This window comes from Prionailurus viverrinus, chromosome C2 (genome assembly GCF_022837055.1).
Source record: "Prionailurus viverrinus isolate Anna chromosome C2, UM_Priviv_1.0, whole genome shotgun sequence".
In the NCBI taxonomy this organism is placed as follows: Eukaryota; Metazoa; Chordata; class Mammalia; order Carnivora; family Felidae; genus Prionailurus; species Prionailurus viverrinus.
The window spans coordinates 4,101,585-4,245,763 of NC_062569.1; the positions used below are offsets into that span (position 1 = coordinate 4,101,585).

General features: G+C 45.5%; 1 protein-coding gene across 1 annotated transcript; it reads left to right on the forward strand.

Annotated features, from left to right (window-relative positions):
- Positions 1–1,075: 1,075 nt before the first annotated feature.
- On the forward strand, positions 1,076–115,846 carry ARPP21 (cAMP regulated phosphoprotein 21). The gene is made up of 20 exons (XM_047875256.1): positions 1,076–1,180; positions 2,958–3,124; positions 4,197–4,238; positions 5,002–5,091; positions 9,091–9,235; positions 10,670–10,748; positions 11,447–11,506; positions 12,233–12,373; positions 26,852–26,960; positions 28,884–28,985; positions 35,297–35,334; positions 37,150–37,209; positions 41,286–41,518; positions 48,164–48,394; positions 56,090–56,271; positions 57,278–57,382; positions 58,339–58,599; positions 62,771–62,897; positions 113,878–114,026; positions 115,135–115,846. Exons 2-20 carry the CDS (start codon positions 2,996–2,998, stop codon positions 115,390–115,392), a joined length of 2,541 nt encoding a protein of 846 aa, XP_047731212.1. The 5' UTR covers positions 1,076–1,180; positions 2,958–2,995; the 3' UTR covers positions 115,393–115,846.
- Positions 115,847–144,179: the final 28,333 nt, after the last annotated feature.

Here is a 144,179-nt window from a genome sequence, read left to right on the forward strand (position 1 = left end):
ATGGGGAGAGGTGTCCGTGCAGTTGGGAGTTCGCAGGCGTGCCCCAAGGTTGCCGCGGAAGGGAGAGCTACCCATGCTTGGTTTTGGCAAACGTCAGCAGGGATCCGTCTTTGGGTTTGCGTTCGAGCTGCCTTTGCTCCCCCCCCCCTCCCCCCCCCCCCGTAGCAGTTGCGAGAAAGAGAAAATGCACACGAGAGCGAGGGGTTGTTTCCCACGGGCTCCAAGTTTGCAAATCTGACAGCGTTTCTTTTGCTGTCAAACCGAGAGCCCGGCTGGTGGCGGCAATCCTGAGAGCCCGGCTGGTGGTGGCAAGCCTGGCGGGGAGGGAGGGGAACGGGGAGAGACTGTGCTCAACTGCCCAAGGAGAATATTAGGAATTCTTCATGCCAGACTGGAAGTGGGGAGGGCACGAGTGCTCTCAGCCCTGCCACGGTGAAAGTTTTCTTTTTTCTTTTGTCTTTCTTTCTTTCTTTTTTTTTTTTTTTTAACTGTTACAGCCAGTGCTCGCTAAATCAAAATCTTCAAGTACGCTTCATTAAAAAGGAGGCACGGAAACGGCATTAGACTATATGATACTCATCTACGATTGAAGCAAAGAGCCTTTGTTTTTTTAAAAAAGGAGGCAAGACTTTTAGCTCACGGGGTGATCTGGATGCTCATTGAGGCAGACACACGAACTGGTTGTTGGTTTTTTTTGTTTTTTTTTTTTAATATAAAGTGCGAGATTTCACTAAAAAAGGTTAAAATTGAAGTGAGTAATCTTCGGCGCATAATGCAATCGTTAATTTTAGCTCCCTGCGTGGGTGCCGCTCTGACTTGAACAGTCGGGCTGTAGCCTTCGTTAGAGAAGAAGCAGGCAGCCCGAGACAGGTGGGGCTGATCGAGCTGTGAACGTGATTTGCTGGAAGCTGGTCATTAGCGTTAGAAATCGGGTCCGATTGTTTTGGTCGTTCGCCCCGCCGTGACCGTTGCCATTATGACTATTGACTTCTCGTCTTTCTTTCAGGTTGACGATGGGTCACGCCGTGTAAGGGAATCGCAGGGAGATGGGCATTCTGAACTGTTAATGGGGACATGGGACTCCAGTTGTCTCTGATCACTGGTGTGGATTTTCCCGGGGTAGAGCGACAGAAGCCGCCAGTAAGTCGCCAAGATCTACGTCAGGAGCTCTGCACGAAAGGTAAAGGCCTCGTTGTCTGGCTGTCAGCTCATCTGTATTTTGTTACTGTCTAAACGTGTGCCAAGAAGAGGTCCGTGAGCGTAACCACTACAGACATCTATGACAGGGACTCAACTGGCTTAGAGTCTACAAAGTTAGTAGAGCTCGATCTGTTCCTTCCATTTTAAAGTTGGTCACAATCTCCTTTCTCGTTGAAAGGCTTTGAAGAAAGAGTCAGGGCCGTGAAGTCCCATCGCCTCCCCCTACCCAGTAGGTTGAGAAACACGGTGTTTGCCCTCGAGAAACAACCTTCGTTAGCTACACACGTAGCCCAGCCAGTGTCACTAAAGTGTGAGGCGTCCGTCTGAATACGCTGGATGGAAGATCCTAAAGCCTCCTCCGACTTGAAAGCATTGCTCACCAGTAACTCACAGACTCGAGTACCAGCCTTTGGGCAAGTCTTCCTTTGGCATTCCCATAATCCTTTGCTGAGGAAGCCTGCGTTGTTTTTAAAGATATCATTAGGTGCCATCTGTTCTGTCACGGTGGATCGTAGCAGATTTGCCACAGAAGTTGCTGTGGTCGAGATTTTTCTCATGCTTCCTCTATGCAGTGGGAAGTCAAGTGCCTGAATTTAGTAAATGGCCATTAAACACTCCCAGGGAAACGTTACCACCGTTGTGTCCGATAATAATCACCGTGGTAATGAGCGGCAGGAGGACAGCCCTCCCTTTGGGGGAATTTTGTGGAAGAACTTTTGTGGACAGATGGACTTTCTGGGTCACGGTGTCTTTCTTTCTCGTTTTCTTTTTCCTTCCTTCACTCCTTCCGTGTGTCTTTCCTCCCTCTCCTCTGCGTTTTTTTCTCACATCTTACAAAAAACAAGAAAAACCGAGGGGGAAGTGAATGCTCAGTCATTCATGCACCTCGGTTGACCGCCCATCAGGAAGGGGAAGGGTCAGGGGTGGTATGGGGTCGGGGGACAGAAGATGGTAACAGGCTCTCCCTTTGGAAAGCCATTTCCAGTGTCCATGTAGTGGTCTAGTGTGAGCCCCGAGGAGCAGGGCTCAGTGGCCATAGCTTCATTAGAGCCGCCTTCCAGAGACTTCCTTCTACAGGGTCGGGGCAGCCCCAGCGGCTGGCGGGAGCCTGGGAGAGCACTTTTGGCTTCAATAATGGAGCTGTCAGTTTGAAGCCGGACAGCGTTGGCCCTGAAAGTGTTATTGCCAAATTTAGATGCCGTGTACGAACGGAATCCTTACCTCTTCGGTTGCTTTTTGCCCCTCGCACGGCGTCCTGTATTCCCCGTGCCTGGGAAAGCGTGCCTCCGGTTGAAAACTCGCAAATACTTTTCGAATCGTCTGGGGCCTGCCGCCCAACACCCAGAGCACCTCGTGACTCAGCGGCGGAGGGTCGTTTCTTCCAGGAGTTGGACGGAGACTCTGTTTCTCTTTCTCCCCTGCTTTGTCGTGGGGCATAGGGACTGGTAGATGTGTGGGAGTTCCGCGTCTCCACCTAAGATTTGTCGACCCCTTTTGATGGCAAGGTGTGTATTCGCAAGCGTGTGTGTGTATGGGTGCGGAGGGGGTGTGGAGAGGGCGCCCGAATCTGCCTCTCGCGTTTGCCTCGGGTACTGGATTTGATCTGGCTTCGTCGTTCTCCCCTCGTGTCACAGTGACAGAGCCGCCCGAGTCGCTCATTTGAATTCGAATACAAAAGGAGACATGAAATGCCACGGGAATAACAGTCAAGGCTCTACAGTGCGCTGACTTTACGTTCTGACTTCTTCACCTCGTAGGGCATCGAACCTTGTGATTTTGATTTGCGTCCGGGAGGATGTCCGAGCCAGGAGACCTGAATCCGGCCATCGTGGAGGAAGGCGGGACTGAGCAGGAGGCGGCCACGCCAGAGAATGGCATTGTGAAATCCGAGAGTCTGGATGAAGAGGAGAAACTCGAATTGCAGGTGAGCCTGGAAACCTAGTCTCTCGCACAACTGGGTGCAGTTCCCTTCCTTTATTTTCGGAGCACTTGGGAGGTTTTTCCTTTTTTTTTTTTTTTTTTTTTTTTTTTTTTTTTTTTTTTCTTCTTTCTTTTCTTTGTCTCCACTGGAGAGTTTGACTACGAAATGAATAGGAAATCCATAAAGCTAATCCTCTCCTTTCCTAAGTATTAATTACTTTTTCTCCCCGAGCAAAACGTGCTCCGAAATGCCCTTTGAAATGAAAGCAAGGGCCAGAGATCCTCTTTGAGGACTGAATTTGCACATGGCACCTCCAGAGTGATTTCCAGACCACCTCGTGGAGCTTGAGAAGGGTTTCTCCCTGAGGCAGCTTGAGGCTGGCTGAGACTTAAAAATGGATTTGCTCTTCCACGGAAAGCTGAAGACTCAGCTCATTATCATGAGACTAAGAAAAATCAAAGGCGTGAGCTCTGTGGACCTTTGAGGGCAGGCTAAGATTCAGTTCATATGAGCCAACCAACCTAAGCCCTAGAATTCACAGCCAGGGAGAGAGAGAGAGGGCAAGAGGAACAGAGACAGAGAGAAAGCCCTAGAAAAGGGCAGGCCAGGGACGGAAGGGGGTATTGGGGCTGTTGGGAGTGACTGACAGTACCGAAAAGGTGATATGATTAAATACACCATGATTTATGAGAGAAGGAGATTTGGTAGAGAGAAAACCAACTGTATTTGCAAATAGCCTGTATTGATTTTCTTTGAACCAAACTACAATAGTGTTCATTCTTTTTATGTACGTACCAGTGAACAAAGGCAGATAACCACATAATGGTCAAAAGCCTTCAAGGTCAGCTTTCCCCCCCTTGCATGGCTGCTCTAAGGAGAAGGAGCTAAAAGTTAAAAAGGTCAAAAGTTGGGGGGAGAGGGGGAGGGGAGTCCTTCTCAGTGGTTATAAGACCTTATTGTTCCTATTGATTTCTGGACTCTAGTGACACCTCTCTCTCTCTCTCTCTCTCTCTCTCTCTCTCTGGTTGTTGGTTTACTGTCTGTTTGTTTGTTTTACTTTGTTTCCAACACACAGAGGCGGCTGGCAGCTCAGAACCAAGAAAGAAGAAAATCCAAGGTAGGATTCTGGAGATTCCACATTGACGTGGTATCACGGATGTCAGTTGCATAGTCCACACTGGGGTGAAAAGATTTGCCGACAGTTCAAACGGTCGCGTGTGGATCGTGGCTCTCCTGGTCCTGCCCGCTTGGAAGGGGGTCCTGTTGACACTTGTCTTTTCTCCCTAGGCTTTGCAACTAGAGCGCTTAGTGTTCACGTGGCCGCAAATGTGTGTATCTGATCGTTTCTCACAATTGCAGATTTGAGAGTGCCTTACACAGTGAGCCCCGGCTTGTTTGGCTGTCCTTTTGTGCGACACCTGGGGCAGACGTTTTAGTCGCCCCGGTGGATTTCTCCCTCGAAGTAAACAGGTGCCGGTGTTTCGATCCCGTTCCTCGTCTTCTGAAGCATCGTTTCCATTCAGATCCCTCCCAAACTCCGTGTTAGTTCCGTCATCTCTTCCTCCTTAGATGATCAGGAGATGGCAGCAAGGCATTCTTTGTATGTTTCTGATGTGATGGGCACAGTTTGCTAAAAGCGTTCCTTCCTTACGTCCACGCAGTCACGTCCTCCTCCTCCTGCGTCCCCACCAACCCAGGGGGCTCAGTCTGGGAGCCAAGGCACACAGACAGCACTGAGCCCCCAGTTCGAAGCTCGGTGTCCGAAGTCTCACTTGGGGGTGTCCTGTGAAGGGCGGGGGGGAGACGATTTGACAGCCGGAGGACGTCTTCTGCTTGTTGTCTTTATTTTCCTGTCCTTGCCTCTTCTCTCCCCTCCCCAGTCAGGAGCGGGAAAAGGTAAACTGACTCGCAGCCTTGCTGTCTGTGAAGAATCCTCGGCCCGGCCAGGGGGAGAAAGTCTTCAGGACCAGGTACATACCCCCTGTCATTTCCATTAGCTGCACGAATGGGATCTCTCTTGGTGTGCGTGTGCATGAGTGGAAAGCTGGCACTCCGCACTGGTTTGGGGGAGAAAAGAAAGATAATCAAAGGAAGAAAGAGTTTGCTGGCTTCGTCCCCCGTTGATGAGCTATGCTAAACTAGCTGAACAGTGTGTCACAGAGTGTTACGTTTGTTTTTTTCCAGACTCTCTGAAAACTGCAAATGGGAAGGAATGTCAAAAGAATTTAGATAAAACACTTAAAAAGTAAGCACAGTAGTGCTGAGTTTCCTCAAAGGCTCTCTCTTGATAAGACTGAACCAAATACAGTCCTTAGTGTCCACTCTCCTTCCTTCTGGGACGTTCTTACCTCTCACTTCCCAAATGCACTTGCCTATAAGAAACACAACTCTTGGCTCTTACAAAACTTTAGAAGTAGTGAATAAGGTGCATTGAGCTTTGGAGACCTATTTTTAAGGACTTTGGTAGAGATTTCTGAATCCTGGAACAATTGGGCAGAAGTGAATCCGAGCTGGTGGTGAATTTCATATTATTAAATTTATAGGAATTTAATATTCTTATCTACCGCTGTGGGTCCTTCCACTTAGGTTTGCTCCTTACAGCGAGACTATCGGGGTCGGAAAATTCACATTCTGACGAAACCCTCCCGTGACAAAACGGGAACTTCATATCGTATTTATTTTTGTTTGCCTTTTAGGCATTGTATCCGCTTTTCTAAAAAAATAGTCTAGCTGCCGAAATGTTCCTTGCTTTTTCAGAGGCTGAGAGAAGTCCAGACAAAAGTAAAAGGATTTATCTGAGCCCAGGGGAGAGAAAATTGATTAAGATATCATTGTTTTTGTTTGCTTTTGTTGGCTTTCCTCTTTTACTTTAATGGAAATACTCTAAATTCTCCTCGTGGATGCAGAGAGCATTGAGAGCACTTTCTTTAAAAGGACCAAAAATAAATACCTTATAGATTTTGTCCTAAGAGTATTTTTTTCCCCCCTAGCTTCGTTTTCTCAATATGCCACTCATGTCGTAAGGCATAGACAGGCTGTCTTTCTCTAGCCATCACTATGTTTCATACACAAGCTTTATTTTACCTGGGCTCTGAGAAGTGTGTGGCTTTCCTTCAGCATTTTACACGTGCTTCTATTTTTCATGGAGATTGAAAAGGGGAAATAACGCGAATATCCCGGCTTGTGTTCTTAAGTGTTGATCGACGGCTTGTAATGTACCACACGCGATATATGTTAACTCTGCAAAATGACAGACTCTGGGAGAAGTCATGCCCCGGTTGTCCCCCACTCCTAACACCCGACAGAGGAGGACAGCCTTTATAGACTTAATCTGCTCTTCGTCCCATTTGACGAGGTACCAGGAGGAAATTTTTAAAGAGATCATCTGTACTGTAGTGCCCGTCCTGGACCTGAGTCCGGTTTCTCCATACGATTGGTGCAGAGAATTAAGAGGCCAAGGGTGCTCTGTTCCCGCTGGTTTCAAGCTCAGTGGCCAAGACTAGCTTTGTAGGAGAGGTTTAGAGCTTGCACACCCCTCTTGGGGCTGGCTGAGGGGAGGCGGGAGCAGACGGCCAATAGGAAATACCCAGACCACGCGTGTTAGTGAGTGGGCACGTTCCTTTTTAGAGAGTAAAGAAGCAGACCTTTGAGCTTATATGCGATGCCTTCATTGGGTACCACCGGCACTTACAAAACGTGGGAACTGAATCCCAGAGAACCCCGGCAGAGGTATACATTTATATGGATTGTATTGCTTCCCTAATATTTGTATATTCACAGTACTTGGAAAACTGCCTTCACTTTCCTGTGTGGGGAAAAACTCTTGCTACCTGTATTACTTGATCTCAGACCCATAGCTGACGGTTCAGTCTGTCCTTCAGTGAAAGGAGCTTTGCTTTCCAAATGTTCTACGATTTACCTACCAGTGTATTACTGTGACTTGAATCATTCTTTTACTGTTGTTGGATATAAACTCATCCTGTACCGATGTATCAACTAATACCTGTATTTTATTATTGAGCATATCAATAAAAATATTAAAAAATAACAGATTGTTTTTTACCAACTCTATAGCACTTTTGTGTGTTCTTTCAACACCATAATGTATGCTGATGCCTAGAAAAGTGAGGTATTTTCCCGAGAATAGTGTTTGTCCACACGTGACGTGAGTTTGTACATTTTTCTTTTTTTTTTTTGGTGGAGGATGCTTTTTAGCCTCTGCTCTTGTGTGTATGCTTCCAACCCTCTCTGATCGTAGCTGCAAACTGACAGAGGCGGGGCATGCAGTCGGTTTTGGAGAAGCAAGGAGACCACTCCCATGGCCTGGTGCCCTCAGTTTCCCCTCCTGATCAACTATTGAACTGATCCTTCCCCGCCCCCGACTGTATTCCCTTGAAGCAGAAACGTTCCAGCTGTCCCCTTAGCCAGTAGAAGCAAATCAAAACCTTAAAATCTGCCTGAACCTTTGCAGACTAAGACAGTTCTGTCCCAAATCACATGCCAAAGAACCTATGATCAAGTTACACTCGGTGTTACGTATGTTGTGTAAGTGCACCCCAAGGGAAACACGTGGATGTCAGGAAATCTGGCTAAGCTAAATCTCTGTCATGAGAACGTGCTTGATTTCATCCTCTCTATCCTATGTCTTTCCAACCACGGTGTCTTTTTCTTCCAGCCAGGAGTTCACAAGGTAACCCCTCCTAAAACACGAACTTGGTGTGGGAGGCCTTGTGTTACGCTTCTTAGATCAGCCAGGTTTACCAAGGACCCTAAGAATCCCAGGTCGGCCGTAATTTGAGGGTGTGCAGGCCTCGATCTGGTCACGTGAATAGGAGCATCAGTTTAGTTTTTAGTGAGGAACACTGTTAGTCATTGGGGATATATTTTTTTTTAACGTCATAAATTTGAATGTCACGGCAGGAAAAAAACCTTTCCCATCAAATGATCTCTTACATAAGCAAAAGTGGGCTTAATGTTGGTTAATTTGTCATAGTTTTAATCATAGCTTGGGCTTGTCATAAAACTAAGCGATCTAATTTGGCTCATTCTTCTTCAAAACGGTGAACATACTATCAACCAAATGGCTGCTGCCTGAGTTAAAACAAAATGAGCTGTTTCCAGTGCAAACGAAATAAATATAAAAGTGAATCCGGGTCCAATACTGTAAACAGTCAGTTGTATACCAAAGCATTGGTTCAAGAGAGTTTTCCATTTTGGAAAGGATTGACTGATGCAGAAATTAAAATACTAAATTGATGGACCCGATGGTTGTACCTCCTACCTTTTCTAAAAGGCAATGCTTATTGTAGCCATGTATTATGGTGACTTATCAATGGAGTTTGTACCCAGTGTGTGATAGGAATCCGTGCCCAGGATTCCTGCATTTAGACAGCTTGGTTTTTCTCGGCAGTAGATACCCTTGTTTTGTGGTTCTGAGACGGACTTTTCAGCGCAAATCGGCTATTAAGGCCTTTATGTCTGTTCCATCTGTAATTATGATTCGTAATATCTGTCTGTCTGTCTTTGTGCAGATTTCTCCTTATAAGGGATTATAGAAAAGAACTCGGAAGGCTTCTTCTTCTTCTTCTTCTTTTTTTTTGAGACATGACAGTGGCTGTGATGCAAGCTTACTGATAAGGAAATGGTTCCTAAGTGTTTAAAAATAAATCTGTAGGGAAAATAAGAGGTATGATCTAGGAGAAAGTGACTTGCTTAATGTGAATATTCATGAGGCCAAGTTCTAGTACGAGATGTTTCTCATGAACTCCCATTGACTTCTGAAGTTTAATTCACCTTAAAGGGCAATTATTTTTCTGACAGGTTTGATTTTTTACCATTTAAGAAAAAGAAAAAAAAAAAAACCTGCTCCTGGCTTTCATTTTCCTGTATTTAATAACCTCTTTGCAAAATGGAAACCAGACAGACATTCTTAAATCTGGCCCTAAATTATTATATTTTTTCCTCAACAGGAATCAATTCATTTACAGCTTTCCAGTTTTCCCAGCCTGCGAGAGGATGATAAATCTAGGAAAGATGACTCAGAAAGAGAAAAAGAAAAGGATAAAAACAAAGATAAAACCTCTGAAAAGCCCAAGATCAGAATGTTATCAAAAGGTGAATGTGAACATGTTTCCTTAACTTGCTGAATTTGGACAGATCAGTAGTCACGGAGCACATCCTAGACTTACACACACATCTCCCTGCCACCAAACTCTGCCTGTACTTCTCTGTGTGTACGTGTGTGTGTGTGTGTGTGTGTAAAAGGTGTGAACTGTATTTTCTTTCTGTTCGCGGTGTCATTATTTGTGGAGCCAGAAAGGTTATTTTTCGGATCCTTTATTTCTTTGGATTTTCACTTGGGTCTTCTATTTTCAGTGGTAACTTGGTGCACAGGAGTGAGCATAAATCTCTTAATTCAGGTTTATTGGTCCAGTTAAGTTGGGCTGAGGAGCAGTAATGACACCTAGTTTTAGAGCTGCACTTCCCTATTTATCTTAAAAGACAGACAGTGGATTAGCAATTCACAGCCAATGAGTGATAGTGTCCCCAAAGCACAGATGTATACATCAGTGTCGCTGGCATACGTGAGTAACATTGTATTTGGCACAAATGGATTTGGCCTCTGGCCACCCATGTACTGCCACGTAATGTCTCACCTAAAAAATACACGCTTCTCCTTCAATAAAGTTTTTCCAAGAACAAACAGCGCTTTGCCTTCTAAATCCCCGAACCCGTCTTCCAGACTTGTCTAATTGTTACAAAAGTACCACCACAACAAAAAAAGGAAACGCAAAGTAAAACAAAACTAAGTTAGGTTGAAATGAAGAATACCATGAGTAAATGGCTTTGCGGTAGACTTTTTCTTTCCTTTTCTTTTTTTCTTTTTTAAGTAACTGAGGCAGAATAGGGCATCTGCTACTTGTATGCTCTGTAACCATGTATCTGCTTCTACCTATGGCCTCTGTTACTGAAGATCTAAAACCCGAGGTGTAACAAGAGTAAAGAAGTACAGGTTAAATGGCTTTAGAAATTAAGCATTAGCCAGCATCAGAAGAGTTGAAAGACGTGGAGATTATTTAGTGCCCTCCTGTGTTTTGCACTGATTGATATTTAGACAGCCTTGCCACAGAACTTGTATTATTATTATTATTTTTTTTTTTTTTTTGCCTTCTCGGGGCTAAGACAAAAGGGATTTCCTGGAATCCCAAACTCTTCAGAGTTCTCTCTGTGGGTCTGTCACGTGGAGGGGCCTCGCTGCTGTACAGCAGGGAAGGAACACGTGACATTTCACCCCACCCACCTCCTACCTGACCGTGCCCACGCCCCATCCTGTGACAGCTGGAGCTTTCCATACTCGGGATCTGCCGGGTTCCTCTGTGGCGAATCTGACTTTCATTTCTGGCGTTACCCTGCCAGTTTGCTAGTTTCGAAACACGTCCCGTTCACGCCAGTAGCTTCACCTAAAATGTACCCAAGCAAGAGGGAAACATTGCTACCCCCTTTTCCCCATCCGCGTTCCTGACAACTCCATCCTGCTGTTTGTTTCAGATTGCAGCCAAGAATACACGGATTCTACTGGCATAGACTTGCATGAGTTTCTGATTAACACATTAAAGAATAATTCCAGGTAAATTATTAAATAAGCCTCTTATTTTTAGAAGAGTCGAGTGGACTGTCGCAGTGTGGTTAGGGCAAACACTTTACAGAGTTGTAAAATGCAGGCACCTTTTCTAAAGTCTTAAGCGTTCTTTTATATTTTTTCTGCGAATAGTTTGCATGTGTACTGCTTATAGATACTCTTTTTTTTTAAATATATGAAATTTATTGTCAAATTGCTTTCCATACGATGCTTATAGATAACTCTTGAGTCCTGGGTAGCTCTCTAGTGAATACGTTATAGTTTACGGGTTCTGCTTTCCTGGTCACAAAGAGATACGGATTAAGGGGGAAAGGACAGAGAACAAGAGTCAATGTCAAATAAGCCAAATTACGTTCCACTGCAGTTATATAACTCTCTACTTGGGCTTTGCTCTGGTCCAGTTTCCTATTCATTTAAAATCTACAATGTGTCTGATATGTCTTATGGGCTTCATTCCTCATATGTCTTCAGTAACATAAAAACCACAGAAGTTTCAATGTTACAAGGAGAAATCATCTCCACTGGAATGAGATCATACGCATATGGGCAGCACGTTCCAGAGAAGCGTTAAAGATCTGGAGTCACGTACCTTCAAACCATCTCTGTCATACATGCAAACGAACTTGTTTGGTCTTTGGGAATGGCCAGTCCGTCCGACCTTCTCATTTTTAACATTTATTTTGCAGGGACAGGATGATACTCTTGAAAATGGAGCAGGAGATTATTGATTTCATTGGTGACAACAAGTATGTTCCATTGCAAGGCGGGTTAATTTCTACGATGGGGTCTTGGTTTGGGCTTTGGGTTTAATGATGCGTTCTGGAAAGACTGAGGGATAGATAAAACATTACTTAATATGTTTGCCGACTTGGTGAGTGGGGATGCTGTTAGGATTAGAAGCTATATATTGATGGGGATTGTTGCTTGGACCATGTGTGTTTCTGCTTGTTAAGTTACTGACAAAATGGCTATAAACAGGGGGCCGCTGATTAGCATAGAGTAGCTGTGACAAGAGGCAACCCTTTTCATTTTTATTATAGTTTTTTAATGGGCTCCAGCTGGCTGCAGTCAGTGATGCCTGGGCATAATTGCGCTGTTTTCTGTGTAAACCGTGTAATGACACATCTCCAGATAGGCATCTGCTGTCACATAGTATGTCATATCATTTGTCCTGGGCCTGGCTGTGCCGATAAGGTATCACGGACTAGAAGAGAATACTTTCCAACGGACATTAGGTTCTCTTTGCTGAGAGAACCGTGCAGCTATGAAACAAAGACACTTCTTGTAGCTTAATCGATAGATACATCATCAGCGGAAAAGCGTCCAGAAACGAGCACCTGAAATGTTGCCGAGGATGAACTAAGCCTAGCGGTTTGGACGGGAAAGGACTGGTTTTGTGTGTGTACCTGTAAAATGTACTACAGGCCGGAAATGCCAATGCTGATCCCACTCTGTCCTGTATTCCTTTCCAGTAATCATTATAAAAAGTTCCCTCAGATGTCATCCTACCAGAGGATGCTTGTCCATCGAGTGGCAGCGTACTTTGGGTTGGATCACAATGTGGATCAAACAGGGAAATCTGTTATCATCAACAAGACCAGCAACACAAGAATGTAAGCCCATCACTGTATTTATTTAGCGTTTCCTTTTTTCTCGTACGGCTTCGTTTATAAGAGCATGTTATACAGTTCAACGCACGTGACATTTAAGCTGTGCAGCGTTATTTATCTCTTGCACTTATCAGCAGCGTGTGGCATTTATCTGCAGAAGATTATTTGAGGACCAGGAAAGTTTGTACAATTCGGGCAATAAAGTGGATTTATCCCCAGAACTTTTGTATAGCTCCTGAAACATAATTTTCTCTCTTCTCTTGGTGCTCCACGTGAGGGGGTGCATGGGTGGCTCAGGCGGTGAAGCAAGCACCTGACTCTCGATTTCGGCTCAGGTTATGGTCTCACGAAGCGTGAGATCGAGTCCCACGTCAGCGTCTGTGCTGATAGTGCAGAGCCTGCTTGCGATTCTCTCTCCCTCCCTCTCTCTCTGCCTCTTTCCCGCAAAATAAATACATACGTACATACACGCATACATACATAAATAAATAAGTAAAACCATTTGAAAAACATACTCCATGTGATTACATCAAAAGAGCATGGAACATTTTATGTCAAAATATAACTCAAATTGAAAACCACAGTGACGTATCCAGGATAACTGTTCTTTTCTTCCTCTTTCTGGTTTGTAGACCTCTGTCTTGCTGTCGTTTTTAGCGAGACCAAAAGCCCTGAACCCAGAGACAGAAATCCCACCCCCAGGTCTCAATTCTTTTACTTACCGGCTGTGGGACTTGAAACAAATCCGTTACAATCTGCCGCCTCCTTTTTTGTTGTTTGTTTTTCACCTGAGGAAGGAGAATTTTGAGCTCCATAGCTAAGCTCCAGATCTGAAAGGAAGATGTTTCTTTGTTTTTGCTCCTTAACGTGATGGTTTGCCTCTGTCTTCCTATCTTTCCATGGGCCCGTTGAGTCACCCAAAGCACAGCATGAGTAGCCATTGGCTTTGGAAATGTGGATCTGGCTGTCTTAAAGTGATGTCTGTGTCAAAGCCACTTCTCTAGCAAAATCCACGTTAAACTGAAAAAACGTCCCCCTGCGACACATTATCCGAAGGCATCTGTGTATTATCGCTTACTTTTCCACAGTGCGCTTGGTGAGTTGTGCCAATGACGTGGTTTTTAGGAGTGCCGTGTTAGTGGAGGGAGCCTCTGTGTTGGGTAGAGCAGTGTGGTTCAAACACTGTGTTTTCTGCTCACCAGAGAGGCTGGGCAAGTATGGCTGCAGAAGAGGCCCTTTCTGTTCGAGGCGCTCGGTCGGTCCGTGTTCAGGAGAACGAGAGTGCGGGCCTACCCGCTTTCCGCTTTATCTGATTGCTGGCGCATGGACCTCCGATCTTCAACCGTCATAGGAATGAAATGTCACTGCCCTTTCATTCTTCATGGGTCCCCTCCCCATGGAGAATTCCTCGCTGTTGCTGTTTTCAGTCTCCATTCTGGCATTTCTTACGACTCTCAGATGCTGCAAGTGCAGAGGCACATTGATCGCAAAATAGGCCAGTGGTGCATGGTTTTCTTTTTCCTCCTCTCTCTCTCCGTAGACCATAGCAGACATGGAAATGCTCGTAGGTCAAATATAGCGTCCGACACAGGTCCAACCAGTAGAGCGAGTGTATTTATTCTTAATTTACATTGATCTTTGCAATCGCATGGTCATGAACATTAGCGCACGTGTTTGAGACCTGTTTTTAGGTCGAGTGGTTTTTGAGAAAATTGGCACTGTGTAAAGATTCTTGGTGAATGTTGAGTGATGGCTCTGAACTTGCTGTATGTCCAGTGTGGCGGCCAGGAGCGACATAGAGCTATTTACGTGTTGGTTGAAATGAATCAAATTTAGATAAGATTTAAGCTTCAAAGTTCAGGTCCTCGGCCAAGCTAGTGCCATTTCAAGTGCACGTATGAGACAGAACCTATAGAGAATATTTCCGTGATTTCGGGAAGGCCCATTGGGCAGCTCCAGTCTGAACCCTTGAGATTCTTACAAGTTTCCAAGTATCACTAGAGTATGTCATTTGTCCTTTCAGACTTCTGTTTTCTGGCTAATAAGTATCATATTATCACGCTCTTAGACTTCTTCACTTCCTGGAGAACACTGGTTTATACGTGTGTGTGTGCGTGTGTGCATGTGCGTGTGTATGTTTTCAAAACTGGCCAATTTTAAATAGACCCCACGTGTTTATGCCTTCAGGAAGAGTGAAAGGAGCACCTTTCAAGTGTGGTTGCCACAGCGGAATGCCTATTCTTATGCACACCCCCTAGCCCCTCTCCGTGACGCACACCATGCCTAAACAAAAAGACAAATGACCGTAGATCATGGACTCTTAAGGTATTTCCAGAAGAATTGACCTTACCAGTGTCCGGTGTGGAGCTGTCAAGTCCTGCTGTTCTAGTCCAGCCACCCTTCTGACCATCCTCTATTTGAGGGGCTCTTGTCTGGGGATATGGGCGGGGCCTTTTCGGACAAGAGAAGTGGGCGAATTAAATGTCATCTTTCAAAGAGGAACAAGTCCCGTCCTCAGGACCTGAAGCGCCGTCGGCATCTTTAACAAAGGAGAAATGTTGTTCCGTAGAAAGTTGTATGTTTGATTTTAAAAGTTTGTTCCCATGTTCTCTTGGAGTTGAAGTCTGAAAAGGGACATTCTAACCAGAACTTGCCGTGTAAGTCGTAGGCGTCTTGGTTTTCTTGGGTTCTCTGAAAATTTCAAGAGTTGTGCTGTCAGGGCAATTGGTATGCGATGGTCATGGGGACCACGGTCATAGAAACGTGTTTTAATAGGCGTATTGTTGGATGGAGAGGTTTCCATGTACCGGAGGGAAGGAGGCCGAGGTGGAAATTCCTCAGGTGGCTCCTCGTGGGTTTTGTGTTTGAGGGATGCCTTTTCGGAGTATGCGGTTCCGTGCCAGTTCAGTGCAAGTCCGTGAAGGTGCGTATCTTAAATGGCACCGTAGCTTGGGAGAAATGCAGAGAAATGTGGACGGAGGGGACAAAAATGGACTGTAGGGCTGACTGTGAGAAAGCACGTTTCCATGCAAGTTTTGATGTTTCTATCTCACCGACACTGATCTTCTGACGTGGATGTCGCTCAGCCACATCATGGCTGGGATTCCTTTCCCAGAATGCTCGCGTTTCTAGAGTATAAGCAGTTCGGGTCATTGTACGGTGTGACTTCAGAATATTAAGGTTTGCACAGACAGAGAATACTTTCACTTGAGGCTCAAAGCATTTAAGTCGTGATAAGACCCTGTGAGGATTGTATGTACATGTGCGTATGTACTTCCTCACCTCTGGTATTTTCTCTAATGTCCTGAGAGGAAATATACCTGTCCTTCATGATGGAAAACATTTCTCTGAGGACTAACTTTTCAGTTACTGAAGTGATACAGTAGGTTTATCTGCTTCTTATTCATTGCATGGGGTACTTTACCTCTCATTTCCTGTATATTGTTTCATTTAATCTTGAAATCGTATTTACAACCTAGGTAATTAGAGCCTTATTTTACAGAAGCAGAAAATGAGGCACAAACTCAGGTTCAATTTTGGACCAACAGAGAAGCAATGATTAGCATGGCTGGGATCCAAGTCGGTTTGTTACATGCCAAGAACAATGTTCTTAAATAACCTAACTCTCTTAGAGCAAAACCACCCAGAACGTCTTGAGCAGAATCCCCAAGAAGATTCCTTGGATTGGTTGGAAATGCCATCTAAGTCTCTTGTTGTCTGATAAGATACAAGGAATGGGCCCGGGGGGGGGGGGGGGGGGCGGGGGAGGATGGGGAGGGATCTTCGAAAATGAACTCAGTGGTAATCAGCAAATAAAACACACTCCCCACAGTTTGATACTTTTGCTACCTTTTCTCTGGTTATCACTACTAACAAGATGCAATGTTTGGCAGGGGGTGATAGTGATTCAATTTCAACCTTGTTTTATTCCATTTCCATCTTTCTTTCCCCCACCAAGAATGGAAAAAGCTACATTCATCAACGACGTCATTGTAGGAGATAAAGCTGTCTATTGCATTACAAAACTGCTGTAGGCAACCCAATTGTTCAAATCCATGGTTTCATGCCGTAGCCACAAGAGCATGGGGTTAGGGTTGGAAATTAGAGTAGTCCAGAGAGAGTAGGAAATGACAGCCATGCTCATGTGGGAGACATTCCGGGGAGGTGCCTTCCTCTGAGCAAACTTGGGTGCTTCAGAGAATTAACAAAGGGAAGTCACCTGACTCTCACAGCACAGCAACCTTGTTGGTTCTCTGACTTGGCTGGGGTAAGAGCAGGTGAGTATATGTAACCTGGAGCCTCCCAGCACACCTGTCCGTCCACAAATGGGGTCTGAAGAGCTGGGGGTGCCTCTCACGAGAATTACTGCCTTTTTGTTGGAATAACGACGTTTTTGAGCTGAGATTCACCCTGTTATGTTCTGCCACCTTTGGTTTATTCCTCTTTCCCCTGTGGGTTGCCCGAAATACGTTATACTCTGTGGCCCTTTCATATTTTCTTGCGTTGGGATTCTTGGTCAACTCCCAGATTTGGTGGTGGCACCAAATGAGCCCGTTGGAAATCCGGGCAGGGTCGGTGTTATTCTGGTATGAAAAGTGATGCTTACAACGCATATTTACTCTCTGGGGTGTTGCGTTCTAAAGATACGCACTTGGGATGGAGACTAAAACTATGAGCAACGATTTTGTGGAAACTGAATGCTACGCGTACCTGAGTCTATTTTTGTATGAGAAGCTTCGACCTTCTCTGTATCTGCCTTTCTTGTCTCCACTTTGTCTTTTGCTTACTTTTCCAGGTGGTTAGCCCAAAGCAGCCCGTGGTTCTTTTGTTAGATGATTTTTTTTTTCACCGCCATCTGTCTTTCTCCATCTTAGAGAAAGGGTGTGTGCTCAGCTTGTATCATTTGGAGGCTTGAAACCATCCTCTTGCCTTAGTGTTTTCCAAGGGGCCAAGATCAGGCATAGGCAGAGAGTCTCAAGTGTACCTGAACGTCTTTGCATATGTCAGAGTAACTGCTGAACCAGTCCCAGATAATTGTCACGTTAAAAGGTTGTCATCTCTCGAATATTTTTTTTTCCTTTGACTTTGGCACCCACCCACTGTCATTGCCTGAAATCCCCTATTTCCAGAGTGCAGATCAAAGACAGAAATGGCATCTCCATTGGAGGAGAGTGGTTCTCAGCCCCAGAAACCATGAAACAAGAATAGAGACCCAGAGGCAGAGCTTTGGGGTGACGTCTTAAGATAATACAATGCCTGGATTCCTGAGACGTGTGGACCCGGGTAGTGATGACCATAGTTGGCCTGTTTGTTTGTTCCAGAGAGGATAATGACCAGAGTTAGCTATTTGGTAAATCAGAAGACTCATAAACTTGCTCTCTGTCTAAATAAAGCTTCTCTTTGGTGACAACGGTTGAGCCCAGTTGACTTTGTCCAGAAGCCCTGAAGTGATGGATAAGTCCTGCCCTGAGAGGCGGGACTGTGGGACCTTCCACATGCCCAGTGGCAGACACAGAGAGGGAGTGCCAGAGCCGTAAGGGACACCTGTTCTGTTCAGTTTTCTTAAGAGGCTATGGTTTAAGGTGGGAATTACTGGGTTTTGGCCCATGGGCATTTCACTCCCTGCAAGTGATCCAGAATCACCAAACAAACAGACTCACTAAAACCCCAAGCTTTCCTCCCACGTGTGTTCTATTCGTTTTCCTTTTGGCTGGCACGTGAATGGCACCCGTCAGTAAACGGAGCAACATCCCGATGCCACTGCTTGCCGAATAATCCTCTGTAGAAGATCAGGCATCAATTTCTTTAAGTGCCTCTTGGAAATCTCTGAGTGGTTGGTTGGTATCCTGTTACTTCCAAACATGGTAAATTTACTCTGCACTTTCTATAGGAATAGAAATCATCTGACTAAAAGCCAAAGATCAGAAGCCTAACTCAGAATCACATTGCTCTTAGGAAAGCCACGATGCTTTATTTACTGAACTGACACCCTAGTCCTTTAATCAATACTCAGGCTCAAAGTAAGACTTATTTGTTAACATCGGTCAAACTCCCTATCACTGCTCTCAAATATTTGTATTTTCTCATGTTATTATTCTCAAATACCTCAGAGAACGTATCCTGTAGATGAGATAGGTAAGTCTCAGAAATAGATCTTGAGGTGAGAAAAGAAGTTTGTTGTGTTCTTTTCCCCACCGGAAATGATGGATGGCCCTTTGAGTGTTGCATGGATAATTTACCACTTAATTTTAGAAATGAAACATGCATGCTCCTTCTATAATATTAGAATCTTTAATGTAACTTTTTTTAAAGAGCTTTTCCATGGAGTGATTTTTTTTTTTAGATAATTAAGTGCTTGTTTATTTAGCTTACCACATTCGAGGTAGATAAAGCTAGACCATTTTACAGGAGCAAAAACTGAGATTTGGGTCTTGATTGTACTTAGTCAATACACAGAAGACCCAAGATGCCCGCCTCTACAGCCATGACCCTCCACCTAAGGTCAGGGAAACAACTAACATGCACAGAAGCAATACTCTGAAATGACAAAGAGCAAGAAGAAAACCAAACCTTATCGCTTGGTTTCCTTTACAAAATCCTAATTTGCATTTAATTATTTTTAAAGTTGAACAGAGAACTCGAGGAAACCATGGTAACACTAAGGTGGATGTTAAAACTGTGATGCCAACAAAACTCCAGGACCGCAGAACACCCCGGATTAAAAATTGTCCTGGCACGCGCAGAAGTAAGACAAAACCCAGCTCCGTGTTCTTAGACTGTGCCGAGCGAAAAGTAGTTCTCAGGTATTCGGTGGCCTGCTTTGAACAAAAGAAGTGTAGGCTATAGAATATGTCCATCTTCTGTTTATTGTTTGTTTGAAGAAACAAGGTAATTTTGATCAGGACTGTGTGTGTGTGTGTGTGTGTGTGTGTGTGTGTGTGTGTGTGTGTGATCTGTGTCATACAGGTTGGGGCTGTTGGAGAAGGGTTCACTATACACACACATAGTACCTACAGTGTGATCTCAAATGTGCGATCGGTTTGGAGGGAGCAGTACTACCGGGGCCTGGTTGCTCCCACCTACGGTTTTGCTGTAGGCGGCAGAATTAGACCTGCTTCCAGAGCTCTCTCCCTTCCTTGCATCAAGATCCGTCATTAGGGTTGTCAGCACTTGAGCACCGGTGCCTTGCGAAAAGTTTGGGGTTGTACCTGAAGATGAAATGTATAATGACCAGCTGGTCTTCTTGGTGTAGTTCTTGTGACTTGTGGATCTTAACCTTTCTGATAGCGGAGAGGTCATTAGCATGTCGTCGTGGCTTTAGGAGAGATAGAATGGGTCATATGGTAGAAAGACAGGTTGTAGTTTACTGGCCAAAGGTGTTTGGTTTCCGTTGAAGTGCATACTTAACAGGCTAGATTGTGATTATCGGTACCAATCTTCAAGCAATAGATCGGATTCCGCCCTGAGAAGTGGTTGCATACCTAATACATTTTACCCCGCAGCTGGACTCCTTTCAACCTCCCAGCCTGTCTAGATCCCACAGCATTTCCGGGAGAGCACAGCGCTCTCTTCCCACCCTCCTGCCCTTTAAACCAGGAAGGTGAGAAAACCAAAACCCAAAAACCAAAAAACCAAAAAAACGGCATTTCTTTACACATACAATGCGTATTTAGTCATTCCATACCAGTTAAAGCACACTGATCACTCTGGACCTTCTCAGCAAGTAAAATACTATATTTGCATATAAGCTTAAATGGAATGTTTTTATACACAGCATTGTAAGCAAAAAGCCTTTCATGCCAAGAAGCAATAATCACATTCAGCAGTTTGCAAAGAAAACATTACTTTCAGACCATTGTTACTGCTTCATTTGGAACTCATGAATCAAACCATTATTTGAATATTATAGTGCAGATTGGATTTACCCTCATTAAAATGAACACTAATGTAAATGTTGGCTCAATATTCACTGGCAGGCCTTTAGGTTTTGACTCCCCAGAAAGGTACGAGCGATGGTAATAATAGATTATGACATCTATAGAGTGATTTACCCGTGCCTGGCATTGGGCTTGACCCTCCCAAACACTTAAGATAAGAATTGTTACTTTCCATTCTTACAACGAAACAAACCAGGGTTCTGTCTTAGGCGTGTTAAGTACAGTAAAACCTCGGATTGCGAGTAACTTGTTCTCTGAATGTTCCGCAAGACGAGCACACATTTCTAATAAATTTTAACTTGAGAAACGAGCGATGTCGTGCAGTAAGAGTGGCACGTGATTGCTCAATGTCACATGATCACAACTGGGCCGACGGTTCTTGAAATTCGCTTTGGTATACGAGTGCTTTGGACTACAAGCCTGTTTCCAGAACGAATTACGCTCGCAAACCAAGGTTTTACTGTAATTTGCAAAAAGCCCACTCTTAGTAAGCTGTAGGGATGAAAAGACACAACAATGTGTGTTTTGAAAACGCCAGACCTTTGTTAGCCCCGCTTATCAGCATTTACGTGGGAATTGTTTAAAATTTAGTGTAATTATTGAAACTATTGCTCCGTTAAATTTCGTATGCTAGTTCACGTCCGTTTTATATCAAGTTATTGGATTATTCACATGCATTGTGTTTTGGGGGGCGTGGAGCTTTGGCCATTGGGTGTTTGGAGGGCGCACTCTATCTATGAAAGGTTCACTGATAACCTAGCCCCTTTTTAAAGAAAATTTTCATTTGTGGAAATTCTCAATTTACAGGTAAACTTGCAGAAATATGCATGTTTTTTTAGCTGAATATATCCGTCTGATGTGTATGCCTCTGGGGTACTGTCGCCAATACCATGGACAGTACTGTTCAGAAATGGCTGAATTCACAGGCAGAGAAGACAGCATTCTAGGTCTTTAAGGCATATGATTTCTTTCTCTTTTTCCAATTTCATAATTTCTCCTGTTTTTACTCATCCTTCTTATCTTTTTTTTCCTCTACCGTTATTATTTGGGTTCTCCATTTAGAGAGGGGGTAAAAAGGTCTTCAGATTGAACACTGTCACTTACTTATTACAATTAGAGTATGATTATTAAATGCAAGTCTCTGTGTATATAGATCAACAAGGACATAGCATTAAAAAGGGGGGGATTTTTGACAAAATGCCACAACGAAGTATCCATTTTAGATTATAAAATAATACAGGGCGTGAAAGAAAGTATTCAAAAGATAAGAATATTTTCATTGTTCACAATCCAGTGGTTATATACAAACCACTTGTAGGTTGCTGATTTGGTTTCCTATCTTTCTAAACCAATAGCTTTTATTATTTTGTTGATGAGATGCTATTTATTATAATAATCACAAATGTATGAAAGGTTAGCAGTAAAAGTTGCCCATTACCCTACCATCCGGAGAAAACTGCTGCTATCGTTATTCTTATTAAATAGTATGGTTTCAACGTATATGTGAGCGTAGTATGTCCTTCTATACGTCGCTTTTCTCCGTTAGTCAATAGCCTCGGATATCATCTTATAAAGCTACGTGTCACATGTGGAGATACGTTAAGCTACTTAATCAGACCACCATGGATTTCCACTGTTTTGCTGTCTTGAACAGTGAAATTGTGCATTCACTTGTTACTATTTCTTTGGACTCATTCTTAGAAATGCAGTCGCTCTGTCAAGGTGGATAGATACGCCAGGGGTCTTAATGCACATAACTTGTTTTCCAGGGTGTTGGCACCAATAAGAGGAGGGGCCTCAGAGACCTTTGCTGACTTTGAGTAGTCTGCTTAATTTTGTTGTTGCTCACGAATAGCCTTAGGTTAAAGGAGAGTCAAGGCGTGTCCCACGTTAGCTTCCACGCCTCTGTTTATGGATACGGTACAGCCGAGACAGAGAAGAATAAAATGAATTTGTCAGACACATAGAAAATTGAGAACATGAGTTGGCAAGATGCTTGAAAGATGTTGGAAGCCGGATGCTTAGCACCGCGTTTGTGGGGTTTGCAAGGTGTGCTCTCATTTAAGAGAGAACAGGATGGTGTGAAATGACCAAATGGCGGTGGAAATTGTGAAAGAGTTGAAGAGGGATGTAGCAAATTGCGAACTAGCTGAAGGACGTAGCACTTTATTTTTGAAATAAAAGACATCAGCTATAAATGTTTTAATTGGAGATTTGAAAGTATTGAGGGAAAGTGCTTCCTAAGCTCCTCTAATCTGTTCGACTATTAAAATATTTTTGATAGGTGTCTTACACCATCAAAATATTTTATCCTGTTGTGCACAGAAACCTTTCTTTGTTCAGATACTTATGCATATTGATGACTGTCTTTCAGTTATTCGGTATGAAATTCAAAGGCTTCCGTTTGAGCCCCGTCCATGTTTAGTAGAATTGAATTCTTCATCTGTGTGTGTATAGAGTGGGGGGGGGAGAGGGATTAAGCTTAACTCTTTGCAAGACAAGTAATAAATTTCATCTCAAGTACCAGGCGGTAAAATATTTCCAGATCAAAAAGATTTTTGAAAATAATAATGAGTGCTCATCTATTTTAAGTTTCAAGAGGTGGGGGGAGCCTAAAATCATCATCGATTGACCAGAAGACAGAGTTTGAATGTCTTACTGGGTGTTTCGCTCAGCCGCACTGCCTCTCAGTTGATGAGCTGTGTCTGATAAGAAACCATGAGGACTTACTTCGAAGTTTTCAGGGTTTCTATTGGGGATGCCAGGACCCTGGCTGGAAACGCCAGTACTGTTCCCCACGCACGAGCAATGAGATTCGTGGCTGGTATCTACTACAAACTGTACCTTAAGAAGAAACGATCTTTTCATCAAGAAGAAACGCTAACTTCCTTTTCTTTGCTTTTTGACGATGGTACGGAGAACACCAGAAATAACAGCTCAAGGACTAAAGTCCGTCAGGAAAGAACAGTGAGGCGTGTGTTATCGTGCATGGCTGTGAGATACGCAGTAAACTCTAGTTATCATGAATTTAATCAATACCATGACCTTTTGCAGCTTTGAGGAGTTTGTCTTAGAGTTCCATTCTCATATTGATACACTGAAAGTTATCTGTTTCCATTTTGCACAAAGGGCCATCGTATCTTTTCAGTTCACTCATTTTATGGTTAAGAAATAACATTGCTATGATGTTAAATTAGTGGCAAAAATAATGGTGCATTACTGGTAATTTGTAGTTTAATCACATGCGGTGCTTCAGGTGTATGCTTTAGTCCGCGTGAGTTTCAACTGCAAATTGCCCTTTTGCGCTAGAGTAATAGATAATTCTCGATAAAATCAACCTGGGACAATCTTACGAAGTGTTTTTTTTTTTTCTTTTTGCACAAACTGCCAATGGTTACTTTATAACCACTCAACATATTTTCAGAGAATCATGAAAATACCAATGATTGGGACTAACTAGTAGGTTCTCAAGTTTGAAAAAAAATAAACAAGATATTTTTTGAAAAGCTATTATTATGGAGACTGCACTTTGCATAACATATATGTTAGAATGAGAAATATTCTTGCTCTAAATCACATTTGCATTATTGATTAAAGCCGGGTCCTTTGACTATTCTGTTCTTATGGGATGGATGTGTTTTTTCCTACACATGTGCTGCTGTGAGAAACAAATCAACCAGCACCATGAAAAAATGCAAATGAAATTTCAAAACCTAATGCTCGAATAGCTCTTGTAACTATAATGACACTGTAAACCAGAGGCTTCCAAACTAGAGACGCTAAGATTCTCATTTCCACCTCTCTTCCCAAAAGAACTTCAAAATTTAAAACCTATCTTTTTTTAAGTAACATGATTCTTTTTTGTCAACTTGAACCAAAGCATAAATTTGATTTTTAAAGATCTTCTTCATGTTCTAAATTTGAATTTATGCTCCTACTAACCAAACTCTCTCTTGTTCTGTTTTATAATTTAAAAATTTATGACTGCATATCTGATTCAGCGACTCTTTGATCTGTCCCTGAACTCCAGTGATTCCTATATAGCGCTATTAAATTTTCATTCATTCACACATTGATTAGTTTATGTATTCAGCCCAATGCTTCCCGTATTCCAGGCACCGTGTGAGACACTAAGAATTAAGTATTGAAAAAACAAGGTCTCAACCCACATGGAACGCACATTCTCACCCTGGTTAGTATGCTGAAATCTCAAAATGGTTTTCCTCTTAAAGAAGAACTTCATCTAAAGCAAATTCACCTTATGCTCGTGACTCGAAAAGTTCACCCTCCCAGACCACTTTTTATCTAAATGAACAGTTATAGGCTATTAGCACCCAATCCAAGAAATGGATCTGTAAACTTAGCAGCAAGCAAAGCATTTCATCTACTGGAATTCACCAGGCAGCAGAGTTCAGGAATATCAGGAGAGATTTTTCTTAGCATGGATATAGTCAGCGTCTGTATTTAAGTTGATACCCAGTTTTGCTTGCCACAGAAAAAAACACCGTAACATCCAAGTGTCGGCTGACAATTTTAGGATGCTTTAAAAAAATTCCCGGAGAGGGGCGCCTGGGTGGCTCAGTCGGTTAAGCGTCCGACTTCGGCTCAGGTCACGATCTCGCGCCCCGTGAGTTCGAGCCCCGCGTCGGGCTCTGTGCTGACTGCTCGGAGCCTGGAGCCTGTTTCGGATTCTGTGTCTCCCTCTCTCTCTGCCCCTCCCCCGTTCATGCTCTGTCTCTCTCTGTCTCAAAAAGAAAGAAACGTTAAAAAAAATTTTTTAAAAATTGTTAAAAAAAAATTCCCGGAGAACCGTAATCGTGGACAGTGGCCTGTGAGTACTCACGCTAACCTTGTAAGACTGTCCAGCGGAATAAGAAGCGTGCGGTGACCAACACCGAACGAACCATGTTGAATTTCTCCACTGCAAATGGCCTTTGCACTGTAAAGTGCAAGTTTACTTTGTTCTCTTGGCGTTCGATTTTAAAATGTCATATTTGCACTTCCAGATGGCTTGTTCTACTATATTTTACATTTTAATTGCGGTGGAAAACATTTACATTGATCTTTTGGGTGAGGTGATGCAGGCTTTTTAGTTCTTCTTTGTGGGGCTTGAGGGCCTCTGGCCCACTCTGTGCCGTATAAGCAGAGCGACCGAATCCCATGCCATCTCTGCAAGGATGTGAAGAGGCTGTTTGAGGCCTGTGGCTTGCTGGGAAAATCTATAAACCTGCAGTCAAAAGGATCACTGGGGGATGGTTTCTCTATCTATGAAAGAAGCGTAAAATATTTGTTCTTCCTGCCTCAGAGTTGTCCCGTAAGGATTGAGAAAGACGATGCTGACCCTTTGCAAAAATTACACACAGTTCCGGAAGCTGTAACTGGTATCGTTCCTACTTTCTGGTAGTGTCTGCTCACCGATACCAGTATGATTCACGTACACGTATTTAAGAAAAAGACGCATCCCATCCGGACTTGAGCCATACACTGAAAAAGATCCCTTTGTTTTCAACGTGCCATTTGCTTCTTTTGGAGCAAGAAGGGACACTATGAGATTCCCTTAATTACTGGTCAGCCATATTAAACAACAGCCAGTGTGAAGGCGCTTTCCAATAACTGAATGCGTAATGAACCCCGTAGAGATAGAGGAGACCCACTGGGCTTCAGAAGTAATCCATCAGCCATGGCAGAGGGGCTTTAATGAGAGTCATCAATTACAACTCCTTCTAAACGTGGGACAAACACTTTAGCACGTCCTCTGGGGATGAACCCGTGCCCAAGCCATTCATTGAGTTCTGTGGCATGCGGTGACGAGTGTGGGAAATTAACAAGGACATGGGGCCCTTTCCAGTAATAATACAAAATGATTAAGAGGACCTACAAAAAAGAAATCAATTGACTAATCAATAGCGTGTAACTGCTTGGAGCATTTTCCCCCTGCTAATCAGCCATTAAGCTGTTTAAACTAAATATGTCCAGTTTCCCCAATTACTGCACTGATTTACAAGACAGGGTCAAGGATGTCAGACTCTACTGGAGTCAGATTCCAGAGCGTTTGTCATGGGGAAAGATGGAAGTAATTTATAGGTGATCCACCCTCACTATGGATTCTGAGGGCTCTTGAGAGGGACGATGTGACAAGACCTGTCCTCCTGTCGCAGACATTGGTGAATTCACGTGGTCTGCCCAAGTTCTCAACATACGTATTTGTTTGACAATACGGCTGGGAACTTGACTGCATTCAGGAATGACGGAGGTCAACATAACGAAAGAACACACACCTAGACGCTATACATGTTCAGGCCTGAAAAGTGTTTTCTTCACTTCAGCCGTGGTGAGGAACACGCGGCCAACAAGACTTCGAATTCGAAGCCACAAACGGTATCCTGACGACACCCCCTGTCTAATGCCAGCAGTCCTGGTGCCCAGACCACCTGTAGCTTCTTTTTTAAGTTGAATGCCACTGTGGGGGAAAAAGCAACACTGAGAAAATGACTTGAACCAGGGGCGAGAACTTTTTTATTGATATGTTTTACTTTGCTGGCAGACCAGAGCAAAGGTTTTGTGAACATTTAAAAGATGAAAAAGGTGAAGAATCCCAGAAGCGGTTTATCTTGAAGCGAGATAACTCTAGTATTGATAAAGAAGACAATCAGGTTGGTTCTCAAGTTTGAGAGTGGCTGACGTTGTTGTTTTTGAAGGTGGGCTGACTTATGTTCTTGTCCTTCTGTTGTCCCCGGCCCCTTTCCCCAGCCCCCCCCCCGCCCCCCGCCTCCGAGGCGACTGTCCTCTCTCTAACCTCCTTGCCTCCCTCGCTCCCCCTTTGGCATTCAGTGGGTAGCCGAGAAAATCTGTCCCGATTGCTTCAGCAATGGCTCTGTGTGTCGGGCTGCATGGGGGGTGCTTGGCACAGCTTTTGCAGCATGTGTTGGTGAGGGGGGTGCGGGGTTGGGACGCCACTGGCCCGAGGTGTCGGGAAAAGCTTTGTCATCGCATTTCCAGATGCCTGTGTAACTATGGCAGTAATTCGCTCCCACAGCTTTGTCCTTCAGTTGTGCACACTCAGCTGGATTCTCAATACGGACCGATGACCAACTGGTGTAGCCGTAAAGAACAAACCTTGTTATGGTGAGGACAGGTGGATTTTGCAACTCTCCTAAAATAAGTCTTCACGCAAGGGAATCGAGTTCGTGTTTTAGTCTCCCCTCCACCCCTTCTCCTTCCCACGTTTTACTGCCCATGTAAACTGTCTGCTTGTTTTGCATGAACCGTAGCAGAACATTCTCCTTTTGTGTATTTTGCTTGTGACAAAACATTACCTTGTCCTAGAGTAAGGATTCACGGTACTTCGGCAAGGGGAGAGAGATTTGCTCAATCTCTTCTCCAGACGGGGGTTATTGGGGGTGGGGGAGTTGGGATCCGGGGTGATCAGGAAGCTAGCTAACTAAGTGAATGACAAAAGAAAATAAAGTTAAAACAATAATACGGACGGGAGAGAGTTATCTGCTGCCACCTCAATCGCCCATTGTGTCTCTGACAATCCAAATAGATTTTTTTGAAAATAGACTTTGCTTTAGAATTCTTGAAGGTAAGACAATCTTGCATCTCCCCCAAGTTATCATTTTAATGACTCTGTGAGTCATTAAGCCAGTGCACGCATCTCTGACGCACTTAAAAAAAAGATCCCTGTTCTTCACCCGTATCTCGGTTCTTCGCACCCCCACCGCCACCACCATGGAGCTGTAAGCAGCTCCCATCGACTCCGAGACATGTGCCTGTGTCGTGTACTGAGTGGGTGTTTGTTGAATGAACGGATGAAGGTGGTTAGCGCAGAGCCTTTTGTGAGGAATGGGACAATGGGAGGGGAGGGGAGTTGAGACGCAGGCAGGGACACAGGTCCAGGGCTGAAAAAGAACAGTCCTCATGCTGGGTTCTTTGGATGGTGCCTTTAGATTCCTTGGTGTTGACCCTCGTCAACAAATTGAGACCCTTCAAATTCAGGGTCTGCTTCCTGTGCCAAACGCAGGGTGCAGGATCAGTCACCGAGGGAAGGAAAAACACCGGTTAGAACACGGAGACACTATGCCCACAGTTTCCTTTCTGCCCGTTACCTTCTTTCTTCCCTTGTTCCGTTCCCAACTGTTCCCGGTACCCAACTGTTCGCAGCCACGTCTTCCCTTAGCCGCCTTGAACTAGCCGCGTGCTCAACATCCCGCTTTCGCCTGAAGAGTCCCAAACGCGCAGGTTAGTTAGCAGAGGAGACGGAGTCCACCCCTGTGGCCCGCGTCCCGGCTGAACTGGCTGCACACCGGACACACGTCCAGGGGCTTTCATGCTGGAAACCGCTGGCCTCCATGCGTCAGGCGGGGAGGCAAGCAGGAGCCGCAGACAACTGCCTCCACGTGTTAGGCACGCACCCCGCACACCGGCCCAGCCTCCTCCGGGCCCCGAGGGAAGGACACTCTTCATGCTCCATTTGTTTAAGCGAACATTTCTTATTCTCAGCTGACGGTTGCTTAACTGCAGATTTGCACCGGCTCAACTTGGATAACCGTACTGATTTCTTTCTTTCCGTTCAGCAAAACAGAGTGCATCCATTTAGAGATGACAGACGAAGTAAATCAATTGAAGAGAGAGAAGAGGAGTATCAGAGAGTGAGGGAGAGAATATTTGCACACGATGTGAGTAGCTGTTTTAATTGCCTCTTTAGTGTCTGGGGACAGCGAGCTGGCAGAACTCAGGAAGCTGGAGCCAGGGACAGATCGAACTGCAGCAAATCAGAGGTGTTTCTGGAGGAAGACCTCAGTGCAGGGAAGTGATGGAACAGTGGCCCAGGGTTGACTGTGTTCCGGAAGGCTATGACGGAAGGGGGGGCACCGATGTGATTCGGGTCGGTAGAATGGATCCTGAGTACAGAGCAAAGTTGCCGGATTGTTTTCTTGTTAATGTTTTTAAATGTTCATTTGTTTCTTTTTGAGAGAGACAGACAAGACAAAGCATGAGCAGGGTAGGGGCAGACAGAGAGGGAGACACAGAATCTGAGGCAGGCTCCAGCCCTGGAGGGCTGGAACCCACGAAGTGTGAGATCATGACCTGAGCTGAAGTCGGATGCTCAACTGACAAAGCCACCCAGGCCCCCCTGGAAGTTGCCACATTTGAAGAAATGCCTTCACATCTGTGTTAGCCCTCAGACGGCCCAGTGTTGTCTTTTTTAATACGAAGGTCGTGCAGAGGGAAGACGTATATAAAAAAAGAAAGAAGATTCTGTGAATCGCATACGTAAACACAGAATTTTCTGCCTTCTTCGCAGGTACAGGCATTGTCTTGTATCCGAGTTAAATGAGAATACTCCTCTTCCCCCTCAGTTTCGGATCAGATCAGGTCTGTGAGCGGTTCGTCAAGGGAATAACCATAGAGTGATTTCCTCTGTTCAAATCCCAGCAAAGCAAACGTGGTGGGGATTTATCTTCCTTTGACCCCCGCCCCCCTGCCCGTGGCCAAAATAAAATGCAGTGAAATTAAATGAAAGTGAAAAAGTGATTTTTACAAAGCCAGATTTAAATGCAAGAAGGCGAAAAGGGCAAGCAGGTGCCATTAGCCTTTGCGTTCGATGCTGTCACTTGGCGGCCTCCGGAGATGTCGCGGCTCTTCCCTCAGCAGAAGTAAAGGTGTGAGCTGCTTTGTGTAGTTCCTCGTGGCTCCTGCTGCCTTAGCTGGGCCTCCCGCCTCCCGTCGGGCTTTGCTCTGGAGGCCATTGCCAAGCCAGCGTAGAGACCTAGGCTCCACTGCGTAGCATGGAGAGGCCTTCTGACCTTGGAGTTTTCGGGCCCCAGCCAGTTTCCCTGGTCCTCCAGAGCACGCTGGCGCCTTCAACAGAAAACCGCAGAGGCAATTCCGACCCCACCGACGGTGCCTTTCTTCCCTGTCTACACGGGCTGCCTCTCTCTCTTCTAGATCGCCGCTGCCTGTCACGGGTGCAGGGAAATAGAACTTTAGTGATCGGATGATTTGGCTCAGAGCTCTGGAGTTGGCAGTGGGAGAGAGGCGGGTGGAGGTGGCTGTAGAAGGACATTGTCCACGTGCAAGTCTAGAATATTCTGCGTATGGCTCCTTGGGCTTTTCGGACAGTCAGAGTTATTGATGGCGCAAAGCGCAGCCCGACCCATGGTAGGCTTTTCATCGTGTTTCCTGGATCCAAGGATAGAGTAATGAGGGGCTTGGAGGTGGTGTAGCCAGGCTAGCTGGGGGGGGGGGGGGGTGCCCCCGGTGGACTGGAAGGCAGCGAGCCTGTGCCTGGCCGATGAGCTTCGCAGAGAGAGAGCTGTCTGACGGCTAGTTTGTCCTTTCTTCTCTTTCTTTCTTTCTCTCTGCCCGTCCTTCTCTCCCCCTGCCTGCCACGTGCACACACACACACACACACACACACACGCACACTTCCCTCTGACTCTCATTCTAGCAAGTCATAAAATTTATGAGTGAGTTGTGTTGCAAAGCAAATCCTAATCACCCAGATAATCTACAAACATCATGGTATTCTTTCAAAGTACTGCCATGCCACATTGCCAAACACTCTGGGGCTGGGTGGCCAGAGAACCAGCCCTGATGCCTGCCTGTGAGGAGGGTGATTCTCGGGCTGCTGCCCTTTCGTGTGCACATGGCCACGTCCCCAGAGAGGTCATCACAGGCGGGGGGGGGGGGGCCGTGACCCCTGGTACACATTGCATTTCCCTACAGCCCCAGCAAGGAACCCGGGTCTCGGGTAACAGACTGGAGGCAAAGCTGCTGTTCCGAGCCTCTATGACTAACTGCCGAATTAGCATATTTTTTAAAAGCAAAAGCAGATTGAAGTGTGGGGAGGCCTAAATGCCAAGCTATTGCCATAGCCTTTCCAATTCATGACGCCAGCCATTCGGCAGCCTTCTTTGAAATGCGGTGGCTCCTTCCCTCTGCAGGAGTAGAGGTGTGAGCTCCTCTGATAGGCTCTCCGGTGACCAGCACTCTGGCTTTCCTAATTCAGGTGGGGCCCCTGCCCGGTTCTGGCACTACTTTTCCACCTGATCTCTGGGGTGGGTTTATTTTTCATTGGTATCCTGTACCGGAGGATACTCACAGGCAGGCTTCAGAGATTAAAGCCAGTTCCTGACTTCATCTGCAAAACATTATGTCTGCGAGTGTGGGTACATTTTTGTAAGGGAAAGATCCGGATTGTTTATAAGTTTTCGTGACCCTTAAAAGGCTCAAAGCCGCTCTCCTAGAGGGAGAAACGATGCCTGATGCCTGTCTTCCTAGGCCTGCAGCTCTGGAGAAACAATGCAGTCCGAAGGCTGGTGTTCCCTGTGTTTTCGCTCTTAATCGCTACTCAGCAAACTATCCCCAAATTTGACAGCTTAGAACAAACAAAACGCTTTTTGCCTCACAAGTTCTGTGGGTCAGGAAACTGAGAGTAGCTTGGCCGGCCAGTTCTGGCTCACGGCCTTTTGTGAGGTTACAGTCAAGCTGTCAGCTGGGGCTGTGGTCTTCTGACGGACCCCCATGGTTATTGGCAGGCCTCAGTTCCTGGCTGGATGTACCGAGATCTCAGTTCCCACCATGTGGGCTTCTCCATAGGCTACGGAGCGTCTTGAAGACATGGTAACTAACTTCCCCAGAGCCAGTGATCCAAGAGAAAAAGAGCCCAAGGTGGCAGCGAGAGTCTCTTATAACCTAATCTTGGAACTGACACCTTGCCTTCTGCTGTGTTCGGTTGGACACACAGACCAAACGCGGTGCCATGTGGGAGGTACTACAAAACGTGAATGTCCAGAGGCAGGGATCATCGGGGGCCACCCTGAGTTAACAAGATGTCACTGTATCTTTTATTAACGCAAACGCAAAGACGTAACCAGCGATACGAACTTTCTTGAATACATGCAGTAATAAATCTTCCTTAGCACATACATAAAAACATTTTAGAGAGACTTAATTTATGTAACTCCGGATTCCCAAGTGACCGTTTCTGCTCTCTAGATTGTTGAGGTACACAAGGTAATAAATCAAATATAGTAAGTCAGTTGTAAAACCAATGCAAAGAATCCAGCATAAGGAATCTAAGTTACAGACGTACAGTCTTTTTCTTAGCTGGCCTTTAATTTAGTGTCTTCGTAATTTAAGAACTGAGGTCCTGAAAGCAACTCCCCTTGCCAGCCTATTATTGTTTAAGCGGTGGAGTTATTCAAACAGGTTCAAATATGGACATATTTAGGTAGAGGTATTTTTTTCCTGCTGGAAGTTATAATAGAGTTACAGGGAAATACTCCCCGGTACTTACACTTCAGCAAAATTAAAATTTATTTGGGAAAACAAGTAGTGTTCTTGAAGAGTTTACAAGTGTATCTTGGTGTCTAAGGGGTGTGTGTGTGTGTGTGTGGGCGTGTGTGGGCATGTGTGGGCGTGCGTGAGCGTGCGCTTTTTTTATGTAGGTCCACAATCAAAATATACAGATTATTTGGGGATTTTCTAGAAAGCTAATTTCAAATATAGTTTGAGAATTCGGGTGGCTTGAGATAGGACACATTTGTTATTTGACAATGAAGCTGTTGTAAGTCAAGGCACACTGCAATTTAGTTCTCAAATAAAAAATAAGTGAGTTTTTGTAGTCAGAGATATTTGAAATATAACTGTTGTTTCCTTTGGCAAGAATTTCAGCTTATTTTATGATCACTTCAATGCAACATTGCTGGCTTTGGCAAGGTTACGCTGATAAAGCAATGTATTTGGGAAAGACGTGTTTTGCCTGGAGGATGCTTTCTGAAGGATATTTATATATAAGTAGAGATTCTTGGAGGAGCTCATCCACGGTCTTCCTAGCACGTACCGGGATCCCTCTTCTGTGACAACCGACGAGAAGGCGTGTGGTGCACCCAGATTGGGGTGGGGTGTGGGAGAGAATTCTGTAACCCATTAGGCAAAATCGTTTTCTCCTTAAAAATTAAAAAAGAGCCCTTTATATCTGAGAATGCATATAAGTGACAGCTTTAAAAGCTGCACTTAATTACTATGACAATTTTGTCTTTCTCTGCTATTTAAATTTGCAAGTTATTCGCATAACTTTTTCAAAAAGTTTATTTTCATCAGCTACTGAATCACGGCCCGTAACCGTATCTGTTCTATTTCTGCAAATGTGGCAGAAGAATCATGTGGTAGATTTTTAGGACCTTTGCACAAACATTGGAAAATACTCTTGAGATAACGTTTTTTGGGAAAGTTATCTTTGACTTGCAGGTGCCTTATTATTATTATTATTATTTTTAATTCAAAGAGTTAGGGCAGCTTAACTTTCCCCCGAATACGACTAGATTAATGAGTCTGAAGAGGTCAGTATGTCTTTGATCAACTCCTTCAAAGAAGCAGAGTGTCATGCCAATACCCAGCATGAACCGCATAAACGTAATTGACCTCTTTCCGACCACGTGAGCTGAGTAGTCGGAGACTATGGAGCTCGGAATGTGTACCCTAGACCATTAGTTCCTGACTTGACTCAAACCAGGAGTAAAACCAAGCTAAAGGAGGCAAAGACAATGGAATATTTTGCTTACTATAAAGAGATCTTGGCAGGAATGATGCCAGTGGTACATAGATTGTCCACGTTTTTGTTTATGCACATAAACATCGAATTAAAAAGAAAGATTTTCTGTAAAGCTTTTTTTTTTAATCGGATTTTTTTTTCTTTTTGTTAAATAAGATGCTTTGCGCTTGCTTTTCAGGATGTCTGTTAAACGCACAAAGGTTAAAAGAGAAGTGGTTCTAGAGATGCCCTCGCTGAGACGCTCAGACCACTGAGGGACAGCACACGTTAGGTCCAAAGTTAGCCCTTTGATTTAGTGGAAGGAAATGACTTCTCCACCAAAATGTACAGAGAAACCAATATCCTGCTTGCCTCTCTGAGTAGTGGTTACATTAGCTGATCACTGAATTTAAGAATTCAATATTGAGAGGTCCTTATTTACTTTACTTTCATTTTCTCTTGAATCGGACCTGTTAGGTCTCGAGTGATCCCTTGAGCAGGCCATTTATTCATCATTTAGAAACTCTGCACATAGAATGCGGGGTGTACATTTATGTTTCGCAACTCAGTACTTTGAAAACGGTTTTAGGTGAATTCCTAAACACAGTCACTGTGTTAGAGGACCGTTGCACTATATTGCTTCGACTTCTCTTTTTCTGCTTGTTCAAATTGAATCAGATCTGTCTTTCCCCAGCACATAATGATAATAGAATTTTCTCTTCCCTGCGAGTGTATTAAACACGAGAGAGAAGAGCAGTGATAGCTAGGGGGACAGAAGCTAAGAAGAAAGTCACGTTGTTGTTGGTTTTTTTTTTTTTTCTGGGTGAAAAACAAAACAGAACATTAGACGGAGCTTGGCATCGTTTTTCCGAATTAACTTCATTTTGTTCTCAATTGTCTCCGCGTCCCCTCCCCCCCCCCCCTCCTAAAATGGATTGAGGGCATGTCTTCAATCTTCAGTGTCTTGCAGCCAATCTGTTTATTTCACCAGAGTCTGTCATTCCCAGGTAACAATTGCAGGTTTGTGGTCCTCTGACTGTCCGGTCTCAGGTTGATCGTGCTCAGCGCACGCTTTCTGCCTTGATTTGAACCAGTCTTTTGGCTCTGGTCGGGGGCCGCATCTCCGCAGCCCCGGAATAAACCAGTAGCTCATTCACATCCCTCTACTTCTGACCTTGATGTCGAGCGGGCTAAATGTATTTGTAACCTGGAGACGCCCCGATGGGAAAGGGCTTGTGTGCTGAATGAGAATGGTTTACGCTTCTAACTCTAACCAATTTTTCCCTTTTCTGCTTCCACTTTTTCAAAACATAGTACCTATGTTTCTTCATTCTTTTCCTCTTGGAGGGGAAAAGTAGCTTTAAAATCAGGCAAGGAATTGGGATCCTTCGGCACATCCAGAACGTCTGATACAATGCCTTCTTTTCTTTTCTTTTCTTTTTTTTCCAGTCAGTTTGCTCCCAGGAAAGCCTTTTTGTGGAAACCAGGTAAATGAAATTGAAATTTGCTTTTTCGTGTCATTAGAGGAAAAAAAGTCTGTCGTGTGTGTCCTGTGTATTCATAGGTATATATCCCATATATAAGTGTGAGCTTGAATATATGTATAAGTAAATGCATATATCTCTGTGTACGCACTTATATGCACACGCATATGTGTTATTTAGCATGCCTAAAAACCATTTATTTTGGGGAACTACTTCTCTGTTCTTTCCAAACGTAAGTGTGCACATTTTCTTTATTTAAAGCCTCAACTTCTGGTTCTTCCCGAGGTGGAATCCTGCTGCCTTCACCAGGCATTACAAAGCATGAATGAACTTGCAGTTTCATTGGCTTATGCACTAGGCTGTTAACAGTATTTGTATGTTGGGTATCATTAGCCACTTCCTGCGCCCCGTAATTCTATATAGCTATGCAGACAATAATTGGGATAATATATTGTTTTAAGTTTCTCACTCTAACTTGGAAATCTAGCTAACCCGATCTAGAGTTGCTAACTTGGGAGTCAGGACGGGGCTAGTCGTTGTGAGATGGGTGGGTTATACAACTTCTCCGAGGTCTTGAGAGGATGAGTTGAAGTTTTGCATATTTCGCATACGCTTTTTAAGAAATTGTTCTCAACTGGCATAGATATTTAAATGCTCCATTCATTCCACTGCAGCTTTTCAAGGGGAATTAAAGAATTCCACCTTAGCTGTATTAATCATGTTTGAGGGACATCAGAATGGGCAAGTTGGAATGGAAATATGGTATCCCTTCAAAGAGTGGTGCTTAATTTTATTTCAGGTGTCGGCTTAATGGGCGCCCCGTAAAACTGATTAAAATAGAGGCTGTTTGATTAAAGTCTAGTACTTAGAGAAAATTTAAACCGGGCATTAGCGATGATTGGGGGAAAAAAAGCTATCTTTAATATTAGCAGTTAGAAAGCTTCAAGTAACTAACCCCCTCAATTGAACAGCCTCTTCTAGAAGAACGGATGAAAGTAGAAAACACGTCTATAGAAGGCATTCAAAAACAACATCAAGATTCATACATATTTAAGTAAATATTTTCTATTTATAGTTAAATTAAGAAACTATGGGTGCTAACATCTTAGGGATGATTCTGACGCATTCTACAATTCTATATTCTAGCCCAAAGGATGGGGTGTTTATAATTCAGTTTAGTGGGAAACCTTATTCCCCAGTCATCCAGCCAATCATTCTCCATGCCTTATGCCCTAATTTTATATCTCCTTGGATTTTGTATAAAAAGAGTGCTAATGCACTCCCGTGTCCCTTAAATTCAAATTGAATCATATTAGTATAGTAATCGGTCCCATACATGCATTGCATATGAACAATTCTTGATATTTCCAAAAAGCAAAAATCTGATTGAGTGGATTCCCTACAAAAGTAAATACATTTCTTGGATACCTGTCTTTGGAATGTCAGGATTTCACTATGCCCAAGAAGAAAAGATAACTTTAATATTACCCAAGGGAAAAAAGAATCACAACTTTTAATGTGTTTAATTACATGTCTGATACATCCCTACCGATTTCTGTTATTTTCCTCCCCTCTCCCATTCCTTCTCTTTCTTCTTCCTTTCCTGCTTATCTGGTATCAGCGCCTTAATCCCAGGATAGGGAAACGTCATGCAGTCATTGATTTATTATTGCAAAAATTCAACAACATGCACATAACACATAGTCTATGGGGTTGATCTGAAAGCAGGTATGTGACAATGTAGGACACACCCATTTAGCATAGGAAATTCAGTGTCAGTAGGTTTTATATCATAAAAACCGTGTTTTTCATTTCCAGTAGGCTCTTGGAAGACAGTAACATATGCAATGAGACCTATAAGAAAAGACAGCTCTTTCGGTTGGTATGGTTTACTTTTTTTAAACTGTGTTTTCAGCTTCTGTGGCAGAATCAATGTTAAATATAAATGTATTAGTGTAAAGTATCTGTTCATGAAATAAACATGTTCGGTTATATCTTTGTAAAAGCTTGTTACAAAGCTAGTGCTGAAGCCATATTCGATAATGTGGGATATGGGACCAGGAAAATATTACTTTGTATATAATCCTTTAGGGTTCTCCTTCTGATTTGCTGTTTTGGGTGGAAGTTGTTTTGTTTGTTTGTTTTCCTTTTTCCCTCTCAAGAGGTCACTCTGGCAGCAGCTGATTTAACATTCCCGAGTCAACTGTGGTGAATTACACCAAGTTAAAATTTCTCCGATAGCTTGCAATGATATATATGTACCTGATATGGGAAAACAAACCAATGATAACTCCATTTGAGTAGCGGAATGTTTTATAGTCCTAAACATTTCTAACGATACTTTTTTCCAGCACAGGAAGGCACAGGATTGCTTCCAATTAGAATGAGTTACTTAAATCAAGGTCTGTGTGAGATAAGGGGACTGGTATATATGTGTTCATTACATACTAATATTATATATTTTAAGTTCTATATAGGCTAGCAGTTACATGAAAGCAGAGGGACCGTACCCATATTGTCACTACCTTATTAAATAGATCTCTAGCATTCATTTTAGGGCAAAGGATACACAGTTCTATCAATGCACTCAAGATGATATATATATATATACACATACATATATACATATATATACACATACATATATTTAATATGTTACTGCTTTTACGAGTATTAGGATTCATCTCTATTGTAGGAAAGAGAAAACTTCTTTGTTCACAAACAAATGAAACCTCTTGCCCACTTAGAAGGGAAAAAAAAAAGACCAAGAACAGTAAATGGGTTGTGTGCTCAGAAAATATCTTTTTGCAGTCAATGTGAATTTCACACCTCAGCGTTAGAAAAGTTAGACTGATTTGTTCCCTTTATACTTTGGCAGAAATAAAAAAGATTTTTTCAAAATTTCCTGCACTTTTCCAGGTTGAACTACATAGGCAAATGCCTTACTCTGGTATTGCTAGACCCTTTACTTTCACACTTGTAGATTAAAAATAACAACAACAACAAAACGTTGCATTGTTCTTTTTAAAAACCCAGAGAAGAATGAGAATTTACCAGTCCTCCTGTACTTACACCATGATCTGGTTTCTTCAGGTCCATATAAATGAAATGTGAGTTCTTGCCCCCGATAGGCAAATTCGTTTTACATAGCCCCAAATCTGGTCCCCAGCCTGAACTACCATGTACTCATAGCCATTGCAAATAGGAGTGCCATCAGCCACCAAGTCACCAAGCACAGAGACTCAGGATGATGACTGAGCACAGAGGCATCCACACGATAATAAAGCAACTCCAAGTATACATCATACTTAACTTGGTCAGAAAAATATCACTGATATTACTGAACATATCACTGAACAATATCAGTTCAGATATGAAGGAAAATAAATGTCATTAGTTGTATTAATCAGCACAAAAACAGTACTTAGAGTACGTGCTTTACGACCCCCCTGGGATCAGATTCTTGTTACGTACATGAGGGACGACCGCTCTTGATGACCAGACATCTCGTTACCATTGTCTTCCTGGTTTCCAGTAGGAAGGGACCAAGACTGAGCTTAGGAGGGACAGGAAAACACTTGTGGATATGTTTTTTTCTATGACGCCTATGATTCTATACCGAATAGATGTGGAATTCAATTCTGGCCCTCGCCTTGCCAGTGCTAAGGTGAATAATCAATGGATAGACCTGTAAAAATACTGTTTCGGTGTATCAGTAGAGATCATAAATTAGAGTTAGTTGTATTACTGTGAATCTCATTCACGCTAATTCTAAAGCAGCAACTTAAATTCCCTCTTTGGGAATTTTGACAGATGCTGACTTGGGATGCCGCTTTGAGCTGGTGGAGAGTAGAGGTAGATGACGTTAAGGCGATCTTGGGTGGCCTTATTGGCCAAAGGGTGTGGCCCAAGTCTCGAGGAGTTACCCATCGCCAGAGTGAAGCCTCCAAACTCCCGCACGCTCGTTTCCACCCAGGAGTAGCGGTGGACATTCCACTGCAGGGACAGGCTAAGCCACCCCGGCATTTCCACTAATGGAGGTGCACCACGCGTGGGGAGAGGGACACCGAAGCAGAGTTAGTGATCGTCACCTGCGTACGGAGAGCTTCCTTCGGATGCATCCTGTATGCTGCGGCTAAGGGCCACCCCAAATCTTTTCCTACCCCAAATATTCTAAACCAGCTCCGTGTGAGATTATTGTCACGGCCCTGGTGCGCTGACCGTTACGAAATAATGATTTTGCCCAGCATTGTCAAAGTCGGGTCAAATTAATCAGAATTAAACGCAAAAAGAATAAAGTTGATTTGGGAACTTGAAGACAGTCAGGAATGGAGCACCACACCCTTGAAAAGGCTATTCCCCCCCCCTCCCCCCTCCCTCCTCTGGCTTTCTTGAATTTCAAAGGAGTTTGAAGAACTCAAGCCACCTGGCCCTTGGGTGTGTGTGATACCTTCTACTCCCAGTCTGGTCTTTCTTGAGATCATCTTTCTGAAACCAGCAATCCCTGAGGTCCTAACAGAGAGAATATAAGTAAAATTGATAGAAGACAGGAGGGCACTGAGTGCTTTTCTGTGTGTGAGGTTTCTGCCCTCCCCTCATTTATGTGAAGTTGCAATCACAGACAAGCCTTTTCATTTTTATTATCTCTTGGATCCATTTACCTTCTTCAGTTCTTCTAAAACAAAGGAAAAGTTTAGTGAGTAAAGTTGAAACAACCCCTAAAGTTTTCTGTGTACCTTCTGTACAGTTTGGCTGGTGAGTGTTTCAATGAGACGCGCTCCTAACATCTCCATGGTCTATTGTTGTGTTTAGAAGAGGAGACGACAGAACCAGGGATGACATCTGTGAGACTGGGACCAAGACTTGGGCAGGTCACGTTGCTCAGGGATAATGAAATTAGGGGTTGTACCCATTGCCCGTGATTTATGTTCCCTTTACTTACTTATAGTCCATGAGAACCTTAGAGTATTGTAATCATGTGTTATTTCCAACTGCAGGAAAAGCTATGAAAATACTAAGGCACCCTTTAAACAGATTGGAAACCAATGAAAATGCAAATTTCATCAACTTTCTCTATGAAACGCTGGTGATTTTGTGTCTTAGAGATCTTGTGGAGTCGTCAACATTCACTCCTGGGTATTGGATCTCTTCCCATACGTTCACTCTTTTTCAATTTGAATTTTGAACCAATGGGTTCTTTCACCGATGGAGCTTTTGTTATTTTCACTGATCCCCTGGAAAGTTTCGTGTCAGCATAGCGTTTACCCTGGTGGTGGTATTGTCTCAAGTTTTTCCACGTGAAAAGGAGCGAAAGACTCTTTCCTCTGCCCACGAAGGTTAAACTCACCGGGCAAAATTCACACCCTCAGTTAATGGAATCACTGCTGTGATTTCTGTGCTGTCAAAGCCTTAATGAATTCAGATAGACATTTCATAAAGGTAGGAAACAATGAACGGCCTCCCCGGCTCTGGGTGCGTTTTCCCATGGTCCAAGTATTTCATGCTAAAGGGACACCCAAAACTTCTCTTCAGTGAGAGTTGCTTTTAGAATCATTCAAGATCATAATCGGTCCCAAACGTTGATTCATTGTTGACTTGAGTCAGGAGGGTTTATCCTCCTCTCCTCTCCCCAAGAGAAGTTAACAACTATGTTTTATGCCATGTGGTTTGGGTTTTTTTCCCTAATTGTTTCTCCTTCACCGGCAGAGGGATGGTGTGACAGTTCTAGGTTCGGCTTTTCTGTTTGTAAACACCCACATTGTGTGTGACACGTGATCTGTCTACACATCAACGAGGTATTTGTGGCACTGTTTGTGGGGCGACGGGGTTGACGGAAAGGGTTGCAAGAAGGGTCTCGCGTAGACCGCTCTTCCAAGAAAGTTCCCGCCCTGTGCCCGTGCGGCTCGTGGAAGGTAACGCTGTCCCTGTGCATCTTTCTGATGGCTGTGCTCCAGGGGCAACAGAGACGGCTCGGGGAGAGCAGCCGGGAGTCGACAGAGCAGCTCCGAGAATGAGCTCAAGTGGTCCGACCACCACCGGCCCTGGAGCAGCACGGACTCTGATGGCTCCAACCGCAATCTCAAGCCCGCCATGGCCAAGACGGCAAGTTTCGGGGGCATCACGGTGCTGACCAGGGGCGACAGCACATCCAGTACCAGGAGCCCTGGGAAGTTGTCCAAAGCAGGTAGTTAGTACTGAATGGGTTTGTGTCCTGTGCTGTTGCCCAGATTCTCCCCAACCCATACGGCCATCATTCCCTCTGGCTTCCAGTTAATTAATTGGAATGAATGGGTAGTGATTGCTGGCATGGCCGGGAAGTCAGAAGGTGCCGTTGAAATGCCAGTACTGTCTCTTGCCCGCTGTGTGCCAAGGCCAGATCGCTCGCTGAACATCTCTCAGAGGTTGTATACGTGGTTTGCAAAGAATCTTTGATCGGTGTTGGAGGCAGAACCCTGATCTCTTGAATAGAATCGGTTTCTCTCTTACTGTAGCAGTTTGCAGGTGTTTGGGCTGTGTCCCTGGCGTGTTTGCAGTTGGGCCCAGCTCCAAAGTTCATGGTTCTACCGGTGAGAAGGTGTATGACGCCCATCTCCTTAATGGCCCCCCGGGTCCATTTTAAAACCTCTTGACATAAGTGACCCCACGTCATTTCACCTTTCACACTGTGATATGTAAACTGTTAAAGAATTTTACCGTAACCACCCCCCCCAGCAAACCACCGTGCGTTTAAATTCAATTATTTCTATAAAAATGGTTCCCAAGGCACCTGTACATGAACACGAGGAAGCCATTTTTTTTTTAATTTAATGCTATGATTAGTTTCTTGAAACCTCACATTGCAAGGTGATTAAAACATGGATAGTTGTGGTCCCTGCTTTGGCACGTTGTTAGTGTCATCGTTGGGCAAGTTATTTGACCTATTTGTGTCTCCGTTTCTCCACCCAAGACATGGGAATAATTGTGGTACCTATATTGCAAGCTCATGGCAAAGGCTAAAAGAGCTCACGTACGCATAGCAATTAGAATAATACCTGGCAAGTTGTATGCCCTCCACAAACACTAGTCTATGTTTATTTTTATTATTGCCACTTAATGCCTCCATTCCTGCTTTGCAAATAAGGAGACTGAGACTCAGAGAGGCTTGGAGTTCTTTTTTTTTTTTTTCTTTTCCTGTTTTTTTTTTTTTTCCTTCCAAGTGCACAGTGATCTTTGGAGGTAGGTGGTTCAAGTTGCATGGACAGACTTTGGGAGGCAGGCAATGATGAGAACCATTACCTGGAAACAACTTTAAAGTGATGCAAGCATTAATCCCCCGGGGTTCAGAGGGGTCCAAAAACTACCCATCATGGTCTGTCATTCCCAGCTCCTCTGGCTCCCAAGGATCCCTCGCCATTGTTTTCACCTGATTTCCAAATGTTCTCCATCAAAATACCTCTTAGAATCCCAGGAAGCTGACAGGCAACCATTTTTAGCAGCTCTCCACGAACTGACGTGTGTGGTTTTAGTATGTAGCGTTTCGGTTTGGCTTCGATTTTGCCTCCGAGGATTCGGAGCTAGGGTGGGGGTGGAGAGCTGCGGTTCAGCGACACGTCCCGGGCGTCAGGACATACTGGGGGTGCGATCACAGACCTGGGGTTGCAGGGCAGGGAGCGGGGCGGGAACGGCCAACACCAACCGGAGGTGAGGCGTGGGTTGTCCTGATTGTGAACGCTTTCCTAACGGCGTTTCACACTCACGCTAGGGGGCGCTCTCTGCGAAATCCAGGCTCCTGCTAATGGTTTCCCCTAATGATGATGTTGAACATGTCCTAAGAAATTATCTCGTGTTCTCCGATACGGGCAGAAAATTAATAGCATTTGGTGACGGCCGCTACCGTATCTGTGTACATACCTCTTGCTCCTCGGAAAGATACAGGTGGCTCACACCGCCTTCTGTCTTCTGTCATCTCACCAATTGGTGAATTCTTGCTTTCTTACTCTAATTAATTGCTCTCATCTCCCACTATTGCAGCAACTGAAGTCAAGAAAACCCACTGTGGTGCACTTGAGCCCTTGCACACTAAGAAAGGTTAAATCGTTTTAAATCTCCTTAAAATGCAGAAACCAAGGACCTTAAATGGTGCACTTAAAAATTCCAGCATACCGAAAGGGCTCTTAAGATTTTTAAATTAATCGTCATTCTCCATGCACCAACCCCCCAATCACTTCCAGAGAAAAGCTCTTTGGAAACATTTAAAACACTTCGAGAATGCTAAAATGCCATGTTCTTTGAAGAATGATTAGAAATTGTAAGTGCTTCAGACATTTTTTTTTTCCTTTTAATCTAAGTGTCTCCTTTTGAAAGCTTGTCAAGGTGCAGCAACGGAAGGCAAAAAAGAAAAAAAAATTAAAGGCGATCAAGATAGAATGTCAAAACAAACTTACAATTTCCCAAGATGGTTTTGTGAAGCAAAGCTGTCAGTTTTGCTGTCACGGATCCTCAGAACAGCGCAAGTTTTCCATTTTTTTGCCTCATTACTCACAGTGGAATTGCAAACTTTTTTTTGACCTTTCAGAAACCAAGCCTGGAGTTATGACATTTAAGTTACTCTTCTCCGGCTCTAATTACATAGGTTCGAGCTTTAAATAGATAATAATGAGACCTTCTCCATGTGGGAACCTGTTTCCCTACATTTTGGAAGGAGCTTATTGCTGAAGTCTGAACGCACAGAAAGCCACCTGCTCTGCTAAGGCCTGGGCTGTCTTTCCCCTAAGGCATCCCCGCCACTGAGCTCAGAGGTGGTCGCCTGCCGGAGGCCCGGCGCCCAGCTTGGGAGGTAGAGGATGTCATCCTGTCATCACCTCCTCCTGGTGGAGGGGACTGGAAAGATGCTCCTATCCTAACCTCAGCTGCTTCTTGGTCGTGGCGATGCGGCTGGGAAGTGATGATGTCTCTTTCTTTCCACCCTGGCCACGCGATCGACGCCGTCTTACTGTCTTCCTCTCTCCATTTCCGGAGAAGGGGGTCTCGGCTTCAGCTGCCCCAGATTTGTGAAAGCACAGATTGCCAGTTTTCAAACCAGGCTTTGGGAACACCTGCTCTGGAGACCTAAGAGACCCTCGTATTTTGTGTTAGTAATTTTACGTGGCGTGCCATTTGGTTTTCTGGAGGCAAAGGTTCTGGAGCGTTTTTAGAGCCGATGTAAGACACCTCCTCTTTCTATCACTTCCTCTTCCATATGTTTATTTTCATTACGACCCTAATGCATCCAGGATGTTCTCTTTCTCCTTGTCATCTCAGCAGCTTTGGGTCACTCTACTGAATTCTGACCCCTGAATCTGGAAAGATTTTCTTGAGCTGTTGATTCAGAGAAAAAGACTTATGGCTCAGGCTCCATATAAAGGAGAAATTGCATCAGACGAGATAAACAGGCAAGGAATGTTCTATTCATAACTGTTGCTATTGGGGTCAAGACTATTGTGCCAGGGGAGAAAGACTGAAATTAACCATGCACCAATGAATTGCAGGGGAAGTTTTTTTTTTTTTAAGATTATTTATTTATTTTGAGAGAGAGCATGCGTGGTGGAGGGGCAGAGAGAGAGGGAGAGAATCTCCAGCAGGCTTCGAGCTGTTATTGCAGAGCCCGATGTGGGGCTCGATCCCACGGACCATGAGATCATGACCTGAGCCAAAATTGAGGAGGATGCTTAACCGACTGAGCCACCCAGGCACCCCCATTGTTTTTTTTTTCAAGTAGGCTTCATGCCCAGCACTGAGCCCAACATGGGGCTTGAACTCACGACTCTTGAGTTCAAGACCTGAACTGAGATCAAGAGTTGGATGCCTAACCAACTGAGCCACCCAGGCACCCCTGCAGGGGGGTTTAAGTGCTGGAGGAAGGCGCTAGATAAGCACCAGGGAACAGTAGACCAAACCAGGTGGTTGGTGAATTTGACTAAGCCATCTTTGCTAATTGGTGCTTATCAAAGTCAGTCTTCTTTCTGCCCTCCCACAGAAACTGGCAGACAGGGGCACCACTTGTCTTGATTATTACATTTCAAAGGGATGGCCCCCAAATCCTCCTCAAAGACGTGCCTGGCTTGTAAAACTGGTAAGAGGCTTGCGGAAGAGTTACACCTGAAAGGGGCAGACCCCCTCGAATAAATGAGAGCTAGGGGGACTGTCCTTCGGAAGAAACCAGTCTAAAGTTTGGTCAAGCTAAGGGGAACTTCAAGGCCATCGTCGTCACAGCCACTCACCATTTCGTCCGGTGGCTTATATTTTACAGAAGAGGATACTGAGGTCTAAAGAAGTGGTCAGTTCACGAAGAAAACACAGCTAGTCTGTGGCATGACTAGACCTAAAACTCAGGATGCTTCCTGGGGAGCAAGTGCTCCCTTAAGCGAAGGGAGTCTGTTCATTCTTCCCTTCTGCCCGGTCAGTTTTCCATTTTGCTTTGCCTCCTCATCTATCATACGATCCCGACCCCCCACCCCACCGCCACTTTGCTCTTTCCCTTTCTCTCTATCTTTTTAAAGTTTATTTATTTATTTTGAGAGAGAGGGAGAGAGAACACAAGTGGGGGAGGGGCACACAGAGAGAGAGAGAGAGAGAGAGAGAGAGAGAGAGAGAGAGAATATCCCAATGAGCTGACTTGGGGCTCAAACCCATGAGCTGTGAGATCATGACCAGAGCTGAAACCAAGAGTTGGATGCGTCACCAACTGAGTCACCCAGGTGCCCCTCCTGTCTGTCTCTTGAGCCTTCACCAGAGTCCTCCATTCATCTCCCTGATGCTTTGTCACCATACCTTCTGCCAGCTGCCCTTTGGGGTCCAGCTTCAACTTCTGAGCATCTCACTGGGGGCAGCCATTAGCTTTCTGTGCAGTGTCTCCTAGTACTTGACACAGGCCTGGTTGGGGCCCTGGCCCCACCTGTATGTCGCTCAAGTGACCCCGGGCATGGGGCGTGGTCCATGGGACTGCATTGGCTGGGTTTGAACCCAGAGTCTGCCACGCAAGAAGCATGCTTGGGAAATTGACTTAACATCTCTGAGGATTGATTCTCATTTTCAAAATGAGGTCGCTGTGAAATGAGATTGGATAATTCACACAGAGCGATTAGCACAGTGCTTGTCACACAGATATACTGGTTAAATATTTGCACGGTTATCATGTCAGTCCCTGAGCGAAGGAGACTGGACACACTTCAGCCCTCAGCACGCAAAGTCGTGAAGTTCTCAAATATCAATTTCATTTTTTTAACCAGCCTTTGAACACTTCTCATCCTGTGCCCTTTATCACCATGGCTGGCATGCATTCCGGATCAAGAACTTCGGGAATGCTGGCTACGCGTAGAACGTAGGTTGTTCTAGATTGTTCTACGCGTAGAAAGAACGTAGATGGTTACGGGCTCTTAAAAGCTGGATGCAAGGCAGCAGCAAGGCCAGTTACGAACCCTGGCTGCGTCGTGGCTGCTGAACCACCCCCCTAAGGAGGGATCGCGGTCTCCATCTTTGCAGGTGTTGAGAGTTTAAGCTAAGTTGCTTTCCTTCCTATCCTTCTACCCTGTGGAATCCGATTCTTCACATCATCTTTGCATCGACTTCTCATTGTTCCTGATGAAGGTGTTGCTCTTCTCCAGCTGACGGAGGGGCACGGTATTGCACACTGGTGTTTCCAGGTGTTTGCGCGTACTAAGTGCTCCGTAAACATCACCGTCCTTCTCCACAACTCTGTCCTCCTTCTCCAAGCTCTCTCCGATGGCCCCTCTTCTCTGCAATGACATGCCGTATCCCTGCCACTTGTTTTTAAAGGTCTCCAGTTGAACTCACGGGCACATTTTAGCGCCTTGAAAACAATGGTAGCGCTTCCTTAGTATGTCCCCTTCAATGACACAGAAGAGTGCATATGAACGACATAAGCTGAGAGCCGTGGGCTCATAATTTCAAAATCTTCTCGTACTCCGTTCTTGCCACCTATGGTCCCATCCAAATCATCTGTTAGAATTCACTGATCCAGAAATGTTGCTTGGTGCCTTTTCTCTCCGATGCTCCGGTTAACATTCCGTGCCCAGAACAGCCATGGTCAAGGGCTGGCCGGAACGGCTTGGCTCTGGTCATGGTGAAGGGCAGGTAGTGCCTAACGGATGTGGGGTATAGCAGGTGTCTCTTTGTCCACGGTGCAGGGAGAGGGAGGTCGTTGGGTTCGATGCCACCTTGGCATCCGGTTACCTACATGTTTGCAAATTACAGAGTCCACAGACCTCCTATTAATAGGATTTCTGTGAACATGTGAAATGTGCATCTTAAGCACCCTCCATTGGCATGATCTAGTCTCCTCTACTCACATCTGAGGGGAAGAGATTATTCCTAGCCACGCCCTTTCAAAATGCAGCTTTTGGGGCATGTTGGAGAACAAGTACCTTAGAGACAGGCCCGGGATCAGCACATTCTAGGACTGACTCCTTCTCAGACTGCCGTCTCTTTCATATCCACCTGGCGTTTTCTTCTCCTAACTCCAGTAGGACGGGCTTCTGGCTCTAATTACGCAGGGTGATGGGTGTCTCCAGGCGCTGAGTCCCCAGCTTTAGGGTACCATTTGCCAATGTACCACCCTAGGGGCATGTGGGCGGCTGAAAGGGAGTGCCCATTCCCAAGAAGCGGACGTATCTGAAAAATACGTAGCAAACATCTCAATAAAATGTGAGCCCCAAATGTTGGAGGGACATATTTGTCGGCGCTCTGGTCCCGCGGCAGGCACCTCACATTCTTTAAGGATGGATTATGTAAACTAAGCCTTTGGAGCCTGAGCCCTCCGTGTTGGATGATTTCCTGATCCATTTCTCTGTGGCAGGCTCTGAGTCTAACAGCAGCACAGGCTCCTCCGGGTCGCTGCCCCGCACCCACGCACCTCTGCAGAGCGCGCCCCTGGCCCCAAGCGTGTCCACCGGCTCTCCTGGCTGTGTGCCCTATCCCGAGAACGGAGGAGGGGGCCAGGCCGCCCCTAGCACCAGCTACATCCTCCTTCCACTTGAGGCTGCGACAGGCATCCCACCCGGAAGCATCCTGCTCAACCCGCATACAGGTGAGTTCCTTCCCTCTGCGACGGCAGGGGCTCAAGGTCAGAGTTCTGTGCATGTGTTTGAGCTTATAAATTCGTCAGCAAGTTTCTTGATTTAGGAAGAACGGATCTATAGCTGTCACCTCTGTCTCTGTACCGATACCAATATTTTTGTGTAGTTATCAATCTGGATTCTTCCCAGAAATATCCACTTGTCTCTCTGTCCTCTTGCCTTGACTGTGGTGTGTTTCATGTATTCCTAGGAGCTAAGATCAGAAACCGTGAAGTTGATGAGCTGGGAAATACTAATTAAAATGCTGTGTTTTGTGGACTAAATCCCGGGCCAGTCTGTTTTTTTGTCATAAGTGTTCTTGCATCCAAGATATTTCACGAACTTGAGACATCGGTTGGGACACGTAGCAGATTCTTACCTATAGACGTTGCTTTCTGGCCTTAGAACTTCACCCATTTCCTGCTGAGGAATAAGGAATAGCAAATAGGACATAGGGAGAAAATTCTTGCATATTTTAGGGATTTTTAGGACTAGACTGGTTTTGTTGAGGTTCGGAAAATTGTTAACTTTGTGAGTACCCTTCTTCCAATGATGAGTGGTTCTTTCTTTTCGAAGTGGTCTTACCTGACCACTTAATTTCCACACTGATTCCAAAGGACCCAGATCATTGAGGAAATAGGCTAATAAGCATCTGCCCTCATGTGGGAAGCTTCTCAAACAGGGGCAATTATGGCCATGCCTCCAAGGCCATTTGGCAATATCCACAGACATTCTGATGATCTTGGCCAACGGAGGAGGGGGCTGCTACTGGCGTCTAAGAAGGTAGAGGCCAGAGGGGCCGCTAAGCATCCTCCAGGGCATAGAGCGGCCCCATCTAGCAGAGAATGATCCAGCCCAAAATGTCAGTAGTGCTGTGGTTGGAAACCCTGGGTTAGAAGGCTTCACATTGGCTGGTCACTTCTTTAGAAGCCTTTATAGGTAACTGGAAAAACATTGAATCGTCTCAAAGTATGTCTGAGGTTTGGTTTAGATGATTCCAGTGTGTGTCCTTGATTCACGACACTTGAAAATGCAAAAGTGAACGAGAACCTCGTAAAAGGGATCTGACTCAATCTTCTCACATAGATAGCACTCCTGGTAATTAGGAAATGCAGAGAAACATGAGAATGGCAGTAAAATAGTTACTTGAATAATTGCCACGTTTTCGTGAAAACATATGGCACATTCTCAAGGCACGGTGTTTGAGACGTTTTGAAAATGCCATAAGCTTGAGGGAAAAGAAGGCATAATCATTTTATTGAAAACCATTTGAAAGCTTTCGGAATAGATACTTCTAAGGAGAATATTAGATTGCTTTTATTTTATTTGGATCATTGTAAGCACTAAAAGCAAATTAAAAGAAAACCAGGATTATATTCATTTCTCTGGGCACTGATCGAAGTATGGTCTGACTCTGTTGGCTTAAATCCCTTCACTTTTAATTGAGACGGAGGACTTGCATTCAAGAACACACAGAAGCATTAGTTTTGAGTCATTTGTTTTAAGCAGAATGGCTGTGCCTTGTTTGTTTTAAGCAAAAAAGCTCAACAGAATTATTTTTTAGGGCGTAATGAAGAAATATTACTTGCGATGATATAATGGTCGAGCTGTGTTTTGTGTATATTATCCTGTATAATCTTGCTTCTAGAAAAAGAAAGAAAGTGCTTTCTGGGGCCAGCTTCCAATTCTGATTCCTTGGATCCAGTCATTTAGAGCTGTTGCCAAAATATCTCCTTTGAAAAAGAATCTTAAGTGAGGAAAAGGATCTAATAACACCGTTAAACAGTTTCTCCATAAACACGTCCCTGACCCGACAGGTACTAGACATTAAAATATCCCCAAGACCAGGAAGAAAATGTGTTAATATCTCATATACCATGGTTGAGTGATGGGATGTAAGGTGTATCTTTATGTGCGGTGTGTATATGGGTGCACGTCTGTCTGTCTTATCTCCCCACCTGTCTATTCAGTCTCACGTGACCTACAACTGAAACCGGAAATTTGCCTCCTGGGGGCTGGAACTCCTCTTTCCGTGTCATTGCTGTGGACCCCTAAAGTCCACGCCTCTCGCCCTTCCCTAAATACCCTTCTGCCGAATACGTAGTAGAAATTCTTTGGTACTAGCAACCAACAGCATGTGACTACTTTGCTTCTTGTGTGGATAGTCTTTGGATTCATTGCCTCGTCACCAGTACATTTATAAGTTCCTTACGGGAAGGGGCCATCCTTGGCCACTTTTTTTCTTTTACATCACTAGAGTAGATAACAAAGTAGCGTTAGGCAGTGTGCTTACGCACAGATGCTCAATAATTGCATAGTGTCGAAATAACGCCCCATGATATACCCATGATGCACTGATGTGTGGATAGTAGGACAGGTCTTTTTTTTTTTTATCTGTTTGAGAATGTGGCTCTTGGATAAAACAAAACAGCTGGATTTTGTGGATTTTTTTAAAATGTATTTATTGGGGCAGTGAGCGAGGGAGAGAGAACCCCACGCTGTCAGCACACCGCTGGACGGGGGGCGGGGCTCGAAACCAAGAACCATGAGATCCCGACCTGAGCCGACATCAAGAGTTGGACGCTTAACCGACTGAGCCACCCTGGTGCCCCAAAGTACGTCTTTAATTTTTTTGGAAGTTTGAGGCTAGTTGACACGTAACGCTACATTAGTTGACGCGGTGATGTGATTCAGCTGCCACAAGCGTTGGCCACCGTGCGTCCCCATCCGGCACCATTACAGCATCGTTGACCGCATTCTCTAGGCGGTGCCTTTCTTCCCCACGATTCTTTCATTCCAAGGCCGGGAGCCTGTACCTCCCACGTCCCCTCACCCGTTTTGCCCATCTCCTCTTCCCCCCTCTCTCTGGCCACCACCGGTTTCGCTCTCTGTGCCGATAGGTCTGACTCCGCTTTTTGTTGACCTGTTTAAAGTCATCTGTCTTCGGCAGGCATAAGACGAGCAATAGGGGCAAGACACTAAGGTGCCTGCCAGTCACTCCTAACAAACGAAACAGCACGAATCTTCCCGTGTCAGCACCGCTGACCGGGCTCATCCCAAGTACCGCGTATTTGGCAGCCCAATAGCAAAGCCCACCCACATTATTCTTGCAGTTCCTTGAGTGCAGTCCCAGCTTTTTATTTTGTCCGGCCTCAGACTCAGCTCTCCGCTGGTCTGTTGTTAAGTCAGGACCTCTGGCCTCTCCTTTCGTTGCTTTGCAGGCAACTGGATGATGCGCTTTTTTCAGAGTTATCCCCGTAGAATATACTCACGCTCACGAGGCAAGCCTGAGTTGGACTCCTGAGTTTGATCCTCCTGCTGCCTTGGGTCCCATCTCCTTTCAGAGAGGTTGAGCAGAAAGTTCATCTTTGTCCGGCCGCTTTCTTTCAGTTCAGAGCTACCCGGAGATGCCAACGGGCATTAACATCCCCCAAGCACGCGTTAATGCCCTCGGATGGTGTTTTGCCATTTTGCTTTGCTTTCATCTTGTGCAAATGCACGCGCGTGTGAGGTGCGGGCCTGCCATTGGCTGGGACTTTGCTGTGAGCAGCCTTTTAGGGCTCATGGCTTTCCAGTGCCCCGATGGGCTCCCATAACACCATACTTCGTGTTTCTCACAGGACTTCTGGCACCTGTTTATCCGAATTGCTTCCACCTCCTTCTGAAACGCACCCCCGAGACGTTCTCGTGTGCTGTCTGTAAACGTATCTTTGCAACATCTGAATTAACCCTCACCCGTCCATAACCAGCGGCATCTCTGTAATTGGATCCACCACCTTCTAAGGACTAGGAAAGGAAACTCTTTTTTTTTTTTATGCCCTCTCCATCTCTTTGAATAAAAACCCTCCTGCCAAGTACGTGGCAGAAATGTGCTGGTGTTAGAAACTAAGAGCGTTTGATTACTTGGCTTCGAGTGTGAATTGCCCTTGGGTTCCTTTCCTCATTACGAGCGTATTTATAAGCTCTTTGTGGGGAGGGCTGAGACTCAAGTTTTTGTGTTTGTTTTTGTCTGGCATCCCTGGAACGGATAACCTGGTCCGCGTTCTCGTGCAGGTGCTCAATAATTTTATACGAATAAGATAGCATCTCCTGCACATTATTCATGATGAGGTGGGGAGTGGAGAACTTTTCCACCTAAGGGGCACACAGCTGGGCGGGGGGGCTCGAAACCAAGAACCAAGAACCAAGAACACTTGTAGTTGAGGGCAGTGAGCGCTCGGCCCTGGCCCAGCTCCCGGCACCCCGGCTTACCTCTGCCCCCTGCACCCTTTACCTGTGCCAGTGCACCTGCCAGGGCCTGCCGGGTATGCTTCAGCAGTTTCTGACATGAAAATCTCCTCTAAGCTGGCTAGTCCTAGGGCCAACTAGTCTTTCTGGCCCCTTTGGTCCTCAGCAGCTGTCATTCAAACTAATTGCCTGTATTCAGCTGTAATTGCATCTGGATTGGCAGGAACGGCAGCATCTAGGGAGGCGACTGTTGCCTGACTTGAAAACCAACAGTCACCTGTCCTAGCTCTCTCGGGAAATTGTTTTTGTTCTCTTCCTGGCATACATCTTGCCGGTTTCCTTTCCTCACTTCTTTCCACCCCTCCTTAGTGAGCCTAATAGCTGCCTTTTACGCTGTCTTCTCTTCTAGAAGAACCTGCTACCTCTCTCTACCCCAGGGAGCTCTTAGTACTCTTCATATGCAATTATTTGGAGGCATTTCTTTTGTCCGGTTCGTAGCACATTAATACTATTTCACACAGAGGATCTAAAATGTATCAAAAAGGACATCTGAATAATTTGCAGTTCTGTTTTTCACCCTCATTATGGTCCGTTTTTCATGCTACCTTACTTCTCACTGGGGTAAATTGGAAGTTGTAGAAAATATAGTAAAGATTGTTTTCTTTTTACTTTCCATCTGTGCGTGTGTGTGCGTGTGTGTGTGTGTGTGTGTGTGTGCGTAGAATGAGACTTATTTGTTTTTTCTCTTTTTTAGAGAGGGAGGGTAGGGGTAGAGAGAGGGAAAGAGAGAGAGAATCGGGCTCAGCGTGGAAGCATGGAGACCGACCCAGGGCTTGATCCCGTGATCCTGGGATCACGACCTGAGCTGAAATAAAAAGTCAGACGCTCAACAGACTGAGCCACCCAGGCGCCCCAGAATGAGACTGAGTTTGAAATGACTTCTGATGAAGTTATTGGGAACATTTTTTTCAACGCTAGGTCTCTAAAATTTTCCTCTCATCTTTTTCCAATTCCAAAAAGGGGAGGGGGGCTAAGAATTCGAACACTAAATAGGCTGATAGATTTTTGGAAATTGAACTTTTTTTTTTTCCATTCTTCCCCCAATTGCTGCTTTGGGGGAGGAAAAATGGGTTGCGGATTTTAAGACCAGAAGGAAGTTATTTCCGAAAAAAAGAAAATAGGACTTAAAACAATGAAATGGAGCTAAAATTAAATGGCAGTGATAGGAAAACAGGTACCCAGGAAGAACATTAATATTTTAAATACCTCTAAATTGAGTCATTGTTCTGTGACTCTAATTCTGGAGCATTTGCTTTTCCGTCACAGCACATGGTGAATGGTTATGAAACTGTTGTCAGAACTTTTCTGGCAGGTACGTTCATGAATATGCAGCGTGGAAAGGCCATGTCTCTCTCTCTCTCTCTCTCTCTCTCTCTCTCTCTCTCTCACACACACACACACACACACACACCAGTATATCTGGGCTGAAATTGTGGGCTAGTGATGGGGAACACTAATCTCCCCTTCCAGTTCCCCGCCGGGCTGAAATCAAGTCTTTGGCTCCACCTACGACCCCAGCTTCTGCCTTCCAGCCCTACTCCAGAATATTTTCTCACCGTAATTCATAAAATGCACACACCAGGCGTGTGGCCTTGGTAGGTGTTTGAGTATAGGAACACCAGTGTGAACACTGCCAGGAAGGAGACGCAGAACACGTCTAGCCTCCTGGCGGGCTCCCTCCTGCCCCCATTAGAGGTCCCACCATTCACGCTTCCATTACCGTTAAGTGTTGTCTGACCTTGAATGTATTCGAAATGCAGTTGTGTATTTCCATAGTTGCTACCCTTCGGGGCCTGGTTTCTTTTACTTACCTTACATTAGCTAATTAGCTCCCATTTTATAACAGTCTGTTCTTGTTGAATACTGTGTACTGGGTTTGTTTTGTTTGTTTGGTTCGTTTTTTTGTTTTTTGTTTTTTTTTTCACTAGAATTCAGCTTCTGTATGTTCACTCTCTGACCTGTTCTACTTTGTTGCTAACTTTCCTCACACCACTGATGACCTTTGGTTGTTTTTCATATATACTGTTAATGAAAAAGGCTGCCTTTCTCAGCTGTCACAAGCTGCCTGCACTGGACAAGAGTGCTCTTGGGGACCCCACTTACCAGAACCATGTAGGGGGGGAGGCTTGAGACGCTGTGCTTGTGAAACTGCTTCTGACATCTCAAATGCGAAGCCCGATATTCTGATTCTTCTCGGTCTTTATCTGCCAGTCCTGAGCGTGATCCCACCTTGAAACACAGCCCCCACCCCTCCTGCCTTCTCACGCATTAAGGATTTTTCAGGCACTATTGGACGTTTCTCATCGTATCTCACTGTAGCCTGGACACGTGACATAAACGGGGATAATCCACTCAAGGTATTTGGTGCAATGGGAAGATTTGGAGTCATTCTGACCGGGGCCGTTTCCTGGCCCTCACTTCCTGAATGAGTTGCACGGTCCATCTGAGCCCTAGTTTTTTTGTGTCTAAAGTGGAATGAGATCACGTGAGCTCACTGGAGTTGCTGAGCTCATGTGTGTGAGCCTGTCCCTGTGCCTGCCACACTGGCACCTGATTTGTTCTCTCCTCCACCTTCCTTTTCCTCCTCTTCTGTCTGCTGCTTTTTCCCCGCCTCCCCTCTTCCGTCCTCCTTCCCCATAACCTTTCCGGTGGGCCCCCGTTGCCTCTTCTGCGACCTGGGGAGATGACACTTTCCTTCCTGCCAGAGTCCGGCTGAGGGTCCCGCACCCCTATTTTGTCAACCATAAAACCCTCCTCAAACAGTCGTAATAATCATAGTGCGCCACGCCGTTATTTCCAAGGGCAAAATCATGTGCATTCGCTCCGCTGTTACGCGATGATGCTGTGATGCTCTTGTGACGCGTCACCTTTCGAGCCTAAGCCCCTGCATTGTCCGTGTTGCTTCTGTTCAGAGAAGTGAGTCTGTGGCTGGCGTGTGCCCTCGTGTGTACGTATCAGTAGCACTGATCACGGTTCTGAGTTGGCGGCAGGGTGAGGGGAAGCGAAACACGTGTGTGGCTAAATAACGTGTGACCCAGTGTAGCTGGAGCTGGGTCAACGGAAAGCAGCCTTGTCTCTCAGCATGTGCCTCTCAGTGTGTGCGTCTGCACCCAGATGTGCTTAGCGTTAGCAAATCTCCCCGAAGGCAGTGGATTTATTTGTTGCTTCTCAAATTGCTCCGGGCTTAACTCAGTTAGCTAGCTTAACCGGATAGGTCGTCGACAGGGAAGTCTTCACGCCCGTGAAGGTTCTGGTGTCCTGGATGTCCACTGCCCTGCCCCTTTACCTTACGTGCCGTCTGGGGTCTCTTCTCACACGGCTCTTCCTGCTAAAGGACTGTCTGAGGAGCTCATCTGAACCAAGCGGTGATTCTGTTGCAGGCCAGCCCTTTGTGAATCCCGACGGAACCCCTGCCATATACAACCCCCCCAGCAGCCAGCAGCCCCTGCGAGGCACCATGATGGGGCAGTCCCAGCAGCCGCCACAGCAGCAGCCCTCTCCTCAGCCACAGCAGCAGGTGCAGCCACCCCAGCCACACTTGGCGGGCCCGCTGGTCACTCAGGTAGGAGCTGGCGGGAAGGCGGGGAGGGGGAGTGTTCCAGGACAAAGGTGCACAGTCCTCAGAGCAGCAAGCGGTGCCTCGGGAGGAGGGGAAGAGGGGATATTTGCCACTGGGCTCACCTCCACCCACTCATAAACAAAACCAGCCTAGAGCCCTTGAAGGCCCGTTGACAAGATTTCATCTGGATCCTTCAGTTTCGATAGACGTGAACACCCCAGCCAGTGATCTGCTTAGCGAGCACACTGCCAAGTTCTTTCTTAGGTCTGGATGCTGTTTTTTCTGCATCAAGGAGCCTGTCTTGGAGGCTGAACTCATAACTTCAACCAGGCCTTTGGGTCGCCTGGCTCATTCATTCCCAACACAGGCCACGGGCTCAGGGCCGCAAAGGGATCGTACTAAACACTTTATCAATGGCAAGAACAGAAATCAGTTCATTCGGGGGTGGCCCGGATGTTCGTTGAGAGACCCGTTAGAGTCAGCTAACCACAGTAACATGAAATATATTTCAGTAACTTCTTTTATTTTCATATTCTTAACGTTTATATTTGGGGGGAGAGAGACAGAGAGAGACAGAGAGAGACAGAGAGAGAGAGAGACCGAGTTGGGGAGGAGCAGAGAGAGAGGGAGACACAGAATCCGAAGCGGGCTCCAGGCTCCGAGCTGTCAGCACAGAGCCCGACGCCAGGCTCGAACTCATGAAACGTCAGATCATGACCTGAGCCAAAGTCAGACACTTAATTCACCGAGAAGGAGCCACCCAGGCGCCGCCATATTGCAGTAACTTCTTAAAGGAGTGATCACTCTGTGCAAACATGGCTCCTGCGAGGCTGGCTGGCTGGGGTCTGCATGGCTTTGACCTTCCGTTGGTGGCTGGCTCCCCTCTCGGGGGTGCGCCGAGCCAAGAGGACCCATAGGGATGTGGTGGGCTTCCAGTGAGGCAGCCTTCCTGTGGGATTGCTGCCCCCCATGCTTCCCTGTTACCTGATCAGCTTTCTCTTTCCTCCAGTCGGTGCAGGGGCTACAGGCTTCCTCTCAGTCAGTGCAATACCCAGCGGTCTCTTTTCCTCCCCAGCATCTCCTGCCTGTGTCTCCAACGCAGCAGTTCCCCATGGTACTGTATGACATGCTTGTGACCCTGTCCCCGGGAGCGCATGTTGGCTGGTTTTACTCCTGTCCTGTGCGGGGCTGGCTGACGCTGGGTGGGTGCCCCGGGCTGACCGTGAGGGGGGCATACGTGAGTGTCTCATTCCAGAACACTGCAGCCCGTCTCCAAAATAACGGTTTCCCTTCTGTCATCGGTCCCGTGGTTGCTGCTTCCGCGATCGGGTACCCTGCCGAGACTTTACCTACCAGCTGAGCAGGAATGAAATGCCCTTAGAGTTGGAAGTCAGCAACAGAGAGACCCATGAACTTGGCGCGAGGGTTTGGGGCACAACTTAAAGTCAGTTGACGTGGTCACCAGCGTCACCCTGTGCTCCTGATGTGGGGGTTCCCCTAGCTCCCCACTCCCCCATTCTCCCTTCCTTTCCCATCAGTGGACTAGGTCCTTTTGGACAAGAGGAAATGAGCATGTCCCCTAAATTTCAAGCGAGGCAGGTGAACAATACTCCCCAGTATGCAAAGGAAATCCCACCCGTGCTGGCTGGCTGCATCTCTGCAGTAGCCATGTGTGATGGGGACTACAAGGTCCTTCTGCCTCTCTCCAGAAGGCAGAGGCTGTGATGACTCCCAGGGAGACCAGCTGACCCCTCAGGACAAGCCCTTCTTGTCTCAACACTACCCTGAGGAGCCTGAGCCCTCAGTGAAAAGATAATGATTTGTTTCCATTGAAAGCGGGGAGATTTGGTCAAATTGTTGACCATCTCCCATCCACCAGATGATTACAATCTGTTCCCCCTTGCTATGTCCTCTTGTTGTTCTGGACAGAGAATTCCTTTCTGGTAGCGTTTCCAATTTGTACTCCCTGCCTCTCTCCCGCGGGGACAAGCATGTGGCCCGTGTCTGCCTCTGTGTGCCTCTCCCCTTACTAAGCTGATCTTGCTAATTTCCTGTTTTGCTTCCGCGCAGAGAGACGATGTGGCGACGCAGTTCACCCAGATGAACCTGAGCCGGCAATCCTCAGGAGAGACTCCTGAGCCCCCATCTGGTCCTGTCTACCCAGCGTCCCTCATGCCACAGCCAGCCCAACAGCCAAGCTACGTCATTGCCTCCACAGGCCAGCAGCTCCCTGCTGGGGGGTTCTCGGGCTCTGGACCTTCCATCTCCCAGCAGGTCCTCCAGGCCCCTCCCTCACCACAGGGATTTGTGCAACAGCCTCCACCGGCACAGGTCAGTGTGTGTTCATTTTCTCTCACACCTGCGACCTACAGTTGATTCGTTGGGTATGTTGATCTCTGTCTTTCCGTGTAGAATTTCCCCAGGTCAACCTGTCTTGCTCTTTCTGGTCCGTACTGAGATTCCCCACTGGCAGAAGCCAGGCTGTCCTGTTCGGCAGCTGGGCAAAGCCTTGGGGCGCAGAAAGTGAGTTTGACGAAACTGACCCAACTGCCCCCGTGATGCACTGGGGCGTGTCCTATTTTCCAGGCTTCTGGTACAGGAGCCACAGGAAACCATTCCCTGCCCTGCAACGTCCTTCCTGGTCACCGGATTGCCCAGAAAGGGAAAAAAGGCCGGCAAAAGAGAGCCTACTCCTGGGGGACTTTCGACTCTCCCCTTCTGCTGCTCTGGAAATGTGTTCTTTCCTCAAGCGTTCTCTGGAGCTAATCTGGTGCTCCAGGCAGGAGCCCCTCTATGAATATAAAGGAGGAAGATGAAGTGGAGGTCCACTGTCCTTTCCTTTCCCTGGGGGCAGGGGGGGAGCCAGGCTCCTGTGTGCTCTCACAGGTAGTCATTAATCATATTTAATTGACTCGAGCATGTAAGACACCACAGATCACTGATTTTTACTGTCTTCCCCAAGACTGATTATCTGTTACTACTCACCACCAAACATCTCTGGTGCTCTCCCGGGGATCCCTTTGCAGAATATTGCAAGTGATTACTGTCAAGATGTAAAATGCACAGAGGCGTTTTCTGGTCCATTTTCAAGGCACACGTATCCCAAGCAAATTCCATCCTAATTAAGAAATATTGCATTGGATGAGCTGTTTAAAGTACGCTGTCACCTTCGTATTATTTGTTGCGCTGCCTTAACATCTTGAGTAAATTATTTTCTTTTCGAGCCGTGCGAAACCCTTCACCACGAAACGGTCTTCATTCAGTTGTTCATTTTATTTGGAATGATTAATTAATAGTTCGTCTTCAGTTGCCTTCTCTGAAATATCTCTTCACCAGTAGGACTTGAGGGGCTGTGAAAAAATAATTTTAAGCTACAGGAGGAAGGGCCTCATTCATATATTAATTATTTTAGCAATAAATTAAATACTTTACATTTAATTAATGGGAAAAATAGTGTAGCTCTTTTATCCTAAGTAGCATCTAAGTGTCCTTACCCATTTCTACTGTCAAGGAGAAGAGCTGGCAGAATGTTTAATTGAAGACTTTTTTTTAAGATGGGAAAAAAAACAAAACAAAACATCTTCCTTGATGAATGAATTTCAGCATTCGTGCTCTGCAGGAGCAAAGACAACCCAGAACCCCTGGTGTGTCTGCAACAGAAACACTTTCATCCTTTCTTTAGAAGATTTGGGAATAGAAATGGGCGGAGAGAGGGGGAAGACATTTTTAAATATGGCTGCTCTTTTTTTTTCTCATTTCTTTCTTTCCTCTCCCAATCCACTGATATTTTTGGTTCTCCGTGATTTCACACAGTTGTCTGAAAATATATTTTCTCCTTTGGGGGGCTGTCCTTACCTTTTTCTCCCTTCCAACCTTCCATCTGGATCCTCTGGTGATTCCTCTCAGCTCCGCTCTGCTTCCTTCTTCCGTGAGAGAGGCTTAGGATGAGCCAAGTGCCCATGTCCCGTGGGTGTGACATGATAGGGAGCTAAAACTCCTAAGAGCTGGCCAGTGCCCTGCCCGGGAGAGGTACTGGATGGAGGTGACCAGATCTCTAGCACAGCCCTTCAGGGTATCAGAGAAGATAGGATGAGAGAAGAAGAAGAAGGAGAAGGAGAAGGGGAAAGAAGGGGAAAGAAGGAGAAAGAAGGAGAAGAAGAAAACAGAACAACTTAGCACTAAAACTTGAGGCTCGCCTTCAAGAGGTTACACTTTCATCCAAACCATTAGGGTGCAGCAGGAAATTGTCAAGTGTTTGAACTCTGTCCCTCCTCCCTGAAGGTATTTTCATGTTTCATATTGAATGTGAGAGAAGAGACCAAGGACTGGGTAATATATTTATGAGCTCAAATTGAATCAAATCAGAGTTTCCTAAAGGAACAAACTGTTATTCTTCCTAAAGGACCTATAAATAAATATAAGACTCGTAATATGGAATAAATTCCATAATGGCTGTTCTTATTCTTAATATTAGGAGGCATCTGATATACAATGGTGGTAATCTTTAAGAGCACCATGATGTACCAGAGCATAACTAAAACCTGTTATTACTCTAGGATTATTTGGAATGTTATTGTTATAAATTGCCTCACAAAGAAAGGGAGAAGTAGGGAGAAAACAATCACTATACACAACATGTACAATCAGTTAGTTGCCGCATAGTGACCCGTGTTCACTGGAAACTCGTTTGGTCTCTTACCCTTGGATATCCATAGAGCCAGTCCGAATGAGAATTCCTAACAATGCCACCAGATTGTAGAACCACGGCGCAACGTGAACGGAGTTATCTTTTGTTCCTACTTTATGCTAAGGCAAGGAAACATGATATATGTGTTTCAGGAGCAAGATGGAAGTAAAAAAGCATTTCCTCTTTGACTTGAACACATCAGAAAATGACATATCCCTTAAAAATCACAGCTCTCGGGGCGCCTGGGTGGCTCAATCAGTTAAGCGTCCGACTTCATCTCAGGTCGTGATCTCACGGTCCGTGAGTTCGAGCCCCGCGTCGGGCTCTGGGCTGATGGCTCAGAGCCTGGAGCCTGTTTCCGATTCTGTGTCTCCCTCTCTCTCTGACCCTCCTCCATTCATGCTCTGTCTCTCTCTGTCTCAAAAATAAATAAACATTAAAAAAAATTTTTTTTTAAATCACAGCTCTCAAACAGGTGGCTTGTAAGTTTACTCTGTGCACATGAGACTTGAAGGCCGTGTCCTGGCGTGCCTCTCTTTACACTGTAAAGAAGCTGATAGAAGAATGTTCAGAAGCCTGGAGATGAAAAAAAATATTTCGGGTTCGTGAGAAAACAGCCTTAATATAAATGACCTGAGGCAAGCAAGGAAGCCTTTCCAAATCAAGAGACATTTGATTGGAAGCTTATTGGAAATAATTAGAACATTTTCAGCCATTCCTAGTCGTTAGGAAGGGATGGTAGGTGACATAACAGTATTTTAAACATGGTTCCTGTTTTCAGATAGAACAGAAATTCGTGTGGATGCTGGCTTCGTGCCGATCACTCTGCTTTGATAGACTTGACCGTATTTTGCCACACCATCCGCTGCTTCTTTCGGGCTGGAGATGAGCAGTTTTCATGTCTTGCCTGTGTTTCCATTGGAAAAAATAACCCAAGTTAGATACAATATTTTTTGAAGTTTTATTTATTTATTTGTTCATTCATTCATTCATTTTGGGAGAGAGAGTGAGCATGAGCAGGGGAGGGGTAGAGAGAGAGAGAATCCCAAGCCAGGCTGTGCACCGTCCGTGCAGATCACGACCTGAGCCGCAATCAGGAGTCGGGAACTTAAGCGACTGAGCCACCCAGGCACCCCTCAAGTTAGATTACTTAATATTTAAAACTACCATGAACTTGCTGTTGTCGTGGATGACTGTTTCGTTCACTCTTCTTTTCAGTTTGAAAACACAAAATGCAGTGTTTTGAGACAATATCCACCGTGTTGCCCAGGACTAGGTCAGCAATTACAGCAGGACTCAGCGGGGACGGCTCAGCTCTGCGGCCTATGGGGGCGGCTTGGCCGAGGCTGGAACATCCAAGATGGCCTCGCTCACTTGCTCAGAACATTGGTGCCGCCTGGCCGCCGGGGCACCTCTCTTCTCCTCATGGCCTCTTTCTCCAGCAGAATAGCCTGGACTTCCTTTCCTGGTGGCTGGATGCCCCTCCCGTGTGAGCAGAAGCTTCCAGTCTTCTCAGGCATCAGGAGTCGCCATTTGTGCCTCACGGCGTTGGTCAAAGCGCCTCACACAGCCAGCCCAGACTCGGGCTTGGGGACTAGATGTCCCGTCTTCGCGAGAAGAGTAGCGGGCACCCCGCGTGCAGCCCAGGAGGAAGTGTTTGGTGGCCATCTGTACAATCGACTGTGATCAGGCCGTGTCCTAGGGTGACCGTAGATTTTACGTCAAGAAGGGTTACTTTCCGTACAGTTCTCGTCCGCTGCGGGCTTTCTCTACGTACGGTTCTCATCCCCGGTGGTTTTTCTCTTTCTTCCGCAGATGCCCGTCTATTATTACCCATCCGGTCAGTACCCTACCTCAGCCACACAGCAGTACCGGCCCCTGGCCTCCGTTCAGTACGGTGCTCAGAGGGGTCAGCAGATACCGCAGGCCGCGCAGCAAGCAGGTACGTGGCCTGTCGTTTCCCGCCTCCCCCCCTAACCTAGCGATGCCTGCCCGCAAATCTCTCGCCGTCCTCTTGGGACGAGTGTCCGCGCTCGGCAGTTTCAGTCTCCTCGTTTCCCTCACCCAGAGAAGATAACGGGGCATCGGAGGAACTCTGGGAAGGTCACGGGCACGAGAAGGTGAAGCCCACGTCACGCCGTTGCCCCAGACGTGCATGCTGAGCGCCGTCTCCACAAGTTCTTTGTGGACCTTCTTGGTTTCTTTCAAAGCAAGAGTGCCAACCACGTCCTTAGCTTCCTAGTTCGAGCCTTTCCTTGCTTTCTTTTTTTTTTTTTTTTTTTGGTCCTTTTCGACTCGAAGACAATCCTTGCGCTGTTCCTAGGGCCAGGGGGACGACATTAGCTTGTTTCTCTACCTTCCTCCAAAGTACCGTCTGTAGAAGGCGGCCCCGGACCTCGCAGCCCGTGTCACCCGGTGGAAGTGACTCCGTGCGTGGCTCGCTTTCTCGAGGGCCACCTGCCTCCCGCCCAGAGCTCGGCAGCCGCTGTGCAGTGGGAAGGGGGGCCGATACACTGTACGAGAGTGAGTAGCAGGTCTCACAGTGAACCGGTCTCTTTCCCTACTGTGTCACACTCCTGATGGCGTGCCGGTGCCCAGACAGCAGCAGGAACCCAGCAGGGCTGAGTGGCTCGTACTGGGGACGGGCTGGGGTCCTTCCTGCTGGCCGCTCTGCAGGGGACACCGCTCATTGCCACGCCGAAGACCACCTGCCCGGGGGACTCTGCCTGCCGTAAGTAGGTCGTGCCAGGGCGCGGGCTCCCGCTGCCGCTCCTGATCGGCTGTCCCGCCGTGCGACGTCTGTGCTCGGTCGAAGGCTGTGCACTTGTGATATGTACATATACGTGCATGTGGTATGTGCGGGACGTGGACGGTTTTTATAAGCTGGTGGAAAGCCACGCCCTTGCCAAGGATTAACGCCAAGAACGGGCACGCTGAGACTATGAACGCGGACATGACGAGCGTCTTGTCAGATTGGAGAAGAATTCAGTCCCTCTGTATGGGAGCGAGCGATACGTTCTCTGATTTGTCTCGTGGCCTATTTTAACGTCCGTGGGAGAAGAGTTAGGGAGATGTATGGCAGCCGGCCAGACTTCTTCTCGTTTCAACACTGTATTCATCTAGGGGAAAAAATCTACATTGACCTCTGAACTGGCTTTACGTTTTTCCTTTTTTTTTTTTATGTTTATTTAGTTTTGAAAGAGAGGGGAGGAGAGAGAGAGAGAAAGAGAGAGCACGAGCAGGGGAGGGGCAGGGAGTGAGGGGAACAGAGGATCCGAAGCAGGTTCTGTGCCGACAGCAGAGAGCCTGATGTGGGGCTCGAGCTCATGAACCGTGAGATCATGACCCGAGCCCAAGTCGGGCGCTTAACCAAATGAGCCACCCCAGCGCCCCTACGTTTTTCTAATAATAACACAAAAACGTTTCCAATGATTAGTTTTTTTGTTTTTTGTTGTTTTCAAGCGTTTGGTAATGTTTCCTCTGAAGTGGGAAAATGTTCTAGCTGTATCACTTGGTGGTAACTATGCCGTCAATTTACATATACACTATAGTAACGTGTTGCTTGCCTTCCTTCTGCTAATGTTTGTCAGAAAGTTAAGCTGTGATCTCCTAGCTGCTGCTCCATGGGTCCCAGTGAAGTTTTCCTTTTGGCTGCCAATCCCTGTAGGAGAGACATTGACGTCCATTGATAATGATTGGCTAAATTTTAGTTTACTGCTATCGTTTGACAGTTTTCTGAGAAGGTGTGTGAGTCTTGCATTAGAGTATGTAGCTCCTACACAGGAATGCGGTTATAGACATGCTAGAACCTACCAAGCCGGAAAACCCCAGGTTTGGGTGAGGGGCTGAGAGAGTTGGATGAATGAATGTGTTCATCCGAAAGTAGATTGAATCAACCCAAGTAGATTTAAGACAAGCCTTGGGCTTCCCCTGACTCTCCCCGACGAACTTTATTGGTGAGCGTCAACACCAACGAGAACGCTGTGACATTTTTTTGTCTTTTTAAAAACACTGCGGGAGGATTTAGGGGTGCGAAACCTCCCCCCTCCCCCGCCCACCATCTCAGAGAGACCTGACTGGCCCCAACTACATCCTGTGGCAGCCTGGTGACATTGACTTGTCCCGTGCCCCCACATCACCGCGGGGATGCCACCCCCCCAAGGTGAGGTCATGGCACCGTAATCAGAGAGGTGCGTTTCAAAGGGGTATCCTGTTCCCAATAGAAGTGAGTGCTTTGGGCGGCAAAGAAGTCAGTGGAGCTAAGGCGGCCTGTGGGGACTGGGGAGAAGAGAAAAGGGAAGTGATGCTGCGGGAACAAAATCCTCCCCGAAGCGACACCATCGACATACACATGTGGACTGAGACATTTACGCTCCTAGCTTTTGAGACCACCACACCCCATATCAGCCTAAAATCTCAATGCAGTTTCCACCGCGGTGTTGAATTTACTGAGGGTCTGGGAGGACGGACGGTGTCCCCTGACGTCACTGAGATTCGCCTCTTCTAACAAAATTCCAGCTCATGCAATGGCCTAAGCCATTAGGCCAATCGCGTGACAGCATGTGATTACAGCTACGTGGCCTTTTGCTGAGCTGAGTGACACCAACAGAGACTTCCCAAAGGGCCCTGGAGGTTACTTGGGGGAAGCAACTCCGTGTGGATGGAATATCTCATGGAGGAAAGAGCCTCTCTGGATAACTGCCAAAGCTGTATTTCCTGGAGGAGCTTGGAGAGAGGGCCCCTCTCTCTGTAAATCGACCTCGGGACCAGGTTTGGGCTGGCACCATCCCGCAGGGATGCCCTGACTAGCTCTCCCTCCCGCCTCCTCAGTCTTGCCTCCTGGATCTGACCCTCTCCCACCTTCTCAGGGTACTGACTGGATTACGTCCCAGTAAAGGCAGCATCCCATGGTGGGGCATTAGCGTAGAGCCAATTTACGTCAGTTATAACCAAATGAGATTTAAAAAAAATTTTTCAATGTTTTTATTTATTTTTGAGACAGAGAGAGACAGAGCATGAGCAGGGGAGGGGCAGAGAGAGGGGGAGACACAGAATCCGAAGCGGGCTCCCAGGCTCCGAGCTGTCAGCTCAGAGCCCGACGCGGGGCTCCAACTCACGGAGTGTGAGATCATGTCCTGAGCTGAAGTCCCATGCTTAACGGACTGAGCCACTCAGGTGCCCCTAACCAAATGAGATTTTAATCCCGATTTGCTTCGGGGCAGTGTTCTTCATCTTTATTTAATCCTAGTGAGAAGTGTCCCTTCCTTGTACTACATTCTTGGCCAAATTGAAATCTCTGTAAGTCAGTCAAGTCACCACATCTTTCGTGGGCCTTAAAACTACACACAGTGAATTTTTATAAAGTAAATTGGATATTCTGCAATTAAGTAGGACATTCGAGTTAGCCTGAGGCCCAATAGGGGGACATAAATTCCTCCTGGTGATTTTGTTCTCTTTTCCCTACCAGTGTCTGATAGAGATGCCAAGCATCTAGAAGAAGGAGCCTACGCTGGTTAAGTGTTATAAACAAAGGGCATCAAAGTCAGAAATTTTGGAGAAATTGCATGGTAGATTGAAACAGTGACATCTGAATTTGGTAGCTACATATACAAGGGAAACCAAAACCTTAATATAGAAGTGTCCCTGGGGTGCCTGGGTGGCTCAGTGGGTTAGGCGTCCGACTTCGGCTCAGGTCGTGATCTCGCAGTTTGTGAGTTCGAACCCCGCGTCGGGCTCTGTGCTGACAGCTCAGAGCCTGGAGCCCGCTCTGGATTCAGTGTCTCCCTCTCTCTCTGCCCTTCCTGCTCGCACTCCGTCTCTGTATCTCTCAAAAAAAAAAAAAAATAAACGTTAAAAAAATTTTTCTTTTAAAAAAAGAAGTGTCCCTAGTGGAAAAATAAAAAGTCTACTGTCAACTTAACATTATCAGGTACCCCCAACAGTGAAGGCAGATAATTTTCTTTATGAGGCTCTTGTTGATGACCCGAAGCCATGTAGAAAGGCTGTTATCAGGTTAGAGCTAAAAGACTGTGGTTTTCAAATCCTTCCGGCTTTGAAACACTTGAAAGTGAGGGCATCCGTCCTACCTGAGAACAGATTCCCCCCCCCCAGGGGGGGGAAGGGGGGAATACTGAGATGAAATGCTGAGGCATAAGCCTTACATTTCTTCATGCTTTAGGTTTACGTAGTCGTCAGTTACCATATCGCTTTGAGTTAATCCCTGTGTCGCCATGGTTTTATTCTGATTCAAACACATTTTTAAGGCCACAAAAAACATTAGTAGCAATCACAGTTACCATCAGTTAGGCCTCTGATGGGCTCATTGCTGTGCTCAGTTACTTACAAACATGGCATTCTTTCATACCCACCACAAATTTACGAGGGGAGTACGAGCTGTTAGCAATACCCTGTATAGAAATACACTACTTGGGTCCCGAGGCTGATCAGATCGAGGAGAGCGCCCAGGCTTGGCCAGTTCTAAGGCTGCACATTAACCACTCTCCCAAAAGCACATAAACATAGCTTACTAGTTTTGCCTTTATCTACTGTCATGGAAGATGATACAAGAAACAAGCATCCTGGAACTGAACCAGCAGGGCTGTGTTAGAGGCAGACATTTAACTGTCCAAGTGCACGGGCTGGCTGATATCAGCACACATGGGGACCTCTGGATGTTGGCCTCCTGACCCACCATGGGCTTTCCTATTCCTTTGCAGACCTGGTCACTAACACCAAGTGACAGAGCACGGCTGAGATTTATGTGTGGATCACACATTGGAAAGAGAGAGAGGGGAAAAAAAAAAAAAGAATTCATCTTGGATCTTGTATCCAACTCCAAATTCCCTTTTCTTTGAGTTTGACTAAGAAGAAATATATTTGATTTCATTCTCTGCTCTCCATAATCTTGAACACGTTCTACAAGCCACAACAATGGGCTTGTAAATTCCTCTGTCCTTTCATAAGTGGACATGTGGGGATGAATGCATCCTGATTTGGGTATCAGAAGAATAGTGGCCTCATAAAATGAATTGGGGAGCAACCCTCCTCTTCTGTTTTTTTTTTTTGGAAGTATTTGTGTAAAAATGGGGCTGAATCTTCCCTAAATGTCCGATAGAACCCTCCAGTGACACTGGCTGGGACTGAGGATTTTCAGAAGCATTTTATATATATATATATATATATATATATATATATATATATATTTTTTTTTTTTTTTTTTTTTTTACTTTTTATGTGAATGTGATTCCTAGAGCCTTTTAATTATGAAATTTTTCTGATTATCAGAGTATTCAGACGATCTGTCTCATCTTTGCTGACTTTTGGTCTTTTGTGGTCATCGAGGAACTGGCTGATTTCTAATAACTTGTTGGATTTATGAGTGAAAAGTGCTCAGTGGCATTTCTTTATTATCCTCCAACTGGCCGCAGAACATGTTGGGATATCCTGTTTTCTTCTTGATATTGGTGATCTTCAAATTCTCTCTTTTTATTTTTATAAGTCTGGCTGGATGTATCAATTCTGTTGACCTTTTCAAAGAACTACCACTTTGTGGTATTGATTTTCTCTATTGTTTTATTGTTTCGATTTCATTGATTGCTGGGTTGTTTTGTTTTTTTTTTTTTCTTCCTTCTGTGCATTTTAGCTCTATTTTGCTCTACTTTATGTAGTTTCTTGAGGTAGGAAGTGAGATTATTGATTTCAGACTTTTTCCCTTTCTCATGTAAGCATTTAGTGCCAAGGGTGTCCTCTGTAGCCCTGATTTAGCAGAGTACCACGTACTTTTATGTGCTTTATTTGCATTTTCATTCATTGTATGTGTTTTTTCTTCTCTTTGAGATTTCCTCCTTGGTCTGTGGATTATTTAGAAGGGTTTTAATACCCAGGTGTCTGGAGGTTGTCCTGTTGTATTTCTGTTACTGGCTCTAGACTGATTCCATTACGGTCAAAAAACATACTCTGTATGATTTCAATTCTTATTAGATTGTTCACGTCGGGTTTACGGACCAGGATACGGTCTAACTTGCTAAATGCTCCACACACTCTTGAAAAAGCTGGGCATTCTGCTGATGTTTGGTGCAGTGTTCAGACGTGGCAGTTACATCCTGTTAGTTTATTTCATTGTTCCGATCTTCTATATTTCTGCTGGTTTTCGGCTTACTAGTTCTCTCGGTTGCTGAGAGGCCACAGTCATGACTCCAACTCTTAAGAAGTTCCTACAGTCCTGACATGAATCTCAGGGCAAAGGTTTCCCTGAGGTCTGAGCATGCAGGGGAAACTTTGAAAGTTATTTAAAGCATGTTTACAGGGCACCTGGGCGGCTCAGTCAGTTGGGCATCCGACTTCGGCTCAGGTCATGATCTCATGGGTCATGAGTTCGAGCCCCGCGTCGGGCTCTGTGCTGACAGCTCGGAGCCTGGAGCCTGCTTCGGATTCTGTGTCTCCCTCTCTCTCTGCCTCTCCCTCACTCTCTCTCTCTCTCAAAAATAAACAAACATTAAAAGATAAAATAAAATAAAGCATGTTAACATTTGGGTTCCCTGCCCCCCCCCCCCCAAATAAGAAAGAAATGTTTCATTTCCTTAAGAAAAGTTAGAAATAGTCTGGAAAGGAAGGCCCTGGGACCCGTGGGTCCGGGTCGGCTGTTCCTAGACATGGTGCCCGCATCCCTCTCTTCTCCGACTTCCAGCACTTTGCCTAATGCCCGTGATGATAACTACTTTCGGGTTAGCTACAACAGTAATGTAGATGACTGTCTACAACAGACAGCCCAACAGTTCTGCCCTTCCGGGGGATCAGGAGAGTCGGGATTCTTGAATGTCGGGAAAGTAGAACCATAGGAAGATAGAGCAGCCTCCAAGCAGAGCAGGAAAGGGGGGAAACGCAATGCTTGAGCAAGCCCTGAATCCGTTTAGGTTATAAGGGCAACCGATCCTTTGGTGTCGATTCTGCAAACTGAGGGGATACGGGTCGGGTGGCCTCTGCTTTCTCCGCGCCTTTCCTGCGCCCCTCCCCCGCTCGGGCTGAATGCTTCGTTGGTGCTAAACACTGGTTTCGTGGAGCGCTTTCCATGAAAATGTTTCACTTTTGAAATGATAGCTCAGGAGGAAGCCGGGGAAGGGAAATCTTCAATAACGCATCCTGCGGGGCAAAGGCCCAGGCAGCTTTTGGGGGGCTTTTCCTGAAGCCTGTTTAATTTCCTTCTGCTCTGGTCCTGTCCAGGGATCTGTGTTGGGTAAATGACGAGCCAACCCACCTTGCAAAGCGGAACTGGAATCCTTGCAGGAGACGGTGGCGGGGGGGGGGGGGGGGGGGGGGGTGTCTTTAGAATTGTTCGAGCTTCTTCACTCGCTCTGCCACTTGTGTTTAACCTAAGCCTCCCTTGGACTTTTTCTTGCACTGTGCTCAACAGCCGTCATGAGGAATGCAGAGTAGGAATAGAATTTAAACGCTCCGTTTGGTTACGTGAGACTGAGGGTCAGCCTCCCGCCCCATGGGGAGGCTCTCTCGTCAGAGCCAGAAAGGGGGCTTCTACCCCCTCAGTGTTTCCAGATTCGGTGACACGTGTCGGTTGCAAAAACCCAGCAAGCTTCCTCAGTCTGGCGGAGTCTGACTTTGAGAGATTCTGTCCTTGGGTTTGAACTCAGTACCACATACATGGCAGGCTCCAAGGAGAACATGCAGACAAGAGTAAGATACCTTCCAGAAAACTTGGAGATGTGTTATCACCCCTCCCCTCCCGCTTCGTAAGACAGAAGTTGGAGCTTCCCCACCTCTCGGAGTAGAGAAAACGGACACAAGCCTTGCAAACAGGCTTCCCGCTGTCCAGTGAATCAGAAAGAAGAATGATGGATGCAGATAACGAGTGTCTGCAATGAATTCAAAATATATGTAAATAAAAGGCACACAGAAGAACATCGAGGGGGGAGAAAACCAGGTCAGGGCATGTAGATCCTGTTTGTTTCATTTTGCTAACTGATGATCGGATAACAGCATAGTCCAGGAATCTTTGGGGACACCCTGACCTTTAGGATATAGATTGCATTGATTCAAACCTCCATTCTACATAACCAGGAAACCTTTTGTGTGTAGAATTGGGTGGGGGTTAGCCCGTCAGAAATACTAACTCTGTAACGGTCCATTGGATTTTTCTGTGCCTCTCTGGATTCCTGGGAAGAGCTTGGAAATGCTGTTCTCACTCCCTCACATGGTGTGGGTGTTACTGTACCCGGTGCTCCCTAAAATTTAATGAGCATGCATTCCACCCGGGATCTTGATCAAATGCACATACTGAGACAGTAGTTCTGGGGTGAGTCTCGAGATTCTGCATTTCACGCTCACGCACAGGGGATGCTGAGGCTAATGGTCTGTCATCTGGGGAGCAATGTCGTAGCTAGCAAATTTTTAATCGTGGCTGGTCTGTGCTTAAGCTGTTGTAAAGGGACGGAACCTGCACAAATTCACTCTACAGCTGGATGTTATTTCTATTTTAGGCAAAACTCTAATACTTCATAGCTATCCTATGACTCTTAGGAATTATAGCCAGTGAGTGTTTGGAATCAATGTGCTAATGTGTACAGATCCAAATTTTGAGATAGAAAGTAAATACAGCATGATTCCACTACCCAGTGGGAACTCTTAAGTGCTGAAAGAATGAATAATATGTGTACCTATTTTATATGTTTTTGAGAGGCAGAGCATGCTCATGAGTGAAAGAGGGGGGTAGAGAGAGCGAGAGGGAGAGAGAATCTCAAATGGGCTCCGGACCCAGTGCAGAGTCGGACACGGGGCTCGATCTCATGACTGTGAGATCATGACCTGACCCAAAATCAAGAGTCGGATGCTCAACCAACTGAGTCACCCAGGCTCCCTGTGTACCTGTTTTCAAGTTAACGTGCACACAGAGGATTAGGGGTGTGTGTGTATGTGTGGGTGTGTGTACGTGTGAGAGAGAGAGAGGGCAGAGAATGTGCGAAGATTTAAAAGGCTAAATGGGACCTTCTCCATCATCCATTTCAAATAGGAGTAAGAGCAAAGCTATAGTTAAATGTTATGAAATCAAATAGAAAGACAGCCTAGGGGCGCCTGGGTGGCTCAGTCGGTTAAGCGTCCGACTTCGGCTCAGGTCGTGATCTCGTGGTCCGTGAGTTCGAGCCCTGTGTCGGGCTCTGTGCTGATAGCTCAGAGCCTGGAGCCTGCTTCGGATTCTCTCTCTTTCTCTCTGTCTCTCTCTCTGCCCCTCCCCCCGCTCGTGCTCTATATCCCTCTCTCTCTCTCTCTCTCTCTCTCTCTCTCTCTGTCACACAAATAAATAAACGTTAAAAACAATAGAAAACCTAACACGCCGACCCACATCAACAAACAAATACATATACATTTTTCAAAGTTTGGACATTTGCCCAAGGAATAGGTCACAGACTCTTTGGGCCACTTTCAGGGGTAAAATATGTTCGGATTTTCGTGTGCTTAGTGACTTGGGAATTTCTATAAATGTAAAGTAACCACGTTCTCATCAAAACCCATTTCCACCGACTAATTCTGAAAACGTTCAGGTGGTAGGGAATAACCAGGCCCTGAAAATCTACTCGTAGCATCCTTAGTTCAGGACTCTGCCTCCTTCCCTTTTGAGTGTTTACCAAAGGAGTGGGCACGGCGGTATCTGTGGTGGAAAGACGTAATCGTCCGTGACGCATGCGTATTTGAAAACAGCCGCAGCCGCGGCTCCTTTCCTCATAGGTCTGCGCAGAAGTTCATTGAGCAGTAACATATGAGCCTCCTTTTTCCTTGTAGGAGTCCTGTTTGTGTTGTGATAGAATATTGTGTATATGAACATCTCCTAGTAAGAAAAAAAGATTATTGTCTCTTTAATGTTGTTCCGAAACACGTTTGGGATGGCGAGAAATGTACCTTGATGGAGTCTGTAAATTGTTTTTAACCGGAGCACTTGTGTAAAGCTGACAGTGAACCCTGTATTTTTAGCTTGACTTCTTCGTCAGCATCAATGCAATAGGAGTTTTATCTGTAAAAAAGTCTTTCTCTTTCTTTGTTCTTAGGGTGCTCCTCACCTTGAAAGAATTTAGAATACCAGTGTGACGAATAAAATACATTAATCTCTAGGTAGTGGGATTTTCTTTTTCTTTTTTTAAGTTTATTTATTTTGAGAGAGAGAGAGAGAATGGGGGAGGAGCAGAGAGAGAATCCCAAGCAGGCTCCTAGCTGTCAGTGCAGATCAACTCCGATCAGCACAGAGCCGGACACGGGGCTCAAGCTCATGAACTGTGAGATCAGGACCTGATCGAAATCCAGAACCAGCTGCATTTAACTGACTGAGCCACCCAGGCGCCAATGGGTTCTCTTTTTTAGTCTTAAATCGCCTTCCCCAAGCTTGATGGTTTTTAAAAATATTTATTCAACTATCCTACGTAAAATGCACATATATGTTAATGTTTAAAACCTGGTAAGTCAGATTATTTTTTAGATACATTTTTTAAAATGTATAACCATTAATCACTCAAGAGAAGCAATGCAGAAATTGTCACACTTGACCACTCTGAGGTAGCCATTTGTACCCTTGGGGGTGTGCATTATTATGTTCCTAAAAGCAGAGGGGGTCAGTTATCAAAGAGTTACGCGAGGATTTAATCGTCTGATTTCTGTTAACATCAGTGGAAGTCACATGGATAAATCCTCGTGGAACATGCTGTTCTGAAAATATGAGTCTGGAAAAGGTTTCTATGGAAATATTCATGTGTTTCTTTCATTAATTGGTCTCATTATTCCATTTACTGAAATGGGAATGAGAAACTGGGGTTATGAGAAAGGATAACATTATTAGGAACAATAATAGGAATTATGCTATTTTTAGGTCTGCAATCTTAACAGGTTACCAAGACAATACAGGTGGCCAGGTTCCCTCTGTTCCCTAGGAGGTTATAGTAAAAGAGATTTATTCAATGCGTTTCTTTCTTTCTTTCTTTCTTTCTTTCTTTCTTTCTTTCAGTTTATGTGATGGTGGGGGAGGGGCAGAGAGAGAGAGAATCCCAAGCAGGCTCTGCATTGTCAACCCGGAGCCAGATGCAGGGCTCCAACTCATGAACCCTGAGATCATGACCTGAACCAAAGTCTCATACTTAACAGACGGAGCTACCCAGGCTCCCTCACAACATGTTTCTAATGGTTACTTTGGCACTTTGCATTTTATGTAGCTTCTGGTGTTTACGTATTTATTAATTAGGTAGTTAAGCACTCCTGGTATGACTCGGATTTCTGCTTTTCTATAAAGAGAAGGAGTAAAACAGATCATAACAGTACCTTTTATTTTATTTTATTTTTTATTTATGCAACAAAAAGTGGAAACAGTTTGTTAGCAAAAGATTTGGATTAGAGATGGCAAGGAAAGAAAAGTGGCAAGAAAAGCAAAACTCTAACATTCCCCTGCGGAGTTCCTAAGAGAGAACCTGAACTCCTTAAAGGACCGAAAGGGCAATTCCAAGTGGTCAGGTTTACTGATGATTTCGCTGAACTAAATGAAGAGAAGTTAGGATGTTTTGTGAGGTTCGTAGTCTTGGCCCTGCCTTCTAATTTCCTCTCCGTTTTCTTTCTGGTTCATTTGTTGTCAGTTTCTTGTTAATTTCTGCCCTGAGCTATGCCCAGAGCTAAAAGTCGCCCTGGTTTTCAGCCCCTCCTTTCTTTGGACGCGCTTGGTTGTTTCCACTCTTCAAGGTCCGTCTTCATTGCTTCACCGTCTCCAGGTCTGCCTTCTCATTTTATTTACTTTCTATCTAATTCCCTGGACCTCTCTTTTTCCTTTTTCTTTCTCCTTATCATAAATACGCTTTTCACTCCAAACTCGAGGTGATTTCATATCATGCTCTGGTTGTCTGCATTTCTTCTCATTTTAATGTAGCCAATTTATTTCTTTCCATCCCGCACACTCCTTTCCATTATGAGATAGGACACCTCATTCTTCCAGAGACATTCATGATCCAACATTCCAATGATGAAGAAGAATGTACTGGGTTTTCCCCGCCTTCTTTTTTTAAAAAAATCTTTTTAATGTTTATTTTTGAGTGAGAGAGAGAGAGAGAGAGAGACAGAGTGTGAGCGGGGAGGGGCAGAGAGAGAGAGGGAGACACAAAATCCCAAGCAGGCTCCAGGCTCTGAGCCCGACGCAGGGCTCAAACTTCTGAACCATGAGATCATGACCTGAAGTCTGACGCCTAACGGACTGAGCCACCCAGGGGCCCCCTCCCCACCTTCTGAACACAGAACATGAAGGGTTCTTTTTTTTTTTAATCTTTATTTTAGAGAGAGAGAGAGAGAGAGTATGTGAGCAGGGGAGGAGCAGAGAGAGAGGGGAAACACAGAATCCGAAGCAGGCTCCAGGCTCTGAGCTGTCAGCACAGAGCCTGACGCGGGGTTCGAACCCACAAACTGTGAGATCATGACCTGAGCCAAAGTCAGACACTCAACCGACTGAGCCACCCAGGCGCCCCAGAACATGAAGAGTTGTAAACTGTCCTCTCCACCTTGCTGTCCTGAGAGCCAATATAAAGTTACCCTCCGAGTTAGTGAATTCACTCAGAATTTCTAGTGATAAAAAAGGGAAGAGTATCTTTAAGAATGTTATTTTTATTTTGTTTCCCAAATTCAGTGACACTGTGGTACCCACAGGAAAGTTGTGTTTGCATTTGTCACGTCTAAGGGGTTTACTATTGATTCGACCTTTGGGTGTTCCTTCTTTGAATGGGGAGGAGTGTACAAATCATGAAATTTGAAGGATACAATCTCAGAAGTCAGCAGTCCTGAAATACGCTTTCTTTTCTGCTGTCTTCGGATGTGGCTGCTTTTTTCAGGGACACAAGTGTATATTCAGCTCAACCAATCTGCTTGCACCCACACTTGCTGGTTGGCCCCTTCCCCAGACCATCAGCGTATGAACAAATTCTCACCACCCCCCCCATCCCTGAAATGCCAGGGGTCTTCCTATCTACATGAGTGGCTCCTGAACGTTATAGTTCAGAGCCGAGCAGCGATCTCTGTAACCCAGAAAGACTGCAGGATTGTTGAGCCTGGGAGCAGTAGTATAATTCTCAAAAAAAACCACGATGACTCACGCACCCATTTTAGAGCCAGTGGGGGTCAGATGTTTACAAGTAGGGTCACTAATTGATTCAGTTGTTACAGCATGATTCCATGGCACAGGCATTTCTGCACATCTGTTCAGTTGGAAGAGCGTGTCCACAACGTGCAGTGGCTTTCACACATAAGCTCTTGTCCAAATCCCCAAAGCTGCCACGGGCCTCCCTCCGTGGCCTCTCCCAGGTGCTACTACTCCCAGCTGCCTGCTGACCGTCCCCTGGCCGCCGCGGTGGTTTCCATGCCCTTCAAGGACTGCCACCAAGCCCACCAAGACTTCTTCTCCGGGACTCCCCTCACCATTTCCCTGAAGGCACCGAGAGACTCATTATAATTGCATTTTTAACACTCTCCCGGATGCCCTTAGTCTTGTGTTTGGTTTTTATTTTTGTAGGGGGTCCAGCACCATTGCGCTTCTCATGAGCCATGTGGGTCGTAACTGTTTTGGGAATAAGAAAGTAATGGCAGAAAGGGGGGCCAGAACAGCGCCCCAAACACACTTCGCAGCATGCGGGGTGGTGCAGCGGAGCTCACGTTGGAGGCAACATGAGAACATGTGATGATAGAATTTGCTGAGCCAGCCCCAAGCAGCCGTTAGGTGCATTTTTCCCCCCCAATAGCAACTTACAAACAAACGGTCCTCTAATTACTCACCTAGGCCCAGAGGGGGTTAGCCAGAGTGCAGGTGGTATTACAGGCGGAGATCAGAAGGCTTGGGGCGCTCCCGGGTGAATCTTGATGGATACCTGGATTTCTCCACTTGAGACTAACTAGATCTATCTGGGAAGAAAGCCTCCGCTCCTACTGCGGAGGTGAGTCAAAGAGAAGGATCCAAAACATAAATCAGAGAAGAGCTCCTGTCTTGCTGAAAATTGTGGCAAGAGTTAAGAGAAAATCGTTCTGATGAGGAATTTTTGCTGTTTTCTTTTGCATACGTAACTTCTGTAAATTGTCAAAACGACACAGTACTTGCAGTAAAGGATTTCTTTTTAAAAAGACACGAAAACTCCATGCCCACGCAATAACGAATTATAATTACTTTTGCCTCTTCTTTCTCTGCCTTGGAGCTTATGTATGTACACGTCGTAGACGTATACGTGCATTGCAATCCCAGATTATGCCACTTCCTTATTAATACGGCATTTTTACTTACCCGAAACTCCTTTTACATTTGCACGGAAACTAATTCTTCCAGTGTGTCTGAGACACTGCCTTTTCCAGATGTAGAATCGTGTTGGCAGAGGACATGCATGTTGACCCAGAACATTCTAAACAGTATACAAAACAACTCCTAGAACTCGTTAGGGAATTTAACAACGTTGCAGACTGTAAGGACGATATATAGGAATCAATATACAGCGTACAATATTTATATATCTATATTTGCAGGAAACAAATGGAACGTTGGCGAATTCAATTTGGAATAGTGTGTGACACAGTTTTCAGAGCAATAATAGCCGTCACCCTGCTCCCAAGCCCTGCTCCCAACCCGGTAGGTCCAGGGCGCCTCAGGGCATTGCCTGGGTCATTGGGGATCACTCCCTGTGAGCCCCTCCCCCCCCACACGACATCTTCTAGAATCACAGCAGTTCTAGTCCTTGTGTTCCTGGCTTCTCCTTCAGAGCAAAGGCAGAAGCATATAACGGATGAAGGGAAAGACTAAGGCTTTCACAACTCTCATTTATCTAGCTTCTTCAACTTCCAAGTCCAACAGATAGTTGATAATAAACTGTTTAGTTATTGGCTTGCGGCTGCTCTCCCCAAGCTGGGACGACTCCGCAGAAGTTTCAGGGTATTTTTCCACCACCGGCTGTCAAGGCCTTTGTCTTTTTAATTTCCCATTGTTAAAACTGATACAATTCAAGGGGCTCAGGCTCTTTGCATTGGAGTCTACCTCAAGTGCCTCTGTGAATGGCCCCACAAAGGAGATGGTTGCCTTGGCAACAGGAATGTGGCAAAAAAAGAAAAAGAAAGAAAGAAACATGGAACATTTGCTCCCCACCTCCTTCCCTAGTGCCCCTCAGCACTGCGGTTTGCCAGGCACAGAAACTACAAAATCGAGACAAGACTCCCAGCTCTTGATCAGTCAGTGACCGGAAGGTAATACTACCAACCACCTGCTCTGTTTTCCCGTTAATAAAGACAGTTCAGCTGTGAAATGGGCATTTTCTCATTATGACTTTAGCTGATCTTTTTTAGACAGGTAAACTTGGACAAAGGGGAAACTGGGTTTTAAGAAATCTGTGCGTGTGTGTGTGTGTGTGTGTGTGTGTGTGCGCGCGCGCGCGCGTGTGTGGTTGTCCTAATGAGCTGAATTTCAATGACTGGTAGCACTTTTACATTTATTTTCAGCCCCTGAAATTTGCATCAAAGGTATTTTTAAATCTCTGGCAGGACTTAATGGCATGTTTGGCGACCGCTGTGAAAATTAATGCATTAGTTTGGCAAAACTTACGACATACTTATTGAGCATACTTCTAAATAAGCTCCCAAATGCCTTCCCCCCCCCCCTATTAAAAACAGTAAGGCAAATAGAGACCCATGAACGTACAGATAGGTGATCTCTGAGGTCTAATTTCAGAGATGTCATTGGGCAAGTCTGGGGATGAACTGATGGGGTTTTTCAGCCCTGAGCTCTCACTGTGCCCCAGGATATCAGTAAAACCACGTCGGGAGCCAAAGCTTTACCTCTTCCCAATGCACTTTATCCCTCTTCTCTGTAGTTTTTTTCTTCTCAGAGCAATGAAAGAGAATATGCATACTGTACGGTTGTTGGTTTCTGAGATTCGGCTGCTGGGCTTGTCAGTTATTGAAGGGTATTTACTGTACTGCAAGCTTTTGCTTCTTTTACCGAGGAATTTTAAGAGTTTGGCAATAGATTTAGCCTCCTGTCCAGGAACAAGTCTTTCGCACAAGTAACAAAGCTCAGAGAACTAGGATCTGCTTTGAGTGTAGGGGTAGGCGTAAACCACTTTACTTTCTCACACCTCTGGGGGCTAGAAGGCCAATATTGAGCCCTTCTGAGCCCTCTTTCCTTGGCTTGCAGAAATCTGCCCCATTCTTTTTTTTTTTTTTTTTTTTTTTTTTAATTATTTGAAAGAGAAAGTGCAAAAGTGCAGGCAGGGGAGGGGCAGAGAGAGAAAATCCCAAGCAGGCTCCCCCATGGTCAGTGCAGGGCACGATGCCGGGCTCCATCTCACGAGTCGTTGAGATCATGACCTGAGCCGAAGTCGGACGCCGAGCCCGTAGCAGGATTCTCGCACAAAGAGTCGCGACACCAGGCTTTTCTGTCCAGGAAGCAACTTTATTCGTGCCGGCACCGCTCAGTTGGGTTCATACCCGAAGAACTGAGCCCCGAGCACCATGTAGCATAATTTTTTTCTGTATTTTCTACCTCTTTGCCTCTCATCTATGGTAACACACAAACGTGCAGTCTGATTAAGTGGTCTCGTGTTACAAGGTCATGAGGGATGTTGTCACGTGCGCGCATAGCCAGGTTGCCTTGAGGTGGTTTCCCCCACCTCCCTTAGGGAGGGGACCCTACCGCAGACCAACTGAGCCACCCAGGTGCCCCTACCCATTCTTTTTAAACCGAGGAGTTGAAGAGAGATGTTAAGATGCAAACCCCCTGTGCTTTGCCGAAGCATCCTTATAATGTTGTCAACAAACACGAGCCCGTCAGATTCTTTTACCGCCAGCTAGAATTAACCAGAACAGAGACGGCATCTCTGTGTTCCTTTTCATTTTAAGCCACTCTAACGTGGCAGGAGTGACATTATACCTTCAGGAACTGTATGGCATATATTAAACATCGCATTGTATCCGTGTGTGTTTGTAAGTGGAGATTAAAAATCTAAAAAGGGCATGCTGGGGTGTATGCAAGAGGCTGTGAAAACCAGAGTTAAAAGACACCGAAAGCTTTCTTTGTTTTCCTTTTTTTTCCCCCTCCCTTTGTTGTTGTTGTCTTTGTTGCCGGTTTGTGGTGACAGTAACTGACTATAAATTATGTGGCTCCGTGATGCCAGCTCTCGGCACCCCGGGAGCCCTCTTCCTGTTCCAGTTCACACGGGTGGCCCTCGGGGTCTGCAGTATTGTCGCAAAGACCGCTCCGCGAATCTGTACATTTGCCTGGTGGTGACAGCCAGCACTTGTAGGACGACTGCCATCTGGCTCTTTCTGCTAGATTTGTAGCAGGAGTCTCTGTTGGCTTTGGGGAATGTGAGAGTCTCCAGGGAAGCCAGAACCTCTGTGAAATCACCACAGATGGCTTTATTTTGGGAGCCAACAGGCGTGGAAGGAGAGGTAGGAAGTAGAAAAATCAATCAATCGGGAGTTTAATGTCTGTGGGCCTTCAAGGGACTGGAGATGAATGTCGTTGATTTATTAGGACTCGAGTATGCACCTGGGAGAATTTGGAGGCGTCGTAAAAGCCAATTGCAACTTTAAAGACTTCCGAGTTAAAGACCCCATCACCGAACGGTAGATGTTAGGCTTTTCTTCAGGAAAGGCGATGATGCGATAGAAATCGGCCACGGGAAAAATGTACTTGCAGAGTCCCCAAGTCATTGCTTTCCAAGAGACGTTCCCCCCATATCAGGATGAGGAGGGGGAGCTTATACAAAAATGCAGATAACTGGATTTTTCTGAATCACTGAAGATTGCACACCATCTCTCCCTAGGGCTTCCTCCATTTTTACGGGGAGGCTGCTTTTCTCTAGTCTCTCTAAAAGCCCTTTAAAAACAAAAAAAAAAAAACCAAAAAAACAAGTATAACTGATTCTAATGCTCAGGCAAGACCAGCTTTTCCAAAATACATTCTTAAGGAATTCATATGCCATTAGTATTTAAGTGGTCAAGGATGGCTTCATTTCTCAGCCCAAACAGCTCTCCTTGGAGCCTTCTTCTGATTTTTATTTCCTTCCCTCTTTTCTAAAGAACCCAAGGGCAGGCTACCAGCAGGTTCGAACCGGGTGCAAATTTCCTTCCACATTTTCCAGCGAGTCTACGTCGCCGGGAATACTAAGCGATGAGGCAAATGTTGGTCTTCTCTAGATCTAGGGATGTGTTCAGAGACCATGACGACAGTGGCAGAGCAGTTAGATACAGGCAAGATACATGAAAAAAGTGACATCCGGCCAGCAAGTTTGACTGCTTATAAGGCAAAGCTACTTATATCATCTCTGTGCTTTCATGAGTGCTTCTTCTTCGTATAGTTACGTGAAGTTATACAGCAACTTCTCCGTGAAGACAGGGGCTTGCCGTTAGACCATAGCCTTCCTGCACTGCCTTCTCGTCCTCTGTGCCTCGATGCCCAGGGAGGGTGTCCCATTGAGGTTATAGGCAAAGTTGGTTTTCCATTCTGTTTTTAAGAGGAACACTTTCATCTTCCCCAAGGGAAATATCATCCGAGTGGAACCAATGTGATTCTTTCTTGTTAGATATAGTGGCAAGTGGAAGCTAAGATACCATGGATTTCCATGGTAGATGGATTTCCGAGGTAGATACTGGAAAGATGAGCACTCCAGCCACCAGCGAGTTGAATGGCGTGAGCCAAAAAAAGTCTTCTTCGGGGTATATCATGAGTTTCTACAAGTTGAATTTCCAAGTCAGAGTCAAACATCGATTTTGTAACCAGGCATTAATTCAGCAAGTGTTTATGGAGCCTCTCTTAGGACCAGCCAGGGGTCCAGTGACATTTGGAGACACAGACCTGGTGTCATCCCACATTGAAACCATTTGCACCATTCATCACAAATCCACTCAAATCTGTTGTGAATTTACAACACGTTTAAATAGCAAAGACCTTTTTCTAAACAAAGAGCCCTCAACACCAAAGTCAAAAACTTTATAATAACTACACACACACACACACACACACACACACACACACACACACTCACACACACATATGGAATATATATTATTTTTCTTACACATACAATGTTTTTCTAAAAGTTAGCTGATATTTCCTCATATATTTTTACACCAAAATTACAGAGATATTCTGTCATGGAGAATATTCTTCTTTGTGGTGGTAGACAAGCTAGACCATACTTTGACTACTGTACAAATGATATTTGTGATGCTATTAGGGAAATGCTGACATTATGTCCCAATTATTGTGTATTTCCTTTTTATGCACCATCAAAAATGTTGGCAACAGATGCGATACTCTTCAGGGTATTAGTATATTGGACCCTCAGCCTGAGACTTGTAGGTCGTCATGCATTTTTTCTCATTATAATGTCTACTTATTTCTGGTGAATATTGGATTCGTGGGGGCTAAAAGGCTGGGAAAAGAAAACATCCTTGACCACTTCTTACCAGTTGACCCCAATAGGGTCAATATAAACCTCCTGTAGCAGCCGCACAGGCAAGATCTCCCGAATGAACAAATAGCAGATGTCACAACTTCCTAAAATCATAAGACCAAATTCTGGACAAGATGCTTCTAGGCATGTGACTGAATCCTGATTCAAAGACTTGCATATGTTGAGGTTTCGTTAAGTCTTCATTTGACATTGGTTTGATGGCCAGGAGTTTAAAACCAGATGGGACCTTTGAAGCCAAGTCAGCTATAAAGCCCCATCATTCCCAAGATCACTTAGTCCTAGTGGGGAGGGGTCACGTCTGCACTGTACCTCAGTGATTTCTTTTACTAAATGTTCCTGATCCTAATGCTTAGGCCGACTGGGTTCTCTGAAATACTTGAGACTTCTGAAATAACCGCTGGAGAGCTGAATCAGGGGACCTCAGCAGGGGACACAAACACAGCATGAAACAATTAGACCAGATAAAGGAAAGCACCTCGCACATAGGTCTTAGATTAGTGATTCTGTGTGTCTTTTTAAGAAGATGATTTCACCACTGGGGTTGAGGAAACCTATCAAAAGTTCTCTAATATAAGCCAATGACCTACTTTGGGTGCATTAAGTTCCCAATGCTTCTGATTCATAGTTCCCCCACTTTTCTCATTTCTGCCCCTCTTGGTTATTTCTCTTCTAACCTGGCTCTTGGTAGAAGAGGGCAGGATTCTTGTGGAGCCTTAGGACAACTCTTAAGAGAGTCAACTCTACCTTGTGGGTTCACATCGCGAAGGACCACCTAGAACTTTGGTTTATGCATTTGATAACGTTGTTGAGGTCTTAATGTGTGTGGAACATCCAGCTGTCATTGACATACTTGTGAAGGGTAAGGAGTTTGGTGGTGTCTTCCTGATCCACCTTGCTTGTCTCTGTGCAGTTACACCGAGTAAGGAAAAGAGCTATTAACCTAAGTCTGTGGAACCACATGGATCTCGGACAGTCACCAAAATGGTAACCTAGTGGTTCTCTTTTTGGCAGCCTTTTAGGGATCACTGTAAAATCTAATAAATTTTACAGAAGTAAATATAGTACAATAGTCTTGAGTTTGAAGTCACAACTGATGGTAATGACGATTTAGAGGCCCGGGATAGGCGCATCCCACAGTTCTCGTATAGCAATCAAGTATTCAGCGATATCCCTTCCAAATTTGCCATCACCTAATATTTGTAGAAACATTCAAAAATTGTTATCGCCAGTAAGATTTTGCTAATGAGCATTTTGTGGTCCAAATACGTTTTTTAGGTGGCGTTCAAATACTGAGGCAGGCTAAAATGTTTAAAGTGGCCTAAAAAGGTTTTCGTTTGTGTTAGGAAATTAAGTGTCAGTGTCTGTTCTTGTCTCCTAGAAGAGTCTGGTGAAAGTTTTAACCTTTGTTGACACGAGGCAAAAAGATAGAAGGCTGATGGAAATAATCGTTTTAGTTCTTGTGAAATCTCTTAGAGACGTATTTGTCAAGAAAAAATTACAGCTGTATTATATGCCTCGTTTGGGATGATAAATACTAGCGTTTTTAGAAATGATTACTTTTAATACTGTGGCTCTGATTTTAAAACCTGACAGCATGCACTAGAAATAGAAAACTTGACCGACATAAAGTGGGGTGGCATCAGATTTCGGTGTTTTTTCCCCCTCTGTGTATTCTTTTTTATTTTTTCTCTCCATGGGCTGATGGGTGCCCCTGGTCTTCAAGGTTAAATTTGGATTGTTACGTGCTTTCCTCCATTAGCCCTGTGGGGACACAGCAGTTTAGGACACGATGGGTAGAAGTTAGGAATTGGCCTCATTAAACATCACAACCTGCGTCCCTAACCCCAGGTGACCTTCTCAACTACAGTTTTGTTTGGTCACAAAAGAGGACAGTGAGAATACAGAACTACTAGGCCAAAGAGGGAACCCTAGGTCATGTTTTGTGCGAGTTTTGGTTTTCTGTTTGCATATATATGCATTTTGTTTTTCTTTTTTTTATTTTTTTTAAAAATTTTTTTTTTCAACATTTATTTATTTTTGGGACAGAGAGAGACAGAGCATGAACGGGGGAGGGGCAGAGAGAGAGGGAGACACAGAATCGGAAACAGGCTCCAGGCTCTGAGCCATCAGCGCAGAGCCTGACGCGGGGCTCGAACTCACAGACCGCGAGATCGTGACCTGGCTGAAGTCGGATGCTTAACCGACTGCGCCACCCAGGCGCCCCGTATTTTGTTTTTCTAAATGGTCGTGTGTCACAGCCTCTGGGTCTGAAGGTCTCTCTTGTCCAGCAAGAGAGCTGGATGCAGGATTGAAAATGCAAGAGAGGCTAATGTTCGGGAGGAGACGAGGGCCCCGAATAAGGGTCCTTGCCCTGTTTTTATTAGGATCAGAAGGCTTACAAGTGTGATGGTCATCCACAAAGAGACAGTGCGATATTGAACATTAACTCATGGGTGTGAGGGGAAGGGGGTTTTGAAGATATACAGTGTTAGGGGTTTGGGTCAATATAAAACGAAATCCTGGCGCCTGGCGGATGGTTGTTTACAGCGGACATGAGGTGCCACCTCTGTTTACCTAAACTGGCCTAGGGGTCAAGACCATCAGAGCGAGCTACCTCAGGGTAAACAAGGCACCTTTCTTTTGCTGATTAACTCCCCTCTGGACACCTTCTCTCCAGAAGTCTATAGCCCTCCTTACCTGTTTACCTAATTTGGTCCTTCCTTCCTGTGAAAGCAGCTTTCTGCTATAGTACTAAGTTGGGGGCCACTTCCGCCCTGAATACCTAATCTTGTTCACCTCATCTTGGATGCTGTCATCCTGAAAGTTCTATTCCTATGCCTTGGTCCTATACTGGGGGCTTTGCCCCATTTACCTAATCTTGTTTACCCAAACTTGGGTGTGTACAACCTATGGCTTTCTAATTCTTTATGCCTTGTTAGCCCATCAATGCAGGCTTAGGCAATTCCTAAGCCTATTCCCCACAGTTGTGGAGACGTAAATTTAAGCCTGCTACTTTTACTGATATATATACACATTGCTTGTATACAAAAGGTAGAAATTCACTATGCATCTCTCTGTCTATATACACACACACACATACCCGTATAGATATGCAGAGTCTATAGAGGGTTTTTAACTACTTATGAATTATGGGAAGGAGTTCACTCATTATTTTCAAAGCCTCTTCACTGCTCAAGATGTGAAGTAATTCTCTGTGCTGTCGATTTAAATACAAAGTCACAACATCAGAATTAAAATCATGTGAAATAAATATATTGTGGTCTCACGTAGGTACTATTGCTCAAGACAGGGAAAATTCGGCTTAGGTGAATGAAAAAAAAAAATTGTCCTTTCAAGTAATTGAACTGAAATGCACAAGTGCATTTTGTTACCTTACTGAACGGAGTATATACACTGAACGTAACATTGTTTGTTCTTGCCCCCAAATATCCCAGGCCTACACTTGTTTTTCCTGGTTTACATCTGTCAAAATGTCAAATTCTAAGCAGAATTGCGTTGGCCCCAACTTTTTTTCTTCCACTCTGATTTGGATTGAGAGCGTGATAACAAAGCTTGTTAGAAACATGCCTGAAATTGATTCTGAGTGATAGCTAAGCTTCTTAGCTAAGAATGAAAGCATGGGTTTAGCACAGGAATACTGTAATATGTAGTTAACCATGTAGTCTCTTTCGCCCTGAGTTCTTTAGTTCATTGCATAAGTGAAGCGTGAGTGTAAAGAAAATCAGTCAACAATCCTTCCTGTCAGTTGGGCATAGCTGGGGTACGGTTTTGCACGCCTTCTTGCCGAGGAACAAAGCTCAGTCATCCCAGGAAACAAAGAGGTAAATGAGCGGAGTGCTTTCAACACTTATTAAATTAATTGAATGTAAGTAGTTTCCTCCTACTGAGATCAAAATTGAGAAAGATGGAAAAGATAAAAATGGTTCCTTTTAAGCAGATCGCCCTCAATAATTATTATACATAAATGAGCTTTCCTATGGAATAGAAAGGTTAGACATAAGAACCAAGAAGTTAGATTACCTGGCTTCAAATCTCTGCCACGTAGGACTGTTTGACTTTGGACACTGCCTCCGTGTTGGAAATGGAACTTTCTGGGTTTTAAATGCTTGTCACATAGAGTCATGTTTTTATTCTCGCAAGAGGAAACTGGGCATTTTGGATTCTTTGGTAAAATATAGGCACAGGGCTCTTCCAAGTTTTGTTCTGGAACCAATTTGTAAATCTCCAGCAGTTACCATTGTAATGGCGCCCTGCTGAGGCAATGTTGAATGCAGCATGGAGGTGCAGATCTCTTCCCCCATGAAAACAAGAGAGGCTTTCTTCTTAAAAAAACAATACAAACACAGTCACAAAATAAAACACTCAGGTGCTCATTTGTTCCCTTGCTTACCCTAGATGCCCCTGTGTGGGGGGTTATGGTGGAAAACACATTCTTACTGGAAGTTGGAGCCTTTAGGTAGCTGATGTGCCAATTGCCTTCACTTGGATCTGGTCTATAATTTATCACTGGTGTGTCCTACCCTGCTCAAATGCGCCCTTTGTGGGCAGAGGCAAAGCTAATATACTTTCCAAGTGTATTTGAATTGCTTCGATAAATCACAGCTGCCACTGTAAGCAGTTTCATCATTTGCCAGAACAATAAGTTATCTCCATGCTTTATAGATGCAATGCTCTCTAAGACTTTTATTTGTGTAACTTGTAATGCATCATAACCCATTTCCTGAAATGAAATTAGGAAGCTCATAATATATTTTTTAAGCTGCAAGAAACTCTTCCGAGGAATTCGCGTCAGCTCGCCGAGAAACGCGGCCATTTTTACCCTGCTTGTTATATAGTAGCGATTTATTCCTCCATTATTACTATAATAATGTGGGCATTAAATGCTTGTGATTGGGGTTAAACTTCATTTAGCGCTTTCCTGCTTCAGTGTCTCAGTGAAACCCGTCCGCAAAGAAATGGGACGAAGCACAAATGGTTCCTGTTGGGTCTGCTGTGCATGAGGTCAGGAAACCCGGTGTTTGGCAAATATCTACCTCTACTGACAGCTCTAAAGACGTAATCAGGCTGCAGAACTACATTTGTGCCCGTTGTGATCTCTGGGACTGACTTCCAGTCTTGCCCTCATTTCACAACGACCCCTTTCGGTGCAAGACTCCTGAGAGGGAAGATATGTTATATAATGGTAGTAGGTCTTCAGTTGCCACTGAGGAAAACAATCTAATTTTAATAGTATCTCAGGACTCCGTTTAGCCTGATGGACAATAAAGTGTGTTCTTCTTTTATGGGCTGGACTGAAAAAACTGTTAAATATTTATAAACTAATTGGCCATCACGTCTTATGTGATCGGAACATACTTTTTGTTTGTAATCGCCTCGCTGGTTCATTCCAAGCAGAGAAAACAGTGTCAATAAAGAAGCCAGGTTTTATAATTAGAAACGAATGTATTTGTTTCCAAGCCGAATGCCTTTCCCATGTGCACCGCAGCATTTGAATAAGCCTTCGTTCTTTCTGGCTTCGTTATTGGGAGGGACTTAGGTGTCCTGTCATGGAATTTTAGATTTTTCCACCCTTCTCTCACGATTTGTAATGCTCTTCGTCTTTCTATCAAACTACCTGCTAGCTGCTCTTGAGAACTTCATAAACCCCTCCTTCGTGCCGATGACGCAGGTGTCCGAACAAGGGTTTCGCAGCCTCTGGGGGGTGGTCCCATCCTGCCCCTCAAACAGTCCTTGGACGTCCAAGCCAGCACCACAGCTGCCATCATCCTGGGTTAATCAGCATGCACCCCCGGATTTTCATCTCCTCGTTACCCCTGCTTTTCTGGTTTCTGACCCCACCAGCCACCTCTGTGCCTCCCGCATGTCCAATCCAGGTAGACCCAGCGTGGCTCCCGGTTTATGCCCTGCTTGACCCCCGTGCATTCCTCTGTGTGTGTTCGGGCGTATATTGTGTATGTGCATGCGTGTGTCTGTGTTGTGTATGAGTGTTTGTGTATATGCTGGGCATGCGTGTATGTGGCATGTGTGTGTATGCGTATATATGTGTGTGTGCCTGATGTGTGTCCGTGTGTGTGGGTGTAGAATGGAGGTAAAGGATAGAAAGGCTGGGACTCGGATTCGTGACTCTTTTCAGCAGGTAGAATTCTGCCTCCTTCCTTCTGATTTCTTTTTCCCAGGTCCTCACCCCATTGCCTTCTCTCTTTGCCACCGTGGAAGGGAGCTGGGTTCCTGTTCCCCAAAATGGACTCAGTTTACAAATTCCACAACAAACAGTTTGAGTAAAAAGAGAACCACCGGTTTTTTTTTTCTTTTTGGAAGATTTCCTCATTTCCCCCCAAATCTGGGACATCGCCTAACGCATATGAGCAATTCCTCTTCTAGAAAACCAGTTATTTATGGGACTGCCGCTGTTGTGTAGATACCCATTCGAAGAAGAAAAACAAGTGATAGTTTATGGTAATATCATTAATTTTAACAGCAGTGTGCTTTTAAAGAAAAGAGCTATACGATATTACGACACTAGGGACCTCACTGCACGATGGAAGCACATCTCACTCCAATAATACGACAGCAATCCTTCACGGACGGTTGTTTGCCCGCTTAGTTGGCAACTCTTCTATGTGGAATCCATTCGCAAATTTGCTTTCTACTGAAAAGCCCGTTGTAACATGTTGGGTTTTACATGTTTTTCAAGTGCTTAATTGAGCATGATTCACTCTCGTTTGTCTTTTCCCTGAAAGGCCACCTGCGTCCTTTTCCAAATGATTACAATATGACAGTATTATTACTTACAATTGTTTTATCATTAAGTGGTTGCAATGTACTGTCATGTTGTCACTGCGTTCTTTAAATACCGGCGTGCGATGTTTCAGGATCCTGAGTTCATCTTGAAGGCACGGTTTGCTATAGAATTAGAAGTGTTGTGGAAACGAGACAGGCTTCCGATAAAGGAATTGTGTCTCTGGGGTGTCCACCTGTGTTAAGCCTGGGTGGGAGGTAAAGGGAAGTGAAGATAGATAATCCTTGAAGAAATTATGCTCTGTCTTTCTCTCTTTCTCTCCTTCTATTTCTCGATCTCTTTCTCTATGACTGTGTATTTATATCTTGAAAAAAGTAAAAATGAGCTCAGACTGAGAAAGTAAAAGTCTGTGCAGCTGTTCGTAAGGCTGGGATATCAGACACAGAGGGGGATCCTGGGTGGCTCAGGTACGGGAGTGTCTGACTCTTGGTTTTGGCTCAAGTCACGACCTCACGGTTCACGGGATCGAGCCCTGCCATCAGGTTCTGCACCGAAAGTGCAGAACCTGCGTGGGGTTCCCTCCCTCCCTCTCTCTCCCTGCCCCTCCCCTGCTCATTTTCTCTCTCTCTCTCTCCCAAAATAAAAAAAAAAAAGTCTTAAAATTATAGATTATTAAACTTCGTTGTTTGAAGTTATCCCAGCTGACAATAACACTTCCCACTCTTGCTTAGAAGACTTCAGTCACTGAAACATAAAGAAGAGCCTTGATTCGCATCCTCCATGCAGGGTTTCAGACTGGAGTTTCTGGGTACGACGTTCCATGGCTATCCCCACTTTGTGGTTCCCACGGTGATAGGACCCTGGGTCCACCACGCGGTCCAGACGGGATACTGGCTCCTGGACACGGTCCTGCTTTGCTTCTGTTAAACTTCCTGTGATAGCTCTCTATTTTCCTGTATCCTTTGTTGGTGGGACCCCCCCATCATTCCTCTGCTCGATGGCCTTCCTCACTATAATGAGTAATAATTTGCCAGATGACAGTTGTATTCTCAGTAGTCCGGCAGACTGTCCTAGGGCAATCTTTATCTATGTATGCAACCCCTTTGATGGCCAATTTGGGGCAAACCTTCTTTACTGCCTGCCTAGACGAATATACATTCCAGTAGCCGAAGCACTGCTCCCTCACCAAGAAACAGAGAAGGCAATCTGCTCGGGAAACTTAGTGTGGGAGTAAAGACCTTGCTTAGAAGGGCATGTGGTGGTTTGGCTTGAAACTTCACAGGAGCTCACCCCTGCCTACAAAAATAAAAAGCGTGCAAGTCTGTGGGAGGGCGGGGTGTGTAGCTCACTGAGAAGAGGTTTCACAATCCAGGTGACCCACTACAACTTGCCGAGTTGTCACGGTTAAAAGAGCCCGTTGCATCAGTGGAAATCCAAAGGCAGCCAGGAAGCTTCTCGACCACAGCCTTTATGGGCAAAATACCCACCTGAAATAGGCCGCTTTTTCATCGTCTCTGGGATTAAAACCAAACCTGTTTTATACGCTGCCCTTCCCAGCAGAGCCCCGTCCGGGCTTCTAAATTCTCTTAAAGAAGGCACTTGAGTGTCTTGGATGTCTAAAATGATTCACTCTCCCCGTTTCTTGTCACCAGCTTGGCCTGGGAAAGAATAGCTTGGATTTTCCAATGAGTTTCTTGAAGGGTTCTTTGGTAGTAAGGGTAGTCATGTGGCTCAGCGTTCTTGGCCTTGGGAACCGTGAACTAGCTCAAGCTACGTCTACTTCTGGACTTGCAGCTTTGTATCTTGATGATCTGGGGCCGGAACGTTCTGAAAGAGCGTGTGGTTCTTCCTACCACAAACGGCATTTACTGTTGGTGGTGAAACGGTCGATGCCACGGCTTTGAAGGCTCTCGAAGGACGGCCTGGACTATACCCAGCCTCCAGAAGCGCCAACCTATTTGATTATGAGTCTGCCCCGGAGGGCCGTGACTTTGTCAGCTCGTATGGACGCCACGATCGCTGAGCATCATTTCCGAGCATGGTAGGAGCCCTGCAGGAGAACGAAACACAAGTTGTTACAATCGGAAACCGCAGCTTGCTGACTGGATTCCTAGGCCGTGATCCCACGGGCCCCGCTAGACATTGTGTGTCATTTAGGTGACTTAGGCCACCGGGGGGAGAGATGTGGGAGATCGCTGCTGTGATACATTGTTTTGGTCAGATGGCTATTTGGTGTGACAGCTAGAATGAATGAATGGTGAGGAAAGACCCAGGGTTTTCAAAGTAGGACAGAAGGATGCCCGTCAATATGGGCGGAACATTAAGGACGGGAATTGTCGGAGCCGGAGGAATCATCCAGTCTCATTTTTCACCTGAGGAACAGGTGCAGTGAGTTACACGCTTTGCCTAAAGCCTCACGTTCATCTGTGTGTGACCTGAGGCTCCCCCGGGACAGAATTCCCTTTCTCTTACTCGTGCTGGAAACTGGCCCTCCCTGCGAGTTAGGCTCGTGCCCGGTGGGACCGGAAGTCGGAACGGTTGAAGGTCCAGGTTCCTCCCAGCTGGACTTTAAATTGGCTACCGGGACCCAGGGGCACGATGCTGTCCTTTGCCTGTTTTGCTTGTTGGCCTCTGGGTTCTACTGTTGACAAACAAGATGTTTAGGCGAACTGTTCCCTACCGTCGGCTGGTGATGCTTTTGGTAGTCTATCAACATCGATTCAGCGCGTTTATTGGGCAACTGCTGTGTGTGCAGGCTTTGCAACTCTGGAGGGTGTGGGGAAAGCGAGGTGGGAAATATCAAAGAGAAATAACTCAAAGCCGTCTCTTAGGGGATTACACGCAAGAAGGAGAACAAAAGTGACTTAAAATCATTGGAGAGTGATACACATTAACAAAATATTGTAAAAGCCTTTGGGGCCATCCTTTCTTCGGGTCAAGAGGATTTTTTTTTTTTTTTGGTTGCTTTGTTTTGTTTTCTCCCAAACATACTGATTAGACGGACCTTAACAGACACAATAAAAATCCAATTCACATCGGGCAGGATCCTTTTTTTTTTTTTTTTCTCTCTCTCTCTCTCTTTCTTTAAACAAACTTAATACCAGATTTGGTTCAGGCTCACTATCATCTTTTTAAAGTAGCAAGTGTAGCTGTTCTTTGAAGCCATTTTAGTTCTAATTTTGGCTGCAGCTGGTTTCTGTGCCCAGTCGGAAACGTAACCTTTGATGAATTGGACAGATTTAAGATTTGAGGCATTTGGGGGGCATCTGTCGAAGTGGTATTGGTGTCAGCTCCTCTTGGCAGCGGGATCAAAAGAAAGGATATTTAAGTGGGAGACCTCTCCCAGAGCTCAAACAGCTTGCGTCAGAAAATCACTTGCTGAATTGTCTTCGATGAAACAATCGCGTTTAATTTTTAGACTCTTAGAAGAGAGCTTAAAGACCCGGGTTAGCTCAGGACCCCAGCTTTCCCGTCCTACTGCCCAGCAAGGAAACTAAGGCCGAAGGAGAGAAAGCCACTTGCTCGGAGCCAATGCACTGAGTAAAGTTGTAAAGTTCACGTTCAGAGGGCCAAGCGGTTGGTCGGCGGTCGGTTGCAGACGCGTGTCGGAGACTCGGCGTGTTTTCTGTATTTAGAGGTGAGCTCACGTCCTGCTGGGTGGTCCCCATAGTCCTGCGCTCTCCGTCACGAGCCCATTACGCCTTTTCAAAGCCGGCCTGTTTTCTTTCTGGGCCAGTGAATTTACTTCTACGAGATATAATCCTCCTCTCTTTTTATCCCACTTTATTTTGGGCAATCATCTGCGTGGTGATCACAGATTCCGTAGCCGCAGATAAATTAAAGGGCTTAGGATGCCTGAGAACAGCTGCCCGGCTTCGCCCCAGTTGATGTATTGATGTCAGCCTCCCGGTATACGGCGTGAGCCGGAACCCGGATCAGCTGTTCCTCTAGAACGGCACTTCTGTAACCGAGCCTGGCATTATTAGATTGCAATTATTTCTGCCTCCAGCAGGCCGTTCCTCATAGATTTTTTTTTTTTTTTTTACTTTTTATTGAAGTGAGATCAAAAGGATTTTGTACTTCAAGAAGCGGGTTTCTTAGCCATATCTTCAGCCTAAGCATTGAATTCCTTATTATTCCTGAGACTTAAAGCTGTGTCTTGAAAAACGAATGGAAAGTGTATCGTCTTGAGGATATGGCACATTTTTAGAGCATGATGCCTTTGAGGCAAATCCTGGGGAGGGGGGGTGGCATTGCTCTTAGTGGCCAGTGAATTTCTGACTCCAAATCAGTTTTATTATTTTTTAAGTTCTAAATAAAAGCAGCTGTCGATACCCCAGATACCGTGCTTACAGGTGTTCTGCTATTTAATCCTGACCCCCATCCTGTGAGATGGAGACCATCCATTGTGTCTCCTTCCTCATTTACCGAGGATGGAAATCGAGGTTTGCCAAGGAGAAGGGACTGCTCTAGGAGACACAAAGGGGCCCGTTTCCCAAGGCTGGGGCTTTCCTATAATACCCTGCCTCTCCTGACTTGACAGTTTGTACCTACAAAATAAACCAGTGACCATCCTTGCTTCCTCCCAGAGAAATGTTTTCCAGGATAAAAAGTGTGCGTCCACTGAGACGTCATTAGATTCGTGGTCGTGGGTATTAGATATCACATAGCAGCCCTCTCACACCTAGGTAAAACCAGTGTGATCATCTATTTTTAAACTGCTCATCTCCGTCCTTCGTCGTGATCTTGTTAATAATGCCAGGCCGCCGAGGACCTAACGGTCGTGAAATTTCATCAGAGAAGCTTTCCAAGGGCCCTCACCTGCCGAAGTACCAACTTCGCTTAATTAAAATTGTATTCTCCAAAGAAGCCGCTCTATGTGTCTTTCAGTGAGTTAATAACGGGACTAATTATCGCGCTGCGCCACATCTTTGGCCACATCTATTTAAATACGGGCATTTGTAGCTTTGTGTTCCCCGGCAGCACTCTGGAGGCACAGTGTCAGCTAGGCGGCCGCTCTTATCACGAGGTTGTGCCGACCCCGTTTTCATCACTTTGGTGAGACGGTGTCTGTGCCTGGCTTTGCAGTTACACAGGTGTCGTGTCGATGGCCGGGTACAAGAGCCCGACGGTCGAGTGTTCTTTGTGAATGTGGCCGTGGTAGGATGGAGAACGTTCCCCTAATAGGTGTTTACCGATTAATACCAGATGAAGAAGGATTTCCCATAAGACAAGCAACTGAAAAAAAAAAACAAAAAACCCATGGCTGGAAATATAACCGAATGAGAGGCATTTAAATGATAGACTTTATACTTCAGGATATCCATATCAGGACAGATCCCCTTCCATATTCAATTCACAAAGACCTCTCAAAGGAGCACGTTATTTTCATTGGTAGTCTCTGTTGGGTCGGTCATAGACACCTGAGCTTGTCTAAGTGACATTAAATGGCTCTTCATCAATGCAAAGGTATTTCTGTGTATCCCTCAAGCCCTGCCTCCCTCTCTCCCCCTGCTTTGTTTTTTTTTAATGCTTATTTATTTTTGAGAGAGAGAGAGAGTGGGGGAGGGGCAAAGAGAGAGGGAGACACAGAATCCGAAGCAGGCTCCAGGCTCCGAGCTGTCAGCACAGAGCCCGATGCGGGGCTTGAAGTCACGAGAGCTGTGAGATCGTGACCAGTGCTGAAGTCGGAAGCTTAACCGACTGAGCCACCCAGTGCCCGCCCCTCGCCCCCTGCTTTTTAATACTTAGAATCTTGCCGGAGGAGTGTATTGAGAAGTGGACTCCATTCCAACTGTGCTGTATCTGAATGATCCAGAATGAGAATTGTTCACCCATCTGGCTAGATCGAGAGTTTTAAATTCCAGACTTTGTGATTGGGTTTCTAGAGTTCCTAAAGCCGGTCTTATGCAAAATGTCTTTTGCATGTGCCTGGGTACAAGTGACTAGAAAAAGGATTCAAGACTCTCATTACGGTCCTGATGTGATCCATACTCCTCTGTGGTTGTTAAATGTCAATGTCCTTGACCGATGAACAGTCAGTGACGTCTATCGTTGTTCTTCTTTCAAAGATTAGTGAGGAAATTAAACAGCAGTCCCCAGACTCTGGACTTAAGGGTTTCTGGGAGTCCTTGCTGTTAAAAACAGTAAATATGCCAATTTAAAGATGATTAAGGGGTGCCTGGGTGACTCAGTCGGTTAAGCATCCGACTTCAGCTCAGGTCATGATCTCAGTTCCTGAGTTCGAGGTTTGCATCAGGCTCTGTGCTGCCAGCTCAGAGCCTGGAGCCTGCTTCGGATTCTGTGTCTCCCTCCCTTTCTGCCCTTTCCCCACTCACATCCTGTCTCTGTCTCTCTCAAAAATAAATAAGCATTAAAAAAATTAATAAAGATGATTATTACATCAAGTAATGTAACCACTCCAGGCCCCTTCCCGTCCCTGAGAAAAATAATTCTGAAGATGTGCTCTGAGTGGGAGGCTGTGGGTAGATTAGATGAGAGAGCATGCCCTCACTCAGTCACCGTTGCCTTGTTTTGAACCCGATTACCTGCCAAACGGTTTCAGAAGTATCTTTTTTATTATTTTACAGACAGAGAGAAAGAGAGAAAGAGAGCCCAAGGGGGAGGGAGGAGCAGAGGGCAAGGAAGATCGTGTTCAGCAGGCTCCATACCAAGTTCAGAGCCTGACGTGGGGCTCGATCCCACAGCCCTGGGATCATGACTTGAGCCGAAATCAACAGTCAGACGCTCAGGTGACTGAGCCACCCAGGTGCCCCTGTTTCGAAGAGTTTTAATTTTGAGCCATACATTGTTTAATTTATGTGCGTAACGACCCACTGATCGAGGACAGGACGAGAAAGGACAACACATGCCGTGATGGAGTTTATGAACGGCACACAAAAGTGAAACTTCTCTAACTTCATTTCAATCAGATCATCACCATCTTCATAAAAGGTGTATTAATGTGTACATGTGTGTATATAGATATACATACACGTGCAGAAACATTAGAAGTGACAGGTGGATTTTAATCTTCATTTCGTGCTCTAGATACGTATTAAATAAAAACTAGCGATTAAGAGTAAATAAATGAATGCATTCGAAAGGTTAAAAGAGGAAAATGATGACCTTTGTATCCAATTTGGCTTTTCGTTTAGAAGGAATAGAGGCTATCTATAATCTACCGTGGTGTGTGTGCGTGTGTGTGTGTGCGCGCGCGTGTGTGTGTGTAAGTGCTGGCAGTGAACGTCATGAATCTTTTTGTCTTATCAATTAGAAGCAAAACACAAAACTCATCAAAATCATGTTAAAGAGCATGTTTCAAAGCATGTAATACATGTTTAACTAAAATGCTCACTTTATTATTCATTGGGTTGCCCAGGCCCAACATTTCAAAAGGTATTTGCTCGCAAATCACGATTTTTGTTCTTACTCGGTTACATGGAAAACATACTGTCATGTCACTTGTTCGATGGGAAAAAATAAAATTGTGAATGAATAACGTTAAATATTGCATTTGAAAGAATAATAGAATCAATAATTGAATCAGTAATATGTTAATTAAAAATATGATAATTCTTTAGAATCACTTGCTTAATCGTCCAGCACAGAAAATAGTACAAATGGGTAGGTTAGAAATATTTGTAAAGTGGAAGCTTCTCTGTGTCTCTGCAAACATCCCAGGGGTTCTAGATGTGGGGAAGCAACGCCGTAGTCTTAAGTTAGGAGACGGCCTTTCACAAGAGCAGCAGGCCTGGGGAGACGGAGGAGGGGGCTGCTGCTTTGTGTCGTATCTTTGATGCGATGACAGGGGGCCCTGTTATTAAATGGGCTTATTAATGTCACCAGAGAAAGATTGAAAGGCGCCTGCCTGAGCCCAGGGTGCACTCGGCACCCTTTTGCTCTGAGACAGCTTTAGATGAAGGGCATCGCTCCTTTTCCTGAGTACTCTGATCAGGGGGAGCACACAAAGCCTATGGGAGGTGCAAGCTCAGCTTTGATTAGGAGACCAGAGGCAGGAACAAAAGGAGGCCTCCCGTTCTGCTGAGTCTTTGGTAACCAACATGGAGTAGAGCCTGGAAAGAAAGGAGATAGTCAGTCCCCCGGCTGTCCGAAAGTTACATGCAGAAATCGGTGTTCCCCCAGTGCTTGGAGTCTGGGGCCAAATGCCTTTCCAAATGACTCCTGCCTGGACATCTGCTCCCCGGTTACGGCCAGCTTGCCTTTTCCATCCCCCGCTGTACTGGATACTTGGCCTGCTTTCCCATTCAGAACTGCTTCTGCTGTTTTGTTTTTGTTTTTGTTTTTGTTTTCTTTTTTTTTTTTGCTCCTAGAGATTGTACTTCCCATAATCCAAGGGCAAAGGAGCACGAATCCAAACCACGTAACCCATGGTTACGTCCATGTATGTAAATTGCGCTTAATGACTGCGCCTTGGCTCCTAAGGAAATTTGGTGTGCCGAAACCTGCCTCCACATTGTCGGGTCGAAGGAGCAGTTCCAGTTCCAGCAGTTTTTAGGGTTTTGGTTTGTTTTGGTTTGTTTTGGTTTTGGTAGGGGGGGGGTCCATCCTGGTATTGTCAACACCCAGTTTGTTCTTCGTTTAAAACACCTTCTGGAGGAAGTGAGAATACTCTCATTTATGTAGCATCGTTTGGTAGAAACGGGTGTCAGCCGCCATGTAATAAATGCCCTGTGCCGCAGAACGTGTCAGTCACCTTACCTGATATCTACTTGACTTTCACAAAAGCCCTAGGAAGTTGGGCGTTACCAGCTCCCAGTTAAGAGGGAAGCAAAACAAACCTCAACGATGTGAGATAAATTCCCCACCGGTCACAGGACCAGTGGGTGGACAGAGGTAACCTTTGGCCCCCTGTCTGTGATTTGTCCATTAGGAAGCAGAAACTCCTTAGATTGGACGGAAGTCTTATTCAAAGTCGCGTTTAAGTATCCTTTCCTATTATTTCATCTTGCTGATAGCTGCTTTAAAATATTTGGAAAACAAACACGGCTACATGTACTAAATTGGAGACCAATTTATAACAGGGCACCTTCTAAACCAAATATACGTGGGAAATGCAAGGGTCAGTTAGGGTCATTGTAGAAATAAACTGGATCCTTTTTTTCCCCTTTGTCATTTCCCCTGAGATATTCTCTGCCCGTTGTTACCCATTTGATCTCAGCCATCCGTTTCTGCCGCCAGTGAAGAAAAATGTGGGTTTCTACAAAATGAGTGGTACCGCTTGAGCTGAATCATAATTTAGCTTTTTTTTCCTTTGCGCTACAGGATATTTAAACACTAATGTGACTGGATACTACTTCCTAAGTTATTATCAATTTCCTACAAACATTGCCATTTCCTCAAAATGGAAAGGCAGGCAGTAGGGCAGAGAGTCAAATATTCTGCCCTAATATCTAATGACACACAAATTGGAGAGTGAACATTTACTTAATTGCCCAAGCAGCCATGCTAAGTGCCTCGTCTGACATATTATCAGGTGTTAGAAAGGATCATTTTTGAAAGGGGGGGAAAAAAAGAGAGATCTATAAAACCTCTGCTAAAATCATGATCCACTGTCTTGAAAATCTTTATTTGACCAGGTTGGCCATGTTTAGAGGGAAGGGGTGTGGGGTTATTGTCTGTTCACCTCTCCCCCCATCGCATGCTGTTCTCTTTCCTTCTCTTCTCGCTCTGAAGACTGCCCCTCTCAGGTGCCTCTGGCCTGGGGCTTCCCGGTGGGTTCTTGTCGTAGAAGGCATCAGCAGCAAGAGATCAGAGAGCTGAGAGATGGGCATCTCCCTGCCTGCCTCGGGATGCAGCCTCTTCTCCGGATGGCCCCGCCAAGCTCTTCCTGGCTTCTGTTAACCCTGGCTCCTCTCCCAAGACCTTCAGGCCAAAGAGTGAAAACAGTGCCCCCTCTGTCATTAGGCTCTGGATGCCTCCTTTCCTAGTTGGTCCCTTAAATTGCCTACTCATCTGGCACTTCTGTCTTTATTAATATCCTTTCGGATGAATCCTTTGAGTGGAATTCTGTTGCCTGCCAGGCCCCTGAGGTGTAGGGGTTAGAGGAGAAAGGAGTAGACTCCAGTCTGCTACTTGAGGGCTATGTGGCCCTGACCTGTCTATTCAATTCCTTGTGCTTCGTCGAATCCTCTTGTCAAATGAGAATAATAATTGTACCCACCGATAAGTGCTTAGCTCAGTGAGTACAGTAAGCAGTATGCTAATAAGGGCCACTCCTAGCTTTAAGGTGGTAAGCAAAATGCTTGCTTTTCCTGGTTTGGATTAGCGCGAGGGTGTAGACCATCCATGATATGAACTCTTGGTTAGGAACTGCTGATATCTGTATCTAAACATTGGAATATGGTTGGGCTGATAAGTTTCAAAAGAGATGGTTTGATTCTGGTTTTTTTTTTGCAACTCATGAGTTCCCTGAATCTCCAAACCTCTCCTTTTCTTTCCGTAAGGCCCTCCTATGGGTTCTCTTAGAGAAATCTGTTGGTAGCTATGGCGGACAAGCTAGGTGAGCTCCAGGTCAGGTACGCGAGAGGTTTTCGCCAAACTCTTAGTGATAATGTGATAACAGCAACAGAGTTTTCACCTGCGTGGAAAGGCAGTGCCGTCCCTGTTCCATTGTGAAACACGTATGGGTTATTACCAGCATGACACAGCTCAGTTCCTCAGTTGGGAGCGTGTAGGAAGCAAAAACATTCCGAGCAATCCAGTCCGTCCTGTTGGCGGAGTGACCAACAGGAAAATGAGAGGTAGCCCCCAGTTGCTGAGAAATTCTGTGTGTGATGCTGTGTGAGTGCCTTCTTCACCCTGTAAAGCTCAGCCTCACCACCTAGAGCTAGGTGGCCCGGGTGATTCCAGAGCCGTGGTCCGCAGTCGAGTGGAACGCCCGCAGGCTGAGTGGGAGCCAACGAGAGAATTAGAAAAACAAGGGAAATCAGCCTGAACTGTATCAGGGAAAGCAGGTGAGATCCAAGTGGGTTGCTTTTCTATCAGGACAAAGGAAAGTTGAGGCACTGCCATGAGATTATTACCATTGGTTAGCAAACTCACAGCTACATCTCAAGAAATGGAAGGCTGTAGACATTTGGTCTGGTGTCCCAGAGGCTTCACCAAATGCTACCAGATTTAAGAATGACAAGCATCATCCCCTTCAAATGCATTTTTCCTTCTCTCCCCGCCCCCCCCACTCCCCTTATCAGCTCCTTCCTGTATTTCCTCCCCCTTTCCTTTTCTGGGCCTGTCTCTGCTCCCAGCTCAGCAGCATGAGGCCAGTTTAGAAAATAGTGCTGTGCCCTCTTGATTTGCTGTTAGAAGGAACTTCTTTTTTTTTTCCCAAAGGCAAAGGGGTTACGAGAGAGTCGTTGACATCTAGTCAGCTTGTTAAAAACTTGTGCTGTGGAGGGGACAAGTCCTTTGCCTCCTGCTACCCGTCGCGCGGGCAGGCCTTCGGGCTCTCTGTTCTGAGCACATCACCTCTGCATTCTTTTCTTTCAAAGTTTTGTTTGTTGGCTTCTTTTCTGTTACGTGACGTCACATAATAGTTAACACAAGGATTCTCGGAGGGTGAGTATAATAAGGGCAGTCGCTTTGTCCGCGCTGCCGATAAGGGTTCTAGAAGTGCGGCACGTAGAATCCTGGGCTAGGCAGAGATGTCTGGGATAGACCTTCTGTCCCCGAGGGTCGTAATCTCCCTGGGAGGCAGGGAGACCTGAGCAAGTAATAAAATATCGTACAAGATGGAAAGTGCAAAGAACAGAAGAAGGGACTCACACACGTTGGTTATGGCCAGGTGCCCAGACACCGGGACGTGTCCCACAGGAGGTCTGTCCGTCCATCCTAACACCCACTGAGAAGATTGTCTCCCTTTTACAGCTGAGGGAAATGAGATCAAAGAGGAGAGAGAGCCTCCCACAGAAGTGTGATTTGCCAAATCCCATCACCCGCTTTCTAGGGGGACAAATCACGAGTGGCTTCAATGATAGGAATTCAAGGCAAAAGTATTTATTGAGAACGAAGGTCCAGCAGTGGTTCTCAAAGTGTGGTCCCCAGACCAGCAGTATCCGCATCACCTGAGGATTTCTCAGAAATGCAAATTCTCAGGCCCCAGCCCAGACCTACTTGAAATGCAAATTCTCAAGCCCCAACCCAGACCTACTGATGAAATGCACATTCTCAGGCTCCAACCCAGACCTACTGAAATGCACATTCTCAGGCCCCAACCCAGACCTACTGAAATGCACATTCTCAGGCCCCAACCCAGACCTACTGAAATGCACATTCTCAGGCCCCAACCCAAAGCTACTGAACCAATACCTCTGAAGAGCAGTGATTTGTGTTTTAAGTGGCCCCTCGCATTATTCAGAGACAGGGTGACACTGAGAACCGTGGACCCAGGGAAAAGCGCGCCAGTGGGGTGGGGAAGCAGGCAGTCAGAAACAGATTTAGGATGTTGAGGCAGGACTGAGTGAAACCGTGAGAACACAAAGCTCTGAGATGCCAGCGTGCAAACCTTGCTGGGTAAGGATGGGCCTTGCATGGCACTTTCTCAGAGGTACTTCTAGGAGTAGTAGCCTGATGTCCTGCCAAGGGTAAAACCTGAGGCCTTTGCCGTCTCTCTTAGACCCAGTGGGTTTATAAAGAGCAGGGGTACCTTTGGCCAGGGGGCTCCCTCTGCCGAAGGTTTGGACAGCTGGCTACGCCATGTAGGGGGTTCCTCTGAGGCCTGGAAGGGAACCTCCGGCAAGAAAGGTTGTGACCATTTTAAAATGCCTGTGCTCCACTTGGGTGCTTATAAAGCAATGAAGCATGTGAAATATGAGGTTCACCCTTGGATGCCTTGGATGATCTGCATCCTTTCTCTTCCTACCCTGGAGCAGGCCATTAAAAAATGGAAGGGCTCTGTCCTGGGAGACAGCCTGCCCCAAAGGGGTGATTGAAAGAGTCCTGCATTTGTCCTACAATTTCATTTTCACCTTAATTATTGTGAAATCAGATTTACGTGTGGACCAGAGCCTTCTATTCCAGCCGGCTGAAAAAGATAAGCACATTTGTGTTTGTGTAGACAAGGCTGAAGATTTCTGATCACTGTCTCCATCCAGATGAAACAACACTTTTATGTAACAGTTCCCTACGTGGTGAGATTAAAGGTATTTCTTGTTGCTGTCGCCAAGGATTATCACAGTTAATTATGGCGATGAACAGAAAGTGTCTCTTTATTGCCGCTTAGGGCTGTGACATCATCTGGTACCAGAGGTTTTGTTTTGGGGTCATCTGTTGAATATCGATGAGGAGGCAGACTATTAGGGAGTCGAAAGTCATGTTCCCCAAACTCTATAAAGAGACCGGTACAAAGGTTCTTCTCCATGGCGTTCGTGGAAAACATCAGCTGTGGGTAGGCTCTACACATTACAATGATCTAGAATCAATCATTCATTCTTGGGTTGCAAGTGAATGGAGATAATTGAAGGTTTAAATTTTGGCATCCTGAAGTCCACAGCTAACTGATAATAGCTACGCAGACCTTAAGGAAAAATCAGAATGATTAAATCTTGAAGACATCAGTGCTTGGCATTTTCGGACATCTGTTCAAAGAGTAGGTGTCCGACGTGTGACAGAAGACTTGCCAGAACATACCATGTGTCCTACAGTTTCACCGTAGGACGCGTAACAGAAGACCTCTTACTGAGGCTCGTTTTGTTTTTGTTTTTATGGGAACTTCACTTCATTGTCTGCTTCGGTAGATAATACAGCGTGGGCCATCGTATCGGTGGATCCTGTTGATCGATTGAATGGACAGTTGGCGGGACCCACGGGCTTCTCGTTCACTTCTAATCGAGACTTCCTTCATTATTGCAATTCCTTGCGAATGAGACACTCATCGGGTTCACAAGATGAATAAGGGCCTCTTTCCTTCAGCTTCTTGTCAGAAGTCATCTTGCGTATCTTCTGTTGCCTTCTCAAACTGTGTTCCGGCATTCTGCCCTGCTCCCCTCGTGACCTCTCTGAGCCGTCTTGTGCGTTCGACCAATTTGGCAGAGGGAAGCAACCCCAGCTATTTTACTGCTGGGTCAGAGGAGGTCTCGAATAGTGAGGAGGGGACACTGAAAGCTGTCAGCTGGGCGGGAGAGAAAAATGCAGACTTTGTCGCTCAGGTCCCAAACTTCCTGATGGTGCGTATCCCTTGGTGTTCAATGTACTGTGTCTCACGACGAGTGCATTCGTTTTCTTTCTCTTCCCAGATTTTTAAATCTTTTTCTCTTCACTTCATCTGCTAAAATATAAAAACCCTTCCATTCATCCCATGTTAACACCGCGGCAAAACAAACCCACAAAGGCCTGTCAACCCTAGGTGCCCCTCGGGCTCTCTGCTCTGGCCCCTGCCCACACCTCGGCCGCCCTGTCAGACTTTTCAAAGGAATCCCCTTTCCTCCTTTTCCTTCCTCCTCGGCTGCTTCGTTCCTCACTGCCTTTGCTTTTTTCAGGATCACCGGTATGTTTTTGAACCACGGGGGTCATTTCATCTCTCCCCGCTTGGGCAGCGCGAGTCATTGGCACGCGTTTCTTGAAACGCGTCTCTCCCTTTTTTGCCTTCATGCCATTCTCTTCTAGTTCTTCTAATTTTCTCATCACTCCTCATTATCCTCTTCAGGTCAGTATTTGAATACCGTCGTGCCTTCGAGTCCCACGTGGCTCGTCTGCCCAGTCTGCACCCATTCGGGAATATACCGTCTCTACGTGCAACAACATCCTGACGACTTCTGAATCTGTACCTGTGGCAGGCTGATGGCCTGAGCTCTAGAACTCTTTTGCTCACGTGTTTCCTGCCCATCTCCACTTACTTGTCCCGCTTGTATTCACAGCGAGGGCACTGCAGTCAACTCCCCTAACCAAAACAGAACTTGAGGTTGCTTCTTGGGCTTTTCCTTTCTGCCGCTCCTCCCTGCAGCTCCTAGATGCCAGCGACTGATGGTTCGCGTGCTAAGCATCTCTCTGATGTGTCCGTTGTCTCCATCCCTACCATTCCTTCTTAGTGCGTGTCTTCGTTGTCTCTGCCCTAGGTGATGGCCACGGCCTCCCAGGAGGCGAGTCCCTACCTCCAGGTATGCAACCCCCAAGCGACTCCTGAAGAATCTCGATGAAATGGCCATCCGTCATTTCGCTGTTCAGCTTATAAACCTTACGCGGCACCCTCAGTCTTTCAACTTTCAGTTCCGGTTTTCATAAATGGTGTTCAAGGCCCTAGGATTTGCACCCAGCTCCCTTTCTCTCCCCTGTGCTGCCTCTTCTCATTTCTAACCTGCTACTGCCTCGAAATACGTACAGTCCTTAAACGTACGTCCTGCATCTCTTGGCTTTTCCCATGTTGCTCTGTACGTTTTATTTATTTTTGAGAGAGAAAGACGGTGCAAACGGGGGGAGGGGCAGAGAGAGAGGCAGACAGGGAATCTGAAGCAGGTTCCAGGCTCCCAGCTGTCAGCCCAGAGCCCAAGGCAGGCCTCAGACTCGGGAACCGTGAGATCATGACCCGAACCGAAGTCCTATGCTCAACCGACTAAGCCACCCAGGTGTCCCATGTGTTTTACTTCCTTTATCATGATTATTCCCCCCTTCATCCCACTCCATTAGCAAACACCTACTCATCTTCTAATACTTGGTTCAAAATGATGTCCTGGGAGCCTCCCACATGCTCCCCATCTCCCCTCCAACTCACACCACGAGTTCATCTCCCGCTCAGTGATCCTGGAGTCTGAGACCTGCTTCCACCCTAGGGCCATCCTGGTGTCCTCCAAGTTTCTGTTCACGGCTGGGCTCCACCACCTGCCTGAGAGCCCTGTGAACGGCTCTCATAATCATTCTTATGCCAATGTCGAAGACAATAGTAAATAAGATTTGAAAAGGAAGGATAAAAAAAACCAATCAGAATCTTGCCAGCGCGTTGTTAAGACATGTGTCTCGTGAGACGGGCCCTGGTGGGAATGTTGACACCAGGGAGATGGGCAAGCACTACAAACCAGGGCTTTCATTTTTCAGAGAGTCCGTTTTCCCGTGGGTGACTGGTCTTCCCGATGGTGGTACAGCCCCCTTCTGTCGAGCGAGCGATACCACAGAAACCACGAGATGCCAGTTTCTCACAAGTCACATCGTACATTTCTCAGTAGATGTCCCTTCTCTCGATTCCTGCCTCCCCTGCTTTAGTTCAGGTCCTCGTTGACCCTGCCCTAGATCAGTGCTGTTGCCTCCGAGAAGACTCTACTACTAGAATAGTAATACTGTTAAATCTACCACGGGAGGAAGGTTTGCGTAAGGACCCTTGCCAGTCTGGAGCGGAAGAAAAGAAGATCATTGTTTTTTGGCTGCTTGGGAAAAATAACGTAGGATGCTTTCTCTTTTTTTGTTAATTTTTTTTAATGTTTATTTATTTTTGAGACAGAGAGAGACAGAGCGTGAGCGGGGGAGGGGCAGAGAGAGGGGGAGACACAGAATCCAAAGCGGGCTCCAGGCTCCGAGCTGTCAGCGCAGATCCTGACGCGGGGCTCGAACTCGCAAACTGGGAGATCGTGACCTGAGCTGAAGTCGGACACCCAACCGACTGAGCCACCCAGGCGCCCCTGGAATGCCTCATTCTATAAAGGGGGCGCTTCTGATTCACCATTAGTTGCCTGTGAACTGGTTTTTCTACTTGTAGTGATGGATAGATTTCTACAGATTGAATCTATGTCCACAGCACTTATTTTCAAAATGGTCAGCCGGGGCCAACTTGGACCCTGGAGCCCTGTGACAGGGACGGTCACTTGATCACAGTGATGTTAACCCTGTGACATCTGACCTCGCGATTATCCTGTGTGAGCCGGCCAATCAGCAGCAAATCATCAGTGAAGGTGTCCACCAGGGGGGTGTGATATTATGGGGACCGTGATTAGAGCCATTTCCAACCTTGACTTTGCCCCAAGCCTCGCCTGAGAAGAGGGGTCCTCACGGGGCCTCAGCAGCAGTTGGCCGTCACCCAGCCTGGCTGTATGATGCCCGCGGTTAACTCTGGCAGGGTGTAGGGATGCAGGGATGCCACCGTTATCTTCTAAGCCTTACAGCAGCCTCGTGAAGAAAGCAAAACGTTTGCGGGTCTTTTATGCAGCTTGGGTTGTCTCCCTCTGGGTCGTCGAAGCTCTCCGGCTGTCAGCACGGCACTCGGGGCCGGGAAAATTCAGAGAATTGCTTCAATAATATGACAGCCTCTTCCATTTAAAACGGGACTCAGTGCAGCTTCTCTCGGAGGCGTTCATTGAAAGTCTATGCGTGATGCATTCCTGTAGTCATTCAACAAGGTCTCTCATGTTTGCACTGATTTAAAAAAGAGAGAGAGAGAGAGAGAGAGAGAGAGGGAGAGAGGGAGAGAGAGAGAGAGAAAACCAGCTTTGTAGTTGCGATAACATGGATCAGGATGGTATAATTGCAGCAAAGAGACCCCCGAGCTGGCAGTAATAGGCTGGTTCGTCTGATGTGTACTGCCATCAGAAAGTGACCCATGCGTGGATGTTCTCAGGGGACAGGGAAGAGGCTTTTAAGAAGGACGCTCTGTGCAGTATGAAAGCTAATGAGCAAACGCACACGTGTGAAGGAAAGCTACAGCCTCAGGAAGCCCGGTCCCGCTTAGAACCTGGTGCAACCTTCCTCAAAGTCATCAGGACGGACCGGTCCTTGCGGGGACGTGGGCCGAATCACCTCCGTGCCCGCGCAGAGTCCCTGTAGGTCATTCTGGGTCGTGTCCCTATGAAACTACAGCCACAGGCTAACGAATGGAGAGGAGAAGACGAGGAAGGGTGCGGAAACGGCGCATAAATGAGGTGGAGGCATATGTTTACACAGAGATGAAAGTAAACGCGATGGGCTTTAACCGGAAAAAAAACAAAAAAGCAATTTGGTGCACTCCTCCTTTTGAAGTTAGGACCAGTTTGTGGTATTGTACCTCATCTGTAAGAACAGAACAGTATCTGACTATTGCTGTCCGCGTGGAGCCCGATGTAGGGCTTGATCTCATGAACTGTGAGATCGAGAGGCAGATGCTCAACTGACTCCACCACCCAGGCACCCCAGTATACTGCTCCTCTGTTTTAAAAGTCCTACTTAGGGTTTCGGTAACATAGATTATTGGGAGTTTGGCCTAGAGGCCAGTGCGTCAAAAGATTAACACCTTGTCAGGGTTGAGCCCAGTTGGCCTACCTTGTCACACCTGGGATTTGTGTTGGAACAGGCCGTCATCTGCAAAGGCCAGAGTCGGGTGTCTTCCCTGGTTTCTGAGGGACCCCTGGTTCTGGGAGGCCTGAAGTAAGATATTGAGGCCTTTATTCACCTTACATGAGGGTGGGGTGACAGACAAGGGGTAGCCATTACCCCAAATCTATGTCCCTAAAGCCTAAGACAGTGGTTCCTCTTTCAGAAAACCATAGAGATATCATGATATCATGTTGTATATCCAGTCTCTGTATCCAAGGCTACCTTGAGCACCGAGATGCTATAGAGATAGATGAGGCCGAAAAGGACGCCCGTCATAGAGACAGTACCCTAGTAACAAGTAAAACTTGGGCGAAAGCCACAGTATTTGCAGAATTAGAAAGCATGATAGCAATCTATAAACTCTGAAAGTACAGCCGTCTCTAAGCGGCCTGGGGAATCTTGATTCCTCCGGGCCTTCATCTGTCATCCTAGATCAGACGCAGGGTCTCTGTGTACCTCTTTTCTCTTGCCTGTTTTTGTCTTTTAAAACTATTAATCCTAGTTTTGTTTCCAAAGGCCAAGCGACTTTCCTAGAGGCAGCCAGTTGCCTAGAACAGTCAAGCGATCATTCTTACGTTTAATACAGACATAAGTTACTTTTACGTCTGATATTTTAAGATCATTTTGACAAAACAGTCCAGAGTAAATATAGAGTCTTTGAAGTCCAGAGTCTTCAAAGAGTGTGAAGAGTGCCATTATTCAAAATGGTCCTAGTAATTGAAAACTACAGTATCAGCTTATTAGAAACTAGTGAAGTGAAGGGACTAGAGTCTGTTTGACTTAGCCCGATCCTACTCCAACCCAACTGCCTGTCTGGTGTCCCCTAATCTGACTAACAAGACTTTAAAACTGTTACTGAGTGGTATGAGTTTGTTTGGACCGGGAAGTTATGCTTTGCCTTTGATTTCCTTTCTTTGATACTAACAAATCATCTTCACCAAACTGTGAATCATATGTCTTGTCCTCTTAATTGTTTTAATTACCGAGAAACAATGAATGCAATAAATGGTCATTAAATACCTGACACACTAAAGGAATTGTTAAGGTATTGGAACTAGAATAATGTATAATAAATAGTACTACAATTTAGGGAATATCAGCAAGGGTGCTGATGTCAGAAAACCACGACTAAAATTTGAGCCTTCCCTCCTCGTAGCTGTGTGTCCTTGAACAATCCCTACACCCCTGTAAGTCAGTTTTCTCTTTTGTAAAAGCAATTTAATAACAGTGACCGCCTCCCAGGATTGTCATGACACAAGGTAAAAGCATTTAATTCACTGTTTGGATGAGACTGAGTGATCAACATACGTAGCTAGTTAGCTCATTTGTAATGGAAAATCTTCGAAAAAGATGAAAGTGTAAAGGAATTGAAACCAAGAACCAGAACTGGGAAGATACTGGAAAACGGCCCAAGGCACAAACTATAAAAATTCAGCAGAGGGAGAAGCCAGTTCTGAATCAGCATTTTTCTTCATATCCTTCACCAGCCCTGCCGCAGCTGACCTACTGTAATTCTATTTCAAAGCCATTTACAAAGAGCAGGATTTGAATTCAGAGAGAGCTCATGTGTTCCCTAGGAACTTAGAAAAATATTGACATCTTATCGTTCCAAGATAAGTAATTATTATATGAAAAATCACTAATTTTCATATTTGAAGACAGTCCGCCACATTAAGAATATTTTACTTAATAAACACAACGTGTAAATGACAGTGCTTGAGTGGGTTAGGGGAGGTGGTAGCTTCTCTTTGTTCTGTACGCACTTGCCTTCTTAACTACTCCCTTCCCCGTCTTCACATCTGTAACCCAACAACAGCTGAGGCGACGGTACCCTGAAATACAGGTTGCTACTTTGACGTTGCCTTCAGTTTCAAAATGTTGGATCTGTAACAGAGTATTCAAATACTAGTTAAAATAAGCTCCATCACAATCTTGCCAATTCATAGCCCCTCATCAATTTACATTCGGATTTTTCCTAATCGTGGTGCATTGAGAGAAACGTTGCCTTGGCAGAATATTAATGAAGTATCCTGCAACTACCAAGAGTATTCAATAACTGTTGTATTTCACTAAGAACGCTAGTACATTTTCAGACTGATCAGATCCAGACATTTTAAATCTGACAACCCCTCAATCCCAGCAGAGTGCATTTTTTTTTTTTTTATTTGCTAGGAGGCACTTGTCCATTCCTAACCTTTTTACCTTCAGAAAACAAATGATACACGGGACTTGGAAATTGAATGAATCTTGGCTGAAAAAGAAATAAAAATAGCTAATGTCTTTATGATCTCCATAGCAAGCCTACAGGGCAGCCACTGTTGCCGTTTCTGTTTTGTAAGATGTATTATATCTCGCTAATCCTCGATAAATATGAAAAGGTGATCATTTCACAGCCAAGAATTGACAAACTGGAACACATTTCTCATTTGAATAGACGAGATAAGCAGGTTGCCTCCAGCTCTGCCGTCTCGGCCTTTGGGTGGGTTGTGTCCTGGGCAGACGCTTAGTTCGTTCTTAGGTCAGTGGTCTCACATTTCTGTCCGTCTATTTCTGGACCAGGGCTCGGATTCACATTCCAAAAAGCCTCCTGTCTTAGGGACCATCCTGCTACCTACCGTCTGTAACGTCGTTTAAAGAAATGGGCAGCTGCAATTAAACCATTCTGGATGCAGCTCTGTTGCCTGGGGAGCCTATTGAGAAATGGATGGGATTCATGAATATAAATTGGGCTTTACCTCACTTAAGTTTTCATCTTGAAACTGCAGAGCGTTATCTGCTTCCCCCATAAATCTTTATGTGCCTTAAGTGTGTTTACCGCGGGACCCCAGTGCAGAGCTGGTGGCTCCTTGCTCTCTGCACGATTGAGTATTTACATCCGCAAGTCTCGCCGGGGGAGGGCGTCACCGTCGTGCACTGCATCAGTGCTCTGGGCAGAGATGCATCACACCCCCAGGTCTGGGCCTGTACGGGGATGGGGCCACACAGCCCCCGGCAGGTTTTTCTCTCCTTGAATGTTATTTCAAGCGCACTTCCTTTTCCTATCAAGACAGTCTGCTTCTGTATGTCTGAACGGCTCTGTTATAAAACTGGGGCACCTGGGTGGCTCAGTCGGTCAAGCATCTGACTCTTGGTTTTGGCTCAGGTCACGAGCTCACGGTTTGTGAGTTTGAGCCCCATGTCGGGCTCCAAGCTGACAGTGCGGAGCCTGCTTGGGATTCTCTCTCTCCCCTTCTCTCTCTGCCCCTTCCCGGCTCTCTCGCTCTCTCTCAAAAAAAGTAAATAAACTTAAAAAAAAAAAAAAAGACTTTTTTTTTATTCCCTTTCATCCCAATTTTGGTTTAGAGCTGGTGTAATAAATGAATCTCTCATAGGTTACGTCAGTTTGTTTTTGAACGTTTTGAAGAGGGCTCTGAGAGAACGCAAGGATTCAGTAAACAACTTAATCTTTTGAAGCAAGGCCACCGCACCCCTCCTCCCCACCCCCCATTCCGTTCCTCCCCTCTTTTGTTCCCATCTTAGCTAGGTATGTTCCGCAAAAAGACCCAACGGGGCTTTCACCATGTGCCCAGATAGAAGTCAGAATTTTCAAAGACATCCCTCACCTTTTCAACCTGTGCTTTGAATCTTCAGCCAGAAATAAGGCTCTATTATATTTACCGTCACATGGACTATAAAGCGTGTTCACAGTGTCTGCTCTTTGCTGTGGAATTCAATGGGGAGGAATACGGCGGGTGATCATTTGTCTACATTCGTATCAGGTTGTTTCCCTACACGTAAGACAATTCTTGCTAGCACGAGTTGGATAGGGGCAGGAATAATGTCATAACAAAATGGTAAAAGAGTAAGAGAATTTTGCAGGGCCAATGGATATACGCATTAGAGTGGACTATCTAGGCAAGGTAAATAATAGACCACGACTGTTTGCAAGGCGAGGCATTCCCCAGAGGTGTGACGGGTTCGGGTCCAGACCACCGCAACCAAGTGACTATTGTAATAAAGCGAGTCAAACGAAGTTTTTTTGCCTTCCCGGTGCATGTGAGACTCATGTTTACATTGTACTGTAGTCTAGTAAGTGTAGCATAGCCTTAAGTCTAAAAACGCAACGTGCGTACCTTAATTAAAACATACTTCCTGCCGAAATGGGCTGGCCATCATCTGAGGTTTGCGCAAGTTGCAGTCACTGGTCGCTGATCACAGACCACCATGACAAACATAATAATGAAAAGCTTTGAAATGCTGTGAGAAACCCCAAACTGTAGCACACAGACGAAAGGGAGCGAACGCTGTTGTGGCAATGGCACCAACAGACTCATCGGAAGGTTGCCGCACACCTTCGATCTGTAGAAAATACAGTATCCGCGAAGCGTGTTAAAGCAAAGCCCCAAGAAACAAGGTATGTCTGCAGTGTTAAAATAAATTTCTCCCAAGTGCCTCTGCAGACGAGGCATTCTGGGAGATAGTGAGGGCCGTCACGTGGCCTGTGTCCCGATTTCTTATTCCCGAGTGTGCTGGGGTTTCCTTTTTTGTATGACCTGTAAACCTTCCAGGAACGCAGCCCGTGAGCCGATGTTCTTAGTCTTACGTAGGCCTGCAGAGCACGTCCAGGGAAGGCTTTGACTGTGGGCACAAAGTAGTCGGAGGGAAGATGGTCGTGACTCTTAATTATGTCCTTAATATGTGACGTCCTTACAAAAACTTAAAATAGCAGGCTCAAACCACTTTGAAGCTGAAGGAGGGTGACAAATGTGAAGGTAAAGCAATGGGAGACGAAGATCGAAGGGTGGTTTTCGAAAGTCCACACTTGGCCCCCTCAGCGGCCAGCACAGGGCAGGCCTCCCAGCTTGGCTTTTCCCCAGACTTGTTGTTCTCAGGTGTTCCAGACTGAAGACAGCTTGTGTGACCAATGGAGCTGATCTCCCAACTCAGGGACTATTCACAAGCCATTGTGTCCACAGTATCTCTGTGATGAGTGAAGGCAATTATATGTAGGCCAAAGGAGAGCAAGATGTTGCCCCCTGCAAAGACTATAATACAATTTTACCTGTCCTCCATATAAAGTTAAAACTCTCACATGCGCTCGAAATGCAGGTTATTAATTAACAATGCATATTGATTGTTTCGATTCTTAAAATCTGGTTGTAAAACATAGCTTAGAGTTTGTGTTTTAAAACAATCTAAGATCTTAAAGATTTTTCTCTCAGAGAATTGTGTTAAGGCAGCGGATGGACTTTCTCTAGAGTAGTCAGTATGGTTTGTAGTAGAAGCTCCGGAAAGACCTTACTTTACGTCACGAAGTGAATCTGTTTTATTTTTCTACCACATCATTTTGACCTAAATCAGAACCTTCTTCCCAGGAATTATATAAGAACCGTTCCCTTCCTTTGAGAATGCAATTTAGGGGCGCCTGGGTGGCTCAGTCGGTTAAGCAGCCCACCCTTGCTCTCGGCTCAGGTCACGATCTCACGGTTCGTGACTTTGAGCCCCACGTCGGGCTCTGCGCTGAGAGTATGGAGCCTGCTTGGGATCCTCTCTCTCCCTCTCTCTCTCTCTCTCTGCCTCTCCCCTGCTCTCGCTCTCTCAAAATAAATAAATAAAAGCTTGAAAAAAGAAAGAGAATGCATTTGAAACCACTTGTGGTGGGGATTAAAATGATTGCAAGATTTAAATTGTGATACACTTCAAAAAGAAAAGAAAAGAAACCCAAGCAACTGACCCACTCACAAGGACACAACAGAGACATTTTTTTTAAGTTCTGTATTCCGTATTATTAACATACGTGGTCACTTATTGGAGTGCTTTACCAGAATATTCTCCGGGGAGCCGGCGTTGAAACAGAATAAAAAGCATGCCGTATCTTTCTCCAGTTGCTGCCTTTTGTCTATGGCAGTGGACGTTGAATTAGTCAGAGTAGTGAATCATTTTGTTCACTAGGGCATGGAAAATAAAAATTTAACAGGCAGTTTGATGATCACTGGGTGAAATGAGTTTGTGCTGAAAGGTGAGATAGTAAGAGAATGAGTCCATTTAATTAGGAAAAAAAAAAAGCACTTGATAATTTACAAATACTCCGAATATCATTGAAACGAAGCAAACCACAGATATCAGAGGCCCGGTGATACCAATAGAGGTTCCTGTCTTTGTGCCGTAAAAAAAATTGACCACTGTCACGTCGTGTTCGCCGGACCATTCCGCCCGGAGATGTAAATATCAGTGAATTTTTTTGGCATCGTACTCTTGTCTCCTCTTAGAGCAATAAGACGCATTCCTAGGAAATAAGTATTTAGACAACACCCCGCTGCTGGGGAGATTGGGATGTCTGAAGGTTTTGCGAACAAGTGCTTTTACCCCCATGAAATCTCATTTGTGTTCTTGCTGGCACAGCCTGTTCAAAAGGTGGTTTTTCTTGGCAGGTTACCAGCCAGTCCTGTCTGGTCAACAGGGGTTCCAAGGCCTCATAGGAGTGCAGCAGCCTTCCCAGAGTCAGAACGTGATGAGCAACCAACCGGGGAATCCGGTGCAAGGCGTGATGGTCTCCTACCCAACAATGTCTTCTTATCAGGTGCACATCAACAGCTTGGAAGATCGTGGTTTATAAAGTAGAGCTTGCCAAAGTAGAGGCTGTGAGTCCGCCCCATAATGGATGGTCAGCAGGGTGGGGGGTGCCGTGCCCAGCTCCTGTCGATGGTTGACTTTGAATTAAGATTAACAGAAGAGCAGAAAACGGGACACGCATGCTTCTCTTACTACCGTGGCTTCTGAATGTCCTGCTAAAAAGGTATTTAAACTCTATAAACTTCTATTCGCAGAAGAAGATGCTGTAGTCTAAAGTGATATTCACGAAGACCTTTGGGTAGTCCATTGAGATTTTGCCTATTGGGGAAAAGCCTTCATGACAAGCTTCCGTGCATTTTTAGTACACAGCCTCCAAAATTTCATGTCACGACAGTTTTAATTTAAAGGAGACTCGGCAGCTCAGATTTATTCAAAGGGCATGTAGAGGGCCTACCAACTGCATTTTCTTCACTAAACCCATCCCGGGTATTTAAAAAATGTCGCACACCCTTTGGGGACTGACATCCCGAAATACTCTGAAGGGTTATTGAAATGCTCCGATCGTTAAATTTAACCGCACCAGCCACGTCTGGCCCTAAAACGAACAAACAAACAAGCAAGCAAGCCAAAGCAAAATAAAAAGTCTGTCCTCGGCCCTCCTAGCTGACAATCCTTATTCACATTGCATCAGGTTCTCCCTCCAGCTCCATGGCTTCTAAAGCTGCAGGCTGAGAGTGAGGTAGGTCCCTGTTGCTGTAGATGATTCCAGGCCACTTTGTCTGCCAAAACCAGAGTGGGAATGCGGCTTTCCCCACTGAGCGAAATCCAGAGCAGGAGATCCAAACCGTAGTCCCGGGAGGGTCCCCGCACGGTACATCATCCCCGCAAGGTTTTCAGGAACCCTGTGAGCAGGTGTCATTATGCCCATGGTCCAGGGAACCGGAGACGCTAAGCGACTTGCCCGATGTAAAACAGCTGACAAGAGGTCCGTCCGGGATAGGTGACCAGTTAGGTCTCACCCAAATGCTTGAGTATGTTTTGTGACACCACAGTGGCTTACCGGACCCGCAGGCACAACCTCTTCACGAAGGGCTCTCTCTTGTGTCTTCCTCCAGGTGCCAATGACCCAGGGCTCTCAAGGACTTCCCCAGCAGTCATACCAACAGCCAATCTTGCTACCTGACCAGGCAGGTCAAGGGTCACTCCAGGCCACTGGAATGCCTGTCTACTGTAACGTCACACCGCCGACCCCTCAGAACAACCTGAGGCTGATCGGTCCACACTGCCCCTCCAGCACTGTCCCCGTGATGTCGGCTAGCTGCAGGACAAACTGTGCAAGTGTGAGCCACACTGGGTGGCAGGTCAAATTCTGAGCACTGTGGCTGCGGTACGTGTCTCCAGATCGCTCGTGGCCGCTGAGGCAAGATGAGCAAAGGTGGGACGCTGGCTGAGGACTTAATGTATTCACTCAACACCCAAACGATCGCTGCTGGTATTCTGTAAACACACACACACACACACACACACACACACACACAAAGACTGATACACACATTAGCTGGTCAATGGTGCATATTTCTGTCATGTCTGCTAGGTACGCCTTTGTAGCTTAGCTAGTGACATGATTTCATCAAGGTAAGATTTTCTCCTACCACTGAACACCACTGTGTAGATGATAATATCCCTCATTTGGATTATTAGTTTTGTACTTTGTGTTGAGTTTGTGATGCTAAAAGTATTGAAAGATCATATACCGAAATCACATCGTACCAAAGCCGTAACGGGAAAGAGAAGAATTGATGAATGGAAGGAATAATTTATATACGCTATAGAGTTTTCTTTTCTTTTTTTTTTAATGGATATATACTGTATTGTAGTGTTTAATCAAAATAAAACTATTTGACCTTATGGAGGAAGGTCATGTTTTTACCACCAGTTTGGTTCACTCTCTGTTCCAATATGTGTTCGCTTATGTGTCACCGTTGTCCCCTGGGAACACTGTTGCATGCACCATGCAGGGTAAAGGTGTTCCGGGTATTTGTGAATGAATCGGCATCACGTTGGGAGACGTGGTAGGCAAACACCTAACCAATTGCAGTTTCTTGTCCTGATACGACAGGGGTCCTGGGAATAAGATTGCTTCCACCTCGTCCATTCAGTGACATTTCACATTTTTGAAACGTATACCCTGATTTTAATTTTAGGGATACGCCATACCAAACCCCATTCCATCTTCTTTGAGTTCCACATGCTACCTGGAAAACAAGATTTCTTTCTTTAGAGGGAAATCAGAAGAGGCATGGTCTGATTCTATCAGTTACATTGGGCCATACAGTGAAAAGTGCCATTAGTTTTGAGGGCAAGTCAATAATGCAAAAGGTGCTAATGTTTATCCTAGTAATTGAAAAGAAGGTAAAACAGAACAAGCGTTTAGTCACAAAGACTTAAAACATTCGGGGGGAAAAACATTTAGAAGAAGGCTGTTTCTATCTAATCCTAAAATGTGTATTTAATCCCCTGTAGATTCTGCGGGTGAGATTGATTTATGACAACCTTCGAAAAATAATAACATCAAATATCAGCGTTGGCCCTTCTGGGACGTATTTATTGGAGGAATATCACCTCACAGCTTTCACTTTGCTATCACAGTACAATGATTAATAGTTATCTCTTTTATACTCTCTGCCTAAAAACCAGTATTGCCAATGAGAGGGATATGGAAAGCATATCTGGATAATCCCCCCTGTTTTTCCTATTATCGCCTGCTCTACATTAGACCTTTCCATTTTCGTGTTGATGAGTTGGCGGTTGAGTTAAGCTACTAGTTAAAAACTCTACCTGGGAAAGTGGAGGGAAACAAACCACAAGAGACTCTTAATGATAGAGAACAAACTGGGGGGTGATGGAGGGAGGTGGGGGGGAGATGGGCCAGATGGGTGATGGGTACTAAGGAGGGCACTTGTGATGAGCACTGGGTGTTGTATGTGGGTGATGAATCATTGAATTCCACTCCTGAAACCCATAGTGCACTCGTTAACTAAAACTTAAATATAAAAAAATTACCCAAAACGCCTACCTAGCTAGAATTTTTTTAAAGTTTTTTTTTTTTCGTTATTTCGTTGAGAGAGAGCGCGCGAGAGCGAGAGGGAGGGGCAGAGAGAGAGGGAGAGAGAGAATCCCACGCTGACAGCTTGGAGCCCGTAAAGCATGAGATCATGGCCTGAGCCGAAATCAAGAGTCAGATGCCCAGCCACGAGAGCCACACAGGTGCTACAAGGATTACCATTTCTTAATGTTGTAGTATCATTTTCTTTTTCCCTTCAAAGGGAGGCTTCTACACACACTGTCACTAGCTTCATTCCCTGTGACGTCTGTCCCATTTACCCAAATCTCAGTCTCCTGGATCTCTTCGTCGTAAAGAAGCCTTACACGTGAAAAACGTTATAAAAAGAGGATGTTGCATTTTTTTTTTAATTGAGTCATTAAACCAACAGGCTGAGTCGCTATTAAACCAGCCGCTGGTCTGAGAGGGAGCGATGTGTTTGCCCAATTAATACCTTCCCCTAATGGAAGGAGGGGGCCTGACCAACAGAGATTCCCTTTAGAAATACAGTCTCCATTTAGCTTTCTCATCTTGGAGGCGATACCAGATCAAGTATCCAAATACGAGTCTCAAGGTTTATCTTCTTTTCATGGAAATCTGAGACATTTTCATCTTTTCTTTAATGATTCCTAGCATGACCGAGCCTTCTTTCCCGTGGATTTGAAACCACCATCATGCTTGTGGTAAAGACAGGCCTTCTCTCTCTTGGGCTGCCCTCCCCCCAAACATGCCACACTCCTTCCTACTTAGACACTTGACTTTTCCTGCATAAAGCCCTTTGTATACTGTTTCAGGCTGAGCCTTCTTCGCTAAAGAATTGATGAATCCTAAATATAGACGCCCAGCATTACATTATTCCGAATCTTCTGTTATGCTTAACTGTCTTTTATACTACGTTACTGGACCTGGTTTTCATCAGGGAAGCATTTCCAGAATTTATCATCAGCACATTGCAGTTTTTCATGTTGGTTAATAATTTTATCACAATTGCATTTCGTAATGATATATTATTCAGCTCATAAGCTTATGTAGAGAGACATGGTTATATATTTATATATAGATATATGTGTGTATATATATATATATTTGTGTGTATATATCTATATATATTTGTATATATATATATGTAACGAGATAGATAAATAGATACATTTGTCCCTGATGATCCTCTACGTGGGTGTCCATGAGAAGAAGAGTGACTTATGCATTCATTTATTCGGCAAACTTTTACTGCATACTTGATTATATCCTAATTACATGGCACCATTCCAAATGAGGACAAATAAATTTAAAGCACTTAGACTTATTCTTGTAAGTTTTATCATACACTTAGTTATTCTGCGATAGTTGGCACTAAATGTTCACTAGGATGCCAATGAATTTCAGCCATAATTATTTTATTGTTTTAATATAGTTTCACAGGATGTGGGGTGGGAAAGGAGAGTGTGTTCTAGAACATTATGGAAGTAGAATTATACAATTACTTAGGAGTACGGTTGGAGGATTTCAAATAAAGTTATAAATCATCATCATGAAAATAAGTGGGGTCCACATGAGCCGGAGCAGTTTTAGAAGAGAGATTTGAAGTAGGAAGCAGATACAATCGCGGAAGGAAGAACATCGCAGAAGAAATGGCTCTGAGACCTAACAAAGGCGCTTTCGGACTCCGCGTCGACGTTTGCCAGCGGCGAGAGTGTGGCGGGATGTTTTCAGCCCCCACCCTCCTGTCGCCTGTGTTCTGGGCGGACAGGTACACGCCGGTCACAGAGGTGAGGCCCACCCCTCTCCCGTACCCTGCCACCGTCCTTGGCAGGTGACTTGATCACTTACAGACCAAAAAGAAAGCATTGCAAATACCTTGCCCTAAGGGCAGAGTCAACGCAAATCGTTGGGGTTTTGTTCCCAAGTAATACCCTAGAACAGTAGTTTTCTTAAAATATTTTCCATGGGAGACCCTTTCCTTGGGCTACGAATAGTTGTTATCTGCAAAAGGCTGTTCCAAGGATAATAATAGTTGGGAAGCAGGGTTAATGAAGGTCGAGTGATCCTTTGAAAGAGTCTGGTTTCTGGAACCCTTACCATGTCACTTTAGATTATGAGTTTCCAAGCAGGACGGGTACTTTGCATGGTTTCTCACACCTGGTTGAACACAATGCCTTTCTTTTCACACACTGTGTCAAACGAATAGTATTATGAGGAACATATGTTTAAAAAAAACTTTTTTAATGTTTATTTTTGAGGGAGAGAGAGAGACAGAGCACCAGTGGGGGAAAGGCATAAAGAAGGGGAGACACAGAATCCCAAGCAGGTTCCAGGCTCCGAGCCGTCAGCACAGAGCCCGATGCAGGCCTCGAACTCACGAACCACAAGATCATGACCTGAGCCGAAGTCGGACGCTTCACCAATGGAGCCACCCAGGCGCCCCAGGAACATATATATTAAACATTTTATTACAGACCCCTAAAAAGGAATACAAACACAGTTCTTTTGTCTCTATAGAAACTACATTATATACCAACACGTAATATCCAACCCTAGGTCCAAGTATGACTTCTTTTGGTAACTGCTCTAGTGTGTATTTTTTTCCTCCACAAGTGTGAGCCTGGAAGGTAATGCCATGTTGCTGATATTTCTGGGCTAGTTTTTTTTTTTTTGAGTTCTTCATGTTGAATGAATTTATATTTATGTTTATATCTAAAATTATAGTGATCATATAGATGTATAGATGTAGTTATCTCCAATGATCTTGCACACCACTCTGTGAGTGTAAAAGAAAACAAGAGTGATTTATGCATTTTTTTTTTATTCAACCAGCTTTTATTAGGTACTTACTGATTTCAAGATGTTGTGCCAGGCCACGGAGGCCCTGCCTTGAGGAAGTTTACGAGTTTTGAGACTAAATTATATACCAGCATATCAATGACTAGAAATATAGCCCTCACGTAAAAATGGGATTTTAAGGCTGCCTGGATGGCTTTGCTGGTAAAGCATCCGAGTCTTGATTCTGGCTCAGGTCAAGGTTTGTGAGCTCCAACCTTGTGTCGGGCTCGTGCTGAACGTGGAGCCTGCTTGGGATTCTCTCTCTCCCTCTCTCTCTCTTTCTCTCTGCCCCTCCCCTGCTCACATGCGTTCTCTCCCTCCCTCTCTCTCTCTCTCAAAATAAATAAATAGACATAAAATACAGGAGTTTTGAGAAGGAGCAGATGACTTCTGGCTGACGTTTGAAGAGGCTTTTGACCTGGGCTGCGCCGGTTAGACAGAATGTGGGCACGCACACGTGATGTGGGTGGATCACAACCCCAGCAGAGAGAAATGCCTGAAAGCAAAAGAAAGAAACAGAAACGTGTGGCCTTTCTCATTCAGGCTGGTTGGGGTGGGAGGCAGCTAGATGGGAAAAGAGGACAGGAGGAGGACTTACAGGTGTGCCATGGGCCTGATTGGCAGGACCTTGACAGCCAGGCAGAGTTAACAGGTCCCCAGGGGCCCGTGAGGCTTTCTGAGTCAAAGATAGAGAAGATCTTATGAAAGATGCTAAGATCCAGCCATGGTTCCTAAGGGAGCATGGGCCTCAAAAAGGAGGACGGGCTAGACCTGAAAAGGCTCTTCTTTCAAAAGTGGAGATGAACACGAGGAGAGTCGAGGTTTGTCGTTGAACTACAGGTACCATCCGCCTCGTTGGGATTAAGTCGGACATGAGTCCTGGCTCTTAGCCCCAAGCAGCTCTGTCGCATGGACGGCCAGGCTTCCCAGCTGTGTAGGTCTGATGCCTCCCTCTCCGACGGGAACTTGCGCATGTAAGTGCCATGTCTTACGATCACAGGGCACAGTCAGCGTCCCCCATCAGGGTGAAGGAAGGCAAGTGAACACAGGGGACAACGTGGGAGGGCTACCAAGTATTCAGTACCCGTACCCAACACACAGTGAAATCGCAGATCAACGTCCTGTTCCCTTTGTGTAAATAAATGGTGAGGGAGGCCCCGGGCGGCTCAGTCGGTTGAGCGTCCGACTGTGGCTCAGGTCACGATCTCTCGGTTCACGAGTCCGAGCCCCATGTCGGGCTCTGTGCTGACGGCTCGGAGCCTGGAGCCTGCTTTGGACTCTGTGTCTCCCTCTCCCTCTGCCCCTCCCCGCTCACACTGTCTCTTTGCAAAAATAAATAAACTATATATATATATATATATATTTATAAATGGTGAGGGGGCACCTGGATGGCTCCGTCAGTTAAGCATCCAACTCCTGATTTTGGCTCAGGTCATGATCTCATGGTTCATGAGACAGAGCCCCGTGTTGGGCTCTACGCTGACTGCCCAGAGCCAGTTTCAGATTCTGTCTCTCTCTCTCTGCCCCTCCCCTGCTTGTACACACACACACACACACCTCTCAAAATAAGCAAATAAACTTAAATAACTAAATAAATGGTGAGAACACTTTTCCTTTATAGCTCAGGAGAAAACAAAAATTCTGTACCCTTACGGATGACACTTCTACACAAAACCAAAACTCTGTGCTTCTTGCCATGTCCTTTTACCCAAAACCCTCTTTTCTAAGGAAGTTGTTCTCATTAGGGCCTGGAGATTATTTTCCCACAGTTCTCAGCATCAGTGTTTGTTTCAAGTTCAAATCTTTATCATCTGCCCTCTGTGGGGCATCTTAACCTCCAATCTCCTCTAAAAAAGGGCTCGCGGCTGTTCTGTGTCACCAGCGGCCAAGTTGGATTCTCTGGATTCTTCGGCGCTGCGGGCACAGTGGGAGTGGCAGGCATCTGACATTCTTCGGTAGAAGACAGTCATTTCCTGATTGATGTCCTGACAGGGAACCGATGCCCCTAGTGAGCACAAGGCTGCATTCTCTAAGACAATATTAACCAACTCCCTGGCTGCAGAAGCTCAGGGAAGGCTTTGCTGTTTGTGTTCGCGATTTGATTGGTTTTGTTTTACTGCCTTCTTCCATTTTGCTGTCAGCGTTGGCATAGAGGGCGTCAGGAGAGGTCAGATATTGAGCAAACAGGAGGAGACATGACTCTGAATAGGGGTGAACCCCGAAACCGGATTTGATGGGCCATCAAGAAGCAAACCCAGCGGGGGCACGTGCAGATGATGCGCAGGCCCAGACCGACCCACGTGGCGGGGGAGCATCCTGTTGGAGGAGAGTCACGTTTAAGAATGCTCAAGGCCCCACTCCGTCAGGGTCTGGAGGGTGGGGGCGTGCGGGGCTGGGAGGAGACGGTGAGGCACAGAAATATAAAGGTCCTGGAATTCAGAATCAAAATAAGGCAGCTATTTTGTGTGTGCAAAATTTGAATCCTGTGTTTTGCTAAACATCTGGCACCCCAATAAACATGGCCCGAGGGATGCCTGGGTGGCTCGGGTCATGATCTCGAGGTTCTTGGGTTCGAGCCTCGTGTCGGGCTCTGTGCTGACAGCTCAGAGCCTGGAGCCCGCTTCGGATTCTGTGTCCCCCTCTCTTTGCCTCTCCCCCACTCATGCTCGCTCTCTCTCTCTCTCTTTCAAAAAATAAATAAACAGTAAAAAAAATTTTTTTAAATGAATGGCCCGAGAAAACATGATTGTGAGAGCAACTCCCCCCCCCCAATTCTTGAGGTTCTGTCTCTTTTGCACACGGAGTCTGCAGCTGATTCCCCCGTGTTCTTGAGCAAGGAAGTCAGTAAGCACCTCTATCTGTGCAATTGTGTTCTCCTCCTCTGCAAAATATCTCCGCTCATGTGGGGTTCACATTTCTGTGAAGAAATGAGTGTGTTTACCTTTTCATAACGGGGACCCCGGAAGAAACACCACGCGTCTGGTGCCACCTCATTGGATCAGCCCCACGAATTGTTTCTAAGCTGGAGAAAAACTCACCAGCAGGAACGTCACCCATTTTTCCAAGAAACAGGAAGCTCGCCTGTCTTCTTCGGGTGCTTTACATTTTTTGATCTACAAGAATGAGGTCACGTTTCGAAACAAAACGTACAAGCCAATTTCATCCTTTTCAAAAGAGAGAGGAGCTACTTAAGGCGCCTAATAGTAACGTAATAGAGAGCAATGACTTGAGACGGGAAAAAAAGCAGCCATTTAAATTGGACATTAAGAAAATCTCACTCGAAGCGAGGGCAATTATACAATGAAATAATTTCCTAAGGGGGAAACGGCGAGATGCCATTAAAAGAGTTGTTTAAAAGGGAGTAGATAAACACACTTGCGGCTGAATCCGCTGGCTGATCGTTTGATGATTTATTGCTTTACTCTGCCTGCGTGTCATGTTCACTGGAGATTTCTAGGCTCGGTTAGCTTCGTTTCCATCATGGAAGGATCTGCATTGTACCGGAGGACCGTGATGTCTATATTCTGTCTTCCTTTGTGGAAAGACGTAAAACTCTATGGAAAAAGGTAAAGCTGTAAGGGAAACACAGGGGCTTCCGTTGTTCACAGTCTACGCTGTGTCAGACAGCGTCCGAGGATATTGCTCGACACCCACACCCCCCACCACACACGTATCCACATCTATTGTCTATCATCTATCCGTCTGTCTGTCTATATATGGATCCCATCCTATTCAAGCCTTCAAGCCACTGATTGATTTGTTCAAATTGATTGATCGATTGGCTGTTAATGAGTCAGTATTACTTGGCCCGAGGATGCAGGACATAATTATTCTTTCCCACCGACCTGTTGCCATATCAGCAGGTGTAAGGTACACAGAGCATCTTTTACATGACGTCAGAAGCCTTGCATTTGAATCCCAGCAACCCTGCCCCCAGGCCCCGCCGCCCCAACACACACACACACACACACACACTCACCAGGATTTGTGCAAAGCCTCTTCGTCTCTCTCACGTTTTCACACCCTTCATTTGTGAACAGAAGTGCAAAATGCCATCCTGGCTGAACGCTGTGCGCATACAGACGTTAAGCCAGAGTTTTCAGTGCACCTTTGTGTGTAATTCTGAGCGAACAGGCCGCACTGGCCTGGAAAATTCCCTGAAGTTCTCACTACTAAGGTACTTTCTGGGGGGCGCCTGGGTGGCGCAGTCGGTTAAGCGTTCAACTTCAGCTCAGGTCACGATCTCGCGGTCCGTGAGTTCGAGCCCCGCGTCGGGCTCTGGGCTGATGGCTCAGAGCCTGGAGCCTGTTTCCGATTCTGTGTCTCCCTCTCTCTCTGCCCCACCCCCGTTCATGCTCTGTCTCTCTCTGTCCCAAAAATAAATAAACGTTGAAAAAAAAAATAAAAAAAAACAAAAGGTACTTTCCGGAAACCGACGCATTTTTGTGGACGTTTAAAAATCTCTCTCACACTCCCTGAGAGTGTCCTCCTGGAAGAATCTATCACTGGAATCTGCTTTTCTGACCTTGCTGCCCCACACTGATTCAGGCAAAGGATCTTATACACCTGCCACTCAGCCTCCCTCAGGGCCCGCTACACCTAGACTGTGCCTCATCCTCATTTATATTGGGCCCCCCCTTGGGACAATCCCAAAACACAGTGCCTCCATCCAGCCTCATTCAACATGCCTGTGTGTGAGCGACACACGACCTGTCGTGATGGACAGGCACGGTGACTGCCCAAGGATGGGCTCACCTTTATACGGAAGGAGGACCCAGAAATGCCTCCAGGCATTGGAAACACGCACACTTCTTTTTTTTTTTTCTCCTTTGTCCTCAAGTTCTGTCTTATTTTTCTTATCTCCCTTATAACAAAATGCCACGGCGGGGTAGCTTCAAACAACGGAAATATTTTCCCGCACAGTTTTGGAGGCCGGAAGTCCAAAACCAAGGTATTGGTAGGATCACGTTTCCTCCAGAGGCTCTCAGGGAAAATGCTTCCTTAGTCCCTTCAGGTTCCAGTATCCCCAGGGGACCCTTGGGATGTGGTAGCTTAGCTCCAATCTCTGCCTCTTCTTCACGTGGCTGTGTGTCTGTTATCTGTGTCCCCGTCTCGGTGTCTGTGTCTTTTCCCCCCTCCTAAGGACGCTCAAAGAGGAAGTTAAGGCCCATCAACTATCTCCTCGTAACTTGATTACATCCCCAAAGACCCTATTTCCAAATAAGGTCACACTCACAGGTCCTGGGAATTAGGACTTGAGCGTATCTTCCTGGGGGACCCAGTTTAACCCATAACACACCCCAAGCCTGCAGGTCTCCAACTACAGCCAAACTTCAGGCGATGTCGTCTGTTGTGGTCCACCATCTGTCCTGCAGTTGTCCTGTTTCATAAAACACAATCAGGCTTTGGGTAAAGAAGACCAGATCTCGGGTCCTAATGTATAATACGTGGACGACATTGGACAGGCCTTTGTTTCCTCAAACATTTCTTCTTGTGGACACTTTTCCTTTAGCTCTCTGACTCCCTACTAAGACAAAATAGAGTTCCCTCTCTCTATGCTGTTTTCATGAAGTTCCACATAACTGCATTGAAACACCCTCTTCCTGACTGTGGGGTCCGTCTTCTCTCCTTAGACAAATTATTCATCTGTGAAACTTTATTTACTAGTCTCCAAAATAGAGACATATGACTTCTCCTTCACTTGGTAAACTTAAGGACAAGGACAGGCTTCAGACACGAAGTCTGTCCGAGCCTCTGTCACTGCTGGGAGCGCTGTCCATGTGTCCATGACTGCAGCATCCATTGTGGTGCCATATTCCTCCATGGTCTGATCACTTGTGAAGTTTGGGGAACTCATGTCCAGTAAGTGGGGTGGGTAATGGAGAATAAGATTTCAGGATCTCATCTGTTTGGCAGGATCTCCCAGTGGCTCTGTTGACCAGTGAGATTTGGAGTAGATGACTTTGAAATCCCTGATATATCTAAGAGACACTTAAGACCTATGTAGAAGGCTAGGTCGTGATCTTAAGATATAATTCCATATAGGTTATTCAGGACTATGAGAGTGTTTAGGGTAGTTCTCTGAGTGTTGGAAAAGGGCCTACCAAAGGCCATGGGTCGAAAGCACTGAGCTTTCAAGGACAGATAGAATTTGGGGGGGGGGGGTGGGCGTTGCAAAAACCTAGTCCTCCTTTATAATTTATTTTTTTTAAATAACATTACAAAAATAACTTGTTTTTACTTATTTATTTTTGAGAGAGAGAGAGACAGAGCACAAGCAGGGGAGGGGCAGAGAGAGAGGGAAGAGAGAATCTCAAACAGGCTCCAGGCTGTAAGTGCGGAATGAACTGAGCCACCCAGGCACCAACCCCCCACCCCCCGAAATAACTTTTTATTAGAACAACCACTTTCACTCTTCTACTCCTCCAACTCTTGTCCTTTTGGTGGTGGATGTTGCCTGCTTGTCTGTTTCATTTCAAAATGCTTCCGCACATTTACTTGTCATTGTAGTAACTGTGGCCCTTAGCTTGTGGTGGCTGAGTATAACCTCCTAATACTGTCACTTTTGGGGTGCCACCATTCCTGTGGATATTAGCGTGTCCAGCCCCGTGAACACCTCTCCTGCCATCAGCCTGGCATTCCGAGCAGGCCACCACAGATCTTGGTGATGCTGGTGTCCTTATCAGCAAGTCCCCGACGATCCTGCAGACTCACGGGTCCTCCCGCCCTCCTATGAAAGATCAACTTCTAGCACATCTTCTGACTTTTCAGAACATATCCACCCAGCAAGCCCACTTCCCCCACCCTGGTCGTGTCCCTCACCATCCTCTTAGGATTTCCTACTCCTCTCAGGGCTGAGCATCGCTTTATTCAGGACCTTGAAAGCCATCCCCCCGGGTCCCTGCCAGAATGTTCAACTCCATGTCCTGAGAAAGTCTTACTTTCTAGCTCCCATGGTCAGCACCCTCAAAAGTCTAACCTCTAAAATATTCCTCTGGGTTTTGCTGGTACACGTTCTCTAATTACTGCTGTTCCCTCCTCTTTTAACCTCCCTTATTCACCAGGCCCACCAATAGTCCTGTCGGTCTATGTAGGGATTTACTAGTTACCAGCTTACCAGCCAGGAGGAAGAAAAGGCATCTGCCAAGGGGGAATAGGGCTTCCACGGTGTCTTTTAAACAACGCTGGGGAGGGACCACCTCTGGGAACTCTGAAGTGTCAGTGCAGAACCAACATCCCCTGGGACATCGATCAAGATGCCCCCCATTCCATACGTCAGGGTCTCTAGTTGCCTCAACCGTGGCCCTAACTTAGCAATGCAGACCTTCCCGACTGAGCATTTGAAGTCTCTGGAGCTCTGAAATCCTATTAGATCTTAAGTGTGCTGTTTGCTGCTCAGCCATGTCCCCTCCTCCGCGACGGAAGTTCAGAAGCTCTTTGTAAGCCCCCAAGGAGCCTCTCTGGTGCTCACCCTTAAGACCGCAACGGTTTGGTAACAGCCTTCATTAGCTTCCGCAGAGTGTCAACACAACTTAGCAAGAACCTTAACCGCCACTCTGCTACCTTTGTGGGCATTTTCCCCCCTCCTATGGCTACTATGCTTGAATCATATTTTGCCACTGAACTATGTGTCAAGGAGTCGTGGATGCTGTCTTCTTTGCCAGTCCTGAACCCCACCTTACTGCCCACTACCCATGCCACACCTGTCGCCACTTGTGTCAGTTTGGGTCTTCTGCAAAGCAGATGCCAAGGTGGGATTAGACTTTTTAGAGATTTAGGACAAAGGAAAGATGTGGCAGGCGCTGGAAAAGGCCAGCAGAGTCATCTGACTCTGATGCAAGCCTGCCCCCTGTAGATGGGAGAGAAGGAAGGAGAAAAGGTCTGGGTAGGACAAATCTTAGAACGCAGTGCAAATCGAGAAGGTTTCACCAAGATCAATGGGGAGTCTTCCAGTCGAAGCAACTGTCGGAGGAGACCCAGCTGTCTCAGGAGTGAGCCCATCTTAGCATCTCTGCGGAGCTCAGTTGCTGTCTTTGAACGGCATGTGTGATCGTTGATATTGCTCTGAAGACAGAGATGCTTTTCAGAGCACAGTGGTTGGGGTCCTCACTCAATCTCCCCACGATTAGGGGTTTGAGAGGCGCATTCCCCTGGCTGCCACAGACAGGGACCCAGAATCCTTCCATCCTGAGAACTCATCCTTCTTTATGGTCTTACAGTCTTCTGCAGTCACCCAGTGCAAAGGACGGGGAGAACAGCCCTCTGTTCAACTGGTGAGGATCCATCACATAGATGTGCTTCATGGAAAGGAGAGACTGGGAAATGTGTTCCTAGTTAGGAGGCCACTTAGTAGCAAGAAGTCTACAATATGAAAAAGAAATGCAAACCTTTGGAAGGATGGGGTCCTTCCTGCCATTCAGAATAAACAAAAGTGAATGGAAAGATTAATAAAAATGCCACGAATCCAGGGGCGCCTGGGTGGCGCAGCCGGTTAAGCGTCCGACTTCAGCCAGGTCACGATCTCGAGGTCCGGGAGTTCAAGCCCCGCGTCAGGCTCTGGGCTGATGGCTCAGAGCCTGGAGCCTGTTTCCGATTCTGTGTCTCCCTCTCTCTCTGCCCCTCCCCCGTTCATGCTCTGTCTCTCTCTGTCCCAAAAATAAATAAATGTTGAAAAAAAAATTAAAAAAAAATGCCACGAGTCTGATGGAACAGATAATGAAAAAGGAAAAAAAGATACTGCTAGGAAGGGAAAGTGGGACCTAACCACCCATACAGCAAGAATCAAAAATAGTGTCAACACCCTGAACAACTGTGTGCCAATAAATTTGAAAAATAGATGAAATATTTGCAGCATGTTCGTTAACAAAAATGAATCATACATACAAAAGCTGAATAGTCTGATAACAGATAACAGATCCCAACCCCCAAAGCACCAGTCCCAGATATGTTTATAGTGGGTCACACTAAACAATCTTATATACATCCTCTAGAGACTTGCTGTTTTTTAGGATTTGTTTTTAAGTGTGCTAAAACCTTGAGATCAAAACAAAACAAGAAGAATGAGACAGTCAAATTATAGGCCAAACTCATTCAGGAAAATAGATGCAAATATTTGGAATGAAGTATTAACAAATTCAACACAACAATGTCTGTATGTATGCGTGATCACATCAGAAGACGCAAAACTTGGGGTGCCTGGGTAGCTCAGTCGGTTAAGCCTCCACCTCTTGGTTTCACCTCAGGTCATGATCTCAGGGTTTCATGAGTTTGAGCCCTGCATCCGACCGTGCTGAAGGTGCAAAGCCGGCCTGGGATTCTCTCTCTCCCTCCCTCTCCGCCCTTCTCCCACTCTGTCTCTCTCAAAAAGAAAGAAATAAATTTTAAAAAAAGAAAAAAGAAGACACAAAACCCTACCAACACGTCGATCTTAGACATTACGCCTAAAGTACCGCGAGAATTGTTCTTTGAGCCGCCCATCCTGTGGTATGGAAACTCTAGTAAGATAATACCGGTTTTCCGTATGTTAAATTATGAATTGAAATCAATTCTAAGCAAGATTTCTTCATATTTTTGAGGAACTTCAAAAGTATACCCCAACCTTCCTATAGCATAGCAAACAGCTAAGAACATCCTATGAATATTGGCATGGGAGAGGTCATTGTTCTATCAAATATCCAGATATTTTATAAAGGTATACAGTTAAAGTTGTCTCGTGTTAACACACTAATAAATAAAGATATCCGCTAAAGAGCCCGGAAACAGACACATCCCCAAATGAAAATAATGCAATGCAAAGTGTAGGACAATGATACTTTAGCCTGTAATGGAATGAGATATATATATAATCTGGGTGGGAAAATGAAATGAGACGCTGTATCACACAAAATCCACAGGGATAACATTGAAAAGGATGAAACTCCTCAATAAGTGAGGAGATGTATGGGTTGATCAACCCATTGAGGGAAATCCTTTCACCGTGTGCACATACATCAAATCATCATGGTGTCTACGTTACATATCTTATGATTTTATTTGTCGGTTAGATCTCAAGAACGCTGAAAAAAGAAAAATTCCTAAACATGAAAGGCAAATACATACATAATATGTTATGAGAAACTATGAAAGAATATCTTCTTTTCCTCAAGTTACGTACTGAGTTTTTACAGAAGACCCCAAAATCACACAAAGAAAAAATATTACTAAATTTTGGTTACTATAAAAATGAAAGCTTCTCTAAGGAAATGTCACCATGGCGAGGTGAAGAGAAAAGCCATTGACCAGAAGATAGTAAATACATTTGAAACTATTTAAAGAACACTTACTTATAAACCGATAAAAAAAAGACACAACGAGCCATCAGTGCACAGAAGAGTAAACTTGAATGGTTTGGAAACATATTTAAATAAAGGCTCAATATCACTAGTGATCAGGGAAATGACAAGTTTAAAATTCTAGATACCATTCTACTCTTAATCACATCAGCAAAACTTAATAAATTTGACAACAGAAAAACATTAGGCGAGAATGGGAAGCAATGGGACCTCTTTGCCACAACAGGGGGTGCGGGGTTATAAATTGGTAAGATCACCTGAGAAAAGAAAGTCGCAGGGGCGCCTGGGTGGTGCAGTCAGTTGGGCGTGGGACTTCAGCCAGGTCAGGATCTTGCCGTCAGCGAGTTCGAGCCCCGCGTCAGGCTCTGGGCTGATGGCTCGGAGCCTGGAGTCTGTTTCCGTTTCTGTGTCTCCCTCTCTCTCTGCCCCTCCCCCGTTCATGCTCTGTCTCTCTCTGTCCCAAAAATAAATAAACTTTAAAAAAAAAAAAGTCGTGTTATCTAATAACATTGAAAATAAGAATATCCAGCATCCAACAATTCTACTTGTAGGGAAATACACTAGAGGACCCCTTACCCGGGGAGCCAAGAACAGGCTTATGAGAATGACGATGACAGTGTTTCCAAAAAAGAAAAATTAAAATCAACCTAATTGCCTACCAGTAGGAGAATGGATAAATTCATGCACACGTACAATGAAATATAATACAGCAGTAATAACGATGAAGTAAAGCTGCCTCTAACGGCATGGAAAAATCCCCCACATACAAATTTTGGATAAACATCTAAATTGTAGAGAAATACTTAAAATGTAATACTTTTTAAACACATTTTTTTTAATGTTTATTTATTTTTGAGACACGGAGAGACAGAGCATGGACGCGGGAGGGGCAGAGAGAGAGGGAGACACAGAATCGGAAACAGGCCCCAGGCTCTGAGCCATCAGCCCAGAGCCGGACGCGGGGCTCGAACTCCCGGACCTCGAGATCGTGACCTGAGTTGAAGTCCAACGCTTAACCGACCGAGCCACCCAGGCACCCCTGTAATACTTATATAAATTTGAAAACATTCAAAATAAATCGATGTATGGCTTATGAACATGGATAAAGTATAATTTAAAATATGCATGTAAATATGCACGTGGGCTACTGGTTAATTCTGGGGAAAAGAGGGTGAAGAATGGAAAGGGTCTATTTACCTAAGAAGCTTCAACTAGATCTGAAAGATAAAAAACGAAATAAATTTAAAAACGGTGAATTCACAACAAATAGATGATTGTTTGCAAAATGTATTCTCTATAGTTGCCTAAAAGCTTGACATTTCAAAGTAAAAATTTCAAGACACCCAGGTAAAGGCGTTTCGTTATGGTCATGCGTTTTATTTTTTTATTCAAAAAAAATTCTTTTTAATCTTTATTTTTTGGAGGGAGAGAGAGAGAGAGAGAGAGAGAGAGTGGGAGCGTGAGCAGGGGAGGGGCAGAGAGAGGGAGACACAGAATCTGAAGCAGGCTCCGGGCTCCGAGCCGTCAGCACAGAGCCCTACGCGGGGCTCGAACTCACGCGAGATCACGGGAGATCACGCGAGATCATGACCTGAGCCGAAGTCAGACGCCCAACCCCAACAACTGAGCCACCCAGGCGTCCCTTATTTTATTGCTTTACCTCTGCATTTGGCGAATGTTCATAACTGAGAAATAGCCTACATTTCTTGTACACAATACAGCATATAAAAAAGTACATTTTGGTACCACTTATGAGTAGCACCGGCATTTTATTTTTTGCCCGTGTCAGGAGAAGGGCTGCTTCACACGGTCAGCTGGATACTGGCTACCTATTTGGATGTTTGTGACAGTCTCAGCAAAGCAGAAATAAAACAGTGTGAATGGAAGAAAAGAATGTGTGTGTTTGTGTGTGTGTGTGTGTGTGTGTGTGAGTGTGTGCACCTGGACAGGCTCATGTGACCACAGGTTGTGGATAATTTGCTACAATGAGTAAAATTCGAGTTCCCAGAACTTTGGGGGCGTTTGAGTATGGTTGGTGCTTTTGGGTTCGGTTGAAGTCAAATACCACGCCTCTATTTTTATTGCAAAATTAATAAATAGCATTTACTAGGCACTCATTGAATACCAACACGAAAGGCTCACTGAAAAATTGAATTAACCGTCTTTAAAACCTTCTTAAAACAAATATGCTTATTGATACACCGAAAGGTACCCCAGTGAAACTGATTTGAAAGTCCCAAGTAATTTCTTCAGCCATAGGCAGGTTAACTGATGTTTTGGGCTTGAGTTTCCTCATCTCAGAAAGGTATCATTAAACTTAAACACTGTTTATTCTTCTCCTTTCCACAAGATTTCGCACATCACTATAGCAGTAGGAAATCATTGAATTGTAAACTCTCGCGCATAACAAGACAGTAGAGAGCATTTAATGCTAACAGAGGCCCCTGGGGGTGAATTTTGATAGCTCCTAGTGAGTGTCAGGACTACCATCCAGATGTTCTCCTTTCCATCTTAGTATTTATTCTTTCCAAAATGAATTCACGTCATTATTTTCCCTCTGTGGGAAAACAGTAACATCGTATCATCATCGGTCTCAAAATTCGTTATTCACAATGCCTAACTTAAAGAAAAAAACCTCAAAAGACATGCAAGGAGATGAACAAGAAAAGAATCAGATCATAGAGGCAAGCCCAAAGATAGATAAGATATAGGAGTACTTGGGGAAGTTTAAAATGGCGATCATAAATAAGACAGAGAATGTAGTTTTTTTTTTTTTAATGAATTTCATTTGAGATTTGGGATGTACAAAAAACAATCCAATGGAAATTCTGGAAAAAAAAATGTCACGCTTAGGGGTGCCTGGGTGTCTCAGTCCTTTAAGCGTCTGGCTTCAGCTCAGGTCATGATCTCACAGTTCGTGAGTTTGAGCCCCACATCGGGCTCGGCTCTGACAGCGTGGAGCCTGCTTGAGATTCTCTCTCTCTCGCTCTCTCTCTCTCTCTCTCTCTCAATAAATAAATAAATAAACTTTAGGAAAAAAAAAAAAAAGAGGGAGAAGATCCATGGCAGGGGATCCATACTTCTCCACCACAACGACTATGTCCGAGAACATTCTCCCCAGTCGGCCCCAGTTCCAGCATCCCCCCCACCACCTCACCCACAACCGGCTCCCCCATTTCAGTTACCTTCCTGGCCCTTAGATGCATTTGAGTTTGCAATTCCCGGCTCTACACCGGGGACTCAATCCTGTTGTTAACTAGTTTCTTGGCTACCATACATTGGGTATGGCAACGCGTTTGTACGTTTTTCTCGGTGTGGAAGAAGGAAACACAAGAAGCACTAATCTTTCCCCTCCTTGCCCTCTATCCCAAGGAGAATTAGCGATGCTTTGAGTCCTAGGGTTGCGGATCCTGTCGAAATGCTGATTTGGATGCAGGAGGTCTGGTCGTGGTCTAAGATTCTGCATTGCTAACAAGCTCCCTGGTGATGCCTTTGATGTTAGAACTCACTTTATATGGCAATATCCTGGGGAAGTGTAGCCACCTTAAACTCCAGGGTGGGGTTTGAGGGGCTTTGTTTTTATGGCCTGAAGTCCCAGAAGACAAAGGGCTGGACTGTCCCAGGAGGAGAACAGATCACTGTTTAAAGAGTGGGGTGGAGGGCCGGTCCAGAGGCAAGAGTACTTGGGCTTTGTGGCTCCTGTAATTGACAAGAAACTATTTCCTTAGAGAGCCAGCCTCACCGGAACTCTTATAAGGTGACTTGGGGTGACCCAGGATTCTGACATCAAGAATATGGTAGCAGGTTAGGCTCCGTGGATGTGCGTGCACAGGCGCGTGCTCAGAAGGGACTTGGTTTAAAGCCCCGCTCTCACAGTCTTGAAATTCTGAATAAATTCGAACAAGAGGCTCTGAGTTTGCTTTTTTGCACTGAGTCCCCGCACCGTGTAGCTGTTTCGGAATAGCAGTAAGAATTACCTCAAAAGATGCCCATTTGACAATGAGCAGGAGGAGGTTACCCATCCTTGAATCATTAAGGTAACTCCTGAGTTCAGATAGAGGACATTTAAGAGACAATCACAGTGTACTTCTCTCTCTCTCTTTTTTAAAGTTTATTTATTTATTTTGAGAGAGAGAGAGAGGGAGAGAGAGAGGGCCGAGCAGGCTCTGAGCTGTCAGCACAGAGACCGACGTTTGTGGGCCTGAACCCACAAACCGCGAGATCACGGCCTGAGCCGAAATCAACAATCGGATGCTCAACGGATTGAGCCACCGAGGCGCCCCGCCATGAGCTTCTCTCTAAACCCGTCTATCCCCTCCTCGTTCTCATCTGGATGTTACAGAAAACCTCAGCAAGTGTTTGGAGCCCCAGAAACAGGGGAGTCCTCAAACATGACCAAGCTTGAATTTCTCGCCACCCAGAAGAGCACAGACTCGGAATTAAATGTAATTCGATTTAGATAGATAACGAAGCGTTTTTAAAAACCTTGGATGGTTGCGCAAGGAACATGACCACCGCACACGCTTAGAAAAATGGCTCGGTCCGGTTTAGAATTTTACAGGCAGTCAAGAACAGTTGTAAGTACACGAACACCTAGCCGAAAGGACATCATGTCAGCTAAATGGGTTGTTAAATGGAGGGTAGCTTGTGATTACATCTGTCCGACAGACTCCCTTGTATCCACATCGTCAAAGCGGTGCTCGTGTGGCTGTGAGCCTAGAAGGGGAGAGGGTGGTGGTAGGGGGACTGGGCGCTCTGGTGGCATTCATTAAAATCCGATGCTGTCAGGCATCTTGAGTGACGAACTGGAACAGGAAGCAATTGACATTTGTTCAGATCTTTCAAGGGAAGCTGGATGTTGTGAACAGGAGGAGTTTGAGAAAGACCTTCATTAGTGATGAAGTGATGCATCAAAGCTTGCAGGGAGAGACTTTGATGCCCGGGGGTCCAAGAAAATACATGTGTCAAAATCAGAAGTGAAGCCCGTGTTGATTTTTTTCCTCCTTTGACATCAACTGCCTTGCTCATGTAAAATTAATCGCACAAGGCCCATCTATCCTGTATGGTTAGAAATTAAGACACAGTCGAGAATGTCTGTATAATCTAATAGACTTGAACTGTGCTTTTTTCCTGTCGAAATTGAGCAGGTATGCTATCAAATGCCCACCGTGTGAGCAGCTGTCTGCTTTGTGCAAGGGTCTGCATGACCGCGACGATAAATGAACCTCGGGTCTTGCAATCGAGATGATAACGTTGCAGAGACCGAGGAGACACGGAAAAAATAAGATAAAAGGCCACGCTATTGGAAAAGTGCTGTGAAAAGTGCTTGAAGGCGTCAGGAATCGGGAGCTTTATTCCTACTTGGGGAGACTGGATAGATTAGGGACAAGATGACAGAAGACGATGCAGTCGTCTTGTAGGGTCTTACGATGGCGTAGCATTTGACTGCTTACCCTCAATGTGGAAGGCCATCTCAGGTACAAGAAGCAATCTGCATAAAGACGCAGAGGCAGTGGAGAGTAGGCATACATGAAAACTTTTAGGGAAAAAATTAGCATCTGAATGTGCTAGAATGCGTGGTCCTAAAACCCATCATGGAGTGAGGGCCTGCAGAGAGAGAGAGAGAGAGAGAGACGGTTTTCATTCCTTGGGTGTGCTAATGTTTTCCATTGTTGGTTTGTGTGTTTATTTTTGGAGGATTTAAAAATATTGTAATATTCTTATTTCACATTGCGTCTCAAAGGGAAGACACCTAAGAGTTTGTTATTTTTTAAGCAAAATTTCATTTGGGAACAGTTTTCGATTTAGAGAATTGTTGCAGGAATAACACAGAGAGTCCTTGGATACACTACACCCAGTTTCCCCTTTGTTAATTATTAATACCTTGCATTAATAAAGTACATTTATCACAATTTCTAAAGTAGTATTTCTGTATTGTTCTTATATTATTATAATAATATGTATTTTATTAATATATGTATTATTATTATTAACTAAAGCCCATACTTTTTTTTCTGGTTTCCCAGGTCTTACCTACCATTTTCTGTTCCAGGATCCCAGTAAAGACACCACACTATGGGGCGCCTGGGTGGCTCAGTTGGTTAAGTGTCCGACTTCAGCTCAGGTCACGATCTCGCGGTCCGCAAGTTCGAGCCCCGCGTCGGGCTCTGGGCTGATGGCTCAGAGCCTGGAGCCTGCTTCCGATTCTGTGTCTCCCTCTCTCTCTGCCCCTCCCCCGTTCATGCTGTGTGTCTCTCTCTGTCTCAAAAATAAATAAAGTTAAAAAAAAAAAAGACACCACATTATATTTAGTAGTCTTGCCTCCCAAGGCTCCTCTTGGTCGTGCCGGTCGCTCTGACCTGTCTTGCTTCTGATGACCGTCACAGTCTTGACGACTGACGCTCAGGTGGTTTATAGAATGTCCCTCAGATGACGTTTGTCTGATATTTTCCCCATAACTAGACTGGAGTTACGGGTTTGGGGAGGAGATCACAAGGTGAAGTGGCATTTCCATCACGCCGTGTTGAGTATACCAAAATGGCTTATCACTGGTGATGTGGACCCTGATCTCCTGGCCGAGGTCACGTCTGTCAGGTTTCTCCACAGTAAAGTTACTTTATCCTCCGCCCCCCGCCCCCAACCGTTTCCATACTCTTGGGAGGAAGTGACTATATTTGGCCAACCCTTCTGGACTGAGGAAATGTATTCCACCTGGTTGAGAGCAGAGAGGCTACAGTTGACCATATTGTGCGAGTACACGGCCAAGCACCGCACCGCATTGCTCCATGGATCTATGTAGCTACAGTCGAATTCTATCAGCAACACCATACTGTGCGGATCACTGTAGTCTTATAGTGAGTCTTGATGTCAGTGCTGCCTTCCATCTTTGCTCCTTTTCAGTGTTTTGATGCTTATTCAAGGTCTTTTGCTGCCCCATTACCTTTACAACTAGTTATCATTTACCTACCAGAGAGATGACCAACCTGTAGACGAGAGAATAAATAAGACGATTTAACCTAGTGGAGGTCACAGTGGTGTGTGTAGGAGAGTGATGGGGGTGGGGGGGCTGATTTTGCCAGCAGGATTAGGGAAGACTTCCTTAGGGGGTGTCATCTGAGATAACTGAATGAAGAGAAAAAGCAAGTCCTGTCAAGTTCAAGAACATAGACCTTCTAGTGACGAGGCTAAGGAGCGAAGGATTCGGAGTAAGGTTCAGATTGCTTTGTTTCGGCAACTCGAAGGTGGCCGGTGCGGTTTGCTGCCAAACAGGCTGGAAGAAAGTTGAAGGAGCAGAAAGGGAATAAAATTGGAACACCAGGCAGGGGTTAGAACCCGTGGGCGTTGACGGACGATTACAGACAGAGTCTTAGAGAGGAGTGGGGTCAGAGCGACTCTGGATAACTGTTTTACAGAACCCGGGCAAGCACCCTGAAACTTCATTGAAATTCATTCAACACACAACTCCTTGTGCGACGTTCAAAAGTTTCCCCGTCTTTTGTACCTCGGTAGCAGGTATAAAGGCAGGCTAGGAAGCGTGAAAAGAAATCATTCAGAGATCCGTACTTTCCAAGATGAACCAGTTTCCAGTAACCCTATACGCCTGTCTCACCTGTAGAAGATAGGTTGAAATGTACGCAGTGAGTGTCGATGCAACCTGGGACGTTCTTCGTGACTGTGGACTCGTGTACGATCCTCCTCTTAAATTTCTTACTACTGTTTTATTACATCTCTCCTTCACCCTCCATCTCTCTCTCACTTGCTCCTCCCTTCTGTTCTCTCTCTAGTCTTCATCCCTCCCTCTTTACGTTGAGTTCCTTCTATCTATCAAAGGATCTAATCTTACCTAATTCAAGGACCTCCAAAGGTAAATGTTAGCATTGCAGCATTAGCGATGCTAGAGAGACTAGAGAGACTTTGCGCTTCAACAAGGTGGGATTACTTGCTATTCCCCAAACTCCTTCTGCCTTCTCTGTCTGCTCATACTGTCTCCCTTCCCCTGGATTACCTCCACCAGGCCCCACCCGATAGAAATCCCGCCAATCCTCTAGGAACCAATTCGCTTGCCCTCTTCTCTACAAATCACTTCCTGAAAGTCAAAATGCGAGAGGTGACGTTTGGCCCGGGCGGTGCTGGATCCGAATTGTACTTTAAGGAAATCACTCTGCCATCAGTGTGCAGAATAACCACAAGAGAAAGACGTGAAAGGAAGGGTTCAGGTTGGCAAGACTCAGACACCATTCTTTTACTTATTATTGTTTTTATTTTGAGAGAGAGAAGGGAGAGCATGTGGAGTACAGCCGGGGGGGGGGGGGTAGAGAAAGAATCCCAAGCAGGCTCCGCACTGTCAGTGCAGAGCCTGAAGCAGGTGGGGCTCGAACCCACGAACTGTGAGAGCATAACCCGAACCGAAAGCGAGTCAGACGCTTCACTGACTGAGCCACCCGGGCGCCCCAGAAGCCACTGTTTTTGAAGGTCTGTGAGCCACCTTCCCCAACGCTCTGCAGCGTTTGCACCTTCTCCCCAGTCATATGTTCCAGTATTTTTATTTCTTAATGAGAACAAATGAACCCTGGATGTTTGACCAAGAGTGGCCGTGTCCTCGTGACGATGACAAAATCACTAGCTTGGTCTCTAACTGGAAAGAATACGCCACAAACTTGGCCGAGTTTCTGAGTCACATGTATTCAATTTAGGCAATTGTGGTTGGACATGTGATGATTCTATCTGAAAATGGGATCAGTCGGGGAGAAAAATGGACTTTGTGAGGCTGCACAAACAAGTGGCTTACCCAAAACTGAAATTTCCATTGTACCTCCGAGCTCTCAGATGAAGCTGTCCATGTCTCAGAAGCTCTGAAGAGTTCTTTTTCTTCCCTTGTGTCAAATAAGATGTGGTGTGTGTGTGTGTGAGAGAGAGAGAGAGAGAGAGAGAGATTGCCAAATGTCTACAACGATCCTGCTATATTTGGTGCAGAGCAAGATACACGGGAATGTAGCTGTCGTTGCCTTTGTGAATCTGTACCATCACGGAGCAGGTGTAACACAGTTACCTACTTCTCTCCCTCTCGCTCTCGCGCGCTCTCTCTTTCTCCTTCTCTCTCTCGCTCCCCCTCGCCTCCCTCCCCACTCTCTGCAGCCGAATCAAAATGAACAACGATCATAACATCTGCCTCGGCCAGCTAGTTGTATTTCTCCCAGCAGAGGAGATAGCGCTAGGGGTCTTTGGGAGCATGAGTTAACTTGATGTTCATAAAAGTAGGATTTCCTCTTCCTCTGTCCCTCGGTCAGAGCTAATCGGAAATGTGCGTTGTCATTCTCGTTTCTGTGGGCATATGTTTATTTTTGAGACAGAGAGAGAGAGCGTGAGCAGGGGAGGGGCAGAGAGAGAGGGAGACACAGCATCCAAAGCAGGCTCCAGGCTCTGAGCTGGTCAGCACAGAGCCCGACGCGGGGCTTGAACCCACGAACTGCGAGATCACGACCTGAGCCAAAGTCGGACGCTCAGCTGACTGAGCCACCCAGGCGCCCCATCACGTCTGGCACTTACTAGGTACCAGCCTTGGTGCCGAGCACTCGACTTACTGTACCTAATCTAACCCAGCCAGTCGTCATTTTGCATTATCAATTCCCATGTTGGCAATGAGCGAGTTCAGGCTCAGATAGTCTGGAGGGCACACAGCTTATGAGAGGCTGGATTCAACCCCAGCTCTACTAAAATTGTCATCTTCAGCCCCCTAACCGTATTGCCTCTCATGACCTTTAGAAGGAGAAGCCCTTACATCTGAGACTAGAATATATTAATCTTCCCCCCCCCCCGCCCCAGGCAATAAGATGGTGAGGGTGGGGCTTGTTTTAGGAGTTGTCCACAGCAACAGCATTTTCTACACTGAATCACAGAGCATGAAGACTTGTAAATGTGGCGAGGAAAGGACACATTGACTGCTAAATGGAGTTCAATGAACACGTATCGATTTCTACTAAACGCAAGGTATGTGTAAGCACTAAATGCGGGTGACGAATTAGACCCGATTGTCAGGTTCAAGTGCAGTTAGGAAAAAAAAATGTTCATAAAAATAACAATTAAGGTCATAGTGTTAAAAAGTGCTGTAACTCACGTTCAAAGACAGGCAAAAGCGAATGCAGTGGTCAAGGAACCACCGACCATTTGCAAGAGTTGGTTGTATTTTGAACAGTCATATTCTAGAAAGTTACAGATTGACAATGATATGAAACCACGTCAAGGGGTATAGCAAAATCTGGAGAGAAGACAAATCACACATGTGTCTTCGATAGCTTGAGAAACATGCGTGGAAGCAACGATTCTCCTCGTGACTCATAAGGACCGATAAGGAATGGTTGTAGATTCGTAGATTTACCAAATTGTGAAGACCAGCTCCCCCAGCTCCCTCCATTGGCAACAATGGAAACCCCCAAGAGGATCTGATAATTTATTCCATATCAAACAGCCGCTTGGTGGTGATGTCAGAACTAGACCCCAAGTGTCCAGGCTACTGGTCCCGAGTTCCTTAGGGAGAGGTGCTTGCTTGAGTCTCTTCCCGCACAAGGTTACCACAAAGGCTGGTGGCCTAACAAACACGGGACCTTCTTCATAAACTCTTCTTCATAAACTCTTCTTCATAAACTCTTGGGCAACTCTTCAGAGTTGCTTCATAAGACCTTCAGAGGTCTTCTTCATAAACTCTTGGGCAACTCTCAGAGGACAGGATAATCAGAGGCCAACACATGAGAAAGAGCACCCAGGCTATTCTATATTCTGTGGGCTATCAAAAATCCCAAATACTCTCAACCAATGGGACCGGAAAATTCCACCGAGGGGCTTGCGACTGCTATGTCTCATCCTCTCAATCAATAATGCCCATTACTGTGTTGTGCTAGGCAGGCTGAAATGCTGGGAAGTTACAGTGGTTAAGAGCGTGGCTGAAGCCAGACCCATCTTGTGCCATCAGTTACCTCAACCAAACCAGTATTCTCATTCTCCAAAACGAGGATAATGATAACAATAATAGTATTTTATTCAAAGCTTATGGAATGATTAGCGAATTCATATGAGCACATTATCTGGCACAGGGAAACTTCTCAATGACATGTATTACTATGATTATTTCCAGTGATGACATTAATATTCAATAAATATCAGTCAGGTGCCAGTTCCATGCCGGGGAGCCATGGCCTCAGGAGAGGTAATGGAAGTAAGAACCAGTAAGACTGAGACTGGTTCGAAGAGAAAGCGGGGGGCCCTTTGAGAGGGGCAGGTCAGCTGTCCAGCCTTGCTGGGAGCGTCTGTCCTGACGAGTTCTCTCCAAAATCACACCCCCCCCCCCCGAGACAATGATTCAAGGGCAGATATTTAAGGCTGATTCTGATCCCTGGAGGCGTGGTTAAGAGGGTGGGGGAGTGAAGCAGAGAAAAGAAGAAACCCAACAGTGGATGTTCAGCAAGGGCTCCTCTGGGGAACGAGATCTCAGCCCCGCTGGGGGCGGTCTGAGAGACAGTGCAGAACAGGTCTCAGCATGATCCCACCTCCAGTCAAGGGTTCCAGACTATTTTCCCACATAGCCCCTATCCATTGTTGGCTGCTTTGGTCAGTATTAACACCCCACAGATAGCGTGTGCTCTGCTAGCCAGGAAATAGTGCTCAGGTAGGGACTCTCACAGCCTGAGAGGGATGAAGAAGTGAATACGGAAGGGGTGGGTGAGGGGCCAGGGGCATGACAGTGTCCAAAAAGAGCCAAAATAAAGGCAATGCTTACGTTTTACTGCCTCAAAGACTAGTGTTCCAATATTGGTTTTCCTCGATGACTTTTGGAATCCCGGGGGTTGGTTACAGTTCTAATTACGAACACTGAAATATGATTTTGGGTCAGCAGTGGGGGATATAGAAAGACATTTGGATGAGATGCGGGACGGAAGAGTCAGGTCAGCTGGGCTGGGGAAAATGTCCCAGGTCCACTGTCCCCTACAGCCTCCACGAAAAACAGATTGAAATGGCCCCAATCCAGAGAGGATACGTAAAGCACCAAGTTAGGGAGAGAATCAGACCACGTTCTTTCCAGCCACCTCATTTTCCTCCCTTTTGTGGAGGGCAGCCTAAGGCGGCCATTGGTTGGGCTAGAGACCATTGCGCAAATGACCTCAGTTCATTTTAGAGAGCCAACCCCAGTAGTGAGCCAAGAATGTTATCCTCATGCGATACCTCTCCTCTGGACCGTGGTTTCCCCTGACCTGCCACCACCACTACATTCGGTCTGGGACCTAAAAGCCTCAAAATACAAACCTGTCATGCCCCCCCTTTCTGCTCTTAACAAACATACCCAATTTCAGATGCAAGTCAAGATTAAATAGTAGTAGAAAATACTTTTTTTTTCCAAAATGAGAAATAAAAGGAAATGTTTGCCGAGGTCATTGGGATTGAACGGTGTTTGATTGCTTATTATATTGAGCCTTTTTTTGAGGTATAAATGTCTGCTCTGAATGTAGCTGTTTCTCCAAAGTAGGAGGCTAACGCTTGGCTTATTTCAATATATTGTATTAGAGGGAAACGTTTTTATGGAGACCATCAGGAAATAGCCACATTATTTTAAGCTGCACACGTTTTAAAGTGCAAACTCTTCCTTATCTGTCTTACTGGCAGATGAATGGTTTGAATTTCTAAATACCAGGCTATTCAAATGTCAAATTTGCTCAGACAAAAACAGGATTCCTCAAATACTAATGGTCGCTGGTCATCACCGTCACCTGGAAAAATGTGTTAAACTGCTGATTCTGAGATTTTGCTCTAGAGATTCATATTAATAACTCAGGCATGCTGTGTGTGTGTGTGTGTGTGTGTGTGTGTGTTTCCCAAACTAACTAGGTTATTCTTCGGAAAGTAACTCTAAAACATTATTAGATAAATAATAAAATGACTTTAAATGTCCTCTTGAAAAATAATTTGGCAGTACGAATGAAGAAATTTGACATTATGACTTCATTTCTGGAGATTTAGCTTATAGAAATGAATTTACAGATGGGAGAAGTCTGTGTGAAGCAGAGTCATGATTCTCTTTGTCTTCTCGAAATGGTGGTAGCCTAAAAAAACCAAAATGTCTAAATACAGGAGAATGTGAATTTATGCAAAGCACTTAACCTTCATGAAACTCAGTTTCCCCAGATGTAACAACAAGATAATACTTCTTACCTAAGAAGGTTGTTCAGATTATAGAAGGAATGTCTGCTAACTGCTTACTCAGTGCCTTTGAAATGTTAATATCCATGCGTCCTCTTCCCCTACACCCTTCGAGATATTATACAGACAATAGGATCATGCATACAAACTATTTAGTAAAATTCAGAGATGTTTGCAATGCAACGTTAAGTAAAAAGCAGAGTCAATATTATTAAGTACAGTATAAAGCCACTGACAAAGGTTCCGTCGCCTCCTAGGTATCAGATGCTATGTAAAGACTTCAGGAAACAGTGATTAATGAAACAGACTTGTACTCTTTTAACGGAACTTAACACATTTTGGCTCAAGGATCAGCAAACTTTCCCTGAAAGGACCAGTTGGTAAATTTTTTTTTAAGTTCATTTATTTGCTTTGAGAGAGGCAGAGACAGCATGAGTGGGCGTGGGGCAGAGAAGGAGGAAGAGAGAGAGAATCCCCAGCAGGCTCCACACCGCCAGCGCAGAGCCTGATGCGGGGCTTGAACCCACGAAGCTGTGAGATCGTGACCTTAGCTGAAACCGAGAGTCGGACGCTTAGCCGACTGAGCCACTCGGGTGCCCCAGGATCAGTTAGTAAAGATTTTAAGCTCTGTGGGATATTTTAAGCTCTCTTTCTGTCACAGCTACCCACCTCTGCCACTTTAGCATGAAAACAGACGTAGGCGGTACCCAAACAAATGGGT

What these genes read in the sequence shown, in the direction of transcription:
- ARPP21 (XM_047875256.1), top strand. Translation starts at nt 2,996, where the DNA reads ATGTCCGAGCCAGGAGACCTGAATCCGGCCATCGTGGAGGAAGGCGGG. An exon ending in ACATTAAAGAATAATTCCAG is followed by an intron (nt 10,749 to 11,446) that starts GTAAATTATTAA and finishes TTTATTTTGCAG; the next exon opens with GGACAGGATGATACTCTTGA. An exon ending in GATTTCATTGGTGACAACAA is followed by an intron (nt 11,507 to 12,232) that starts GTATGTTCCATT and finishes ATTCCTTTCCAG; the next exon opens with TAATCATTATAAAAAGTTCC.